This window comes from Nelusetta ayraudi, unplaced genomic scaffold, assembly GCF_046127955.1.
Source record: "Nelusetta ayraudi isolate G7.1 ecotype Tasmania unplaced genomic scaffold, CSIRO-AGI_Nayr_v1 ptg000006l, whole genome shotgun sequence".
NCBI classification, from domain to species: domain Eukaryota; kingdom Metazoa; phylum Chordata; class Actinopteri; order Tetraodontiformes; family Monacanthidae; genus Nelusetta; species Nelusetta ayraudi.
Genome location: NW_027466056.1, coordinates 3,627,890 through 3,770,996, shown reverse-complemented (window position 1 = coordinate 3,770,996; position 143,107 = coordinate 3,627,890). Strand labels below are relative to the sequence as shown.

General features: G+C 46.1%; 6 protein-coding genes across 14 annotated transcripts; 3 read left to right on the top strand and 3 right to left on the bottom strand.

The window, feature by feature from the left end:
- Nucleotides 1–34,150: 34,150 nt before the first annotated feature.
- cfap221 (cilia and flagella associated protein 221) lies at nt 34,151–48,433 on the bottom strand. Of its 5 annotated transcripts, none has more exons than XM_076015756.1 (22): nt 48,319–48,433; nt 46,077–46,261; nt 45,897–45,991; nt 45,719–45,805; nt 45,500–45,595; nt 44,564–44,664; nt 44,285–44,388; nt 42,973–43,132; nt 41,882–41,987; nt 41,314–41,449; nt 41,082–41,190; nt 39,879–39,966; nt 39,205–39,294; nt 39,014–39,109; nt 38,057–38,144; nt 37,696–37,787; nt 37,398–37,478; nt 36,936–37,043; nt 36,734–36,850; nt 36,562–36,638; nt 36,210–36,460; nt 34,151–35,845 (listed from the first exon to the last, which is right to left on the bottom strand). In XM_076015756.1, exons 2-21 carry the CDS (start codon nt 46,204–46,206, stop codon nt 36,301–36,303), a joined length of 2,121 nt encoding a protein of 706 aa, XP_075871871.1. In that variant the 5' UTR covers nt 46,207–46,261; nt 48,319–48,433; the 3' UTR covers nt 34,151–35,845; nt 36,210–36,300. The 5 variants fall into 5 exon arrangements, with proteins under 5 accessions (XP_075871871.1, XP_075871846.1, XP_075871878.1 ...); XM_076015731.1 differs by lacking the exon at nt 48,319–48,433 and adding an exon at nt 46,963–47,173; XM_076015763.1 differs by lacking the exon at nt 48,319–48,433 and adding an exon at nt 46,963–47,173 and having other exon boundaries at nt 41,326–41,449.
- On the top strand, nt 47,577–53,357 carry sctr (secretin receptor). 2 transcript variants are annotated; one of them, XM_076015799.1, is made up of 13 exons: nt 47,577–47,824; nt 47,934–48,033; nt 48,323–48,439; nt 48,801–49,039; nt 49,184–49,293; nt 49,380–49,509; nt 50,065–50,218; nt 50,309–50,369; nt 50,457–50,526; nt 50,647–50,738; nt 50,834–50,972; nt 51,508–51,549; nt 51,644–53,357. In XM_076015799.1, exons 1-13 carry the CDS (start codon nt 47,783–47,785, stop codon nt 51,842–51,844), a joined length of 1,497 nt encoding a protein of 498 aa, XP_075871914.1. In that variant the 5' UTR covers nt 47,577–47,782; the 3' UTR covers nt 51,845–53,357. The 2 variants fall into 2 exon arrangements, with proteins under 2 accessions (XP_075871914.1, XP_075871922.1); XM_076015807.1 differs by having other exon boundaries at nt 47,599–47,824; nt 48,801–48,904.
- Nucleotides 52,997–129,789, bottom strand: LOC142881504 (acyl-CoA-binding protein homolog). Of its 2 annotated transcripts, XM_076015828.1 has the most exons (5): nt 129,784–129,789; nt 54,618–54,635; nt 54,252–54,369; nt 53,593–53,655; nt 52,997–53,433 (listed from the first exon to the last, which is right to left on the bottom strand). In XM_076015828.1, exons 2-5 carry the CDS (start codon nt 54,621–54,623, stop codon nt 53,360–53,362), a joined length of 261 nt encoding a protein of 86 aa, XP_075871943.1. In that variant the 5' UTR covers nt 54,624–54,635; nt 129,784–129,789; the 3' UTR covers nt 52,997–53,359. The 2 variants fall into 2 exon arrangements, with proteins under 2 accessions (XP_075871943.1, XP_075871935.1); XM_076015820.1 differs by lacking the exon at nt 129,784–129,789 and having other exon boundaries at nt 54,252–54,375.
- On the bottom strand, nt 55,374–63,037 carry LOC142881472 (metalloreductase STEAP3-like). 3 transcript variants are annotated; one of them, XM_076015773.1, is made up of 6 exons: nt 62,922–63,037; nt 61,830–62,092; nt 60,460–60,726; nt 59,160–59,687; nt 58,058–58,219; nt 55,374–57,036 (listed from the first exon to the last, which is right to left on the bottom strand). In XM_076015773.1, exons 2-6 carry the CDS (start codon nt 62,076–62,078, stop codon nt 56,746–56,748), a joined length of 1,497 nt encoding a protein of 498 aa, XP_075871888.1. In that variant the 5' UTR covers nt 62,079–62,092; nt 62,922–63,037; the 3' UTR covers nt 55,374–56,745. The 3 variants fall into 3 exon arrangements, with proteins under 3 accessions (XP_075871888.1, XP_075871896.1, XP_075871903.1); XM_076015781.1 differs by lacking the exon at nt 62,922–63,037 and adding an exon at nt 62,531–62,910; XM_076015788.1 differs by lacking the exon at nt 55,374–57,036 and adding an exon at nt 57,043–57,377.
- LOC142878998 (complement C1q-like protein 2) lies at nt 69,120–72,061 on the top strand. Its single transcript, XM_076012394.1, has 2 exons — nt 69,120–69,986; nt 70,407–72,061. Exons 1-2 carry the CDS (start codon nt 69,375–69,377, stop codon nt 70,584–70,586), a joined length of 792 nt encoding a protein of 263 aa, XP_075868509.1. The 5' UTR covers nt 69,120–69,374; the 3' UTR covers nt 70,587–72,061.
- Nucleotides 84,148–88,613, top strand: LOC142881432 (homeobox protein engrailed-2a-like). Its single transcript, XM_076015720.1, has 3 exons — nt 84,148–84,260; nt 84,370–85,131; nt 87,727–88,613. The coding sequence occupies exons 2-3, from the start codon at nt 84,507–84,509 to the stop codon at nt 88,107–88,109; spliced, it is 1,008 nt and encodes a 335-aa protein (XP_075871835.1). The 5' UTR covers nt 84,148–84,260; nt 84,370–84,506; the 3' UTR covers nt 88,110–88,613.
- Nucleotides 129,790–143,107: the final 13,318 nt, after the last annotated feature.

Below are 143,107 nucleotides of genomic sequence, written 5' to 3'. Positions count from 1 at the left end.
TTCTAAATTGCCTTCCAGCCTAAATGAGGACCAGTAACTCCTGGTGCTGCCCATTCCGGCGAGGTTGTCTGACCTCAGCCACAGTTTGCATATTTGATTGCAACACCGGATTAGCGCAAATGAAGGAAAGACCTAACGACACCAACAGCGAGCGCCATCTCGCTATCACTCATCCAGGCGCCATCGCCTCACCTCTTCTGTGTGTCACGCTCCCGATAAAATGACAGTGGCGTATACATTAACCGCTGGTGAGCGGCAACACCAACGTGGCCTGTGAAAAGCAATTCAAGGCCGTGGAGGGTGCAAAGAAAGAAAGATAGAAAAAGAGAATGAAACTCCCCTTCTCTTGCTCAGTATGTAGTCATTAATTTTCCCAGAGAGGCCTGTCACCTGGGATAGCACATTATCCATTCATCAAGGCATCATACTAAGGCTCCGCCGCATATTGGCTGAGAGAAAGGAAAAGGTCAAACAACAGAATTCGTGTTTGTAGCCTAAAGTGTGCCATTCAGCATTTTAATTAACAAGGGGGCCTGATGAAAAATGAATGAGCTGGGAGTAGTGGAAAAAAAGAGGGGCCTTTGTGCAGCCTTGAGTAGTACAGTGTGGGAGACATTATAATAATGTATTTAAAAAAATAAAATGAAAAAGCCCCCAAGTACAATGGGAAGAAGCTAGCAAGGCACAGCAGCAGCCGGGAGCCGTTGATTGGCAAGCATTGTGGTGTTGTGGTGGTTTTTGCGCACTTTTTATAAGCGACACTGAATAACATAAGCAAATAAACGGCAGCCAGAAGGTTATTTTTTTTTATTCATGTTTATAAAGACATGCCGCCATGGCTGCGTGACGTCACATGGACCTGTGATGAAACAGGCTGAAAAGGTTTTTCGGCACTCTTGGACGCTGCCGAATGATGTAACACAGCAGGCAATCCAAATGCACAATGGGCGGAAGAGGTGTGGAAAAATTGTCTGTCCTGCTCTTTTTTTTCTTTTTTTTTTTACCTTACCCCCTTTTGCAAACATGTTGACCTTTCTGAAATGAAATTTGCCGGAAAAAGAACTCATTTCAGCCTCTCAGCGCTTCCGAATCAGGCAGGATATTGAAATTGAATTGAAATGCATTATATGCAAGTGCATGCAGATTTCCCACAACCGTTATAAAAGTATACAAGTCAGACCACAGTGTGGGACAGTCCTGTAACATTTTTAAATATTACATCACCACTTGAAGTACACCCTGGTGACAGAAAACAGCTGTGAGCTCATGAGGCATCGCTTACAGTTGGACTGCCTTTCAGAATAATAAGCAAAGTAAAACAAAATCCGGTGAAGTTGTCATTTAAAAGAACTTAGGACATTGACTTGAAGCTGAACATCAGGGAAGAATCTAAAATTTACCCTGCAATTTGCAAAAAATACAAGTTACAAGTTACAAAGTGTGGATATAATAAAATATAAAAACTGCAATGAACTAACCACAATCTAAACCTCTTTTAAACCACTGTTGTAAGAACAGTGACTCATGTGAAGCACTCCAAAGTGTCATTTGATTATATTAAAAAACAGTCTATCACCAAGTAACAAGACTGACTGCTTTCCATGTGAACCCAGTGCAGCAATAGATGAATACAAATGTGCACGTTTGTCGATATGCAGGAAATGTTTTTGGGGTTTTTTTCTCTGTTTTTATTCCCGTGCAGGTAATGTGACGTAAAGGAAGCGCCTCGTGCTTGAAACGTGTCTCTCAAGTCCCCTCGGCCGTTTTGAGCCGAAGCCTTGGCATGCACATAAAAAGCGTGTCACCCCCAACGAGAAGATAGCGGCTCGTCGATTGTAAAAAACGTCCAATCTGTATGCGGCGGGCAAGGTTGCCGTGTCTGCCTTTCATTTGTTTTGCTGTCCCTGTTTACCAGTCACATCCAAGCAGGCAGCAGCCAGGTAAACAGCTCATGCAGAAAGAGGAGCAGAGCGTTATTGACTACAACCAAACCTGGAATCACATCAGTTGGAACGCGTTGTCTGCTTAAACCGGCCACAAGCTGCAATTCAGATGCGGTGGAAGCTGGGATGGGATATAGGTGGCAGATCTATACATTGTGAAACTATAGTACTTACATGTATCTTAAGCACTATAGTGGAGTGCATCAATGCAGAACCTTGGTATTGGTATCAGATTGAAGAGTTCGATATTTGACTCCCTTTCCAGCCAAACGGGATCCCTGTTTCCCGTCCTGCATTGCATTGACTCCACTCTGCAGTCATGATAAGCATTACCAGTTTGTATTGCCTCTGTTTAAAGTATTGAAAGCATCAGCAATGCTGTCCCTGTACAACAATGCAATACAAGGTAAATGCCTTGTATTGCATTGTTAACATTTCCCCCAATGCCCGTGTAAGTAGAGGAAATCTTCCTAAGAATGAGCAGTCAGACATGAACAGGCGGGCATATGGCTGGCAATGGAACTGGAGGCATTTTGCACAGTAAGATTCTGGCAAGGCCACTAATTGCACATGAAGGCAAAGGGGCTGGGACAGCCTGCCAGAAATCGCATGCGCTAACTGACGCATTCACGTGTTAACAAGAGAGGAGGCGCAGGGAGAAGACAATTCATTACATCATTCTACAGCAAAGAAAGCACGAGCTATCTGCCGGTAGGACTTTATTACCGTGGCGCTGGCCACCTGGACCAACTCCAGTGCCCGCTTGCTTTTGTGACACATCTGGTGAGAAACCTTTTCCGAAAATGGTTTTCTTTTCTTTTCCTTTTTTCCGGTCTTGGAAATGAATCCCAGTCAGTGCTGGGAGGGCACGGCGCCACTCAAATCTGCCGCATTGGTTTCAACCAACCCTGACAGTTATCCCCAGGTGACACACCTGTCTACGCAATGCCAGAAGAGTGCCTTGGACCCACAGGCAGTAGCTACGGGGGGAAAACACACCTTGAGTTTTGTTTTTTTTACTGCAGGGTGCAGTGCTTCACCTTCTGATCGCCACTCGACTGAGCCGGCCTGGAGGTGACGGGCTGCATGTGAGGGAATCATTGCAACCAGCAATTAGATTGTTCGCTTTTTGAAAAACGTGCAATTTGCGTTGATTTCCTTCATTGTTGTCCTTAGTCGGGATGTAGTGGCATCATCAGTTCCTCGGTGCTGCACTGATTGAAGTCTCTTGATGTTGTTGTGCACATACAACGGTTCTGAAAAATGGCGTTTCCGAGGCGAAAAGTTTAAGGAAAGCGAAAAGGAGGAAAGTGGCGACGGCGGCTCCGATTGGCCGAGCGCAGGTTACAGAATACGGCTGGTGCCAAGGGAGGCCGGAGTGACAGAGTTTGAGAAAATGGAATATAATCGTCTCAGACTTGACGGGCAGAGAGGGAATTTGGTTTTCCCAATGTCAGCCAGTGACAAAGTAGAGAAGGTGATGTGTGCAGACACTGCCATTCCCCCAAATTATTCCCAAGACTGCATGCTTCACAGATATTTTCCCTTTTTTCATTTTTACAGACGCAAGTTTCATATACCATATCATTCTAAGCTCAGCGTAATATATGTAGATGACACATTTCCAAGCCTTTGTTCAACCTGTGCATTGTTTTAAAAATAGTGCATTGAACAGGTTAATAGGTTTCACTGTTCGGGGCGGTTAAAAGTGAGTGGAGGGTTGGGGGGGGTGTCAGTCTTTAACAGAGACAAGTTCTGCAGATGGTTGGTTGATAGAGATGTGCAGGTTTATGATTGATTAAGAAACCATATGCTGCCTCGGTGGTGACGTCCAGGGAGGACAGGCCAGTTGACAAATGATCCTTGGAGTCCTCCACCCACGAAGGGGGTAAGCGCCCAGAATCAAGATCAGACCAAACAGTTTGCGGTTTGCCCTCCACTCACAGGGGCCATAAGTCTGACCAGATGCCGCCACGTTGGTTGTAGGGTAAAGACTCACCGGTTTTAGTCTTTTTTTCAATGGATGGGTACGGTGTTCCTCAGGACATGGTGGTGCCTATCACAAACAAAGAATGATTTATATGCCTGTGCAAAGTGCATAATTGATCTCAAATCTGTTTATGAATAATTCACTTCTGATTCTATCTTACTTTGAATTGCATCACAATCTGTCTTTGCTAAAACAGCTGGAACACCTGAAGTTTCACATACCTTAACCCCCCCTATATATATATATATATATATATATAGGTGCGTGCGCGCGCACAGTCTGTCACACTGCTTTTCAAAGGCTTGTTAAAAATGTACCTCAACAAAATAGCTTTTTTGTTCCCAGCATTTTATGACAGCTGCATGAGCCTGATTTTTAATAGCGGTATGTACATAAAAGATTTATGTGGTATATTAACATAAAGGCACAATTTATTATTATCATTATTATTATTATTAATCATTGGTGTTCAATCCCAAAACGTTTATATTTTTAGTCACTGATAAATAAAAACATGGATAATTGTGCACATATCGTAATTCTTTAATTTTTTTTGCACTTTTTTCCCAGAATTTGATTTTCCGCCAAGACACTGAAACATGAGATGGGCCAGAAACCAAGTAGTGCCAATAGATGTCTGTTCTATAAATGTAAATTTAAAGGCCTTCGGTTAATTAGTAAAAAAAAAAAAAAAAAATGGATCTGTTTAATACATTTAGCTATTTTCCACCTCTGGCCCTCCTCGGCTTAATTGCCTCACACTGACCCCAGATGATGACGTGTGATCTTGCTGACATTTTCACCTTGCTGAACCTTTGTGCCGTCATTTCCCCGGAGGAACCCTGAATCAAGCCGGCGTGAGCAAAAGCCAACAAATTGTGGGTAAAAGGTCAGAGCTGAGGGTGTGTTGTTTCTCTACCTTAATATGATCGTTTTTCAAAATCCTCAGCTTGAAATGGGCAGAATGGCACCCTTAGCACTGTCTTTGCTCTCATTTGCCGAATCCTTCTTCTTCTCCCTCTCTCCTCTGCTCACAGCTTCTTCTTCTCCGCTCATTTTGGTTGCTAGGCTATTTTTAATGTCTTTGACGAGTACGCTGGCTAGCTGCTCACAGCCAGGCATGAGGTAATGATGCTGGTATGTCAAGTGTTGGCATGTTCTTATGAGAGTGTTCAGGGCTGGCAATCACAATCAAGGTTTCTGAGCCAGGCCAGTTGTGGGCGCTGTGCCAGTGGCAGGGATGCTTTTCACCCCAATGAAGTTGATGAATTATGAAATCTGAAATTATCCTTTTCATGTACAAAAATTACAGAGTTGCTTTAAAAAGTAGCAGCCAAGGAAAGTAAGGAGGAAAAACGTCAGAGGAAAGTGGCCTAATGAGGACAACATTCTTTTTACATTTAACAAGCGTTTATGCTAATCGTGTTGAAGAAGCCCTGCTTGATATAGATCATAGCTTGAGGGATCCGTGTAATATAATGGAGGCGCAGGGTTAACTAGGTATACAATGGCCTTGACATGAGAGGCAATTGTTGTGGGACCACATCAAAAAGGAGCATGCCAAGATCTGCCTTCCTCATCCGCGATCTACATTTTTACGTGCAAGCGTTTAACCTTTCGTCAATGTTATAATTTGGGTAAATGGGCTGTCTTTTAATCACTCGCCTTAATTTTAGAATGGCACTCAGAAAGGGAAGGCCCTGACCAAAAAAGGAGGAGTCCTCTGGTGGTCGATCCAGTCTGCTATTGGGCCGGCTTACTAAAGTTATCCACAAATAGGAAGATTTAAATTGAAGCCACAGAGCGGGCTGAGCATCACCTGCTTCAGTTAGCCGAGCAAGAGAGGCAGAAGTCAACCATTCACTCCCAGAAAAACACGGCTCTTTGAAGCAAAATGCGCACACAAGTGCTCTATTATTTACTTGCCGGCACCAGGTGTCACTTATGCCAAGTACGTAAACATGCAGCGGCATAATGATCCAAGCTCTCCAACATTACCGTCATCCTTTGGCAGGTTTTGAGTGCGCAGCTAGGAACCCAGTGGGGTTTCAGCTCGGAAGAAATGCATTGTTTTCTGGGGCCTTTAATGATTGATGACCAGTGAAGGCTTCTAACTAATTATGGCTGCACATTTGAAAGGAAAAGACACTGAGATGCCAACATTTTTTTTTCGCAGTTCATAGGTAATGTGACAGCCGAAACATGTTTTGGATGAAAAGAGAGGCTGTGTGTTTGAGGGGTTTGTCGTCATGAAGAACAGGACTCACATTTCAATTGAAAACTTAGATTTGCCTTGGTTTAAATGGGTTGAGATGCTGGTTCTGATTTGTTATCTTTAATCCTGTGGATCTGACCACTTTCCGCTACTTTGCAAAGTGATTCACAAAGAGCACGGGTACAATTTGGCTGCGAAATCCAGAAGAGTAAATACAGGGTGGAAAAAAAACATTTTGAAATGGATGCAGACAAAAGCAAAACCTTTGCTGGTGCTAAAGAGAATCCTTTTCTGCAGATTCGTAATTTTAGGACCGAGGAGAGAGCATCCCAGGTGCTAATGAGCCATTAGTTCCATGGATGTATTGATTAGCAACTGTAATTACGTCATTATCATGTCATTATTGTCATTTCAGTCGTAATTTTTTGCGGTCAAGTACAACAATGGCAGGAAACATCAAATTAGTCTGGCTCCAGTACACATGCAGAGGCAGAAAGCTGATTCACATCCAATGTATGACCACACATTTATTTCATTAGGTTCCACTTGTGTGTTCATACGTAAGTTTTAATCTGTGCCAACCTGAAATATAGAATGGTAATTAAAACTTGGTCACTTGAACAATGGTCAATCCAACCCAAATGCTTTTAACCTGACCTGGAAGTAGACAAGGAATTCTATGCCTGTGCAATCACTGCAGGTCTTTTAATGAAAAAGAAAAAACAACAAAACTCAACTGCCTTCAATCACATTTTATTTCACTTGTGGCAACGTATTAAAAAAAAATGACCTTGGCGTTACTTCAAGATGAAATGGGTGAGTAGTAAAATTAAAAGGTAAAAAAAAAAAACCAAAGCTTTTAATAAAACGATTTAATTACTTTATATGAAAATGCCTGGCAATGAGTCACTGGTTGTAAAAGAAAAACAAAAAAAAACAACAACAACCAAAAACAGATAAATAAGTATTTAAGAAAAGACCCACATTCAGGCCACAACAAAGTTGAAGTCAAAAGGGGGACTTGAAAAAACACGTTTGGGGCAGTTTCTCAAATGTGGGCTGCAGTGAATGAGGTTATTCTTGCATTCAAACGCTCCAATGCATCCCTCCAAATAAAAGCCATGGCATCAACGCTTGCAGATAAGAATCCCCAGCTATGACAACTCTGATTACATCAGTTAAATTTTAGCCGCGCTAGCTTGGTCGCTTGAGGGTCATTCTGCTGGACCGCCAGTCCTTCGTGTTGGTGCAGCTCCAGACATGTCAACAAACGCGGAATAATTTGCTGCCGCACGTCTTGCGAACCTGCAAAAACATTGCTAGCTTATTATTGGATTTTTTTATTTTTTCTACATTTATTTGTTTATTTATTTGGCCATTTTGAAAGCAACATTTCTTCATAGCTTTTCGATAATAAACCCACAGTATAATCATGATATTAGTGGCACCATGTTCCAGGGCACATGATACTTCTGAGCCCACAAGGACCACAGCCGCGAGCCGACACGTCAACTCATCTAAAATCCACAGGGTTGTCCTGTGATGTGAACTGGGCAATGCACTGATAAGATATGTGCAGTTAATGAGGCTCCTGCGTTTGATTTCTCCAACGGGAACTCAGCGACGGTGTGCGTACAATTCAATCAACCTCACCGCAGTGCAAATGTTGTTACCCGAGCCTGTAAATAAGGTAAGCAAAGCAAATTTGTACACCGCCGCGTCTACGGATCACAGGCGCTAAATTAATAACCGTCTGGTGAGGGCTTCACAATGTTGTAATATATTTGGCGGGACCAGTAATTATAAAACTAGGCCATATTGCAATGGGAGATAATTAACGTTAGCCCGTCCCTGGGAGGTTTTTTGTGGAGTTGGGGGAGGCTTTGACACAGCCTATTCAATTATGTTCTTCCCTGTGGGTCCGGAAACCCAGAATATGGAATATCTAAATTAGGCACATGACAAATCTCTCACCGAGTCAGATGGAGCAGGTCATGAATGGCAAGGTGGCTGGGAAGTTGTGGCCAAAAAAGTTGCTGGTTTGGAGTGCTGGGCGAGCATTCTGCCTTTGGGTACAGGTGGAGGACGTTAAATTCGGGTAGCTAATTTCTATTTAGCATCAAGCATGCAGAGTCCTTTCAACACCCATTGATTTGTGAGCTAGGAAGCATGTACCATCTCATATTGTCTAGCAATCCATGTTGGAGAGTCGAGGAAATGTATAAAAATGGGAACAAAAGGGCATCGGCGTACACAAGATTAATTAATGAGATGCTGGTAGCTCTCAAAATTGCCTATTGATTTTTTTGTTTTCTTTTTTGGCTCTGGCATCGAATGTGAACAACGAACTGCATTGGAAATTCCGTCGGTGACACAATTCTCGTGTCGCGTTTGATGAAAATTAATACGCCCCTGCCCCAATTGATGTTTCTGGAGCCGACGGGATTTAATTAGGCTGCAATTAATGGCGAGATGCTAGCTGTGACACCCCGCACCTGAAAAGCTGTCACTCACACAATTGGAATCGGTTTGGTGAATGGATGCAGAAATGTTCTCAACAACAATAACAAAAAAAAAAAAAGACTTAATCAGAATAGCTGCTGAAGGAATCCAAATCCAAGAAAAGTTTTCAGTGCAGTATCAGCTGGAAGAAAAGGGTTTCCAACGGAAACCGTTCCTCTTTATTGCACTGACAATTTTTTTCTCTCATTCATACAAATGCAAGAGGGTTTAATAAGAAAAGCTGGAGGTGCAACAGATGAATTGTGTTATCCCTTTGTCTAGTTTCATAAACGAGGAAATGTTTTTTTTTTATATATATATATATATATATATATATATATATATATATATATTTTTGTTTTTTTTCCACCACTAGAACAATCAACCCTCCTCCACTCTGAGCCCTTTCAACACCTGCACATTGTGCATTTGGCTAAAAATAACACAAGTGCTGGAGGAAAAAGGACCAAAGTAGTTAAGTGATGCTGCAAATTCAAGGCTTTTTGGAAATTGCCATTGCTGTTTTTCACCCATTCACCACCGAGGAACATTGTTGAATGTGTCTTTGAATTTTGGATTTTTTTTTTATGATAGGAGAAGTTGCTGCTTTGGTCTGTATAATTATGCTGATTATGAAACCCACTGATCACTGCAAGGCTTTGAGTGTCAAGAATTCCAATGAAGAAAGAAGCAACTATGGTTGTTGGCTAAAATGTAAGAGTGAGGCATGCGCTCCTCCTCGTGCCAGCTGCTGATCAATGACTTCTAATTCCGCTGCTGCACACCAAACACGACAGTCCCCTTTCTCTGAGAAACAGATTGCTATTTTGTTTGCCCGGGCTTGAACAAAGTGTCTTTGAGGTTGGGGATCAAAACAAGGATTTTAGGCTGGCAGGCAGGCGAACGTCTTAGCCCAAGATCCTGAAGGTGAGACACGACACCTCGCGCCAAAATAAAAGTGACTTTCAAGTGGGCGACGACCTGATTATGGGGTTGTCGCTCACGGCCGTCACCACAGTAACTTGGAAATTGTCGGTTATGACGAGACAAACCTGAGAATGCCTTGTGCAACAGCTTCGAGAGGGGGATCAAAGCAATCCGCAGGTGGTGGGCGGCAGATGTATCTTCGCATTAGGTGCTATAGAAACAAGAGAAATGCAGCAGGATCGCTGATCTGGAATGTCTTGAAGGCCCTGACCGCCTTCTCATCCTACAGATGGAATGCAAAGAGGGCCAGGCACAAGAGGAAAGCATCCATTTTTCCCAGGCACTTGTCCTCATTAGGCCACAATTGAAGGAGAAGTAGGAAATTGTTGCTATTGTGTTTTCACCAGCGCCAGTGCAGATAAGCTGCAGGGCTTTGGAAAGTATATTTCATGACCATATATCATTAATCATCTGGGCTAGAGAATTCCACCAGCTTGCAGAAAGTGCATCTTCAGACGCTCTGCGCTGCGTCTTAATCACAGAGCAAAATAAATAAAGGATGTGACGGACTAATTAGGAACAAGCCCAGTGCCTTCTTCAACTGCACGGCGATTGGCTGGAGAGAAGACAAACGTAACCCCGGCGTCGCTGAGCAGTGTTTCTCTCAGACAAGTGGCAAGAATTTAGCGGACGTTTATCAGACGGACGTGTGCAGCATTCCGTGGACACATCCTGCCTCCATACAGGAAGTAACGGCACACCGTCGGCCGGAAACGCTACGGTGTCCTCGCTGTTCTTTGTTCTTCGGCTTTCCGAGAGAGAGAGAGAAATACTTCAGAGCTCTCACCGGCTGACGATGCGACGCCAGTTGGACTGGACTGCGGCTAATGATGTGACAGCATACAGTACACTGTGTTCACTTATGGAGGAGTCTTTTTCAAAGATGCGGAAGACAACACAGCTCTGAGATGAAGCGGAATGATTCCCCCTATCATCTCGCCGCACCGCGCCAGATACCCCGCCGCTTTCAAACGAGCCTTCTTAAAAGTGGGACAGACGTCTACTCGCTATCGACTATGCGACGTATGGCCACGTGTTGGGTTTTTTTTCCCCTGTTTTGGGCGGCGGCAGCCCAGAAGTGTCGCCCGGGACTTATTGCTGTTGTATATTTTCGTTTCTGCGCGCATGACTGTTTTATTCAGGCCGTTCGTCTTGCTAGCGGGATGTTTATGTCATTCCCCTCCATCTAAAGTTAATCTCCTAAAGGGCGAGATTTATACCCTACAGAGGGCTGCCATTCTTCGTGCGTGAATTAAGCAGAAAGGCGTTCAAGGTATTTCATCTGCCTGACGCTAAGCACCCGGAGCAAGGAGAGGCAGACCATATGTTGAACGGTTCTGTGTAGATTCTGTGGCTCAGTCGGCGATGGCATTTTGAGTCTGCCAAGAGATGGCCAAGGTTTTTTTTTTGTTGTTTTTTTTTACCCTGTTCCTCAACAAAGGGTGATGAACTGTGTCAACAGCGGGAGATTTCCCACTGATAAAGGCACATTTTCTGCTTTAGATCCTCCCTTGGAACGCGGCGATATGAAGCTTATTTTGAGAGCGGCGTGGAGTGATCCGACAGATCCGGCCCTCTATTCATTGCTAACAGGGCAGCTGGAGGTTTTTATCTCCTGACATCACCCTGGCGGAGTGTCAGCCCTCTTTTTTCTTTTTCTTTTTTTTTTTTTTGCCTCCACCAAGGTCAGAGGACCTCTCAGTTACAAAAAGCCACTTGTGCAATCAAGGAGTTATCCTCCCGGCTCCTCTTTGAATCGCAACTCCGTAAATCCTCCTACTTGTCAAGCGCTTGCGACAGCTTACCGGCCCTTCGTGCCACTTCAAAAGCGACAATCATTTTTTTTTTTTTTTTTTAAGCTGGGCTGCGCTGGCGTTTTTCGGGAGCCAAGGAGTCGGTTCATCCATCTATCCGGCGGTGGCGGCGCATCGTCACATCCTTGGCGCAGAGCGGCTTGATGGATCCAGCTGTGACGTGCAGGTTAATCCTGAAGGGATTTATGGGAAGGTCTTTGCAACATTTTAAGGAAATATGAGTTGATTGGTAGCCCTGGTTGCATGAAGCGTAGAGTTCTTGTCACTTCTGGGCGCCTCGATGCAGCAAATATAGGTTTTTATTTGTTTGCAGTGCACTTTCCTACCACTAGAGGTCAGTAAATCTTGCATGCTGTGCCTTGAGCAGTCACGTGCAACTACAAGTGAATGGATGGATGGATGAGTCGGAGATGAACTGTGCGTATTTTCATTTAAAAAAAAAAAAAAACAACATAGTAACAAATGATGAGGTGAAATGTTGCTCCCTGTCTGTCATGGTGAATGACAGTCAGAGTCGTACATCCAGTTGGTAACAGCCGTTGTGCTCTTAACAACCGTCATGTTGTGTTGTTTTTTTTTCTGGTATTCTGAGACTGACAGCTGGTGGGTGGCTGGGGGAGGGCAGAGGAGGGAAAAAAAAACCCACTGCGGGATCATCAAGAACACAACCCTTTGCATCCTGCTCGGTCTCGTCAATGCCATGTGCTGCGAAATCAGACGGACGGAAAACGAGTGAATTAGGTGACTGATGAGCACGTGGGCAAGGCTGCCGAGCCCCTGACCCTCTCCTGGCCAGTCAGCATACGTGCGTGTCTGTTTGTCTGCCTGTCAGTCAGTCTGTCTGTGTGATTATTTCCTTTATTTTGATGCATTTCCTACAGTGTAGGAGGAGGGCAATGCCGTGGCTGCCTCCCTTCCTGTCACCAGCCAGTTTCTGTTGCGCTCCGGGGTTGCAGTGACACACGCACACGTGCTTGCGCGCACTGTATCTCTTCATCAGCGACGGGATGTGCACTCACACACACGCGGCGCGTGGGGGGGGGGGGGGTTGGGGTTGGGAGAGAGGCGACGGGTGACTGCAGCAGCTCAAGGCCCCTGCAGGGGTCGAAGAGGCAGCGCGCCAAGCCGCAGCCTCAAAGAAGGCCTCGCTGCTGACGCGCCTGCTGCTCCTCGCTATATATAATATATGACTAGCGCTGGGAAATAAGCACGTAATGCCCGTGTCAGCGGTCACAACCTCGGAATCCCTGCAGTGCTCTCGTTTTAGATTGGATTGAGATTGCCATATTCTTTTTTTCTTCTTTTTTTTTAAAACAAATACGTATGCATCGCCTCGGCATATTCACCCCGAGCTCCTGCGCAATGCAACCGAAATCCAATCAGATGGAGAGAAACACACGTGGCATAGATGAGCTGATACGAAGGCCAGACCTCATCTCAAAAAGTTGATTGTACCTACCGACCCTCTGCTTGTCGCGTTACAGTGAACCAATCCGGTCTTGCGTTGCGTTTGTGTAGCGAGGTGGCTACGGCGCGCGCGATGCCCGTTGTGGTGAAATTATCCATGTGCCGCACCTGCTGCTTTGTTCTTGGCCAGATCGCCGCTGAAGCTCGTCCGCGCTAACCCTCACAGCATCGCCATGCTAGCGGTCTTTGTCTGCTACTGGGTTCTTCAAGGCTAGCTTAGCAGCAGTCGCCCATTTCAGGAGGAGAGTCAGCAGGTCTGGGGCCTGGGGTCAGCATGAGCGGCCTCTCTGTGATGTCAATGGAATTTACTCAAGGAAAATGGGAATTCTTACCGGGTACCTAGTGTTGCATTCCATCGTGGTCGTATGAACTAAGTTCACTTTTGTGTCTATATTGAGATCAGATTAATACTCCTAATATTTGGGAGACAATTTTGTTTTTTCAGATCTTTGCCTGCAGTCAACCCAAAGCCCTGCTCTTAAAACATTTCAAACCACTGTGTTCAGTGCTTTGAGAGGAACACCAAGCCAAACTCAACTCAAAGTTGACTACAGGCTAATAGGAAGTCTGACCCGGCAGAATTAAAACGACCCTACGACGGATGTATCGGAGCCAAACGCAATGCACCACTCTGTCCATTAATACCGTTGCAGTGCAAAAGCTCGACCCTGTTGTTAGATTGCAGACAAGCTGAAGGGAGGAAGCGGCGATGGCTTCCTGTGTTGTTTTGTTTTTAAAATTTTCATCCCCTGCTCAGTCAGCATCATCACGGTATAAACCGGCATGTTTGCCGAATACTCTCATTAATTTGCATACAAACAGAAAAATGTTCCTTTCAACATGTTTCCGAGGCTTTGAATTAAGATAAAACTTTCAGTGATATATTTAAATGTAAATGTTCATTTTCTGGTGGTTTATTTTTTAACTGTGAAATCCCCAAGGGCTATTTATAACTGCAATCTCACACCAACGTTTTTTTCATTTGCCTTTATTTATTGTTTTTTTTAATAAGCTATATTTAATCTTTGTTGTTATTATTGTTTACGGTATTTGCATTCCAAACATTGCCCATAAAAGCCACACATGCGGTTTATGATTACTTCATTTTGATAAGGTCCCCATTAAGAAGGCTCCCCATGTTGGAGTCAGCGTTTCTCTATTCCACCCGGACAAAACAGAGACAAGGCAATTAAATCAAGAAACGGTGGGTTGTTTTTTTTATCTGCCATACCAGGCCTTACATTTTGTAGCTTAGTTATTTGTTGTCTTAGTTTTCCACAATCATCACATCTTATTTATTTTTTCAGCTTGATGTTCCTCAGCTGATGCCAGATTGCCATATAAAGAGTCTAGTTTGATTTGAGTTGAGAGAGAGAAATCTACAAAGCCGTGTATTTTTCTGCGCTGTTCGCACTAAAGGGGCCAGGTGCTGAAACGCTACATGCTCAAAATGCTAAAACACTGCAATTTTTGCAGTCACGTCCCACTAGTCCAGCATATATTTTTGCCTTGCAGTTACCCTGCAATTACACACAAATTGGACATAACCAGTCTCAGGGCCCAAAGAGTTAAGTGTCAGATTTACCGGCATTTTGCTGCAAGAAAGCGCGTCGCAAACAAGGTAATACCTATTTATTCACTGGGATGTTGTCCTGCCCTTGGTGGTGATGCCGGGTTAGCTCCGGCTATCAAATCATAATCTGGACACGGAGCGACAGGCTGAATTAGCCGCACTGCTGAAAGCAGGCAGTTTACGCACCACTGTGCAAAACATATTTTTTCTCTTATCAGCAAATTCCACCGGAGAACGGCCGCTCACCGACGTCTCACTTGATACACTCAAACATCCCTCATGCAGCGGCTGGAGTCACCAAACACTTCAGCCGCCTCCCTACAAGACAACCAGCTCAAATGCGTGTTGGAAGTCTCACAGTGAAAACCCAAACTTACTGCCTTTTTGCCTTTAATCCAATTTAAAATATTAACGCTGAAATGAAACAGCCTCTTCAAAAAAAAAAAAAAACTGAAAACTTTGAGGGGGGCCAGCACCATTGCAGGGGCACAGAAGAACGAGTGTCACCCAGCCCGGGCTGCGTCACTCTCAATCTGTCTGACAGCGGCAATCAGCGGCTAAATTATCTGGAGTTGGCAGCGACCTGCCCCAGCGTGTGCAGGAGGGAAAGTCTCAGGCGTCCTCACGGCTTAGAAATAGTGGGTGGGCTCCTGCACCTGGCTCGTTAACTTCAGTTGGATTTCAGTGGAGTTTCTTTCCTCCCCTGTTGCTGCCGTTTTTTTTGGGGGGGGGGGTTGCAGGTGTGAACGCTGCGTTCGCCGTCAGCTGCAAGCGAAAGCAAACTGTTGTCTTGGCTACACTTTCAGGTGCGTTTTGATGCCGTTCATCAAGCGTCAAGAACTAATGCGGCCACATTTTGGACTTAAAGGTAAATGTGCAATATTTTGAGATTTTGAAGAAGAAACTGCAACTTCAAGTGGTTCCAATATAGATTGCTGCATCTTTGGTGGTTGAATTGGGCTCCACCGGGTTGTGTCTACCCAGAACACTGAGTAGTCGAATACCATGTCATACATTGTAATGTGTACTTTTGTTGATCTCCAGGGGGACTGCCAATGCAAATTAGCTTCATGCTAGAATTGGGTACATTTACATTTTTTGTAGAAATGTCCATTAATGTACGTTGTCCCTCTTTATCAAATAAAATGATCTGAATAATCGAAACAGTCTTTCACTCTTCCTCCCCTTCCCGTGAACTACAGTGACCTGCGCACCAAACCTGGATACCTCGTCCACCCTCTTCTTCATAGGTTCATTTGAAGATGCAGACAGTCACCCTAAATACAAAACACGCTGTCAAGCAGGTGTGGCAGTGGCGGTCCTGTCACAATGCCTCCAATTGATCATGCGCCCTGGCTACTTGGCCAAGGGGATGTCCCTTTGGCCGAATGGTTAAGCGCGCATGGCTGTTACCCGGGAGTCTGGGGTTCGAAGGCCGCCCGGGCCTTCTGCGCCTTGCCACACAGGCATGATTGTATATGGCAGTGCAAGATGGCAGCAAACTAGGAGCATTTTTTATATATAATACATACAGCATACATATATATACAATCAAATTACATTTGTTGTACTGCGATTATACACTTTTATTAATATATTTATGAGCAGCATATTAAGCTTTTACAAATATAAAATTGGTAAATCAAGCTAAATATAACACATTGGACCTTTAACCCACCACTGAAGTAGCTGCGCTGTCTTGTGCCTTTCAAGAACCTTGTTAGCTCCGGCCCATTAGCATTTTCTCCTATTTATGACCCGCTTGTCAAATCTGACCAATCGAAGAGCAGCTTCGGAGACACGCTCAAGCGAACACAGTAGCCGCAGCTGCTATTATAAAAGTCCATTGTAAAAGATACGGGGCCCCGTTTATAAGGTGAACAGATTAGCAGCTGAGCGCTCGCTTGGCACCGGTGATCCTTCATTTCATTTTCTCCCCCTTTGCACAAACAAGTATCTCAGGAAAAGCGGGAGTGACGGACGGACCGGCCACCTGCACTGCCGCCTGTGTGGTTTAATAACATGTCATTATCCATATTTATCACATTATGGGGAATCTTTGGGGAAAATCCGCAACGTGTTTTTGATAACAATTAGCCGGGACGATTAGCGAGCGCAGCCTGCCAAATAGAAGTCATTTATCAAAATGATGGCAAAGTCGCCCAAGTACAATGGCGCGATGAACACGGGAGGCCCAGAAGGGTAAAAGTGTTTGGTTAACATCGCAACACTGTCATCCGCGTGAGCGCGATTCCTCTCCTGAATCCTCACCACCCGTCGGGAGTTCTTAACCAGGCGGCTGCAGTAGCCGAACACCTGCGGTGATGTATGGCTGCTTTCCACCGTGCAATCAATTGATTGAGAGTGGCCTGTTTTGTCCCCCTGATTGTGAGATGACGGCAGAGAAACATCTGAACTAAAATACCACAATCAATATTGGTGTTACGGTGGCGCATTGTTTGTTTGTTTTCGGTTTGTTGGGAATATCTGCCATTGCCAGTGTATCTCAGGTGTGTTTTGGAAAGTGTACTGTGGGATGAGGGACAGCGTTCGGAATTGGGTGGAAAACAAAACACACCTACTGTCCGAGTCCACTGGACTGTGTCGAATTTGGTCTTGCCAAATGTCCTTTTCTCTCTTCTTCCATTGTTTTATTGTTGAGTTTTTGGTCATACATTGATTTCATCACAGCTGAACCCTCCCAGCCACGATTAGGCATTGTTGGTTGTTGTTACTCCCCAATTAATTAGCCGGTATTGTCCAATCTGATAAAGTTGTCCCTATTCCAGCATCTACGTGAATCTCTCCTCCAGCTGCCGTTGTTTTTAAACTCCTGGCGAAACTAAACCCCAGCTTCACAGATAAGCCCCGCCCCTATACCCAAGCACACATTGTTGGTTCAAGAAGATTTCCAAACAATTCCCACCCCGCCACGGTGGCCATTGGTCTGTTTTTTTTATATTCTGACCTGCAGAAAAACCAAGTGAGCGTTTCTTACAGTGGAAGTGAACAGTGTTTGTTTCCGAGACGCAAATAGAAGCGCGGGGCAAACGGGGATCCCTCTGTCAGAAATACCAAACTCCCATCTCATTATAAGGCAACACCCCCTGTGAGTCATGCAGTTGAAAAGGAGTATTTTTGAGCGCCGTCGAGTCATGAGCGCAGACTACCTGCCGGCACGTCACTCGCTGACATGCGGGGAGTTCCGATAAGTGTCAACCGCAGCACTTCTTCACACGCATCTCCCAGGTGGGCGCTGTCGCACTTTAAAGTCTCTGTTTACTGTACTTTTTTTTCCGGAGAGTTTTGTCATTTGTTTTGTTTTTGTGTGTGTGTGTGTGTGTGTGTGTGTGTGTGTGTGTGCGTGTGTGTGTGTGTGTGTGCGTGTGTGTGTGTGTGTTTTTAACACGCTGATCTTAGAGACAAAGTGTACTGGTACAGTGCGTGGGAGGACTACGAGAGTGGTTATGTGGAAAAATGGGACAGCGGCGTAAACACCAGAGAGAGAGGTGGGGGAGGTGTGGGGTGGGCGGGGGGGTGGGGGGGGTATTGTTTCTCTCTAAATATACAGCATTTCCTCCTGGCGTGGCTGAGCGCAGACAAGGTGTGAGAAAGACGGGGAGGAAGAAGAGAAATAGAACTGGCCCTCGGAAAGGACGGGTTCATCCCCAGCAGCTGCTAACGCCCTCTTGCTGTCGCTCAGCAAACTGCAGGCAATCAAATGGAGGACACCTGTCGGCGGCCGACCGACGATACCAACATGTCGGGGCGCCGGCTTAGTGAGGACTTACGCCCGAAGCGTGTCCCCTGACGTTCTCATCCGTTCCGTAAAGCCGCTGCATCTCCTTGTCGTCAATCTGCTTGTACGCGTCGCAGTCAAACTGAGCGACGTGGATTTTATTACGTACCGGTATTAGTTTTTGGTTTTCTACAGATGCGTGCATCTGTTAAATTAAGAATGTTGGCGCAGCATTGAATGCCGGTCATTAAAAGGAAAAAGGTGCGCCCACTGCAAGTCTGTTTTTCGTTGTTGTTGTTGTTGTTGTTGTTGTTGTTCCTACATGCCAATAGTTCACTCCCGAGGGATGTTCGAGCAAGTTGAGGCAAAAATAATGACTCCAAAATGTCTGAAAAATTCAACTTGCCTCCCTGCATAGTTGAAATGGGGTGTTTTTGAATAGCGTAGCTTATTATTTATTCGGAGGCATTTTTTTCTCGGCGAATGCTTGGAATTTCTCCCGTTCCCCTTGTGGACCACGTGATTTTTTTTTAGCTGCCTCGCGCATCTTAATCACATGAACATCATGCTGCAATTATGGTCGTATTGTTGCAACCGTTACTTGACAAAACAACCACAAACCAGTGCCTCACCTGAGTCGGGTAGCTCAACAAAACCTTTTAGCGGCTTCCAGGTTATTTTTCTTGGTTTTGCAGGTGGACGCCGCATTGTTTTCTTTGCCGCAGATGCTCAAATGGTCTTAAGTGACAGCAGATGTCCATTTTCAGTTCAAAAGCGGATAAATTCCCCTATTATTAGTGTCCCGGGAAACAAGATGCGTACAAAATTGGAATCAGCTTAATGTCTTGCACAGCGTCTGTCAAATGTTAGCTTGTTAGTCAGAACCTTTAGCCAGAAGGCAGCAGATTTGGGTTTGATGCAGATCTCTGGTAAACTTTATGATTTCATTCAAATGTCACTGTTCACTGTGTGCTCTTTGTTGTTTGTTTAGTGTAATGTCAAGGTTCTATTTGTATCGGGTCAAGGTTCTGTGTAGCATTTTGAGTCATTTGCAGAAAATGCTTGGACATCTAAACTGTGAGGGTGCTTCTACCACATCCAAGCAGGATCATCAGGATTTTTATTTTACCAGTTTAGCCAGTTACCTAATATTCAAGGTTTCTTGTTAGTGACCACATATGGTCCAGGAAGAAAAACTTTATGCCACTATTGTGTCACTTCAGCGTTAGCTTGGTCTCACAGTAATCGTCCGAATTGTCAGAATCTATCATTTTTGGGTTTGTAAGTGCGGCTCGCAGCAATTGCTTTCTGGATTTGTGGAGCATAAATAGAAGCCGACCTGAAATGGGTTCTTCATAGTCAGCAAAAATGCTGTTATTGATGGATCTGCAAGATTTCCCTGAGTTGAAACCTTGGCGATGCAGCTGCCCTGCTAGTTTTTGGACATCATGATCTGTTGTGGATTTTTTTTTTCTTTTGTAGTTTTTTTTTTCTTTTCTTTTTTAGAACTGCACTGTGCCAGAACCGAAACAGCCCGTGTGACATTGTTGGACGTCAGAGGGGATCCTTCGCCGACCTTGCAGGAAATGAACGGGAAATCTGGAGCATCAACAGCGTGGTTTGTTCTTGCCGTTTTGCAATCCGGCCTGCAAATTTGATGAATGCGACGGACGGGGAACAGAAGCCATAGCCTGAATAATAATCTCACATGAGTCACCCTCAGATCATATATTAAGCCTCCTAGACAACCGTCTTTGGGAGGTCGGGGGGTAAAAAATAGATCAAATAAATGAGGCCTTCTTCGTTTCCTCAAGGCCGTCAACAACTGACTCATTATGTCACATCGTCCCATCTGCGATCCCTTCGCAACCCAGGAGTTTGAGTCATGCCGTCCCCTGCGGACTGCAGCACTGTGACATAGCTGGGCAGAATTGCGGCTTTTTATATACATGTGTGTGTGTGTGTGTGTGTGTGTAGGTGTGCTCACACTGTGCAAGCCCATTTCCCCTCCCCACCGTTTTAAGAAAGTGTGACTGTCGGCTCCGCTCCATGCTTAGAACACTTGGACAGAATGTAGAAATAATGAGCTGTAGTGGCGGCATGTATGGAAATGTAGTGGACATGAAAGGAGAGCGCTCGCTGGCCGGCGCCACGGCGGCTGTATGTTGGAGACGATTTCAAAATAAAAATCCCAAGCCCCAACATATGTTCTCAGCCGTGCCGAGGGATTTCATTACTCAGCCCAGTCCGACTGGAATGGATATGATTTTTTTTTTTTTTTTTCGCTCCCTCCCTTCCTTCCCCTCCTCTCCACTCGGTAAAGTGCAGGATCATTTACTCCACGTCGTAGCGCAGGGCAGGCGGTTTTTCAATTTCCATATACATCTCGGGTTTGGCGGCACGCGCAGGGGATTTCCGAGAGTGATAACTCTTTATTTCCCCAACTGCTGAGGAGCCTATGGAGACAATTTGCAACCTGGGTTATCTGCCACGCGGAACAGACAAGTGGCAATAGCAGCGCAACAACGGCCGAGGGAATTGGGGTGTTGCGCACGTGGTGTCTGCTTACGGAAAGCGGGAAAAACTCCAAGACAATCTTTCTAAGGGAGGGTGGGGGAAATGCCTCGCGATGTCTTAAAGCCCAGCGTGTTGCCGCCGCATTTCCCGCTGGGCCCACCTCTCGATGCCGCGCTATTGTTGGCTCCGATAATGTTGTTTTCATCATTCCAAAGCGTAGAAAGCCTGCCGGGCTCCAGGTGTCGCTGGGAAATAGACTTTTTGGATGTGTTGCATTTCATAGCGTCTCTTGATTTTTATGCCGGGCTGCTCAGTTAAGCGGAGGCATCCGCTTCCGGCGACCACGCGTCCCGAAATTAGCTGCACTTGTCTGCCCCATTAGACACGCCTCTGACAAAACTGAAAAAAAAAAAAAAAAACAGGAAACCTATGAGTCATGAAACGATGTGTCCCGGCGATGCGATTGAAATGTGGCGTCGTCGAATGTATCGACGTTGTTGCGTCTGAACTTCCTTCTGAGGCTGAGCGACCGCCACAAGGACGGCGGCGGATTTATTGATCGGTGCCAGCGACCCCAAAAAATACTTAAGCAGGTGTTGGGGATGTCTATCCGGCTCACCGCTAGAATTTTAAACCGTCGAACCACTCAAGAGCGTGCGTGGAATGTTTACCCGACAAAGTTTTAATCTCCAAAGTGGTCTTCACACCACATTGCGGATAGCCCGGTAAAGACTTTCTGGGTCGGACTCTCCAGATGCATCTCTGAAAGCTCCCAGTGGTTTCACTTTCAGTCGTTTAGACCAGTTAAACCAATCAAAGTCTTTGTGGGACGGTGGTCAAGTGGTGGTGTCCCCCTCGAGGTCTTGGCTTCGGTCCACATTCAGATGATACCAAGATGCTGCCGCCAGGGTGGTTCTCCTGGAGGGTCCTCCTACGTATACAACAGATAAGTCAGTTTACTGTGGCTTGCCAAAATGATTTGCTGTCGACCAATTGGGGCCTTTCGAGGCCAAGTCTTAGTTGGGATTCCCAAGGGATGAACACAGCGTCCAGTCTGGTTATTAGTGCTTCTCAACTGAGCTGCACTGATGTCCCACAAGTCAGTGCATAGATTATGCATTTACGCAAGTCTTAACCCTTTAGGCGCCATGGTGGCAAAATTGCGACAAGCATCATTGCTGAATTAAACAGGCCATAGCGGCAAATATGGTGCTAAAAGTAGTTTCCACTTTACACCAGGAGGTGGCAGACACCTGCGGCTTCAGTCTGAGCAGCATTTGTGGGGGTGTTTATATTCAGATTTCGGAGTATAAATAGAGAGAAAGCCTCAGTCGAGGAGACGAGGAAGTGGTTGTAGTGGGAGCAGAGAGAAAGACAGCGAATTTTACAGAGAATACATTGCAGAGAGGTTTGTTCGTTGACGAAGTACTTCGTCAAATAATGTCTGACTCAGATTCCGAAGAGGAATATTCGCACTCTGACGATGATGTTCAGTCGTCCCGTTAGAGCGAGTCTGCCGGTGCGTCTTTACGCAGCGGCAGCGATTCCATGCGCCACGACAGTCACCAAGCAGCACATGCTTCGCCTCAGCGTGGCCGAGGTGGGAGTAATCGGCGAATGAGAGTGAGGGGACGTGGTGGTGGGGGAAGCAGGAGTGCACAGCTAATGGTGAAGGAGGGGAATTAGTGACCAACGTGGTAGAAGCTGTGGGAGGAAACGCCCAGCCAGTGCCGGTGGAGGCAGCAGGGATGTTCGCTGTCACCCTGTAAATTACAGTGATGATGGCTGAGTCTGTTTGAGAATTGCAGGAAAATGATCAAAAGTGGATAAAACACTTTGATGAGCCTGTGGGGTATTGTGGAGACCCTGACATCTGACATAATACAAAAACAAACAAACAAAAATTTACTCCTTTCACAAAGTTTGGGTCATACCGAAGACTTTTCTCAATTAGAGTATGGCTTTATCTCTAACCAATTTCAAGTCACAGCCATTTGAAAACTTGATATCAAAGTTGAATATTTTCTTGAAAGAATGATGGCGCTTAAAGGGTTAATATATGATGTATACACAGTTTCCGAAACGCATCCTGCAGGTCAGCTTGTCACGTTAACATTTCATACATGTGTTCCTGCATGTCTTTTTCAAGGATTCTTTATTGGGTGCTCTCAAGCAGCGGGGGGGGGGGGAGAGAAAATCGGAATGCTAAAAGAGCGTATTGCCATCAAATAAACCAGAAGAGTGTATTATGGAACGCAATTATCGTCATTCAGCCGAACCCCATTAAACGTGAGTGACACCAACAGTGGACCACTCCCTGCTACCCCAACCCTCACCCAATGTGTATTTGGACGAGCACACGATTTAATCCCTTCCTTGGCAATATCCACAGTCATAATTGGATGGATTCTCGCAAATTTCACCCATCGCTGCTCTTTTTGGAATTCCTCTAATGCAATTCATAACTTGCAATTACAGCCACAAGGTCAAACAGAAATCGAACCCGGGTGGCAAGAAACCAGTCCCCCCCCCCCCGCAAGCTACGATGGAGTCCTGCAGTTTGGTTCCAATCAAGGAAGGAAGGCTGGCCTGGAGGTCAAAGGTCACGGCCATATGTGATATGTGTGATCTGAGGTGTGATTTGTGATAATTGTTTTACTTATGGATCCACTAGTCTTGGTTTGCAGTGTGCGATTCCCCACTCTAGTCTTTCTGTCGCCAGGGGCAGCTTGAAGTGGGTTTAGTATTTGCCATCCAATGATCGGAACACTCGGACTTGATTGAAAGGCATAAAATCAGACTTTTGCCGGGGAAAAATGGACTTGCATTTGGGCAATCACTGAACCACACCGCCTTAATAATTGCATGGGAAGGATTCAGGCGGAGATTCTGGTGGTAAAATCCCAAGTGAGTGGCCAGCAAAGGGCAAAGGACTCTCCCCACACTAGCATTGTTCTGCTGTGTCATTATTTTCTTTGCCAAAGTCCTGCAATTCTCCAAATCATTTAAAATTCACCCCTGAGAGTTTTTTTCATTTTTTTTTTTTTTTTTACATAATCAGACGCCTTTCTCAGAGATGCCTGTGGAACTTTGTCATTTTTTGGCAGCACATCCTTATTAACTCAACAAAACATTTTTCCCAAGGTGGATTCTGTGCTGGGTTGTAATATCCAAAAATAAAAAATGAATTCAATAAATGCGGGTGAAAATTGCAGCGAACCCACTGGAAGCACATGTCGCGTTATGGTGTGAACCACTACATTGACTAACATGGGCTAACATGCCCCCCCACCCCCCGAGGTTTGTCTCCACCTTTCACTGACGCTTCACCGTCTGATCTTTACCACATCGATCCACAAGATCAAATCAGCGGATTGAGGAAACGTTCCGTCTCGGGCCGCGCCGGGTTACAAGCAGACGGGCTGACTCATTAGCGGGCCGCCGCGCCAGCTTCCCCGAGCTTTCAAGAGCACCCCTGAGTCACTCCCAAGATGAAGGTGACGCGCAACATTTGAACCCGTCGCTCTTGATCCGCGGATTAAACTCACCGCGCCGCTTCCACCGACTGACTTTTAGCCCGGGCCGCCTGCGCTTGAAAGCCCTGAGCATTAACCCTGCCCACTGGCATGTGATCCGCCTCCCCCCACCTCCCTTCCATCATTGAAACAATTAACAGCGTGCCAGGATCGATCAGCCACCCTTGGCTCTCCTCCACGCCACCCGCTTACGCAGCCAACGAGGGTATTTTTGCACGGCAGATTTAACAGGACGCGTTTATGCGCACGTGTGCAACCGCGCACGCACCGCTGCACACATTTGTGCAGTGCAGTGGCGGCGGCAGTCTCCGCCCACCACCCCGCTATCGCACTCCCTACACCCCCCTTCTTTTTTCTTTTTTTTTTTTTAATTAATGATCCCTGACAGCTGACATCGTAACCCCCCCCCCCCAAAAAAGGCGGAAAAAATAAAATGAATAAATATCGGCAGGCTGGTCGGCGCCCAACAGTTGATCAAACGCGTGATAAAATAAATGTGCTGCCGACGGGAGACAGAGACAGAATGTCTCCATAATCGGAGCGGGTGACCTTTCAGCGAGTGGAGGATGTTTTCCGCAGCACTCTTATGGCGAGGATTCAACTTGCCGGGGCTGCGCTCGGCGAGCGCCCGGCGCCTCCCCAGCCCTCCCCCGGCAGGCACCATTAATAACGGGGAGGCAGGGCGGGGGGGTGCGACCTGCCTCGCCGGGAGACGTGGGAAATGTAGTCATCTGCGGCGGCGGCGGCGGCGGAGCGCGCGGCCAAATGCCGCTAATTGATATGGACGGCGGGAGGTTGTCTGCGTGCGGCGGGAGGGCGGGGCCAGTGCGTCTGCAGGCTGTGACGACGAGACGGGGAAGGAAAAAAACAAAGCGAACAAAAACACAGACGGGTGGGAGGAAATGAATTTCCTTTCGCAAACTGCGCCTCTCCCCGTCTTTTATCTCGCTTTCTGACATCTCGCAAGTGCGCCAAGAGTTTAAAGAGGCGCAATCTGTATTCGACTGAGCCGGCTCTATTTTTACCCCGTCCCGTCCCATCCCGTCCGGTGATTGATGCATCCTTTCAGCATGTACAGCCTCGCCATCCGCAGGGATGAATAAACCACAGACCACGCGGTAATCTGCAGGGAGCGCACACACACACACACACACACACACACACACACACACACACACACACACACACACACACACACACATCAGCTCGCGCACAAGCACACACACACACACACACACACATACAGACGTAGGCAGATGCTGAGGTACAAATTCACGTGGCGTAACGCACGCAGGAAGGCGTGAAAGGAAGCAGTGCGCAAATTTTTATCTATCGTCAACATTATTTGTTTTATTTTTATTTTTTTAGCCCACGCTGTTGCGTCTGCTAGACGGATGCTAACTTGCTAGCTGGCTCCTACCTTCTTTTCTTTCTTTTTTTTTTTTTGTTTTTGTTTTCCAAAATCTGGTGCACACCAAAGATTGCGTCACTCCCGCCGTGTGAGACGAACAGACCGTGACCGGTCGATGTCCTGGCGCTGCACCTTCAAAGCGTCGCCGCGCTTTGACACGCTAATGGCGTAACACAAGGATACTCGCGTGCGTGTCGTAAAAATAAATGTGACGCCGCACAAAAAAAAAGAAAAGAAAAAATTGTGCAGGGTCAGGACCCTCATACTCTCCGCTGTTGGGTCTCCATCTTTTATCGGCCTCAATGACAAACCTAATTGCGAACCCTTTTACACCCGGTCAGGCAATTTAAAGGATATTCACCTTGGGGGACTATTTATATATGAACAAGTGCCCGAGAATAGGCTCCATACTCTTGGGGGCATTGCAGTATGATTGACTTGCCCAGACTTGTGCTCTGGCGCGGAGTCCGTTTTGGAGGATCAACAGTGCCCTCCGGTGGCCTGATCATTTCCCAGCACAGGCAAGGCTTTGGATAATGGGACCGCTTATTTGGGGGGATTTTTTTTTTACTAAAGAGAGGTGAGAAAATTAAGGGGACTTTTAAAAAAAAAAAAAAGTGGGCTTGCAGCCTAATCCACAGAGCTTCAGGTGGCACGAGATGGAAGCTGAGAAAATCCCCACTGAGTGGGCATGTTGACCCACGGGAGGCACTGAGGCTAGCCCTCCTATTCAGTGTGTGTGTGTGTGTGTGTGTGTGTGTGTGTGTGCGCGTGTGTTTGACATTTCTAGTTTTCGCATTCAAACTGGGTTTAAAAGCCAAATTAGCAGTGCGGGTGGCCAATCGGTTCGATTTTGTCGGTCGGTACCAGATACATCCAACTTTATGGGCTGTTTGCTCTCGCACAATGTCTGCTACACGCTGCGGTAATTATGGCACGATGATTGAAACAGCTCAAATCCCAATAGCACTTTCTGACTAATATATTAATATTTAAATATGATTGCCATTGTTTCAACTTCATCCGAGATGTTGGCAAATTTACTTTGCTTCCCATGTGAAGACAAATCACTCCATATTAGTTTAACAACTCCTGGCTGTGTGAATCGTTTCAAGTGAAGTTTCACAGCTCAGTCTCACTCGGCTGACGTTAGACGCGTAAAGCTCCCAACGTTTTGTTTTTTTGGGGTTTTTTTTTCCTCTCTTTCTTTTCATTCCAACGCCCCAGTTTTGGAATGTGTCTTCCTCTGGAGATATCTCAGACATTGAAAGATTCTTTTGCTCTCTCGCTCTCTCTCTCTCTCTCTTTTAAATGACAGGCAGGAATTTAATGAAGAGTCATGAGAGACGGTTTCAAGTCTTTAGTCAGTGTTATGCTAATTCTAAGTCAATCATCCGCACGCTGCCAAATGAACACGTTTCTGTGGTTATGAAGTAATTGGGAAGTTTGCGTTTAAGAGATCTCAGTCCAAAATATTTCAAGATTATAGAAGCGGGTATTTTCTCAGCAGCGGGGTCCCTGGTTGTGCTTGGTGTGACCTTTTGTTTTAACCGTGGAGCTCAACAAAGCCAAACCTTTCAGCTTACACGAGTGCGCGGGGTCTTGTTTCGGCTCGGTTCAGCTGAGAAGCTCATGGGTCGAGCAGCAGAACCAAAAGTTCTACGGTGTGATTATTTTGGCATGACACGATGGCACGGCCTCAACCAGCGACCGGGAGACACTTTCGGGTGCCGGCGCCCGCAGACGCAGGAACGCTAAATCTCCCTACTGGCTTTTATCAGTTGAGCTTCCTGCCCCCCCCCCCCTCCCCGCCCCCCAACCCCCAACCCCCCCGCCCAGCTGCTACTTTGCGTGACCGTGGTAAATCTACCGAAATCCTGATCGCAGCGGAGCTTCTGTCAGGCCGTTTCTTTCTCGTTAAATGGCTTGGAATAAACAGCCTCACTGCGGCGCAGCAGAACACACAACTACTGGCAGAAAACTAGGCGCTAAATCGGCACCAGTAACTCACCGCGACCCTTTCGCTGTCATTGTGCGAGTGAGCTGTGATGTGGCGGGAATCCTTTAAAAGGCGGTTTTGTTTCGCTTTTTTTTTTGTTGTTGTTGTTTGTAACCAAGACGTATCCCTGCCAATTATAACATATTTGCCTCTCCCGCTCGCCGCAGTCAGTGTGACCCCGGGATTTGAAACCGCATTCCACCACTGCCATCGACGGCCCTGAGACTTCACGTCAGCGTAATTAGCATGGAGGCGACATCGGGGAAGGTAAACAAATCCGCTAGTACAAAGCAACACGGCAGTTCTGAACGGCTCCCTCTCCGACTTATCTGCGCCTCGGCAGAGGGGAAGCCGGCGACTCAGCCGCTGCCGCCGCTCTCCTCAAACAGAGGTTGTACATTGTGATTTTCTTGCTGGGTAATTAGCTACCGCGTTTGTATGTGCGTGTACCAAAGCCTGGCGTATTGTCGCGACAAACACACTGTTCCTTGTTCCCCGTGTGTGTCCTACTCATTTGTCAGCCTGCGTGTACGTCTATACTGTTTTTTGGAGGGGGCAAATCACCACCGATATGCACGTCTCATTACAGTAATGAGACGATTTCATTATCACTTCCACGACCTTGTCCCCCGATGCTAAAACAAGGGCCGGCTGTCCGGGAGCCGGAGTCGCGCGGCAGGTGGTTTGGCTTGGCAGGTGTTTCTGCCAGCTGAGAAATTTTGAAAGTAGACATCTCATTGAAGTGCACGGCAGCGCGTTTGCCCAGGGAATAGACAAAGAAGACGGTAAACAGTTTGCCATCGTAGTCAGCAAGTGAGTAACAGTTTGCTTAAGAGTGAAAAGTTGTTTCAAATTAGCATCTTCGACACAATCAGCAGCCGCTTTGTTTCTTTTTTCCTGGTTGAATGAAGTTTGGCACGACTTCCACAACTTGATTGTTTTGTTTTTTTTCAGTTCCAACAAACTTCTCGACAGGTGCAGGCGTGATTAGCCGAGTCTGCCTCTTCTTTTCGCTTTTAATTTGTGCGCCAGCCAGCAACAGGGGTTTGGTGAAGGCAAAACAGATAGTTTAAAACCCGGAGACAGAGAAATTACAGTGTTCCCTGTCTGCTCTAACACGCCTCACGTGATTGTGATGGAAAGCCTTTGGAATTTGTTTGATCCAGGCAAAGAAAATAAGCAAGGTGGCTCGCAACAGGGGTGTGATGAGGGCAAAACTGATTATGCGAAGCCTGACGAGTGAAAAATTAGGAAGCTGAGTGCTGCCGTTTAACTCTAACACGCCTCACACGGTTGCGATTTAAATGATTTTTAATTTGTTTGATCCAGGGAAGAAAGGAGCTGGCCAGGATCACTACTTAGCAACAACAAAGCTATTTGAACAAAAATCAAGGGCCGTCGCTGAATATAAAAGCAACACAGAGGATTTCCAAACCTTGTGTTTGAATCTCGTCCTCATCATTGACGACTTCACGTTGGGAGGTTGCGTCGACTCCAAACACATGCGTATCTGCGCGGACACTGCTGACGCTGATGAAAGAAAATGAACAAAAACATTTCCAGTCCTACCGCCGTCGTCTTATGATCTGGCTTGAAACGACTGCAATTGTAGATGAAAGCGCCGATTCCACAGCTGCAAAAGGTCCTAAACATATTCCGCCGCTGACATGCTAAGCAGCCAGCAGCTGTGCACAACAAACACATTTAGAATCAATAAGCTGATAACTGGGGTCTAATTTTGCATTATCCTGTACATTTGCTCCTGATATTGAATTTGTTTTTTTACTCCCAGATTTGCCCAAATGACATTTTGTCATGAGCCAAAATGGTCTGTGAGAATGTCTTAGACTTTGCACTGCGCCTCATTTGCATGAAACTGGCCACCTGTGGTCCGTGGCAGATTTTCTCTTTTTTTTTGGCGGGGGTGGGGGGCCGCAGAGATTATTGCAAATTCCGACAGAGGCAGTCTAACGAACGCTGAAAAGAAATGGAAAACAGACGCTTGGAAGTCACTCAATGTTTGGTTGCAAGTGTCTTTGTATTAAGATTTGCACATCAGTGCAGAAATAAACAGAGGATGATCTGATATTAGGCTAAAGGCTACTCAGGCTATCCTATGTTAATAGCCCAGTCCCCTGCTTTTTATTAAAGCAATGTCTGAACTCGCCGCACTCCATGAGTAGTGTGAGCGTAGCCAAAGGCAACTCACTGTAATTGCTGCAACCAAGAACCAGTACAAAATTATAATTCAAGGTCTTTTTTTGGTCCTTTGAGATTGAGAGTAATTTTTCTGATGCGTATTGTCGCCAGTAGGGGGTGCTGCAGCCACCTCAGCTCTTGCAAAACCCTTTAAAGCCCCCAAAAAGGCACCACATCAATGTTGAGTCGTGGAAAATCAACTCGATTGCAAGTGTTCATTTGCGGCTGGACCTCCTCGCCAGGAGGGGGCGCAGCAGTTCCTTCTAGACGCCATTTACTTTTTTGTTGCCAACCAGGAGTCACGGCACTTTGTTGTGATCGATGCGCGCACTCCGCCACCTTCCCCTCCGAGCCCTCACCTGGCTTTCGCCGAGATCTCCGCTCATCCCCGAGCTAAGCACTCAATCTGTTTGGCGAGTGACCTTTGGTTATTGGAGAGCTTATCCCGTGCTTTTAAAGTGCCCCACCCCCCCACACCCTCTATCCCACCCCCGCCATCGCAAGCCCTCTCTGAACTAATCCTCCAAGCGAGAGGAGAAAAAAGAAAAGAAAAAACAAATACTCCCGCCATCCTAAATCCCCGATCCCTGAAGTCGGCCCTCTCTGTGTTTGCTCTCGCGCTAATTGTCTCCAGCGCAACTTCCAGGCTCCAGCCGCCCCCCTTCGGCGCCACCGTTGTGCCGGCATGTGAATTGACTGATCTGTGGGCGTTTTGCATGCATCACCACCTCCTTTTTTCGAGGACATCCTGGGAGCGCTAAAAGCTCGATCCTGGCCCACAGGTTACAAGAGCGAGGGAGCGAGCGAGCATGTGTGTGCATGCGAGCGTGCACGTGTGCGCATGTGTCTGTATGAGTCAGACCAGCAGCCAGGGACCGCTGACCACGCAGCCACTGGGGTGCGTTTAGGGGATCGCCGCTGTGTAGAAAGGGATCAGGGCCGCGGGCGGAGGCGAAGCTGCAGTGGCAGGAGACCAGAATTAAGCAGCAGGCAGTGTGTGTGTGTGTGTGTGTGAAAGAGAGTGCGAGTTGCAAGGCCCCAAGTGGAAACACCCCCTGGTCACACTCTGTGGATGAAAGTGATTGCCATTTGGTTCTGCAACCTGCGGCTGAGGCCTCCAAATTTCCTTTTGTGCTCATCATCCACCTTTGCGTCAATGTTGAATTTAATATCTGTGACTCATTGAAAACACTCGCGTGCACTTGAAAGAACTCCAGTGCTTTGCTCTCAGTCTCACTGCGTGTTTCCTTGCAGCCATAGTAGTCGGGTATAGTTCAACGTGTGGCGTTGTCTTCTCTTTTCAAAAGTGTTTTGGACATTTTGTTGGATGTGTGGATGATAATTACTGTTAGTGGCAAAGTGTTTAGGTCAAGACTAATGAGACACAGCTTTCCCCAATAGAATTTTAAAATTCCCAGATTTCAATTTCAATTTATTTAGGCTAGCGTCTCATTCATGAGGAGGTCCAACATACAAATAACACAGAGGCAGGCGAATCTTGATTCCAATCAGATTCCTTCACAAATCTCATTTTTACGGCTGACTGTCCACACTGTTGTTTTTAGCAAGAGTCCAAATGGGTCTGGCTCTGCTCAGACTGGGCCACATTATTGACCCATCTGACAGGTTGCTGTAGCAACGACGTCGCAGCGGAGGCGTCGCCCAGCGCATGTAGTGCGTGACGTCATAGAATTGCGACAGCGGCACTTGTTGCGATACACGGCCTGGAGCTTGGCTTGAATGGAGCTACTGTATCTCCCCACAGACTGATGAGCCAATGAGTTTCCTCCTCTGTCCAGGGGCGGCTGCTGTTTTCTACTTCTTCTGTCTGCTCCATTACGTTACAGCTCCGCACCTGGAATGGCGCTCTCTGTGCTGGCGCGCTGGGTCTTGCATGGCGTAGAGTGACGTCACAGACAGTCAAAACCCACCGGTGTGTTTGGAGCCGTTCAGACTGAGACGCATTTGTCCAAATGCGATTTGAAACTACCTCCTGAAGATGGTTTCAATCCGTTTTGCAAAAATCGGATTTCATGTGATTTGTGGCTGTTCGGACTACAAAAGTACAGTGGCTGACAAGGGCCAAACACAATACAACTGGCTAATGCGCCTTAGTTGGCAAAAACATCTGCAGGTATGGAAACGGTGCAAAGTCACAAACACAAACGCAAGTCTAAACAGGATTATGGTGCAAACTAAAAAAAACACACTGCCAGACATAAAAACATTTAACACTTAATCATCAAATGCGCTGCAAACAGAGACGCAATGCAAAACACTACAGATAGAAATCGGGTTGTCCAGATCCGATCTCATATATTTTACTAGACCTTTGATCAGCCGATCTGCGTTCAAAATCCCCGATCCAATTTTGGAATTTTTTTTTTTTTTAGCCTTGAGGTTAAAAACTTTTTTTCCAGGGGAAAATCTTGAAATATATCAATAACGTTATACATTTATAGTCCCCAATGTATAAAAAGGAGGCGCATCTCTGCCCTCTACTAGTCATCACTGCCGTGCTCCGAAGGTTTCCCCCCACCACCACCACCACATTACAGGCTCTCAAAATAATATGACAGTACATATATATATGCGCACGTACCTACACAGACAAATGCATGTCACAATGAAACATCAGGGGCAACGGAGTGCCACTGCAGTTTGAGGAAAATAATTGAAAGACATCAGAAACAAGAACAGCTCGTTCTCACATGGGAAACTGCATTTGATAAACATTACATTGCTTTTGCTCACACGCAGCATTGGGTGTTATGATGGTAGTCGCCAGCAGATGGAGGAAAACTCCCCTTGTCTTGTGCAGCAAAACCAGAGCTTTAATGTGATTGTGTCATCCTAGGTGCACTGTGTCCAAGTAACAGAGTGAGTCAGCAAACACATTGTGTAGTGAAGAGGAAGAGGAGGAAGAACAGGAAGAACAGGAAGAAGAGGAAGAGGAAGAGGTGGATCTGATCCCTTGATTGTTATTTCTTGTACATCTTAAGCATGAATAAATGTCACCATTTGTCGAAAGTTTAGCAGTAGCAGTTTTGTCTACGTCATTGGAATCAGTTGATCGGAGCTTTCAAATTTAAAAATGCCACATTTTACAAACTGTATTCTGTTTTGGTGCTATAATTTGCCTCATTATTAACACTGTGGTGAAGACAAGGCTTGCCTTCCCCACCTAACCTTCAGTAACACATTGTGTTCATTTATTTCTGTTTAATTTATGCATTCAACACATAGAACATTGTAGAAAGGACATGACAATTTTCTGGTTTGAACACACATTAATCTCAGCAGAAGATCATATACAGCTAAAGCTACAAACACATTTACTTACCATTGAGTTGCATTGAGTTTATAAATAAATAAAAGGTCTTTTTGGAAGCAGAAATATACTTGTCGCTGTTCACCCTGCCCCAGCAGCGGTGCCGAGAATCATTGGGTGATCTCATCATATACAGCGAAAGCTACAAACACATTTACTTACCAAAACCAATCCCTTGAATGCACAGGCACAAGAGGCACGCAGGTGTGCAGACGGCCATTTATCAGGCGAGGATGTCATTAGGACATGCCACCAGCATGGGGATTTTCAGTTGCCTGTAAACCATTATTTTGTCATGTTAAAGGGACGGTTAGTAATCAAAAGGCAGTATATTGACCTCTTATGGCAGAATTATTTTTTGTATTTTTCTTTCAGGAATTGTTTTCCCACGTAAATGCACCTTACTTTCAGTATATATAAAAAAAAAAGAAAAACCTGTAACTTTTCCCAGATGATTTGGTCTGCTGGGAGGAGGCCAGGTGCAGCTCATACAGGGGAATTGATTTTGAATCGAATTGTGATCTCGAGAATTGGAATAAAATTGAATGAGAAACCCAAAGATTCTCACACCCAGGGCTCAGATTTGAGCCGCCTGATTTGTGCACACGTATTTCAAAAGAAAAAAAAAATAGCTTGGCATTTTTCCACACCGGCCCAAGAGCGGTCAAACGGCAAGTCAGTGATAATAACCACAAGGGGGCAGTGAAGCAACGCACTGTGTAATCCATTCCATTAGATCCCTACAACCGTACAACGTTCTCCCTCCTTCGCTTTATTCAACAGTGGCGCACCACGGCCGGCAGAGGGCAGCAATTACATATACAGTATATATGAAAAATATGAATAAAAAAAAAAACAGCAACCGTCAATGACATCTAAATTGCGTCAAGAATAAAACAATATGTAAGCAGCCACAACAGGGTAGTCGAGCACAGCACTGTTCTTTTTTTATTTGACATGCTTGACGTGCACAATATGCAGTCTGTCATGAACAATTATTTGTTTTATTAATTTTGTGCCGTTTCTAAAATTTGTACTCCTTTTTTTCCAACTAGATGGAGCTTTAAGTCGAAAAAAGTAGAGGCCTATTAACGCGAGTGCTCAGACAGCAACCTACAGGCAAATAGACTATACCTCCCCTCTGGAAAATTCAATGAATCACATAGCTCATAGTACACACAATAAAAAAAATAATAAAAAGGCAACCAGCTGTATTACCACTGGATGACAGCGTTTAAGGCCGTATGATGCTGATGTGCAGGTGCTGCTGAGCCGGGTGGGCGTGGCAGACTGGGGCAGGTGGAAGGGTCAAACTGGGCAGCCAGGAGGGCATGTGTCTTACGTGTCAGAGCAACAGACAATGTGGAAGTCTCACACAGTGAAGGAAACGAGAGGTTCTGTTTTCTTGATACACCTTGATCACCTTGTTGAAGAACATTGAAACCAAAGTCCCATCATAGCTTAGCACGAGTTCGACCTGTTCCAAGCAAAATCTCAACCTGGCCAAAAATACTTTGAAAAAAAAAAAAAAAAAAGAACAAGTACAAGAGTACTTGCATTTCAGTCCTCACAATTTAACAAAATTGTCATATACATACATACATATACAAGTGGTATCTGTGTTGTGGTATCGGCACATGTTTTACGAGTGTGAATAGAGCACTCAACCCCGATATCGGTACAGATACCCGATATTGGTAGTGGTATTGGTGAGTCCCTACTTTTTTCAAATGTTCCCTCGGTAAGGACTCTGCCAGCGGGCTTGTACTTACTCAAATTAAGTTGGGTGTTCGTCCGGCTTGCACCTTTACGGGCTGATGTCTACCCTGCGGTGTCAAGGACGGAGCTAGTAACACGCCTCTGTATCTTTAAATAAATCAGCAAAGTGCTGGCAGAAGACAATTCAATACACAGGAGGTGGGGAACATATAGATAAACAGCCATCGGGCAGGCTCTGTAATAGGAAATATCACTGCATATCATAGATAGTAATAATCACCACATCGGTGAAGCACTACTGTCAAAATAATTTGGAACAAATGACACAGTGAGGCACAACTGCTTTGCCAAGACATTAACTGGTAGAAAATATAATCTATAAAACAGCTTATATACTTCTGTGCCTCTTAAAATGCACAGAACGTACACATAAACAGTGCAATTTATTTATCCTCAACTGTAAACCTTAACATTCCAACTCTTAATGTGGCTCCTTTGTAGTTAAAAGCTACAACTAAAACTGGATGTAAATAAACAAACCTCCATTTCAGCAAAGACGTCTTTAGCTGAGAGCATTTCCCAAAGTCCTTTCATTTATTCCACATATGGTGAGGAGCACACTCAAGGCATTTGGAAGACATCAAGCCAGAGTACGAAACAAGTGCATGAGAGAAAAAGGTAAATAATAGTGATAAAAGAGCCAAATAGAACAGAGAAAGACATTTAGCAGCTGTGGGTTGATTCCATTGTGCAGTTTCAGTTCCACTGCATCCACGATTTCCAGGTGAGTCTCCTTTTTAAACCCATTGGCAGGCCACTGGACAATCCATCAACATTCCCAGTTGGCCAATCAGACGTTGGACTACTGGTCAGCCAGGTGGCAGCAGCTCAAGACTTCAATGGCTGGTGCGAAGAGGAATGGTTAGCAGACAACAGCACAAAGTCACGCGAGAGCTCACTCGTATGACCTTTCAATTCATTCAAGGTAATGTGTGTTAAGGCAGCAGGTAATGTAAATAGGCACAGGCCATTGGCGGTTGTGGTGTGAATGAAGATGTTAATAACGGCGCCAATTCAAAAAATATATCTGTGGTGATGGCGCTCCCTCTAGTGGTGAAAGCTGGAAACTTTTTTCTTTTTCTTTTTCTTTTTAATTTTAAATACAAAACATCAATTGACATCATTTCTTTTTGCATCATGACGTGTGGGAAAGTGGTTCTTTCCAAGTTCAAGCTCTAATTACGTGGGTGCTACTTGTAAAACCCACCGGTTTGCCAAGTCAGGGGTGGAGCCAGGTGAGCCGGAAGGACAGCTGGAGCTTGACTCCTCTGTCTGAAGGGGAAAAAGGATGCAGGATTTCAAAGGGTCAAGCAATAAAAAGGAAATATGGAAATCACCCGATTAATGTGGAACACAAAGCGCGCAGTAGCTTTAAAAACCCAAGGGAAAACTCCAAAATGAAGTACCCCAGGAGACAATGGAGTGTTTCTGTCCGTGTTGGCCTCAGGGGTGGTACAGCTAAGAAAGAAAAAAAAAACAAAGATAACATTCATCAAAATCAGAAAACAAATCAATAACAGATTGCAGCAAAAATATAACTTCCAAATGTGCCCAGCAACCTGGGCTGAGGGCAGAGGGGGACCTCCTTATCACTTTCCAGGTTCACTTCAGTGGACGGCAGGCGAGGGGTAGGGTTCTAAAGCAGAGCAATGGAATAACTTTCATAAACATACCAAAAAAATAATAACAACAACATCAGTGTTCTGTGGAAATGCTGTTAAAAAGCCTCACGAGGCTTCCTCGTGGTTTTGAAGCAGCAGCAGTGAGGGGGAGACTGGCAGCTTCCTCCTCCAGAGCCCCAGGGGGCGCTGTTTGTGGAGACTGGTCCTCATCAGACGCTGGCTCATCCTGAACAAATAAAAGGGTTTGAAACAAACATCATTAGGCCCTGTGCTGATATTGACCTGTTGTGGTGCATGAGGTGCTTTGTTACCAGAGGTGCGGCCCAGAGGGGCCGGGCCAGAGTCGGAGGGATGTAAGAATTGAACGCGTCCCAGACCAACACGGGCTGGTAGCCCATTAGATTGTAGCGCTGCGGAACCTACGGCGACAAAACAAGGGCGCAATGTAGTAAAACAGCTTGGAATAAGGACTTTGCAGTATCGTTTCAGAGCTACGAGGCACTCAAATTGATGTGAAGTAGAAGAAGACACTGCCTTGATCTGTATAAAGTTAAAGTTAAAGTCCTAGTGATTGTCGCATCCCGAAGGATGCAACATTTGTTCTAATTTGACCCATCAAATGACCCAAATAAGGGCACTTTTGGCTTTATGTGGCAAGCTGGGTTAGTGCCGGGGGTGATTCTTGGTAGCCTGGCAAAGGAGGCTAATTTATGAAAAAATAAATACATTTTTAAAAAAATTAAAAATCTTATTTTGGTAATCGGGTCACTTACTTGGAGCTTGAGAATAGGAACTTTGGTTGTCACAGCCACTTTGACTGGTTCCACAGGCAGCGGCCGCAAGCTAATGGGAGTCTGGAAACACAGAGGAGACAAATGGCGTATTTTTTTTTTTTTTTGCTCAACGGCGCTCGCTCGGAGGGGCTTCCCACCACGGAGCCACTCGGAAAGTGAAGTGTAAATATACTTAAGCTATAAAGTTGGTTACAATTGGAAAACCGAGCCTCTTTCAGGACTGTTGTATCAGAGACGCCTTCCGACTGACAGAGCAATTTTAACACTTCCTACTCACCAGCAGTTCATCACTGTCGGGGAAAAGCGGGATGGCAAACGGAAAGACTCTGTCCGCAGAAATCTCCAAAACGTCCGTGTCCTCCTTTTTTGCTTAAGAAAGAATGTGAGAACATTCAAAAAAAAAACACTTTGGATCTATTTGTCATGATGAGTCAGAGACGTATGATTAAATGCATCGTGGATAGCTGCCATTCGCCTCGGGCGCGCATGCATGTTGTATGCTGCAAGAACCTCCTAGAAATCAGGAGGCAAATTCATCTCAATTTCCCCCCTCCAGTAGTAAAATTCAATTAAGCGCGCCTTGCCGGTGAGCCCAATGAGATTAGGCCTGAGTGAGGAGATCAGAGGGTGATAGAAACCTTTGGAAGCCGAGTGCCCGCTCTTCCTGCCGCCTGCCAGCTTCCTCAGGCAGGCCAGCCTCTGGTCGGCGCGGCACTGGACCACCACCTGGACGAGAGGAGCCGGAAGGCATCAAAACTACGTATGAACATACACAACATTATGTAGGAAACAACAAAAGTGTAAAATAACTCAAACACGTTTTATATTTAAATTCTTCAAAATAGCATAAAAAGCATATTTAGAGTTACTGAACGTGTTTTTCTTTGCTGCATAATTACATATATCTTGCTCATATATTTATATACAGAAAGTTGTAAAGATAAAAAAAAAAAAAAAATGCTTGAGAAGGTGTCCACAACTTTCGGAATATGGAAGCGTATGTCCAAAAATGATGTGTTTCAAATGGAGCTACACGATAGTGCTGAACAACACATTACCTCTGATTTTCATTTATTTATTTTTTACATTTAGGTGGCAAGTAGACATTGAAAACTGTAGACTGATGCTCAAAAGTCCAGAGCGGCAAAACAGTAAGTACTGTGTATAAGATGCAAGAACGCTGCACGCTAAATGACAAGTATGCCAGTCAGTCTCGACTCCCCAAGGTATCGATACTTGAAGATGAGAATCTGATAGCAGAAGCGTCCGGTCTCAAGCATCGATACCCCAGTATCAATCTGCACAACATTATTATAACGCAACCGGCTGATTAAATTGAGCTTTAAGTGTTTTTGTTTGTTGCTTTAAATGTCTCATTGTAGCACATAGCAAAGGGCTGCGTCCACTTGGCTGGCTTCAAATAAGTCTTGGAGTGCACAACACGGAACCCAAGTCCTCCCGTTGAGCAAAACTAAAGTCCACTTCAGCTCAAACAGGTCATGTGTGTGATGACTCACAGTCCTCACACACATCGACAATAAAGAAAACAGTACGTGCAGCGTTTCAACGCGCTTGGGCTGAAGGGACAGAGTTACCTTGCGCGCCGCCTGCTGGAAGAGCGTGAGGACCCGCCGCCTCAGCTGCCAGTGAAAAGCCGGGTAGAACTGGAAGGTGGGCGCCCCCTCGCACGTCTGCGCGACAGTTCGAGACACGAGTCAGGGCGGCAACGTCAGCGTCCTCAGTGCAGAAGCGACGCTGATCAACCCCCAAAGAGGAGATGTTTTACCTGTCCGGCTTCATGGATCAGTCTTTGGGAGAGAAGCTCGGGAGGCCCGGCAGCTGAGTCCTCCTGCGGCGCTGCATCCCCTACTTTGACCTGCAGAGGGAGCAAGTGAGATCAGAAGTAAAAGTCGAATGCACTGCAACATGTTTGAGAGGCCCGTGGCCGACACAGAGCAATAGCCTTTTATCGAGAAGGGCGAATAGAACTTTAGTCACAGTGGGAACCTCCAAATTGAATCCGATTTAATTATCGCATCAACGCTCGGTGGAAGAGAGGCCTGGAAAGCCTTTGGTGGCAGCGTCACAGCTGCAGGAATAAACAAGCAGATGACTGTTTTTACGACTCCTCTGCTGGAATCCAGGTGAACGGATCGAAACGGCCTCGCTGGTTGTCCCAGCGGAGGGCCTCCCATCGTAAAGGTGTTGCCATAAAGAGGCTGTAAAATTGCGAGCGCTGTGTCAACAACATAGCTGGGAGACGGCGAGGACGCTCGCCGCCAGGTCACCTTCCGCTTTGTGACTCCTGAGAATAAGAATACCATCGCGTGTCCCAGTCACAGCTGGTATTGACAAGAGATCCAGAAGAAGGGAGATTGGTTGCAATGCGCCTACCGACCACCAGATGCTGCGACATGAAGCACGCTGGGCCTTTAGCGCCCGCGCGCAGGGACGATTTACCCTGTACTCGTGAAGGGCGAACTCTCTCTCCTCGGTGATCTTCCTCCTGGTCTGGGGGGACACTGGGTCTTTGCCGAGGCGAGTTTGCCTGGATGGGAGTTGAAAATAAATTGCAAAAAGGAAGAAAGCAAGATGCTGCTATAGCAGGGGTTGGGCAAACATTTTGACTCATGGGCCACAATGGGTTCTTAAATTTGACAAAGGGGGCCGGAGCAGGAGCAGATGGATGGAGTGTTTTGGTGAGCCACCTCATAGAAGAAAAAATATATCATGGGATGTGTAGAAAACGTGCTGTAATGTCTATTGAAAATTAACAAAAGTGTTCAACAAAATCTCGGTCTTTGAAGCTCCTTGGTATGGAACTCTCTGACAAAATGGGCCATAATTTGTCTACGCCTGTGCTATAAAAATGACACTAGGACATGTACTTTACCGCTAGTGAGTAAGTAAAAAAAAAATGAAGTAAGTAAATTTTATTTCTAGGGCAGCGGTGGTAAAATGCAATAAAATACAATACAATAAAAACAATAAAATCCAGAGAAGACAAACAGGGAGCACACAATGGCACAGCAAAAGTTTTAAGTTCACTCTTAAAACCTTCAGTGGACTCTAAGCTGCGTAAGGTCAGTGGAAGTGCACTCCAGAGGCGAGGGGCACTGGCCTGGCAGGAACAATCACCTCGCGTTTTAAAAATGGGTGCGAGGGACCATCAAGAGTTTCTGATCTGATGACCTCAAAGCACACGAGGGACAGTAGGGTCTCAGCAGTTCAGTGATGTGCAAAGCTGCTTGATCACTGAGGGCTCTAAAAGTTAATACTAAACTCTTGAAAGGAATCCTAAAATGAACTGGTAACCAATGTAAAGAGTATAAAATTGGGGTGATATGATTCCATTTCTTTGCTCCAGTTACGAGCCTTGCTGCTGTGTTCTGCAGTCTGAAGGCCATTAACAGCCTTCTGATCAAAACACACAAAAAGAGAATAGCAGTAATCGACACGAGATGAAACGAAGGCATGAACCAGCTTCCCTATTTCTGATTTTGAGATCATGGACCTCAGTTTAGCAATATTTTGCAGATGATAAAAGCAGTTCTTCACCAATTGTTTCCAGCGGTGGTCCAAGGAGACGTCCGTGCCAAACAGGGCCTCAGTGCTGCTTTATGAGGGGAATAGCAGTATTTGGGGCAATCTGGGTCATCTCACCATTTTATGTAGACAGCCTGCTCCTCCTTGATGTGTCGCTGGATCTTTTTCAGGAAGATGGCCTCTCTCAGCTGCCGGTCCTGCACGCCAACACCACTGCCGGACAAGGCTTGACGTGGGAAGGCGGGGGGGGAGTGCGGGGGGTGGGGTGGAGTGGCACAGCACGAGAGTGGGTTGGAAAGGGCGACATTTATGCAAGGGGGTGGACGTGGACGTGAACGCATCATCGAACTCTCTTCCAAACCTTCTTTCAGGTCTTTGGAGCTGATCCTGTTGCCGTCTTTGATGAGCATCTTGGCCACGCCTGCGGGCGTCCAGACGTCCGCCACCGGCTTCGGGGCGCTGCCGACGTCCTGGCCTCTCGACGTCTGAGTGTGGTGGGGAGGTAGTGTTGATCATTTAGGAGAGAATGCGGAACCAAAATTAAAACTATTCTGCAGACTGTGGACGGAAAGGAAAGTGCGTGTGTGGGTGTATATATATAATACACATTTATACATACATACATACAGATATATATACACACATATGTATGCATATATATATAGATACATATATATATATATATATGTATGCATACATATACATATATATATATATATATACATATATATATATATATATATATATATATACATATATATATATATATACATATATATATATATATACATATATACATATATATATATACATATATGTATGCATACATATACACACATATGTATGCATATATACATATGCATATATATATATATACATATATACATATATATATATATATATATATATATGTATACCTTTGATTTGTCCGCCTGCTTCAGCGGCCGCAGCCTGCTCCTGCTTCCTGTCGGTTTGACCTCTGCAGGAGCCGCCACTTCCTGGGTCAGCTCCCTCCTCAGCTCGCTGTGGAGCAGAAACACAGGCCACATTCACCGTCCCGCCGCTCCTCCGCCCGGGAGCGTAGCAGCGAGAGTGTCAAATTGAAAGCGTAACAAAGATTTACGGCGGCTCCGTCTGTCACATCGGGTCACGTTAGATCGATTAGATTAGCAGGAGAGCGAACGCGGAAGCACGGCCAGTCAATAAAGCAAACTCCGCTCGGCCTAAGAATAGCCTTGATCACAGCGTGGCGCTGGCAAATGTCAGGCACCGCAGGGGTGGGCGGGGGGGTGAGGAGCGAGAGCGCAGTCTCCGCCGTTTCTTCGTCTCTCTCGTCGCTTGTCGGCTTCCAACGGCGGAGGGGGGGCAGGGCCGGGGGTGGGGGGTGGGGGGGGGGGACAACAACAAACATTTGCGGGCAACTTTTTTTTTTTTCATAGGCCAAACATCCGCAGCAGAGCACATCCGTCTGGATGTCGGCGGCCCGGCGGCCAAGCTCGTTTCATGAATTATTAACTGTCGGAGGGGACGGTCGGGGAGATAACGGCGAGACAGCCGCTGGGTGATGGATGGCACCGGCCTCCTCATGGGAACGGAAAGGGGTTTAGACTTGACGGCAAAAAAAGGAGGAAAAAGAAAACAAAAAAAACAAACAAATGCGGAGCGGCAGGCCACTGTTTTTCGCCCTCCCACCCAATTAAAGGAGGCCAAGTTGAGGTCGGACTCTACTACTGGCGTCTTCTCTGATTTCACCCGTGAGGGTGGCAGTAAAAAAAAAAGACAAGGGGGGGGGTGTGCGAAAGAAAAGAGACAGATAGCGGCGGGAGATAAGATAAGGGTGCGAAAAAGCGTAAGAGTCATTCAAGATATGCTGCAAGGTTGTTTTTTTTCTTCTTTTAACCGTCACTAAAAGAAGAAAAAACTGCCGTCAATGATCTTTTTTCTTTTCGTGCTGTTGTTTATTTATGCATTTGCCAGCTTTTTGGTTTTATGGTGCCTTTTTTACGACCTGAGGGCGAGGTGAGGGGCCGAGCAGCCGGTGACGGTGCACAGGAAGGGTTGAGTGTTGAACTGCGAGACGATCAGCTGGAAGGTGATGCGGGACGTCTCGTACTGCACCGGGGTGAAGGTGACGCGCAGCTGCAGCTCGCCGCCGGCCGGGATCACACCTGGGGGCGGGGGAGGGGTTGGGGAGGGGGAGGGACATCCGAGCACTAATCAGGAAGTAGCACATCCAGACATGGGGACATAAGGTTACATAAGTAATAATTAATAGGGCAATGTGAACTCTGACCCTTGACCTCTTTGCAAACCACTTCCCTACTTCCTCCTCCCGCATGTCCGACTGACTGAGCTGATCAAAAAGGTTCCTCAGACTTTGCGCTCTCAAAAAGAGGGACGGCTGGCGGGCGGGCGGGCGGGCGGGCCAGAACGATGGGATGACGACAAAAACAAAACACATAGAAACTTATCCGTATCTCTTTCCGTTCCTGCTTTGTGCTGCCCCCCCACCCCCCCATTGCTCAAGAGCCGAGTGCTGCTTCCGCCCGCTGTTGTGATGCTTCCCAGACTGCAAAACCCTGCCTGGGTTGTTGGTGTGTGCGTGTGAGTGTGTGTGTGTGTGTGTGTGTGTGTGTGTGTGTGTGTGTGCGAGAGGGGCATCCTTCAAGTTGTGTTGTGACTTGTACGATACACAAACGCACCGGTCGAGTCGCGCTGAGAGAACGCAGCTCTTCCCTGAGGAGGCTAATTGAGAAGACCGACTAGGAAAAAAAACCTGTGAACCTCCGAGGCAAATTGTAAACATGCAAGGTACTCAAGTACTCAGCTCAACTGTTATCTTTAGAAAAATATACAAGTGCGTCACTTAAACCCATTTTCAGATCTTTATTTCTAATCCCAGACTCACGTGATCCGGACTCACACGATTAATCATCAAAGAAATGTATACAAATTGTTGGAAAAGAACTTATTTAGCCCTCTGACTAGAACCCCCTACTAAAAAAAAAGTGCTAGTTTTTTGTTTTTGCTTCATTATAAAAGGAAGCCGGCCTGCAGCTTCCACATGTTTGGATGTAGACAAGATCAACTCCTGGTTTTAGTTGTTGATAGATATTAGCAATGTTACCCTTTGTGACATCACAGAGGGCTAATTCCCACAAAAGCACGCTTTGGTGCACACTTTCCAAAAGGTTGAGCAGGGCCCAGGAAGTACAGGGTGGACCTCTATCATTTCTGAGGAGCCCATCAATAGGCCGCAGGCTGGTTTTTGTTGGAAGACTAAAAAACTGAATGAATTTCACTTTTCTACCGGCTGTTACCTGTCAGAGGATGCACAGAGAAGGCCTTGTCTGGCTCCATGATGTACACCTGAAACTCAAATTCCACGGGGCAGCCGCACCTCAGAGGGATCACATGACAAACACTGGAGACAGGAAGAAATAACAGAAATTGTGCTCAGTATTTCTTTTTTCCTCATTTTGTTTTTTTTAACTCCCCTGATTTAACACCGGGTGAAAGGAAGCACGGTCAGCTGCACGGAAGGATCTGAAGCGACAGGCCATCGCTCTGGCAAACAGGAAGCCGCGGCGCACACGCACCTCTGTCCGAGCGGGACGGCCGGGAGGTCGATGCGAGAGGGGATGTGCAGGTCGGTGATGACGGGGTACGCATGGACCGGAATTATCAGGTTCTCCTCCTCCTGAGGAAGCGCGGATGGGATGGAGGAGAGGGACAGAGAAAATGTGTGAAAAAGGATATATTTGTATATACATATGTACGTATAAACATATACATATGTACATATATATGTATATACATATATATATATATATATATATATATATATATATACATATATATATATATACATATACATATATGTATATATATATATATGTATGTATATATGTATGTGTGTGTGTATTTATATATCCATACATACACAGATGTACATATATACTGTAAAAATGTATGTATATATACATGCATATATATATATACATATATATATATATATATATACATATACACATATACACTGTATATGTTTATGTATATACATATATATATGTTTCTATATGTATATATGTTTATGTAGATACATATATTATATATATATGTATATGTATATACATATATATGTATATACATAAACATATATACATATATATATACATATATGTATATATACATCTGTGTATACAAAATGGTCATCACCAGATGTGCCACAGGGTATATGCGTGTTATCTTTCATCAAACTTTTTTGTTTTGTTTTGTTTTGTTTTGTGTTGCTGTTTAGTTGATGTGTGGTAGTATATGCATGTAATAATTGTGGTGGTAATTGTGATGTCTGTAATTTTCATTCATTGAAATTCAATAAAAATATTATCTGTCATCAAACTTCGACTAATGGCAAATACTATGAGCAATTTTCTTTTTTATGAGGGAAAATAGTTCCTCATCACTCTATTGTAGGACGGGCGCAAATTCAATTGAACGCAACATTTTCCCCTGAGCTTTTGCAGAGGCCTCACCTTGCAGTGAACCCGTATGCGGTCATAGAAGTACCGCCACTCGTCAGGCTGGAACGTGACCTTCAGCGTGTAGGGGAGACCTGGGACCAGTCGGCACTTCAAGTTGGGGGGGAGGGAGATATGATGCTTCAAAGGATCTTCATAAAACACAGCCAAGAAAGCAGCGGCAGCGTGCTCTCTACTCGGGTTAACAAAACTCAACAAGGCAACGAGGCTCACCTTCCGGGAGCACGACGTACGGAAGTGATCCGTTTGGGTGGGAATCACCTGAATGTTCAGCACTTGAGACGAGCCGTTGATTAGTTTCTGAGGGGGAGGGGGAGGATGGGGGAAGGTGAAAATTCACGTAAACATCTCGACCTGCTGTGGTTGCCTCAAACACGACAGTACTCATCACCAGGGTCTTTGTGTACTCCTCCTGTAGCTGGAAGCCACTGAAGTGAAGCTCTGCCGGCTCTGTCTGAATCAGGCTGAGACTCCTCTGTTTGACTTCTGTGGAAATGTGATGGAAAACCATTAGGATGGAACAATAAGAGAATGGGGGAAAAAAAGAAAGCAAAGGGAATAGTTTTGCTACTTGAATCTGGCCGGCCCTTGGGAACACCAGCCCTGGCCTTGGTCTTCTCCACCAGCTGGGTCAAGGGCAGAGATGTGCCCCTCCTCAGGGGCTCCGACAGCATCCGCTGAGCAGAGAGGGCCACCTCCATCCTGGCAGAAAGGGGGTCACCTCCACCAGCCCCTCATGAGAGAGACAACTGGCAGCTGCAGGAGGACAGAGAAGAAGAAGAAGAAGAAGAAGAAGAAGAAGAAGAAGAAGAAGCGTGTTTCAAAATCTATTTCCAAGCTCAAACTAAGTCATTGCACGTCCTTATTTGAGGTGCTCAACTTTCAGTTTCTTCCAGGGAGCAATAAAACTGATGGGAGACCCAGGAAGAACAAACACTAACGTTTTTATCACTGTTTGCACACATGATTTTGTTAGGACGGGTAAACACTGAAGTGCCAAATTAAAAAAAAACGTGGCACTTCAAAAACATTGTTGATTAGATATTTCCAAGGTGTAAAACATTAAAGAGTGAAGTCATTTCTCTCTGCGCAGGTTTGCAAGGTGACCACTAAACACCAACAAAGAAGAGTACATCGACGTCTGGTGTTACAAAAAACCCAAAGGCACCTACTTATTCTTACATATGACTTGAAAAAATGAAAACACTCATCGTCTGTCGGGTCAGAGCGAGTTGTTTCGGGGTCCTTTCTGCCGTGAACGCGAGGAAGCACGAAGCTTGAGACTGAACTAGCCGCCTCTTATATTGAGAGTGCTCGCGTATTATGATCATTACGGAGAAGCCGGCTCCGTTTCACCTACAAACACAAGTGAGGCTAGACAGAATCTCTTAACAAAAATAGCTAAACTTAGTTCTAGTTCTTAGTTCTCGTATGTTTATATATACTGAAATACTTACACCCAGGTAGGTCTATTGATTGCTGTGCCCATACTACACAGTACCGTTACTGAGCAAAAAAGCAGTGATCCTTTCACAAGGTCCCCCTCAGACAACAGAACAGCAGCCGGGTACTTTAATCTGGGATGAAAGCCGTTACAACGGATAGATAGATTAATAAATAAACGTTAAACTCCCGTCGACAGGTTCCAGACAATCGTTTTCGCTGCATTAATAACCAAAACGGCAGGAAAACATGCGCACTCGGATTCCTGGATCACAGTGGATCACGGCTCCTCAAACACAGCGGTTACCATGGCGAGGAACCGGCGCTTCGAAGGAGGCGGAGCCCGAGGATCCCGAGGAGGAGCGCGATTGGAAGGCAGCAGGCGGCGAACTCGAAAGGACACCGACAGCCACTCAATTACGCCTTCAAAATAAAAGCGCGGACAGCAAACTACCCCTGCGTCCGTTTGATTTTTTTGTGTCCAAAACATCCGGCCGCACGTCATTTTGTCAGCCACGACTCGTCATTCGCAAATAGGAACTTGACGTTTTCGCCGTTACGCGAAAATATTTAGGCGTCAATATATTTTATTTTGACAGCTTCAAAGGGAAGTTGCCGTTTTATTATAGCCGTCTGGGTAGCAAAAAAAGAAAAAAAAAATCGCCAGTGAGCTATTTTCAACTTTAGGAGCGAGTCCTCGTTTTATTTTCCTAAGACATCTCATGTCTACTGGGATATCGTTGTTTCTATTCTTATGTAACATGAAGCTAAAGGTGTGGAAATAGGGGCCGCCGGCCGTTGTTTTAATGTGAAACAAGGACGCGGTGTGACAACATGGAAAAAGTTGCACTTGTAGGAGCGCTCTTTTTACAGCAGGTGAGTGAAGAACCTTTTGTTTTTGTTTTATAATTCAAGTGGCTTGAGAGCCACAGTAATTATTGTACTTTTTTATTTTTCGCACTGTAGTCATTGTTTAAAATTACAGGTAAACTGGTCTTCGGGGTGTCGTTCCCACGCTAATCTGATGAAAGAGGAGGAAAAGTGCATTGAAGAGCTGCTGCGTTTAAATTCACACCAAGCAACAGGTTGGTTCAATTAGAACGCGCATTTCTAACACAAAACAGCTTATATGATTAAAAAAATATATACGGGTCACTAAACGTTTTTATTTTTAAAATAAATGGAAATTAAGCACATGAACGTGACTAAATGAGGCTATTAAAAAAAAAAAGTGTTCTTCTGACATCTAGTGGCCGTTCATTATAATGTATGTTTCAATATCGTTATTTAATATGAGTCACTGAAATGAAATTGAAAAATTTAACTTTTTTTGTTTTGTTTTGTTTGGGTTTTTTTTGTATTTTACTTACCAAGTCAACAAGAGTATTCACTGTAAGGGGATGTGGGACAAACTGAACTGCTGGCCACCCGCCGCTCTTGGAGAAATCGTCTCCCAGCCGTGCCCTGACCATGAGTTTTTCAATTCTGAAGGTGAGATGTGGCACACATAAAAGTCAGAGGAAAACTTGCAGGAAACCTATGATAAGAAGTGTAATGATGAGAAGCTGTGACCGTAAAACACTTAAAAGCCCGACCGAGGGGATGAATTTATCCAAGGAGATCATGTATACAAATATTAATTTATCTGAAGTGCTGTGCGTTCGGTCACACAGCTGTTTGCTTACCAGTAACTCACGCGTGTGAACAAGTGTATGTGCTTTGGATATGTTCTACACACAGTGAAGCCTGCCGTCCCATGACACATCTACAGAAGTCAAAGCCTTATTGATTCTCCTGCGTGGCTGAAACGCACGGGCCTGCACTAACACAGCATTGTCCTGCTGCCTCGCAGGGATGGTGCATCGCAACTGCACCGCCGACGGCTGGACGCACCCGCTCGTCCCCCACGAGGACGCGTGTTACACCTTCAACGACACGTTACTCTTCATAGGAGAGGTCAGCAGCGGCACAAGCTTGAGCAAAAACACTGGCGCAGGCTGGCCTGAGAGATCTTTCTCTGCCAAATGCCGCCTGCAGCCTCACACATCCTGTCCACGTAATTTAATTGGCTGGGGAAAACACTGTGTGCAGGTCCGAGTCTTGAACGCCTCACTTGAAATCAAATTTCTCCTTAATGTTATCAACGCGGCATCGGTCCATACCTGGCCAGTGTTTGTTTGATGGCAAATGTTGTGCCGGGTAATTAAATGGAGCCTTTGCTGTCTCTCTGTGTAGCCCTCAGGCTCGCACATGTACTTCTCCTATGTGAAGACCATGTACACGGTGGGCTACGCGCTCTCTCTCATCGCCCTCACCATCGCCATCGCCATCTTCTGCCTCTTCAGGTGGGATTAAGCCCCCCCCACACACACACCCCCACATCTCCTCCATTGCCCTGAAAAGCCTCTAACACGTTTTGACGTCTTCCCAGGAAGCTGCACTGCACCAGGAACTACATCCACATCCAGATGTTTATCTCCTTCATCCTGAGGGCTATCTTCATCTTTGTCCGAGACTCCTTGCTCTTCAATGAGGAGCGGTACCACTGCGACTACTATCCGGTACGAAACGGGATAGAAAGACGCCGGCCTTTACAGAGTCAGAAACAGAAACTCAAAATTAAAGGGGGAGAATTTGGTAGAACTATAAAACTGTCAAAAGCTCTTTTTTTTTTTTTTTTTCAATTGACAGAAGCTAGTGATGCTAATGCTAACATGACATGTTTACAAAGTCTACAGTCTTTGTTTGGTTTGGCAGTCATACAAATATTTGCCAGCTCCAACTAAAGAAAAAGTCCAACATGGCCTAAAGCAAACATCATAACTTTGTAGCTTTTTAATTTCATTTTTTTTCTTTTTTTTTTTTTAAAGTGTTCGGCCCGGGGCTAATGCTAACCGAAAAGTGGATGCATTTTGTCAAAGAAAAAAACAAAACAAAACAGAAAATTAATGTTATGATTGATCATCTTTGTCAAAATAAATAAATAAACGTGCAAAACTTTACCAAATGCAAGTGCAGAATGTCACCTTAAGAAGCACAGTTTTATCAGGAAAACACAATTTAAGTTATTTTCTTATTTATTTATTTTTCTCTTGTCCTCGCTCACCTGGAGACAGGCGGCCTGTAAGGTGGTTCTGATGCTCTCCAACTACTCCATCCTGGCTAACTACACCTGGCTGCTGGTGGAGGGCCACTTCCTGTTCACCCTGGTGAGCCGCTCCTTCTTCTCACTGAAGAAGCACCTCGCCTGGTACATCGCCCTGAGCTGGGGTGAGGAAAGAGACAGCACACTAAAGGCACGGCTTAAGATGTCGATGTGAAACAAAGAATTGTTTGATTTCTGTTTTGTTTTTTTTGCAGGTGTGCCGCTGGTTGTCATTGCTTTTTGGGGCTGCGCCAAGTATTTTTTTGAAGATGAAGGGTAAAGAAGGGCCTATAGTGTTCCCAACTTTGAAAGAAATGCGGTTTTAAATACTTTCAAAAACACTAATTGATGTCTTTATCAAAGCTGTTGGGAAACCAGGAGACACTTGTGGATCTGGTGGATACTGCGGGTGCCAGTCCTTCTAACTATATGCGTAAAACCCCTTTTCCTTTGCCCTTTAAAAAGAATTTTATATTTAAAAAAAATAAAAAAATAAATAAATAAACCTTTGCAATCTAGAACTGGAGTTCTCACTATATTTTGATGGTTTCAGATGAACCTGGTGTTCTTCCTTGGCATTTTGAGGGTCCTGGTGGGCAAGCTGAGAATGTCTGACGCGCAGAGGAACGAATTCTGCCAGTACAAGTGAGCAACACAAACACAATTCCTTTCTTAATGCTGTTGTGTGACATTAGAGGCTGAGCAGTGGGTTCTGAGAAGTGTTTTTCCCCTTCCAACAGGAGGCTGATCAAATCCACCTTTTTCCTGGTGGCGCTGTTCGGCCTGCATTGCATCCTCTTTGTCTTCCTCCCCGTCGAAGTGAACAGCTCCGTTTTCAAGATATGGACGTTTGCCGAGCTGGCGCTGTCGTCTACGCAGGTACAAAAAAAGGGGGCAAACTGTGTACGAGGTACTCGGGCAAACTAGTCTACAGAGGTGGGAAGTAACAAAGCACAAAGCTTGAGTGTTTCTTTTTTTATGACAACTTTTCACAAACTATATTTGTACATCGGTGAATATCTGTCTCTACTTATTACATTGGAAAAACACGCTTGTTACTTTTCTGTTTGCTTAACAGATACAAATTCTGTTAAAAGTAAGTGAAGGTTTTTGTAGAGCTATTTGAACCATGCTGTTGTGTCATTAAATATAAAAGTGGGTTATATTTTAGAGTACCTTGGCTTTGAGGTCTCCCATTTTTGCAGAATTATCAACAAAGGTGTTATTCAATAAGTACATTAAGTACCTGTACTTCCTTACTTTTACTTTAGTCAAGGAGTTGAGCGGTATTTTTTTTTTTTAACAGAGTATTCTTTACACAAGTATCCATATTTTAAAGAACTTCAGTACAGAATGTGAATACTTTTACCACTTCTGCTAGTCTGGACTCACTCGTGTGTCTTCGTGTCTTCAGGGGTTCGTGGTGGCCGTGCTCTACTGCTTCCTAAACGGAGAGGTAGGCCAAACCATAAACTATTTTAATCATATTCACGTCAGTACATACCAATTTCTTCAGAGTGCCAAACACAGCAGCCTTGCCCGTTTTCCAGGTGCAGCATGAGCTCCAGAGGCGCTGGAGACGGTGGCGGTTGACGCAGCACCTGCCCAGCCAGCGGCGGCGGAGGCAGCAGCACGGCTCCTTGAGCCACAGCAGCTCTCCCCAGACGCAGGTCCTTCTGCTGCCCTGCACCCCGCCGGCCGGCCAGGCCACCTCCCACACCACGCTCCCGCTGGATACCGTGGAAACGTGAGCCAAGCGCAGAAGCTAACACGGTTTCCTCGTCCTGAAGAACTTGAGCTTGGGGAAGGAGGATGTAATTGTTGTAAATAGCAGCTTCAAAGGCCTCCGTGTACTGCACCAGAAATGTAGGTTTTTATTTTTCATCTCGCGTGATTGCATGATTAGTTCTCACCAAGATATTCAGAAACTGCATATTTTAGCCCTTTGTTTGCAACCAAGAATGCTGGGCTTTTAGCTTCTTGCTAAAACCGACGCTGTAGGACATTTCACCTTTTGAAAAAGGGGACAAAAACAAGGCTCAGACAGTGGAACCAACAACAGATCATGCAATGTTCGGTAGATGAGGTAACAATGAAGGAAACCTGCCCTTGGTCACCAAAGGGCTGCTTTTTAAGAACTGTGGTTTTTGGCGCACACCAAGTGAAAAATTGGAGCATGCTGAAGAAGTGCAGGATGGACTTTTCACATTTGTGGTTCATCAAGGGAATTAAATAGTCAGTAAAAACAAAAGAAAAAATGGGGCCTTAAGTCACTCACTTATAGGGCTTTCTGTCTGCAAAGAAAAACAAAACACAAGCAGATCCTGTACCACACGCACTTAATGAGAATATTTGCACTGCTTAAGTTATAAAGCTTTGTATTTAAGGAGCACTGCAGTCATTTTTGTTATTGCACCACAACTTCCAGGCCTGTTAAGTTAATTGCACCGGTTATCACATCCAAGTGTTTGTGTCATTTGTAACCATCATGTCCAGGTACTACCCAGAACATTAGAATATCCTGAAAAGGTTGCTGTATTTCTGCAATTCAACTGAAAAGGTGAATTTGACATATTACATAAAGGAATAATATGCAAATCAATATATTTCAAGTTTTTATTTCTTTGCATTTTGCTGATCAGGTCTTGCAGCTTAAAAAAAAAAAAAAAAACTCAAATTTTACAAGTTTGTGGGTTTGTGGTTTTAATAAGCTGAAAATCTTAATCTGCAAAGTTACAACAAGGAACTGCTTGAGATGTCAATTTGCGTGTAATGGCTCAATAAAATGTGTTGGTTTCATCTTTTATGTTAAATTGCCAAAATAAAACAACTTTTACTTGATATTCTAATTTTTCGGGTAGTACCTGCATTTTGATGCTACAAGAAGCAAGCCCAGTCTAATATCCAAAGAACAATTCTTTATTTATTACATACAAACGCAGCATATTCTGTAACTTGCAATTTAACCGACTTCCCATGAGACAGTCGAGACGAGTGCCGCCGCTTCCAAGGCTGAATTAAAAACTCCAGCCAGCAGGCGATTAGCATAGCTTAGCATGTGATGAGGAGCTGGGTGGGCAAGTTTGGCTGTGTCAATAGTACACTTATTTGCCCAGCAGATTTTCACTGCTCGCAGCCTGCATGCTAATCGTTTGCTAGCGTAAGCTTTACCATGAGCGCACAGCCAGATGGGACATTTGAGGCAAGAATCTTGTTTTTTTTGTTTGTTTTGTTTTTTTTTGCTCGAAATGTTCAAACAAAAACGTCTAACTTTTAGAATCTGCCTTCAGCTTTTCCACCACCTTGACATAGGCGGCCATTGCGTCTTCCTTGGATAGACCTGTTGTTGAAGGAAAAAAAACAAAAACGATCAAAGCGGATGTTAGTCAGAAAATCATAACCCAACATTTAAGCATCGACACGAGGTCAGATGGTAAATGCTGCTTTGTTAAATGAAACAGCCGCAAATAGCAAAAGGTTTCCTTTGACAAAATCTGACCTTTCTTCTCGTTCCAAGCGCACCATTTTGCTCGTGCTGCGAAATGTATGATCCCCGGACACTCTATGGGCAGAAAAGTAGGCGTTCAAGAGTTCCACAGGATCATCGTTGCTATAGCATCATCCATGTGTTCTTTTTATGCATATTGTCTGTCCACACGTAGAAAAGAGATTTATTCTATCTTGTGAAAACTGCAAAGTGAGCATAAAAGCATCAATCAATTTTATATTTTTACATATTGCACAAAGTACAAAAAAAAATAAAAGCAAGAAGCATGAACCACCTAGGTGGGGTCTGAAGCATTATTATTAGTTGATGTCATCGTATTTTTATGTTACAAACTAATGCCGGCCATTAGGTTATTTAAGTAGTAATGTGTAGATTTTTTTTTATTTTAATTTTTTTAAGACTGGTTTGTCTCAGAAATATTTTACGTGTGAACAGCTGAATGTTTGCTTGCAGAAAATGTGCATAATCTTTTGTTTAAACTAATCAGCTCCTCCAATCGTTCACATAACGACCCGACCCAACCTGTCGGACCTCATTGCTCGCGAGCCCCGCCCCCAGTTTTATATGCTCTGCACATTTTCAGAAGTTAAAAAACTCTTTTAGCGGGGTTCAACCTTGCGAATTCCCCCTTTTGCAGGTCACTGACTCACCGCTTTGTACGTCGCCCACCGTGGCCTGCTTGTACAACCCGTAGAGATCACTCAGGTCGTTGTTGCTGGGCCTCTCCGGCAACACCTTGGCTTCCTCCACTGCCTTTTCAAATGAATCCTGTAACTGTTGAGAAGACACTGATTACAACAACAACAACAACATACCTGTCGGGCTAAAAGCTGTAATATTTCCAACTAATTCTTCAACTACAACCTTACAGATGAGCACATTCCCACTGAGCGGGCACATCTGCTAATTCGCCAATAGTAGCACTTTGTATTATTATTTTAACCAACGTGACTTTGTTTCCTTTTTAATTTAACGACAAACAGCAGCGTTTAGACAACAAAGTATACACTACTCACACTCATGGTGGCAGTTGCACTCAAGACACACCTTCCTGCAGCCGTCCGACCCGTCCTGAGGCGCGGTTATATGGGGCCAAGAGGTGAGTGGGAGGGGCCAAGAGGTGGGTGGGAGGGGCCAAGAGGTGGGTGGGAGGGGCTCACCGACGACGTTTTGCGTCGTTCGATTTTCAATGAATGAAGGTGTTGCCGTCGCGCGCGCGCGCACAGGAAGTGAACGAACGCCCGGGATGAGTTGGGCCTGTTTTCCTCCCCCCCCCCCCAACACGTTCGTTCTTCCTGGTTGTTCCGTCGGGAAGTTCCGCGTCGAGGAAAAAGTGTCTTCCTGCCCAGAGGAGACGCGACTTGCAGAGAAAGGTTGGCCATACTCGGCTTGTGGGCGAACTTCCAGAAAGCACCTTTTGAAACCTCCATATTGAACGCATTCCAACCTTCTTCAAAAGATTACTCCCATGCTTCCGACTGAATGCCATATTTTCATGAGATGGCGTCAAATCGTTTCATGTCTCTAGACTTTTAGGGAGCGGTCTACTTTCTCGTCACTAGATGGCAGCATATGCACGTTTTAGGCTCGGAGGGGTTAATTGCCATCGCCGCTAGATGTCAGCCTAACACCTCTTTTAATTTCCACCTTGTTCTATTATCTAAAGGTAGGCGTGATGGTACTGTCGTTTGAGGGATTAATTAATTAATTAGGTAGCTTATATTTATTCATGTATTTATTTCAGCCTTTTATTTGAACGGATGAAAACCAACAATAATCAAACAATTGTAATATTACTGAAGGCACAACTACAACAAAATGACTCGGCTCCAGAACGTTCATTCACTTTGCAATCTTTTTTGTTTAATTTTAAATTGTTATTATAAACTTCGATTTAATTTGACAGGTAGACAAAAGAATCATCTCTAGACACACAGAACACTAATAAACACAACACTATGAGAGAGTTGGGATTTTAAAAAAAACAAAAACCAGGCAGTGCTATGCTTGGCAGCAAAGGCTGTGTAAAAGCTGATAGAGCACTTGCATTTACATTAGCAGAAACTGAATTCTGTAGCTCTTTGGAGAGGAGGCAAACAAACACTGTTTGAAAGTTAACAAAGGAGGAGTCTGTTCAGATTTGGGGAGGGAACTCAAGGCACCAGAGAGGTGAGAAAGGCAATAGCAGTGAAGAGTTGATTTTTTTTTTTTTTTTTTTACTTCACTCCTTCCCAGCGATTTTCATCATCTTATTTTGTCGTATTTTATCTTGATGCTTTTTTGTTGCATCTTCTGACCTACAGCATAATAAATATATCAAAACAAACTACAAGTCGCAGAAATACCTAGAACAAGTATCACCGGTGTGAAGGAAATGAAAATTCTGCCCGGCGTCAACAGGAAGCCAGTGTCGCTTGTAACTCTTCTTTTCCATTCAGTGAGTCATTTTCCTCCAGTTTGCGCGACTCTTTGGCCATTTTAAGAGGAAGCCTCGATTTTGCTGCATCCCCAAAACTTCAAAAGTCGGCATGAAAATCTGCTGAGACCGTAAGAACATTAAAAAAAAAAAAAAAAAAAAAAATTTTTGGACAGGTCTTGAACATGATAATAGCAATGTCTTCAATGTACATTGTCAAAACGACATATTGACTGATTGTATTGTATAGCATTGCATTATTGAACGCCACCGGAAGTTGATAAAGACATGAGCGGGGAGGGGAAGGGACAGGGCTGCCGAGTGAGCAGGGGGTGGGGGGGATTCAATCACAGACTTGTACAAAAATTCTGCTGGCGCCACTTCAGCAGTTGAAGCAAACAGACTTTGGCAGGTTCATTACAAGTGCAACGTGGGGCTGCTTGCATAAATGAAGCCAGGAGCTTCAAGAGGTTGCGCTGTGGAGCCTTTTCAGGCATCATCAGCTCGTAAATTAAGATAAAATAATAAATTAACGTAGAGAATACCTACTCATTACCAGCGATAGTGCAACGCTTTAAACTAGTGACCTACCAGCAATCTAAGCATTCACGACTCAACACTCCCAGATGAGCCGTTCATACCTACCGACAGTGTGTAACTCAACATGACTGTACCACCCAACGAGGTTCGCTTTAACACACTTCCCTCCCAGGGAACTCAAGTCCGTCTCACACTTGGCTGACTTCCTCCAGCCCATTTTGGCGGCGGCCGTCCTCGGCCGGGGTGAAGCGGACGTGGCGCCCCGCCTCCCAGCCGCGGCGGATCCGGCCGAGGCGGCGGGTGACGCAGGGCGCCAGGAGGGCGGCGCGTCCCAGCAGCACCGCCATGGGCAGCACCAGCACCAGCGTGAAGGTGGGAGGCAGGAAGAGGCGGTACTGGGCCGGGTCGAAGGCTCGGTCCCAGCCGAAGAGCAGCGTGTGGAGGGTGGCCATGGTCAGGGCGCAGTACCCCAGGCTGGACTGCGGGAGGCAGGTGGGAGAAGGTTGAGAAGCGACACTCTGGATCCGATGATCAGATCTGGGGCCGTCAGATCACCACAGGGCGCCGAGTACTCCAGAGCCAGAGGAAATACTCTGACCCAGCTGGGCCGACCCGGGAGAACCTCGCCAAGTCACGTTGTAGCGACGGCAACAGGCGCCGCTAATTACAGGCAGCAGCTCAAGGTCAACTGTGCGCGATGCCATGGAGGGAGAGCGGTGGCAACGTGTCTGAATGCAGAGTGGCCTCCAATAACCTAAAATGCTTTTTTTTTTCTTTTAATTTGTTCCTGAAGCTGCAGTAGCCAAATCCGTCGACCCTCCTGAATAATAACAGACCATTTTCGTGACTTCTGTTTCAATACATCCTCATTTAGAAGAAGGGGGGGGGGGGGGAGAACTCTTGTCACTTTTTAGCAGATATCATTATATGTCACTTTTGTTTCATTGCTATGAAAAGGGAAAACTTCCTATCAGTAAGTATTTTATTTTATTTGAATTTGATGAAGCCAAAACAATTAAGACGTAATAGTTAAATTGATTGGAAAGAACATTTTTTTAAATCAGCAGCCTCTAAGGATGCTGTATAACTGGGGGGGGTGGGAAAGGCTCCGATGAAATATACACATTAAAACACTGCTCATGATAATTAGATGCAAACAGCCATGACATCAATCTAACAGCCAATCAGGATACTGGGTTCCGAGTTCCAGTGAACAGTGGAGAGCAAGTGTGTGACTTTCCGCCTGATGGTTGGGTCACAGCTTTGAGGCTAAATGTGAGGCGTCTCCAAGAACGATCATGTGACCACGCAGGAGACGGCGCGTCTTGTCTGCTCGTCAGCGCGATGACACCCCGGGGGGGCCGCAGCGCCAGGCCGGCCGTCAAATCTGAGCCCGCCACTCGCCTTTCATTCTCGTCATCCACTCGTCTGGGACGAGCGCAAACGTCGAGCGGCACGCGGCCACGTGTCTGCATGTTGTGTCTGCGTATGTGCGTGTACCTGTATGAAGCTGAACTCCCTCCAGTTGACGGCGTTGGCCACCGAGGGCAGCGAGGTCACGGCCAGCAGAGAGAGCAGCCCGAGGGCCATGATGCCCACCGAGAGGTAGAGCTCCATCCTCCACACCTCGCCCTCGGAATAGGACTCGGCCGCGCCGGACGCCTGCGCAGCACACAGCAAAAACCATTACATCCATTGCAATTCAAGCTTTTTTTTATTTAACAGACACATACGTTCAAACGTTTGGGATCCCTGACTCCTTTCTGCATTGTCCATCCATCATAACCAGCTTTATGTGAAAATAAAAATGATCTGCATGCTGTGCGATCATTATGAGAGCAAGAGGATCAGTCAGGATCGGAGCATTTTAGTGTTGAATACAAAACCATGACTAATTAAAAGAGGCTAAAATATAAACCATGGTGTTGGTTTGTTTACTCTCAGATGGTTTAGCACACACAACCAAGGGTGATTATAACACAAAGCTTTGTTTTAGAAATACTCTATATACTTTTTTTAAAAGAAAAAGCGTTCAACTTCTCCAACTATGGCTGCATCTTGTACACTTCACATTCAATTAGACATTCAAGACAGCAACGGTCAAAGCCATCCCACATGTGTTCAGCACACCCTGACTGATTTTCCTGCACTAGTCATGTCTTTACAGCTTTTCCAGTAGTTTATTTCATCAAACTGGTTTCAATGGAGCTCAATGCACAAATGAGTCAGTGACCCCAAACTTTTGGACGGTCGCGTAGACACAGACAGACAGACAGACAGACAGACAGACAGGTTCAGATTGAGCATTTTGAGTGATCAGGAAACATTCTGCCATTGTGACATCAGAGTCAAAGCTTTACAAAGTTTTGAGTCTTATAAATACTGTGTGTTCACACAGACACAGACACACACCTACTGTATATGTATATTGAGAATGTGTTCACTTTGCTGCTGCTCAACAGCAAATATATATATAACACATATATATCAACAAATAATATATATATATATATGTATATATATATATATATATATATATATATTTACACACACACACCTCTGGGATATATATATATCCCAGAGGTGTAAAATCTCCACCAACCTGTTTCAGCGCCATGGCGAGCAGCTTGTTGTGGGCCGACTTCCTCATGGGCAGCACCAGGCTGTAGACGGCGTGCAGGGCGGCGCACAGGAAGCTGCAGAGGCCCAGCTGCTTGCGGCGCTGCAGCCAGCGGTCCAGCCAGCCGGGGAAGCGGCGGTACTTGGTGCCCCGGCACAGCTGCAGGGCGGCGGCGCACAGGCCGGGCAGGTAGACCAGCGACAGCAGGACCAGGGCGGCCGAGGGCAGGGTGACGTTCACCGTCTCTATGGGCATCTTGTGGAAGACGTTCTTCCCGTGCTTCACGTAGGGCTGCAGGACGTCGCGGGCAAAGTTGTACGCGTAGAAGAAGGCGAAGAGCAGCAGCGTGCAGAGCAGCGGGGCGCGCCAGCAGGGGAAGAGGTGCAGGGGGAGGTTCTCCACGTCCAGGGCGGAGGACAGCAGGCCCACGTCCACGGGGACGAAGCCCAGGCGGCGGCACAGCTGCGCCACAGAGCTCTTGGCCTGAAGGCTGTCGCCGCACAGGAAAATCTGGAGGACACGGCCACAAAAACACACCCGAGCACGTCTGCTGAAAAAACTCAACTCCCATCAGCAGAAACATTTTGTGCACCTTTTATCAAACTGTTATTGAGTCTTTTAACCTTTTTTTTTATCTACTGCACCTTCTGTTTTTACTGTAGTTTACTTTTAGCCTATTGTGTATTTCACCTCTTAATGTGTTTGTATTGTCTTTCCTGTTGTCAGAAACACTTTGTATACCTTTTATTGAGTCTTTTAAAAAGGTCCAGTGTGTAGAATTTGTTCTGATTAACTATTCTTATATTGGTAAAAGCTTCATATACTGCACATCAATATATTAATAAAAATGTATACTTGCAGTACAATGAAAGTAATTTGCTTTTCCTACCATAGAACGAATTTTATACATATATAAGAACATACACTAATATGCAATAAGGGTCTCGCTCCTACTGCCATCTTGCACCGCCATATTTCTAAGGAAGCCCCGGTGTGGACAATCCAGCAGTTTTGTATTTAGGGTGAACACTGGCGAGTTCGCAAATAAACCAACAAAGAAGAAGGTGGACAAAGCATCCAGGTTTGTGTGCACAGGCCACCGTAGCTCACTGGCAAACTCAGGAGAGGGAGGGAAAGAGCGCTGCAATCTAAAATGTAACCAAGGGTTAGGGTTAGGGACCTGCTATGGACAGGTCTGACTGGAAAGTTAATTGCCCTCAATCTGAAAAGAAATAAATAAATGAAGACCAGCGATGGTTGATGACTATGTCTGCAGTCGCACCTGCCTGCTGCCGTCCCGCGGCCCCGTCTGCAGCGTCCAGGCCGACACGGTGTTGAAGGCCTTGACCACGCAGCTCTCGGGGAACATGTCAGCCAGCAGCTCGGCGTTGGACGGCCCGTCGCGGCTGAGCCGCAGGCCGTTGCTCACGTCCACCAGCGTCTTGCGGGCGAGCGCCGCCTTGAGCGGCGCCAGCGTGGAGTGGTGCTCGGGGTAGACGGCCACGAAGACCAGGTCGGCCTGGCTGACCACCTCCATCTGAGACATCACCTGGAGCAAAGTCAACCATTTAAGAATTGTCGCGCTGTGCAAGGTTTTAACGCAATGTTCCGAGCTCTCATTGGCTGTCCTCTAGTGATAAGAAATGAGTGCCACGCCTCAATTTCCCAGCGTGTACACTTCAGAATGTTCAGGTCACGAGACCTATTTGTGCATTGAACACCATTATAACCAGATTCATGAAATAATAATCTTGAATGCTCTGCCATTATTACGAGTGAACAAAAAAAAAAACAAGCTTCACAAGTATGGGGACATTTTAGTGTTTAACAAAAAAACATTTCCAGTGTTTCATTCAAAGTGACAGAGAAGTTAAGTGTGAACTCAATAACAGTCGACTGTTTTAAAGAGCCAAAAAATATAAAAGTGTGATGCTTTGTTTATGCTGTTATGGTTTAAAGTGTCATTGTAATATGAAGCTTTGTTTCAGAAATGTTTTTAAGCTATTTTAAATTATTCAATTTCTGTAATGATGGCCACATATTACACACTTGATATTCATTCTGTAAAATTACATTCAATTCGACATTCAGGACAGCAACTCTCAAAGCCATCCCATAGGCGTTCAGCACATCTTTACTGATATTCAGGCACTCGGAATGTTCTTGGAGCATTTCAATGGATTATTTCATGAAGCTGGTTATAATACAGTTCAATGCAGTTCAATGCAGAAGTGAGTCATTGACCCCAAACTTTCAAACGGTAGATGAAATGTCTTATTTCCTCCAACTAATGCGGATTCCAGTTTGTAGCTGACAGCGACAAGAAAAAATATATTTATTTTTTTTTGGCTGTCTGTGAAACAGCTTTATGCTGGCCCCGCCTCCAACCCCTCCCACCACCACCGGCTCCCAAAGTCTTTGGCAACAATTATCTGTCAGGCTTCTCCACAGGGTAACAACAACAACCATTAGAGCCCGTCGGAGTAAATGCATAATTATCACTGTGGGTGAAATGGAAACACCAATTACACGGCCCGGGTTTAAACTCATGTCATGTGTCACTGTGTGTGTGTGTGTGTGTGTGTGTGTGTGTGTGTGTGTGTGTGTGTGTGTGTGTGTGTGTGTGTGTGTATGTGTGTGTGTGTGTCATACCTCCACCTCTTCGGGGAACAGAGCCACGAAGCGCTTGGGGGTTCGACTCCCCACCACCACCTGGTAGCCAGCAGCCAACAGCCTCTGCGCGAGCGAGCGGGAGAAGTCGCCCGTGCCAAGGATGCCGACGAGCGGGTCAGTGGGGTCGGACAGCGAGGCCTCCAGGCGCCTGGAGCCGCCTCCTCGTCCTTCTCCTCCTGCTGCTCCTCCATCATCTCGGATTAGGGGCCTCGACATGTCGTCAGGCATGGTGACTTGAGATGCTGAAAGAAGAAGAAGAAGAAGAAGAAGAAGAAGAAGAAGAAGAAGAAGAAGAAGAAGGAGGAATGCTGAATGACTTTCTGCTGATGATAATATACATTTCTTGAACCGGCTGCTCTGAGGGATGCTGAGGTTTGTCTCTCTCTGCCTTTAAGAGCGCTTGCATCTCCACTGGCATGTCCTACATCTGCATCCCTGCACTGTCAGACCAATGAGCGGCCACCCCATAATAATAAGGATGGGAGCAGAGCAGCTACTCGTCCACACGTCTTTGCCAGGAAGACGTAACTATCATAAAACAAACAGGCGAACGACAACGCATGATGCATATTAAACAGACGAGTGAGCCAACCACTCATCACGAGGCCGCCGCGACGCTGCTGCTGTTGTTGTTGTGCTCACTGGGCCGTAAAAGTCAAGAACATTAGCGGTTAAGCTACCCAAAGAATCCCGAGCTGCCTGGTACTGTTGGAAACGTCCGCATTTCCAGCTTCACAGCGACGGGCCCAAGTTGCCGTAACAGCGGCCACAGTTCCGGACTGGTATTTCTGGTTACGTTCCGTGAGCTCAAAGAGACGGGGGGAAACGCAGGCGTAACACTTTCAATTTCCACCGAAAACAAAGTTAACGTTCGCTTCGAAGAGTCGCTGCCTCCTCGTCCTTGGCTGAACTCGAGGGACCTCTGAGTTGCTCTTAGTTTGCTCCACGCGACCCACACCGCGCCAGCCAGCCGTAAAGAGCGAATGACGGAACGGCAGCCGATATGTCACACATCCATTTTCATAGTCAAACGGAGCCTTTTCTGAACTTTAAGCATTTCAAAAGACTCACCGTGCGCGCTGCCCAGCGTCGCCGTCCCCGCAGCGTGCGCCTCTTCCTGATAAGTGACGTAGCGTCCCGAAGCCCCGCCCAACTCTCCACCACGTGTGAGCGTCAGATAAAAATGAAGCCAACGGGCTCAACAGAGGCAGTTGACAAAAAGCCTCTTCAAGCGAGTCCTTCTGATAAACGTGTGTGTGTGTGTGTGTGTGTGTGTGTGTGTGTGTGTGTGTGTGTGTGTGTGTGTGTGTGTGTGTGTTAAGATTAAGAAGCTTTATTGTCATTTGTACTGAATACAATGAAATTCCGTTTGGCAACATCTCTCAAGTAGCAGCATACACGTCAGGTAAAAGGAGACTAGTATACGTGTGTATACATACATATACATACGCACACACACATAACAAGTTCAGGTAACGCACTTTTGGGGCAAGAGACATTCTGACATTGTGACAATACAGTCTAAACGCTAACAAGTCTTAACTTTTGCTGTTGCATACTATATATGTGTGTGTGTGTGTATACATCCACATATACACGTATACATGTATATATACTGTATATATACATACATGTATAGTATGTTATATATGTATATGAATACTCACACTGAACATATACACTGTGTATGTATTTTAATAATCTATTCAGTGTGCTGTCACTCAACACCTCTGGGACTAGTATGTATGTTTGAAAAGCAACAAAAAAAAAAACATGCCACAAAAAGGCCTGCCTGCAGGCTACAAACTGCCAACACGGCTTCATCACGGCTGCCCTTGCCACTTGCAAAAAGGTTGAGTCCCTGCGGCGTCGCAGCACTGCATCAGTGTCACGCCACGGCGCTTCGTGCTGTCCCCCCCTCCACCCCACCACCCCACCCTGCCGCTCCCATATGGCCCCAGCGTTTCGGCCACGGCCGCTCCGGGGTCACAAGACCCTGACACGCAAAACTCATTTGGAGATTGTCCACTAGCAGGGATTTCTTGAGTTTCTTTCTTAAACCCATCAGTTGCACTTAGTCACGTCGATCCCCGATTCCAACAGGGGGCAGAGCTCAGCTGGAGAACCCAACATACAGGGGAGGGTTTGATTTGATTTGATTTATTGATTTATTTCGAACATGAAAGAAAATGAGAAAATAAATGGGATACAAAAACCAAAACATACGAGAGAAACTAAAAATAAAAAAATAAAAAAATAGGATAAGTAAACAAACAACAGGGTCTCTCCGAAATATAGAACAAAACCCCGGGGGACAAGTATCGTCTTTGGACGCGTCTCCGTTGGAAAATTAAATGGTGGACAAGGCAGATCTAATGGAGAGCAAGTGTGACAGTGAGACGTGGACGCAGTCACAAGCGGTTAGCCTGAGTGGGACGGGTGCGGCCGACCTCCGATAATACACCGTCAGGACCTCACTGTCAGAACACTAAATGGAGGAAGACGTTGGTTTTCTGTGTCAAGGTGTCGTCGGTTTGGCCCCGGCGATTAAGGCCACGCGCTCCGACAGGATGCTGATGCTGCAACGCCACGTCAAGGTGCCGCCTGCAGCTCGGGAGCTTCTCGCCGCGTGTTTAGTTTGAGATTGCTATTAAAATGCTTTTCCTTTTTTTTGCTACAGACCACCTGTTATGAAAAGGTAAACCCGGTGAATCGAGGCCAAATTACAGCCCAGGGGACAACATGTGGCACAATAAACTTTTTCATCCGGCCCGCCGATCTTGAAATTATATGAATTAACCTTATCAATGTTATGGCGTTTTCTGCCAAAGTGATAATGTTGATATCTTGAAGAAGAACATACCTCTAAATTACTTTTAAACAGCAGTGACTGTTAGTACTAGGAGAAAAAAAAAAGCTGCATTTCATTCGTTTCGTTTTCAGTGTTTAAAGAGTCGCTTAAAGAAAGAGGACTTCAAAGAAAACGAAAATTTTGTTGCAACGCTTCTGTTCATTTTCAACTGACATTAAAGCACATGTTTTCGACATATCCCATTGACATATTTTTTCTCCAATGAGAAACACAAAACACTCCATTCATCTGCTCCAGCTCCGGCCCCTCTGTCAAACTTTAGAACCCACTGTGGCCCCACCAGTGAAAAGTATGCCCACCCCTGATCTGGGCGGATGAGGGCGTCGTCGTCTCCAAAAAGATAACCAAAAAGCTTCCACTTGAATTGTACCTGGCTGGTCAGAGCCACAATGAGATTTAACTGTGACAAAAAGGATAACACAACCGCTCACTTTGGTTGACAGACTCACGTGACTCAAAAACCCTCCGAATCCTTTTGGCGGGTGGCTCGTTTCATCTCGAGTCAGAAAAAAAGAATCCCATTTCCCAACACTAGAATAGAGTTTTAATAAGAAGGCTCTTTGTATTTTAAGAACAAAAAATAAATGTATCGCCACCCAGTGGTTAAGCACACTGCCGTGCCTCATCCTGCATCAATTTCAAGGCCTCCTGTAGGGATGGAGAGTAACAATTTGGTCTTTCAAAAAAACAACAGCTTCTCATTAGCAACATGCTCAGAATGCTCTGATTTGTGTAGTTTAACAATGTGTTGAAGATTGCATTGTGCGGCTCACGCATGCCAAAAAAACCAAAAAACCCCCCCGCTGTGTCAGTGAGTCACTCATGTTTCCCACGTTGCCCCCCCACCCCACCCCCTTCCGCCGTCCCCCGTCCATTAGGGTAAACACAACAAAGCGCTTTCATGTGGATCATGTTTTTGGGCGCGCTGATTTGTCGCTCTCACCGCCGTGCGAGTGACACAGCAGTCTACTGAAATGGCAACGCCCCGGGGGCTTGGGGTGGGGTGGGGGAGGGGGGCATCGCATCCTACCGCAGCTGCAGCGCAATAATGTGGACATTTTGCCGTGCGTGGCTCACCCTCGCCTCCATACACAGTTCACTGTACTAATCCCGTGGAGCAGACTCAGGGAACTGAACAACCTCTGATTGCCCTTGTGTAGACTCATTATTTCTGCGCGGGCTCCCCCAGATTTCAACTCTGAACCGCTGCCGACCTCCGACAGTCTTGAACGTGCACCGAATTGGAATGACAAGACTCCTGAACGAATCATTGGGAACTTGAGAGTCGTTTTACCGGGTCACTGTTGTGCGACCGCTTGGACTGACTGAGTGACTCAAATGACTCAAATGTTAACCCGATTCTCGTTTGTGAGTGACTCGTTCAAATTTGAGTCTATATTGTTTCCACTTTCCACCAGCATCTTTTCAGCTGTGATGAACGATGAGTACAACCGCTGCAAGCTTCACTGTAAGAAGCCCCAGAAGTTGAGGAAGGGAGGCAGGAAGTGAAAGGCAGCCTAGCTAGCGCTAAGGAGATTCGCGTAGATTTTGTGGCAACAGCAGTCAAACTGCAATTAGATGGTATTTCTTGCGGAAATAGAAAAATAGAGAACAGCATGCTGTCGCCTTCATTGCACTGGCTCATTTTTGTTGGATAAAATGTCATTGGTTTGTCACGTTGAAGTAGATAATCCATCAACTTTGGCTTCCCCAGTATCAGTGCTTTCTAAAGGTCCTTACACACTGGGCAACAGGCCAAGCTATGCAAATAAGCGATGCGAAAATGCTAATTTTTCCTGTGCTCACGTGGCGCGAGGCGAATATGCGTGTAAAATTCGCGAAGCAAATAAAGTCCGGCCTTCTTTCTTTTTGCCGAAGGAGAAACAATGGAGTCGACTACATCCTCAAGTGATGACGTCCTGGTGATGGTTTAATTAAAAAAGAAAAAGAAAAGAAGTCTTTGGCTACACCCAATATTGTTCTTGAGAGAGGAGATGGGTGAGTTCAACACGACGATCCAGGTGCTCAAATCTTTGACGGACATTTGAATTTGAAGGACCACTCCGTCAACTGGCTCCACGTTTGGAGAGACTAGGGCTGATGCAACCAGGAACGTTTTGATGTGACGTCATCAACATGCTAACATAATTTTGATTGGTCAGAGGTGTTCTAGCTGTTCGCCTTTTAACCTCCGCAAAATTCGACTGCTGGTGAGGAAGGCTGCATTGACTTCAAGAGTCTTTTTTAAAAAGGCAAATTATTTGCCTCGCAAATTCGCTCCCAGTGTAAGGACCATAAGAGCTGGTTAAAAATTGTGGTAGTTGAAACACCTGTTTGGCTTTCTTTCCCGGGGCTCTTTATCAATTACAGGCGTGACACACATATTCAGACTTAGGGAAAGGTAGTTCCCGGTGAGAGCGCTGCACGAACGCAGAGCAACGGTTGGGGAATAGCCAATGTGCGCCCGACGAAAAAAAAGATCTGCAGCAATGTCGGCCCACGACTTCCGTCTCACCTTCAAATATCAACAGCTCAGTGGGAGCCGTGTTGAGGGGGGTTAAAGCTAAGCCGGCTACAAGTTGAAAATTGCCGGGTGGGGGTGGAGGGGGTATGTGTGGGGGGTGGTGGAGCGCGGGGGCGGTGGTCTTGCAGTGTGGCCACTGGGCTCCAGCTAAGCCCCGTCTGCAGCATCTGAAGATTTCTCCACATCGCCCTGAGCTCTAAAGCCTTGTTGTGGATGTGTGGCCTGTGCTCCAATTCCAGGTGCTTAGCTCCCGGTGCGCAAGTCTTCTCGTTTTTCTCCTCCTCAACTCCTTCAGGGAAATTTTGAGGGGGTCGAGGACTTGAATCAATACATCCGTTTCTCCCAATCTCCTTATTTAGTGCCTTAAAAAGGTTCCGGCAGCTTAAAAACAACCAACATCTAATTCAACAGATAGGCGACACCAGACAGAAAACACGCACACACAAAAAGGCTAAAAGACAAGAAAAATCTGTATGCAATAGAGTGATGATTGCCAGCGCACAGCGAGAATGTCTAGCAGGAGAATTAAGATGCGAGGGCCTGCCCCTCCCGGAACAAGACGTCAAACGTCCCCGCAGCGCCCAAACTTAGAGCTGCAGGTGTTGAAAAGAGTCCACGCCATGCATATATTAGCCGCTGTAACCTCGGGTGGCTGCTCTCTTCCCTCCCTGTGTGTGTGTGTGTGTGTGTGTGTGTGTGTGTGTGTGTGTGTGTGTGTGTGTGTGTGTGTGTGTGTGTGTGTGTGAAGTGACCAATACATTTCGTCATCCGAGTTCACCAGGCTGCCCTCAGCCATTGGTTTCGACTTTGAAAAGACCCCCGCCGCCGCTGTCCTCATGGCCCAAATCATTTGGATCATGTGTTTATCCGCCGAAGTCGAGGATCCACATTGATTTCACAGAGAAATGATTTATTTTTAATAGGTGTGACACATCACACCTATTAAAAATAAATCATTTCGTGTGAGGTATGTAAGGTCCACAATGAGATGTTTGGCAATAAATGGGATTTTAACGCTAAATGAAAACAACGTCTTTGTGACTTGAACCCCTGGTCTTGGAAATGGAGACTGAGGTTAATGATTTTTGATGGAGGACTGAACGATTAAATCGTTATTTATTTATTTATAGTGTATACACAAAGCAGGATAAATATGCATGTGCAAAAATGGGCAAAGATTCATCCCGGTGATGCTGTTGCTGAACCACATTGAATATTTGATGTCATTTTTGATTTTTAGAATAGGATGATACGCAGATTTCAACTTTACGCACAAGCTGCTCCGTCGGTCAAGTTCAACAAACTGAAACCACCCACTTCCTGCGATGTATTCAAAAATTAAAGCCCTGCCGACAACAGGTTGCTGAGAAAGACGCTGCATTGTGCGTAATGTTTTATGAAGTCGTCTCATTCATGCTCAATTTATTCACATTGCGGGATTGCACTTTGAATACTAAGTCGTGGGAAATGTTTTCTGTAAGAAATTTCATTTTGACAACAGGGACCCAAATAAGAGACATTCACCAAGCGAGGAAAAGAAAAAAAAAAAGATATACATTGAACTTTATATGTGTGCGAAGTCCCATCCAGCCACACATTTTCTATCAAAACTTTTTAGTTAGACCTTAAATATATCCTGATATCTTCCTTATATATTCTTTGAAATATGAAAACACTTCATGACCCTTTAATTGCAATTACATTTACTATGTTCTTATGTATTTAAGAATTTTTTTTTTTTTTTTTTGCATAGTAATTTTAAAGCTGCATATGCCCCGCTCTATTTTGAAGGTCTCTGCCGCAGCTTCCGGGTATCATTCGACATAGGTTTTTTTTTTCTTTTTTTTTTTTTTCCTTTTTTTCTTTTTTTGACGTCTGGCCACAGCTGCCCGCGCGCGCACACACATCCAACCATCCAGCCACGGGCTCTCGCGCGCTCGCAGCCAGGGCGCCCGGAGGCTGATCAGGAGGGTCTCAGCCGAGAGATGCGCGCTTGACTGACTTCCCCCCCATCATCCTACCGCCCGCCCCCGTCCTGCAGAGCAGCTCCACGGATCTCCCGCCGCCCCCTGAACCCCGGACCGTGCGCAGGAAGCGGCCGGTGGTGCTCCTGATCTCCGCCGCCGCGATGGTTCTGCTGGCTCTGGCCGTCGCCGTCCCGCTCCTGCTGCTGCGCAACTCGGGCACCTCCGCGCACTACTACGAGATGATGGGCACCTGCCGGATGGTGTGCGACCCCTACACCGTCAAGCCGGGCGGCGCGCCCGCCATGGAGGTGATCCAGAACGTCAAGGGTGGCGCGGCGGCGCCACCGCTGCCGCCCATGGCGCAGGGCACCCGCGGGGAGCCCGGGCGACCGGGCAAGCAGGGCGCACGGGGCCCCCCGGGGGAGCCGGGACCCCCCGGTCCCAGGGGCCCGCCGGGGGAACGCGGCAGTGGCGGGAAATTCTCCTCGCACGCCGCGAGCGGTGTCGCGGGGCGCGCGGAGGGCGACACCGAGGGCACGAACTTCACCGGTCACGGGTACCGGATCGCCTTCTACGTCGGCCTCAAGAACCCGCACGAGGGCTACGAGGTGCTCAAGTTCGACGACGTCATCACAAACTTGGGGAACCACTACGACGCGAGCACTGGCAAGTTCACCTGCCAGGTGTCCGGGATCTACTTCTTCACATACCACGTGCTGATGCGCGGCGGGGACGGCACGAGTATGTGGGCGGACCTGTGCAAGAACGGACAGGTGAGCTCGCGCTTGAAGCGCGGTAATGAACCCCACACTACATTCAAAACTGCGCATCCTTACGCACGCAGAGTTTCACGTGTCCTCCTGAGGCCCCCCCACCCTCAACAGCTGCTCTTTGTTAAAATTATTTATGACGATTATTTATGCTTAATGACCCCTACCCTAACCTCCTGTGATGTTTGCGCGAGTCGTGCGTAAATGCAGAAAGGATCTATTTCAGCCGCATGAATCAGTGCTTCGCAGCAGAGCGACCTGAACGAGCCCTGAGGGTTGTTCTCCACTTACATTGTTATTCCTGATCATTTACGCAGATTATTAAAGGGGCTGATTCATCCCTAAGAGATAAATGACTAGGGTCCCCCCCACCCCCCGTCCCCTTTAAACTCAGTTTTTTTGGTCTGTCTTCTCATAAACAAGGTGCGGGCCAGCGCCATCGCCCAGGACGCCGACCAGAACTACGACTACGCCAGCAACAGCGCCGTGCTGCACTTGGACTCTGGCGACGAGATTTACGTCAAGCTGGACGGTGGGAAGGCTCACGGGGGCAACAACAACAAGTACAGCACCTTCTCCGGCTTCATCCTGTACCCAGACTAAAGGTGCCTCCTCCGCGTGGACAGTGCTCACAGCTACGAACTGCGACCATTAATTAACACACACACACACACACACACAAAAACGAGAGAGGAAAAAAAAAACATGTGGTCCAGTCACAGACTGTAAACAAAAGATGGACAAAGTCTCCGAGACTCAAAAATTTAAACTAATACAGAATCGCTCAAAACTCGCAATATGCGATTTGGCCAGCAAAGGGTCGACAAATCTGATTGCAAAGTGACTCAAAGTTAAATGCCTTCAATGTAGAACATGATATTATACTTTAATACTAAAACATTTTGAAGTCTGAATTTTGTAGACTGAGGAGGCCTCATGTCTATTTCAGTCCAATTTTGCATCTGACAGTTTTGATTGGCAGGTTTGCAGCCTGTCAGTCAGAGCAGATGGTTTTAACGTCAGCGCACCTGTCTGACCTTTAGATGATGTTGACTGGGCAGTGACACTGTGCACCTCGGAGAAGGAGAAGGAGAAGGTGCCGGTGACTCCGTCCATCTTTATTTTCAGTCTTTGGTTCAGATGAGAACCCCCCACCACCACCACCCAAACCAACCCTCAACCCCTCCCACCCCTCTGTTTTTGAAGATGCTGTCGGTGCCACTACGCTCGGGCGTACTTGCAAACGTGAGTCATGTTTACCCATTAAAGGTGTCTAATTTTACTTGCAGCGCTGCGCCGACACGGCATCGGAAAACCACACGGCTCCCCAGAGTGGTGTGGACGTACAGATGTGAAAGAGGCCGGTCTTAGGCAGCTATAGTGCTAAATAAATAAATAAATAAATAAAAAATATTACATTTGCAAGTTGGCATACTGAAAATTTACGTAGTACATTTTTTTTTCAATTATTGCGTACAGGTTGAATCATTTCATTTCAAGGATGGGTTTCCTTCAGTTGGGTCCGAAATTGTTCGGTAGTACCTCAAATACCGCCTTGTTCATTCGAAAGAGCAACCACATGGGGGAAAATTGGATTCAGACATTTTAAAGTTAACTAACGAGCTGACGCAACTGGCAATTAGCTCCTTTCTCAATCAAACAATTCATTCAGTCTAATTATTTACGACCTGAGAAACAATGCGCTTGAGGTAAGACTGAACCGCTAACATGACGGCCGGCTGGTTAGCATGCTAACAGGTCCTGCTTAGTGCAAACTGCCACAATGTCATCGAGATGGCTCAACCAAATGTATTTTTCAGAAAATGCTGAGGCCCGACTTTTCTAAACTGGGCGGCCGGATGTTAAGGAGCTTATTCCTTCTTTGTTTTTGTGCCCAAAAAAAACAAGCATGACCATTCGAATTCAAAGCTAAGTGGTAGCAAACAGAAAATAGACGCAGGCGCTGTGACGGTAACAATCGTTTTAAATGGAGTCTGTGAAAAGAGATGGAGGTTTAAAAAGCATCAGATTTGGGAAAAGTGCAGAAAAATTCGAGAGAATTCAACAATGTGTGTTTTGAGTTGTACTCTGTGTACTCGTGCAAAATCGCTAAAAAAAAATGGATGTCTTTGCATCAACTTGGAAACTGTTCTGTTTTGTTCTCACACGGCAATAAATATGATTTGAGAAAACAATCACTTTGTTGAAAATCTGTGATTGCGATTAACCGAAACCTTCATTTAACTCCCGCATCTCAGCAGTGACAGATTTGTTTTGTGACCGTTCTCTCATGCAGAAGTGTGAACGCGTCGTCTTTATCCTTTTCCCCGCCCGCGCATGTAAAAGCTGCTGGCTGCCAGCTTTGCTTCTCCTTTTCCTTTTAACTTTTAATTAACTTGTACTCAGATTTGCAAAAAAGATTTATCAGACTCAAATATTGCCGTAAGCCCTCATTAATATGATGGCTGTTTTGCCAGTGTTTGTTTTTTTTTTTGATGCCGGCCCCTTAGGAGCATGCACGCGCGCACACACTAAACAGCTGTTTATACACAGCTCCTGTCAATTTAAATGGAAATCATGCAAACAAATATTAGCATATTTGCGTGGCGGGGAAGGATGTGGAAAAAAAGAGAAAGAGAGAAGCCTCCTCCGTGACGGTGTCCGTTTAGCCTCCTGTCCACTGCAATTCAAATCAACCGTCCACGGACGGGACTGGTGTTTTCTGGATCATTGTCAACCTCGCAGCCATGCAGCTGGGTCACTGAAAACTCCAGAACTGAAAGAGAATGAAATTGAACTGACTGCAGGGGGGGCCGGGGGGGGCAGATTTTTCAGGCTCAGAATTTGGAAAAGTGAGAACAAAACTGCTGCGGCTCAACGGTTTTCAAAGGCTTTATTTTTTTTCCCCCCAGGGGTCAGGTGGTTCGTTGGACCGCTTGAACTGTAAGAACTGTGCTGAAAAACTAAAAATATTCAATGGGAGAATGCCGCGAATCAATTTTTCAATCCATCTTTTAAAAGCAGACAGACTGGTGCGTTCAGCCAAGAGAGGAGCCCTGAGAGAGGCTGTGAAGGGCTGATGATGGGCAAAACTGGTGCTGTCTTTTAAAAATCTTTTACGTATTTTAACAATTGTTAAGAGGGGCAGGAGGGGAAAAAAAAACAGAAATCCCTTTGAACCGCCAGCTCCACGGCGGCCTTGCGCCAGCTCTCAACTGAGACATCAGCAGCAGTATGTGTGTCAGCGGCAGACACACACACAGACACACACAGACACACAAAATAGCATGCTAGACGATCAGACCCCCCCCCCACACACACACACACACACACACACACCTTCCACTCCTTACCCGAAGGCCTGGGTGACAATGAGGGATCTTTGAGTGACAGACGGTTTGGGAGAAATTCTCCGATGGATGAGATAAGTGGGTCGAGACCTTACAGGCACGCATGCACGCACACAAACACACACACACACACACTCAGACACATTGAAATTCAGTTTGACAAGCGGCTCAAGCTACGAAGACGTAATGTACAAAGACGCTGAAGTTGAACGTTTAACCAACTATTAGCGCAATGGGTCTGATCGCCGACTCCGAGATACTCAGGCCAGGGCAGCCAATCGCAAGGCTGAGTTCAAAACGCTCCCAGATTGGAAATGTCAGCCTGGCAAGGGTGAAATCTCTCTATATATATACATGTATAAAGAAAAACAAGGCTCTTGTGGAGAGGGCGGCGAACTCTCAGCGCTGCCACCCGACAAAAGGCTCCGGCGGGATGAGACGAGGAGGGAAGTCGACGTGAAGAATGCGGGCATTAAAGATGCATCTGCGGAGCGGATCTTCATCTGAGCGCTTGATCGTTGACGTTTTAGGGGCTGGGTTTTTTTTTTTTGTCACGATTGATCAAGGTAGATGAGGGAGAGCGCGAGAGGGGTGGGGCTGGGGGGTGAGGGGGTGGGGTGGGCGGGGGGGTAGTTCTTAGGAACCAACCAACCAATCAACGGAGTCCTCGCAGTGGTGAGGAAAAACAGAGAGACCACCACTGCATAGTTTGCTCTGAAATTGACACTTCAGTCATTCACTACTCAATGTTGAAGGATTGAAACAAGCTCACCAAGAATGGAGTCAATGTTCTGGGGGTTTTGGTTCACGCGTACGACAAACTGTAGATTTGTAAAAATCGAGAATCGAGCTCAAAGAAAAACCTGATGCAAAACAAGCACACCGTTAAAAAAAAAAAAACGACTTCTCAGATCTTGCACGGCAACCAAAGGTTCCCTCATCCAAATTTGAAACGCTACAGTTCGGACAGTCCACTCGGTTGTTTACCCCCCCCCCTCCCTCCTTCTCCTCCCCCCCTCCTCCCCTGAAGGTGGAGCCGGACGACGGGGAAACAAAAAGCTGGAATTACCGACTTCCGTCTCATTACTGCGATTCAGCGGCTGGAAAACGATGAGAGTCGGAAACGCTGACTCACTGCATTCTGTCGGTGTGTTGTGTGTTTGTTTTTTTTTCCTTCGGCCAGGCAGGGAAAAGGGAAAACTGGAAAAACAAGGGGGAACGGGGCCCTTTGAGGCACAGTTTGGCTAGTAATGCACATTATTCATTCGCCAAGTATATTATTTATATATTTATATACAGACATATTCAGTAAGAGTCAGATTTTATTTTAATTTTTATGTTATTTTTATTTCTATTTTCATTTTAAAACGTACTTTTATCACTCTTCATGCTACTGTTTAGCTCTTTGCATGCCTTTTATTACACTAGATCCCTTGTCAAGCTGCTGGAAACGTGAATTTTATCTTGAGATCAATAAAGTATCTTTCTAATCTATCCATCTATCCATCTATCCATCTATCCATCTAATGCAGCGTTGCGGCTACTTTTAGCCAGTGTGATATTTTGAAAGACGGTTCATCGGACTGCACAACGTCTTCAGGCTCGGATCTGTTGTGATTTCAGGCTTGAAATCCCTGCGACTCCTCGAAGCATCGAGCTTCAAACTCGGCCTTTACACACTCGGGTGGTGTAAATTGCCCCTCACTTCACTTCTTTAGAGTTTACGCTGTGGGGGTGGAGATCAGTTATACACAAAACACGCGTGCACACACTGCCCCTCCACTGCTGTCGCCTTCCCTCCCTCCCTCCCTCCTCCCGGCCCTCTCTGGGCTTTCACCGCTAATGAACGACCTCGTTCTGAGTCGGCCGTGTCAAGTCGGCGGCTCCAGAGCCTTTTTTTAAAAAAAACACGTCCAACAGCCAATTACGCTGAATCCCAAAAGCGCTCTTTCTGTTTATCAAGCGGCCGAGGATTTAAATTTAAAGGAGGGTTTAACTTGAAACAACGCTAGATTAGGTTTGTTACAATTGTCCTTTTTGGGGAATTGATGAGTCTATGACGTGATTGACGCTTCAGCCAAAAATTGCTTGGCTGTAATTGAGACGTTCCTCAGCTCAAAAATGTCAGTCAGAGAACAGAATGAAATGCTTGAGGATACATGGGCACATTGACTAGAAATAAACAAATAAGCAAAATGTCCCTGAATGATTTATCAGTTATTACTTTAAATATTACTCTGACCATTCTATATTTTTTTAGCAATTCACAACTGAGGGACAAAATTGATGGTGAGCTTGCAGTACCTTCACAGCTAAGCTAGAGGGCAGTGGCACAAACCCGAGCTCAGGGGTTGGCAACCTTTACCACTCAAAGAGCCATTTGGACCCGTTTTCCCACAGTAAAGAACACACTGGGAGCCATAAAAACCCTTTTTGACATTTAAAATGGAATGACACTGCATAGAAACAATTATTTTTCTTTCTTTATGCTGTGTATAAACCAGGGGTCGGCGACCTTCACTATCAAAAGAGCCATCTTGCCCCATCTGACATCAAATAACATGAACCTGGAACAGGGGGGGCTTCTACTGCCTCTTTAAGAGGGTGACACAGACCTGAGGCTGTGGAGGTTGTGGAGAGTTCGGGGAGAAAGACAATGCGCATGTTATTTGACAGCAATAAAAATAAAGTATTGCGTTGAAAATTGTACGTCCTGTGATTGATGTTTGCACCGACGCTACAATATCTGATGATCTCGGTCGCAAAATGCGGCAGACTTAATAGAGCACAATGTGCGCTTCTGATTCAACGGGTGCTGCATTTCTGGGTATTTTTCTCCAGGTCTTCTTCTTCTGCCTTCAGGGAGTAAAACCACAGCACTACATAAGCGTAAGTAGTTTCCAGCGTTGCCGTGTGCATGCAGATATTTTTGGCGACAGTTTCAAGTACCGGTAATCTCTCTCTTTTTTTTTTTTCTTAAATGCTTTTCTTAAGACGCTCGGTTTCAAAGAAATGTCCTCTACTTGTAAACGGGGCAACAAAAATGGCTAAAATGTATTTCCATGTTATTAGGTTGTTGTTGTTGGTGTTGTTTTTTCAATGCTAAAGGGAGCCACTGCAGATGCGCAGATTGCCAATGCCTGCCATAGCTCCATGTGGTTTAAATAGCTACCTAGCTTAGCTTGCTTTGTCAGAGCATGCAAATATTTGCGTGCTCACCTGTAGAGCAGGGGTGGGCAACTATTTTTTGCAAGGGGTCACATGACAAACCTGAATCGTGTCAGAGGGCCATGGAAGTTTTTGTCGACGGAGGGAGAAGGGGATCGCGAGTTGCGGAAGTATCTCCGCAACTCTCTCTCTCTCTCCATGCGATTGACCCAAACTACCTTCGCGATCGACCGGTTGATTGCGTATATTTTATGATTGGCCTCACGCGGGCCGGGACAGGGACACACAGTGGGCCGGATGTGGCCTGCGGGCCGTACTTTGCCCAGGTCTGCTATAGGGCAAAGCATTGCAAGTGTTACCATGTGTGCTAGCGTAGCCTCGTACTCTTTTTATGAGACTTCCTGTAATTAGCTGCATGTCCATTACAGTTTTTCCCAAAATAAAAGCGATATTTCTAAAATTTCGACACAGTACAATGCGTTTCCATTGAATGGTGCGAAGGACAAGATTTTTCGAGAATTACATTTGCTTTTGTTTGTTAATGTTTGTTTGCTGTCAAGAATGGTTGTTACATTTTTCTCTTTGATTACTTGCAAAAAAAAACATTCCTTCTCCTCTGGCCAAACACCAACGCGCCATTTCCACTTGAAGTGAATAGGTCATGTGACCACCTACGTCACGTCCGGTGATGTGTAAATGTGAAAAAGGTGTTTCCGTTACACTTTTGCAATATACCTCTATATCGATATGTCTGGAAAAACCACCTCATGAGAGTGTCAATGTGATAATTGAAGCGATACTTGAGAGGCTTTCCGAAGTTTAGACATTTCTATTACCAGTTCTTTACTGTAATATTTAGGTGTTGCGCAATTACGCGATGGAAACGTGGCTAATGTTTCAGCAACAAAGTGGGCGAGGGTCAGGATTTTGACCCTCGGTCCATCTCCAGGATGGCGGTTGTGTTGTGTTGCAACAGACACATAAAGAAAAAAAAACTTTTTCTCCTGCAAAGACGATCACAAACCACCCTGTGTGTATGTATTGATGCCATGAATAGGTGGTGCGTGGCGTTTTATCATCTTTTTTCTTTTTTTGAAGGCGTGCCCGCCCCGGTGGGTGTGATGCACGCCATTGTGCGCGTGTTCCTATCAGTCGCGCCGCCTGGGGCCCCTCTAACCTTTCCCCGCCGACTCTCGGAGGATCGTCCCTCTCGTCTGGCGTCCTCGGTCTGTCACTGTCGCCAGCCGGAGGGGGAGATGAAAGATAGAGTCCTCGCCGGCTTCCCTACAATGGAAAGCCGCCTGCTCCGTTTGACTTATTTCTTTAACCTTTTCTTCCCCCCCCTTTTTTATTCGAAACAGACATATTGCATGAGAGAGTATTTTAAAAACCCTCCTCGGAGACGGAGCGATGAATTAATGATGTCCCGTCATCGTTAGATTTAAAGGCAGACAGGTGACAGCTTCTTCTTCTTCTTCTTCTTTTTTCTTTTTCTTTTCCCTGCTTTGGGTAATTCGGGGAAACTGTTGTAAGTAATGCGCAAAAATAGCTGTGTTTCCATTACCCCTGGAATTACACAGAACCTAAACATCACAATAAAAAACTGGTAATGGAAACGCCTAAGCTTTGAAAAAACCTTGCTAAATATTGCTGAGAGGTTTTTACACTCTCGTGAGGTGGTTTTTCAGACATATTGATATAGAGGTATATGGCAAAAGGGTCACGGAAACACTTTTTTCACATTTACACATCAGCCGACGTGATGTACGGGGGTCACCTGACCAGTTCACTTCAAGTGAAAATGGCGAGTTATGTTTTGGATGGAGCAGGAGACGGAATTTTTTTTTTTTACAAGTAATCAAGGAGAAATATAACAAGCATTCTTGACAGCAAACAAACGTAAAAAAAAAAAACAAAAACAGAAGCAACCGTAACTCTCGTCAAATCTCGCCTCACGACATTTCACAAGAATTACGGCTTATGCGCTTCACACCGTTCAATGGAAACGCCTGCAAATCGCAATTGTGCTTTCTTGAAATTTTTTAGAAACATTGCTTTTATTTTGTGGAGAACTGTGATGGAAACGCAGCTACTGACTATTCAAACCCCCCATCATTCTGAGCATTTACCCAGACTTTCTGGGTAAATGCTCAGAAAAATAATCTACATCCAGCAGTTGAAAACTTTTGTGAGGCAACTTGCAGCTTGGAGCTAAAATACTAATATCAGCATGCTAATGACTTGCACAGGCAGGCAGTCCCCGCACTCATCTCAGTGTTAGCAGGGTAACCTGCGCTAATCTGCATACAAAACAGAGCTGGGAGGCATCCTGAGGTGTCTACAGTCAACTAGATTACGAGCTCTTGTCGTCCTTCTGAACCAAGTCTTCAGTTTAGAGAACCTGATTGGTAAGAATCTTAAAACTAGCTCACAACTTGAATTGTAGCTAGAGTAAACATTGAGGATTTAAAGAGGTTATGTTAATGGTTGTTTTTTTTTGGCTAATGAGCATCAAAAACAAGAAGTGTCGTGATTTTGAAGGGACTAGGGAACAACCCTGCTACATTCACCTCCCTGCAAACCTGCATTCTGCCATTTAGCCAGCAGGGATTGCAAAAACACTAAAAATGATTGGCTGTCAAAATGGCAAGGAGCCCTAAAGTCACACCTTTACAAAACATTTGTCTGAGTCATTCATTCATTCATTCATCCATTCATCTTCTATACCCGCTTATTCCTATTCAGGGTCACGGGGGTCTGCTGGAGCCTCTCCCAGCTGTCTTAGGGCGAAGGCAGGGTGACACCCTGGACAAGTCGCCAGTTCATGGCAGGGGCCACATAGACACAGACAACCATTCACACTCACATAGACACCTATGGACAATTTTGAGTGTTCAATTGACCTCACATGCATGTTTTATTTTGGAGTGTGTGAGGAAGCCGGAGAACCCGGAGAGAACCCACGCAGACACAGGGAGAACATGCAAACTCCACACAGCAAGGTCCCAGGCCCGGGCCCCGGAATCGAACCCACGACCTTCTTGCTGTGAGGTGGTAGTGCTAACCACTGCGCCACCGTGTCACCCTTTGTCTGAGTCACTAATTAAAAAAAAAAATCAACAATTGTGTCCAATTTAGCGTGAAAATGGTCTCAAAGTTGTAGGGCAAGGCATTACCAACCTCCGGTACCGCCCCACACACCCAAATATGGAATCTTCCAGTTTCAAAAACGAATCAAGAGGGCGCTCTTATCTGGGGAGAAAAAAAAACTGCAGGTATCAGCAGAATTTACCTCCATGGAGTTCCAACACCCGGCCATCTGGACCTAGCACCTAGTACTTAGCACAAGCTGAAGGGGTACCACCTTGCAGCGTGAACCCATCCATCCTGTCACTCACCAGGTGGAGATCCATCTTTAGAATCCCTTTTTTTTCGGAGCAAACTTCTCAGCGAGGGCTAATAAGACCGAGGGGCTAATCTGTCGCCCCGATCTGATTAGGACTCTCCAGAGAGTCCCAGCTTAATTATTTATCCCCATTAATATCCCCCTTCAATAATGAATGACAGGCGTGTGCGAGGAGGCCAAAGATCAGCCACTCCTCTACCTACCGTCTCCCTCCTGACTAATGGATGAGCGAGAGGAGCCCTTCATGTATTATTACTGCGCGGGGCCTGGGTCTTAGAGAGATTGAGTGAGAGAGAGAGAGAGAGAGAGAGAGAGAGAGAGAGAGAGAGAGCGGGAATTTAGCGGATGGTAATGGCTGAGTTTAGTATGCGACGGCGCCCTCTGTAACATTGCTGGCATTTAAAATCTATTTGAAGGGCAGAGAGTGGCAGGATTTGGGATGAGAATATTTCTTTTTTGGGTGGGAGTGGGGGCGAGGGGGCGGGGGGGCGGGGCGTGGAGGGGTGCTGTCTCTCATTAACATGTGTCACGCATCGGCAGCAACTTGGGCTCAGAAATTGACATCTGTGTCGCGAAAGCCTCGTGAAATGTCAAGCACTGGAAGACTGCGAGAGGGCGCCAGGCACTCAGCTCATGGCCCAGTTTCATAGCCAACAGGTTTTCCAGCCGCTCGGCTTGGAGATGCAGAATAATATGAGGCAAAATCATAGTAATAGTAATAATAATGAAACGAAACTTCTTGCATGGTGTCTTGAGATGCCTCCTGAGTCCTGAGGGAGAACTGTTAACACATGATTTTTTTTTTGTGTGTGTGTGTCCAGAACTCCCTTGCGACTTGACTTACTGGAATTGACTCGGTGGCCGTCTGTCTTTTTCGCTGGCTGGCTTAAGCTGACATCTAGTGGATGTTTTCGATATTGCAAACGATAATATTATATTATTTAGAATAATGTAGAATGTAAATCGCTAAATATTTAAAAATTCTAATAATCTTAATCTGAAAGGCTTTAGAACACACACACACACACACACACACACACACACACATACACATGCATATATGCACATATTTTTTCAAGAAATAATTTGCTGATGTGCAGCTTGTTTATGCATATTAATGAGATGCATGGGATTGTGTCTCTTTCAGTTACGTTTATTATTTGAAATTTCACAGATGGTTGAACCGGCTTTTTTTTTTTGTAAACGTACACACAAACGGGCCTAAATTAGGGTGTGAAACTATGTAAATTCCGAAATAATAATACTCATGATTGAAAAATACACAAAAGCCAAATTTAAAAATGCACTAAGTCACTTGCATTTTATAACCACTAGATGGTGGTAGAGCTCTAAGGTTTAACATTATGGCTTTGACATACAGATGCGGACACGCACTCTACTCTCTGTTTAAAAGGAAGTTCGGAGAGAAATACACAATATTTCTGTAACAAAATACGATGGATCTGATTCGATCTGAACTCCCTTATGAACACAATTTAGGAGCCAAAATCCACTTTTACAAACAAGATGAACTGACCCGCAAAGGCAGTTCCATCCTTCTCACGCCAGGTGGCAGAAAAACCTGCAACGACTTTTCTCCTTCGTCCTTTACACGCACGTTGTTTGCGGCTTCTTCGCCCTCAGGCTAATGGAACTTGGCATCATCTTTGCACCGCAGCTCTAATTAAGGAACCGCAACAAACGACTGGCGGTGGAAGTGTGTGAATTGATGATTTTTAAGTCGGTCGTTTTCACAGCTCTCAGGGTGTCTTTTTGTTGGGAGGTGGGCAGTGACAAGAGATGGTAACGCGGATTTGTTGGCATATGTACGTTGTGATTGTGCATTTGAAATACATATTGAATAAATGTGGCTCATGCAGCATTTGCCCCGCTGAAATCTTTAAACTTTAAACAAAAAAAGACATCCAAACCTTATTTGGACACACAAAACGCGAGGCAGCCTTTATAATACTGAAAGGCCAGAAAACGTGAACAAACCTCGTCAGGTTTTTCCAATCACAGGCTCCCAATTTGGACTCGCAGAGGCAGACAAGCAGGAACCGGAGTCGGAGGTGGTCACAGGGTGATAAATCAGGCCTGTAAGGACCGACTTGGTTGGCGAAGATAATTCCACCCCTTTTGTTGTTTTCAAGGGGGCGATGCATGGGCCTGCATATTGTTTTTTCTTTCTTGCCCTGTCTTTCCACAATCCACACACACACACACACACACACACACACACACACACACACACACACACACACACACACAGAGAGAGGAAGGAAATGATCAAAGTCGAGCTGCCCTGCAGCCACGGGACATGATTTGCTGTTTTATGTTCCGGGATTATTGCAAAATTCCTTTCTTTTTTTTGCAGACTGCACACACACACACACACACACACACACACACACACACACACACACACACACACACACATTGTGCAAAAGCTGAGCGTTGTGTACAGGAGGAAGAGGAGGAAGAAGAGAGGGCAGGAGGAGGAGGAGGCACCTCCACTGGCCCCCTCATATACAGGCTACTCAATAAAAAAAAAAAAAAAAAAGGCGCCGCCGCCGCCGCGCTCCGCCAGTGCATTTATCATCCTATTACGGCGACAAATCCGGCTCCCAATACGTGAAAGGCGAAATGAATCACCGGCGTTAAGCCGTCAATAAAGTCATTTCTGCAAATGGTGTCTCCGAGGGCCCTGCCGCTATTATTCAACGAGCTTTATCAGCACCTTGGAAAATTACGCGGCTTGTAGCGGCGCGGGGGCCCTTCGCTGCCTCGCCGTGATTAAGGGCCCTGCCAGGTCCCGGTGACAGCGCTCTTGACTCGGGACCCTTTGCGCCTTTGCGCAGTGATGAACGCCGGGGCTGATCGGGCAGAATGAAGACTAATTAAAAGCTATAAATTACCCTCTTTCTTTCCCCCTCTCTCTCTCTTCGCGACGGCCAGATAAGCGGGGCTGAGTGCTCATTTACGCACAATGGGGCGCTGCGGCTAAACAGCATATTGATACTGTCCTAATTGGAATTTAATTAAGTAGCCACGGCGTGCCCCCCCGCCCCCGCCCCCCCTCCTCCCCAACCACCACACACACACACACACACACACACACACACACACACACACACACACCGGCCTGCGGGATAAAGATTTCACCGCTGCTGCGGCGTTTAACATCAGCACATTATGTTTTTTTGGCGTCATGAAGTCGCCATTATGAGCATAAATATTATTATTTCAAGTCGACAATTAGCGGCCTGACGGACTTTGTATTATCTCCATGGGGTAGATTGCGTTGGACCACCGTACTCCTGGTTGCTGTGAAGGTTGTTGCAGCCCGCTGACAAAAATCAAGGTTGAAATGTGGGGCGTTTAAGTCGCAAATGCGAGGCCTGTCCGGGACGTGGAAAGCAAATGGGGGGGCTCACAGATTTGAGCACTAAACCTCAAATCTGTTCGTCAACGAGGGATCTGCTTGACCTCAAGACGACGGGAGGCCTGCCAGGAAACACTAAACTAACAGGGTTGGTGGTGGTTTCTCAGTCAATTCTCGTTGTATACGCACAGCATATTGTTTCTATACGCCACATGAAGTGTCTTCATTTTAAATAAAGAAGTCGAAATGAGGCAGAACGGGGAAAGAATAGAATATGTAGCTAATGTGGTAGCATTGCTGTTATTCCTTAAATTAGAAAAATCAAAAGATTAAAAAATGTACAACTGATTAGTATTAGTATTAATAATAATAATAATAATAATAATAATAATAATAATAATAATAATAATCCCAGAGATATCTTATCGAGCTAATATGTTAAATGTTGCAATTTTTAGATGAATTTCTCTATTTATTAACAAAAAAAACAAACAAAACAACAACAAAAAACATCTACCACCCTAAACTCTTCTTCTGTTCCGTGTCGCTGTAGAGCGTTCGTGTTTTTGTTCCCCCCTCCTTGGGTTCGCGTGCCCCCCCCGCTCCTCGCGCTGCACCACCAACAGCAGCAGCAAGCAGCCCGGGAGCCCCCCCAATTGGACGCCGTCAACGGTGACAGGGACGGTCTCCCGCGCCCGATTGGTCCGCTGCACGTGTGTGCTTGCACACGTGCTTCCGCTGGTTGTGAGAAGGAGGAGGAGGAGGAGGGTAGTGGGAGGAAGTGGGTGTGGGGGGGTGCGAGGGGGTGCTAGGGGGTTTTAGGGAGAGCGGAGGAGGAGAGCGGGCTCAGATATTATGGTGGACCGCGGAGGGGACGGGACTCTGCTCAGAGACGCGCTGGCAGGAAGTGGAAGGCTGCTGCGATAAGGAGGCGAACATGTCGCCGCTACTTTGACTCACAACAGCAGGTATTAGTCGGCTGAAGCCGAGCGAAGAGGCTTCCGGTTGTTTTGTTTTTTCTTCCCCCCCACATCGTCATTATTATTACTCCTACTATTTCATTTACAACGCATGCAGCCTTTCTAAAGTGGATAACCGAAGGGGGCGTGAGAGCGAGCAACAAGTGGAGCTCCCCGAGTCAGACCCCCTAAGACCTCAGCAGCAGCAGTAGTAGCAGCAGCAGCAGCAGCAGCAGCAGCAGCAGCAGCCGCGACATGGAAGACGAGCACAAGGAGCCGAGCAGCGGCCGGGACTCCACCGAGGAGGAGAGCATGTCCCTCTCGCCGAACCTGCCCTCCCCGCCGCTGGCGCTGCCCCCCCACCACCACCACCACCACCACCACCCGGGCGCCCAGCAGGCGCACCATCGCACCACGAACTTTTTCATCGACAACATCCTGCGGCCGGACTTCGGCTGCCGGAAGGAGTCCGGCTGCCGCGAACGGAGCTACACGCCCGGCCGGGAGAGCTCCAGGCCGCCGCCACAGCAGCCGCCGACGACGACGACGCCGCACGGCGGCACCCTGTGCCTGGACTCGAACTGCAGCAGTGACAGCACCTCCTCGTCCCCGTCTTCCTCCTCCTCTTCTTCTTCTTCCTCCTCCTCTTCTTCTTCATCGTCCTCCTCCACGTCCTCCTCGCCCTCGTCCAAGCTGAACTCTTCCAAACCGGGCGAGCCGCCGGCGGGCACCGGCGCCGGCAGACACGCGGACAGCCCGTCGTCCATCGTTGTGGTGGGCGGCAAGAACGGAGGCACCGCGGCCAACGGCAAGGAGAGCCAGCCGCTAATGTGGCCCGCTTGGGTTTACTGTACGCGCTACTCGGACCGGCCCTCATCTGGTAAGGCGCTAGTAGTCCCCGAATCACGCCGCCTCGGGGGAACTTTCTGGGGGTTCAGCTCCGGTGGAAGGGTTAGACTGCCTCAATATGCGCAATTACGCGTCTTCTCGCCATTGAAGACTTGCTGGATTCGTGCTCGCTTGTCTAAGTCGCAGAATAAAATAATTTGAAACAGGAAGCCGCTTAATAATAACAATAATAATAATAATAATAATAATAATAATAATAATAATAATAATAATAATAATAACTGACATTCCGAGAGAGGAGTGCAGTGAAAGTAGGCAAAAAACGTTGAGCGTTTTCTAAGTACAGACAGCGTGAAAGGTGCTTCAGCAGACACGCATTGACGACACACTAAACAGGCAAAAAAAAAAAAAAGAGCAAAGCGTGTTGTAAATATGATCATATTTGCTGTGAGCATCTGCTACTGCTTTGTTCAAAATAACACTGCATCTAATTTAATTCAGTGCGTGTTTGAAAACATCACGTGTTGTAATAATAATAATAATAATAATAATAATAATAATAATAATAATAATAATAATGTAGGTTATTCATGGCTTAAAAATTAGATCATTGTTGAAAAACGTGTTGTTCTGCGTACATGAAGAATATATTATATTACAGCATATTGCTTTATGAGCACGTGCAGTTCATCCTTTTGGACATGTATTATTTTGACCGGGAAAATATTGTCTCTAATATGACTCCAGCCAACAAGAACACAAGTACGCAAAAAAAATAAAAATAAAAATAAAGTTTTGCCAAAATGCGAGAGAAAACAGTATATTAAAATTTGTTTGTTTACATATAGAATTCATTTTGTTTAATTTGTATTACTTCAATTATTACATCACACACTTATTTTAATATTTTAATACAGGTTCGCAATTTTACTAAGGTATATTCAAACCAAAAAGCACTGCGCAATCCCTGTTCCAGTAAGAGTGGGTCAGAATCGTTTTCCCTAAAATGACGTAAAAAAAACAACAACAAAAAACAATTCAAGGAGACGACAGAAATGTTGCAGGTTTATCGATTTACCGCGATTACAACTCGTGCTCTTCAGCCTCGCTGTGTCGTTTTCAGCTATTTTAATCTCATGGATGGAGTTGCAAGAGATTCTTATTTGTGAAGTGTTGGGCAAAACTAAAAGGGCAACGACAAAAACAAGGCAGTTTGCTCTCCTCCATCCTGCAACAGTCAGCTGCCACACGTTACAAAACGCTAACATTTATTTTACAGAATTGCGTTTTATCTTATTTTACGCGTGAGGCTGAGGCCGTCCAGAGGAGAGTTTAATGCATTTTGCGGAGTTTTCTTGTTATTCTGCCGCACCCCCTCCCTCCTTCACTCGCTCCTTCCATTGGCTTTGTTTATTCTGAACTGATCCACCGTGTCGCCCTCCACACTAACCCACAGACGACTATGATTCGGGCCTGTTCACCGCACTCACCCCTCACTGTGAGTGCCGGTGACCGCGGGTCATTTTTTGGGGAAACCCGAGCCCAATTTGTTTGCTTGGGCTCGTGTCAGGTGTTTCCTCCACCTGCTGGACGGATCCCACTATGGTGCACGTCGTACGATCAGGGTGTTTTTGGAGTTTTTAAAAAAAACAAAAAAGCCGACAACCTACCAACCACATAAATAAATAAATCCAGAAGGCAACAAAAAAAAGAGCTGCTGACGTGCGCGCAGGAGCGGTTTATTTCATGGTAGATGGGTGGGGGCAGGGGGACAAAATTCGAGGTTAGCGGGTTGCTGCTTGTTTTGGCGAGGCAGCCAATCAGATGAAAGGAGTGCTGGAGGGGTGTTGGGGGGGGGGGGGGGGGGTGTCCTATTAGACTTTACACAAAGGCGTGACTGCAAACATGGAGGGCCGATACAAAAGGCTGCATGTGTGTAAATGAACAGCGTAAACAACCATGACACGCTTGCTTTATATCATCATTATTATTATTATTATTATTATTATTATTATTAGTATTATTATTATTATTATTATTATTATTAGTTGGCCTCCTGATGCTGCAAACGCTGCACAGCTGCACAGTTCCCGTGGGTTCATCTCTTTGTCTCGGTCATATTTAAGAGAGCACAAACGGCAACGACAAACAAAAAGAGAATGCATGATGATCGAGAGCGGCGTTTTCACTTCACTTCGCTAATCGGTGCTGATAGGAGGCGTTGCGAGGACAAAAGCACGCACGGCCTCCTTTTTGCGTGACGTATAGGGCTGAGGGGAACTGCAATTGTACATGTATGTGGTTATATCAAATTAAGCCTGGTGTAGGGTTGAGTGATTTTTTTTAATTTATTTTTTTGCGGCGTTTAATTTTCACGACAAAGGCGGAAAAATCAGATGAAAACAGACTTCTAACGTGAGAGCGGGATGTGCACGCTGTGCGCGGGTGGAGGAGGCGAAACGGCGCTAACATGATTGTGGGATTTAAGAAATGGTGCACGCGCACTCACGCACATACACATTACTGAGCAGCGAAAGAAAGAAACAAACTTGCATCACAACATGCCACAGCTTTTGTTTTCATTTTCTCCCCTCTGTTCTCTCCCCACTTGCTGTCTGCACGCCAGGCCCAAGGACGCGCAAACTGAAGAAGAAGAAGAGCTGCGGCGGCGGTGGCGGCGGCGTCGGGGTCGGGGGCGGGGGCGGTGGCGGCGGCGGCGGCGGCGGCAAGGAGGACAAGCGGCCGCGCACGGCCTTCACGGCCGAGCAGCTGCAGAGACTCAAGAGCGAGTTCCAGGCGAACCGCTACATCACGGAGCAGCGGCGCCAGTCGCTGGCGCAGGAGCTCAGCCTGAACGAGTCGCAGATCAAGATCTGGTTCCAGAACAAGCGCGCCAAGATCAAGAAGGCCACCGGCTACAAGAACACGCTGGCTCTGCACCTCATGGCCCAGGGACTGTACAACCACTCCACCACCACCGTGCAGGAGGACAAGGAGGACAGTGAATGATGAGGAGGAGGAGGAGAGGTGGTGGGGAACCGGGTACCGGTGGACTTGTGGAGATAATGGACTCAAGTGGGGGGAAAGAAGAAGGCTATTTAAAGAAAACACACACACTTACACTTACACACACGGACACACACACGGACACACACACACACACACACACACACACACACACACACACACACATCTGTTTATAGTGACACTATATGGACATAGATATATGGATGAACGATCGTTATTAAAGTTTATATAGCCACGCAGTTATCATGTTGTACACGGTATAATTCATTTCAAGCTCATCTCACATCATCCACGTCTGTTTTTTGTTAAAAAAAAAAAGAAAACAAAAGAAAAGAGTGAAAAAACAAAACACAACAGTGACTTGATTGGCTCTCAGGGCCCGCGTGCCCCCCCCCCCCCCCCCAGTCCTCCCATGAACGACAACACCGCATTTTAACCTTCAAATAAAACATCCGTCCGAAAAGAGAGAGAAAAAAATTAAAAGAAGAGACTCAAGCCAAAGATTTTAATATGTTCACATGTAGTCTGAAATAAAAACAAAAAAAATGAGAGAGAACCACTAGAATTGTTTTTGGACCTCCTCGCTTGATTTTTTTTTTTTTTTTTTTTTGGTTATCAGCCGTATTTCAAAAACATAAACACATTTTTGTCATAAAAGATCTTTAATGACATGAAGGTATGGTGGTTTAATGTATTTCATAAATGTGTGAATACTTTACTATTTATTTCCCAACATGCTCACAAAGCTCACGACCGAACGCGAAAACAGAACTATCGAGGATGCGCAGAAAATAGATTGGAGCACATTTACATTCATTTTCTAACATTTGCAATGCGACACAGGGGTTTGCAAGACTGAGGAAGAATAAAGCAGAGCGTGCACGCACAAACACACACGCTCGTGTACACACACACACACACACACACACACACACACACACACACACACACTATAATCGGACACTGCTTGTCTCTCCAGGACAGCTTGCGTTTCACCCGTGATCTATTCTGAGCATTTAACAATATTTCCCTCCTGCCTTTCAGCGCGGAGCCTCGATGGCATCAATACGTCTATTTTAAACATTAATGTCCATACATACACGGGTATATATGTTGCTGGTTCACACTGAGTGTTGTATTTAAGACGGGATCGCTCCTTCGGGGCTCCGCGCGGCCTGCTTGGCCCCGGTGTGACCTTTAGGTTCAGCTCGGACAGAGTGTGCCAGTGAACCCTGTGACACGGCTGGGTGTGTTTGGGTGTCTGTGGTCGGCCACAGCCAGTGCAGGCCGGGGTCAGCAGCAGGAGCAGCGGGAGCAGCTCCGGCTCCTGCCACGCGCTCTGCAACACTCGCTTGCCCTGCTTTAGATTTTATTTTTATTTTTTTCCCCTGATGGTCTCCAACAAGAATTCTGTTGGGGAAAACTGCTTTAAAAATGTTCATCTATATTTTTAAATTACTAACGTTAATAATGATCAAACTGGCTAAACTGGTTTTATGGTTAAATTTGTCCCACTTTGAAAATATATTTAGAACAAGAGAAAAAAATCCTACAGCCCATATTTTGTTTTCTTTTCTAAGTTTTACTTCTTCCACTATGATTGATTTTTTTTTTTTTTTTTTAATAACTGATTCCTTTTCCGTAAATTTTGCTGTTTGTCTTGTAATCTATGCTGAATTCTCTAATTATCAAGTCAAGTCAATTTCTTGTTGAAACGCGCCTTTTGTTCAGGGGTGAACGTGACAGAAAAACGCATTTGCTGTCAAAAACCTTCTGTGAAATCTCGATTTTTTTTTTTTTTTTTTTTTTTTTTAATTTATAAACACATCCACACACACACACACACACGCACGCACACTCATCACACGTGACGTCCGCGAGGAAGAGAATCCCGCACTCTCTCCCGCCCAACGCACGCGCGCTGCTCGGATCGTTTAATTAGCCACTAACGAGCCTGCGGAGGTCTGAGGAGTTCACGGCCTCTGCGATTTTCCGCCATTCTAATTATTTTCAAGCCCCGCTGCTGTTTCTGCCGTCGCTGCTGCTGCATTTGCGGTCGGCTCGGCACCCAGATTTTTTAATAACGGACGTGTAATACGACGCGGCTTGCAATAATTGATTTCAATAAGCCAGCAGGTTTTTCTTTTCTTTAATTTCGTTGTTATTTGAACGTGAGCCGGTTTACAGACTGGGCCTGGACGCTGTCAGGACCCGCGAGAACTGAGACCTCCGCAGGCCTAAACGTAATTATGGGATTCATTTTGTGCATTCATAACGCAAAACAAACAAACAAAAAAAATATTAATGAAAACAGAAGGCCCTTTTAATATGCCAACAGTCGGTGTGAAATCGCAACAAGCCACACAAATGCGTTTTTATTATTTCTGATTTCTGAACTGCCCTCTGGAAGCAGCCAGGCCTCCAGGGGGCGTTCTTTTTCTTGGAGGAGTGTGTGTGTGTGTGTGTGTGTGTGTGTGGGGGGGGGGGGGGGGGGGGGGGCACAGATTATTAAGAATAATAATTAAACGTCACCGCTCACTGATATTCGTCTCAGAATGTGCACAGGGAGCCTGGTTACACTCTGGAGCGCCACCTATAGGCTCTTTAAAAAGGTGCAGGGGAGCAAATCTGTGGTTGGTTTGGAAGATAATTTGGGGGATTGTAGAAGTTTTCTCCGATCATGTTTTCCACAAGTAACTCAGGAGACTCAGGAGTTTGTTGCCGTGCAGGGGGGACGAAGAAGAAGAAGAAGAAGAAGAAGAAGAAGAAGAAGAAGATCCGTCGTCCCTCTTTGCCATCTGGCCTGCATGTGTGAGTGGAGGTGAGGAGGCTGGCTGCCTCTGTCACGGTCAGCTGACCCAGCAGCTCTCACATTAGAATAATATCTCCCAACAACAGAAAGAAGGAAAAAAAAAAATGGGGTCCCAACCCGAGTGGCACCCCCTGCTGGGAGAGCGGAAGAGGATCCAGCGACAGTGTATTTAAAATTCATACAATTATGAAACAGCATCTCTGTCTCTCTCTCTCTCTCTCTCTCTCTCTCTCTCTCTCTCTCTCTCTCCATTTTTCTGTCTCTCCATCCCAATCTGACCACCTTGTCATTTAGGATGGGGAGGTCTTTTTTTCCCCTTCTTTCTTCTTTTTTTTTATCTGTAAAACAAAGAAGGGCCCCGGATCGTTTTGCATAGTTAGCACAGTCTGCCTCGCAGGCACAATATGGATTTAATTTATATGCAAATGAAAGCAATAAAAAGGGAGAATACACGCTGGAAATAAAAAAAAAAAGAGAAGAGAGAGAGGAAGAAAAAAAAGAGGAGGTGGGAGTAGTGTAGGTAAGGGGGAGAGGCGGGGCTGCAATTTAGAATCGGAGCAGGTAGCGTTGTGATAACCATGTTATATAACATCCACTGGAGGCACAAAAATGTGCAGTATGGGAGAATTGGGATCAGTTCGCTCATTAATGTCACCTGCTGATGTATTTCATAAAGCCTATTTATCAACAGGGCAAAACCCTAAGATGTAACGTTTGAAGGTGTGCGGATTACGCAGCCCCCCCCCCCCCCCCCGCCCCCCCAAAGTGAACAAATTGCTAATAATTTGTTCATAAAATAAGTCTTTATATATTTTACAAAGCAGGCTGAATAGCATTTTAAAGGACCTTTTAATTTTTTCTGTCAGAGTTAAAGGGCTGGTGCGTCACAATTAAAGTTATCTGTTGTTATGAATTGAAACGTTTTGTTTTGTTATTTTTTTTGTCTGTTTTTGGCCTTAATTCACTAAAAATAAAAAATTACATTCACAAATAGGAGCAGAGCCTCCCAGTAGGAGGCTGGATGTCGGGACCTCACAGCTGCACATCAGAAAAACGCTGTTTGTGATTTGCTTTCACACCAACAGATGCTGCTAAATCTAAATCTCACTCACTGGGCCTTTGAGTTTTATATTATTAACATTATTAACTTGATATTGATATTCAGAAGTTCTGTCACCTTGCAATGTTAAACAAAATTAATTCCAAACACACCCAGAATAACATCCATTATGTTTTTTGAGGGTTATTTTTGCCATATGATGATGTAAAAAATTTCTACTGAGACAGGAGTGTGTGGGCTGAGTACCTGTCAGTCAGCAACGGGAGCAGGGGGTGGGGCCACAGGGGGCGGTGCCTCAGCCGGCGCAAATGAAGTGCTGAGAAGTGATTGTTTTTTTCGTGTGACGGAAATACGTGTCAACACCAGAGATGCTGCCAAAAGCTAACCGAGGAACAGTTAGACAGACAGACAGACAGACAGATGGACACACACACACGCACACAGAGAGAAATGCACTCATGCAGGAACATACAAGCATTTATGCGCAGGAAAGCAGGAAAAGAGAGCAGAGGCGTTTGGAGGAGCTTCCTCGTATCGATGTGAACGGTAGCTGATGCTATCAGAGCAACTCTCACTGTAGCGGAAACAATGAACACGTCACCTTTGCTAGAAGACGTCTGGATGGTCACAGTCAGTGGAGTTTGGTGGAAATATTTCATAAGGAATGGATGATGGTCGAGTGTGAAGTGATTCTACAATGAAAACGTCACGAAATGACACAAATTATCGTAGCGGCAATGAAGCTAGCGCCGCTGAACGCGGCTAACGGAGGCTAAGTGCAAACTGCACCCTAACTATCCAAATATCACAAGCGTGGGAACTTATCAACATAGATCATTTTATACATACACAATTATACGTATGTATATACATATATGGATATGTTCACATATTTACGCATACGTATATACTGTATATATGTAAAATTGTCGTACACTACCAGTCAAAAGTTTGGACACACCTTCTCATGCAAGTTTTTTTTTTTTTTTTTAACTTTACAACTTTCTACACTGCAGATAGATAATGAAGACATTAAATATATTTGAGCAATGTAATTATGCAGCTAAGAAAAACACGTTGAATAACTCTAAATATACTTTTTATGAAAGGTGGCTATTTTGAAGGATTCATATATAAAACGTATTTGAGTTATTTTACACTTTTATTGTTTTCTACCTAATTCCATGTGTGTTCATACGTAGTTTTCATGCCTTTAAAGAGATTCAAATTCATAGGGTACAGTCTGTCCAAACTTTTGACTACTAGTCAAACGTTTGGACAGACTGTGTGTGTGTGTGTGTGTGTGTGTGTGCATATGTATACATATATATATATGTATATATATACACATATATATATATATATACATATACATTTATACGTACACACACACACACACACACACACACACACACACACACACACACACACACACACACATATATATATATATATATATATATATATATATATATATATATATATACATATATATATATACACACACACACACACATATATATGTATGTATGTATACATTTATACATACACACACACACACACACACACGCATATATATATATATATATATATATATATATATATATATATATATATATATATATATATATATATATATATATACATATATGTATATATGAGACAGAGAGAGTTTGTCCAAAATCCATTGGTTGTTGATATGTGAACATGTTTTTGCCATGAAAGCAGGAAACATTTAAAAATATAATAAATTCACAAACAAATGATTTGGAAATTGCTGATTTATGGAGAACCGAATCAATGACTGCTAGAAACTCTTATATCTTTCTTAATGTTCCGGCATTATTTAACAGCTCATGGCCGTCACACACACACACACACACACACACAAACACACAGGCAGTCTGGTGTTACTCTGTGATAAATAGAGCAGCCGAGTGTGACGGCACCTCCCAGAGACCACAGATTACTAAAGCAGATTCCATTTTTTATTTCAAGAAAAATACACATCTATGTGCAATAAACAGCTAGACTTTTTCTTTTTCTTCTTTTTTTTTCTTTTTTAAAATAGGTCAGAAAAACAAAAAAGCAAAAAACAAAAACAAAAAAACAAAAAGCAAAAAGACGCTTGAGGTTAAAAATGGAAATTTCAGCGTCTGCTGATTGTCTGCAGCAGCGGCCGGTTTGTTGCACTTCACGGTCAAGTTTATTCCCGGCGGTTGACACACACACACACGCACACACACACACACACACACGCACACACACACACACACTGAGCCGAGCAGACAAAGGTGGCATTGAGAGGCAACCTCCCACAATGCAGATGGATGGGATTGGGGGGGGGGAGTAGTAGGGGTGGTGGTGTGTGTGCCCCCCCAATGGCAGAGATCTCAGCGCGCTAAATCCAGATTACACGGCGGATCCGCACAGCGCCACTTGTTTACCCGACTGAGGGGGGGTGGAGAGAGGGGGGTCATCTCCAGGAGGGCTCGGTGAAGGGCACCGCTAGCCCAACGACACACACACACACACACACACACACACACACGCAGCAAGAATTTTGAATGCAGACTTCTTTGACTTTTACATTAAATGCCACCAAACAGAGTTAGAAGTGTTTGAATGGTTTCCAGGTAAAAGGCCCAGCGCGTGCGATATAGTGGCGCCTAAAGGCCAAACGGCGCACTGTAGCTGCGTTTAAATCACATCGCCGGCCGCCTTATTTCTTGGCTAGGCCAAATTAATTTATTTTAAATAATTAATTAAATTATTTTTTTAATGGTGTGGGTCGGCATCATTACATACCTTCACCTTGGCTGTGTTAATGTTGCACCGTGGGCTTCAATGTAATTTATCTTCATTTTTTTTTCTACTTCCCGCAAACACAATTTTCCAAAAATGAAGAAGAAGAAGAAGAAGAAGAAGAAGAAGAAGAAGAAGAAGAAAAAAAAAGAACAAGCATCATTGTGTAATATTTCCTCTAACCGACGAACCGCATGCGTCAAGATGTCGTCGGCGAGGTGCGAGAATGCGAGGCGCAAAAAAAGATCCAACCTGTTGTAAATTACTTTGGAGGCAGGCAGGTGTGTGTGTGTGTGTGTGTGTGTGTGTGTGTGTGTGTGTGTGTGTGTGTGTGTGTGTGTGTGTGTGTGTCGGAGCGTTTCATCTGTGCACTGACCAGAGGTTGGATTTCACAGGCCGGTGCAGGAGCACCTGGGATTCCCCGGCCGTCGTCTGGGTGGTCAGGAGCAGCTCGGCCTCTTCTTCATGCCTTGCACATGTGGAACCGCTTTACCTTCCCACCCGCTCTGTCAGTGCCTGTGTGTGTGTGTCTGCATGAGTGTTTGCCACTTCACTCGTGGAAACCCGAGCGGCTGAAGATGGGAACGGCGAGCTGACTCACTACCGTCATCCCTCCGTTCGTCCATCCGCTGTCCCTCCAGAGGCTTTTAAATTTCAAAACGAAGAGACAAAGGAGAAGACTTTCGAAAAAGATTTTTAAAAGAACATTTTTGAAGAACATTTTTAGAAGTAGAAGAGGGAGATTTTTGAAGAGGAAGAAAAAGAACAAGAACAAGAAGATTTTTGAAGAGGAAGAACTTCTGCCGATGGTCACGTGACCCGCCTCCAACCCGGCTAACTCTGCTAACGGTTTGACGGTTGTGTGGTTGTTGTTTTTTTTCTTGGTTTCGTTTTCTTTTTCTAATTTGTGTGTCTCTCTTTTTCAAACTTTGCTCCTTGCCGCCCCCTGTCTTCAAAAGGCCCGACGCCCGCTCTGTCCCTTCACTCATCACGGTGGCTCGGCGAGGGCGAAACGGTTAGAAGCCATTAGTCATATTCAATTTACATACGGCTGTCAGGAGGAGCAAAGGGGCATGATGTCATCGGAGCGCAGGAGGCCCCTCGGCAGCCTGGGCGGGGAAGCCCACCGGCTGCCGTCAGCAGGGTGAGAAAACACATCTCCTCCCCAGCTCTCTTCAGTTGCTGTGATAGATGCACACGGCTCTTACATTTTGTGGGGTCTTGGATAATTCCAAGTGTAACGTTTGTTCTAAAAGCTGCTTTTACGTATTTCGTTTGCAGCAAGCTCCCCCATTAGCTCTCCAGCTTTTACCTTGGAGCCGTTTCAATACGAACCAAGCAGGCCAACTGCAACAGCAACAAAATAAAAGTTGCCATTGTCATTTTACGATCCGGCACGGGCATTTGCACACTTTAAGTATTTCCTGACGCCTGTGAATGCCAACAACAGGTTGTTACTGCCCTCTGGCAGGACGTACAGGAGTATCAGGGGCGGGACAAACAGACTCAGAGACACCTTTTACCTGTGGGCAATCAGGCTGATAAATACCTGACCCCGTATCCTCACTGTCCCTTGGAATTCTGTTGTGGTAGATGATCATTTCTACATACGACAGAATGAAAACCCGCAAATGCTAACAACAAGTTGCAAGGCGGCGTGAGGCACCTGCCTTTTACCTCCAGTCGGGTTCAAACAGAACGGTGCAGGATCAGCGAGGTGGGCTTTCCCACCTGGCGGCAGCGGTGATCTCTCCCCTCGCTCTGAGAGTCTCTCCGAACCACTCCAACACCTGCATGCCCTCTTGGGTGAAGGAGGGTGGTCGATTGCCTCAGCTCCTCCTTGGAGAAATATTAGCTTAGATATGGCTGTGAACCCCTCCAGGGGTCAAGAGCCGGCAGTCCATTCTGCAGCAGCGCCGGATCACTGCTGCCTGCTGCGTCTCTGGTTCGGTGCTTTACAGCGAGGAGCCGCTGGCAGGCGTCCAGGACCAGGAAGTCTCAGGGTTATTTATGAAGCACCGGCCCGACGATAGACGGCGAGGCTTCCCGTATTTTTCTCGCCCCCCCGCCCACCTTTGAGCGGCAGAATCTAATTTGCTCGCGAGTCAAGATCAATTAGCTCTCGCAGCTAATTAGCCAGTATGCGTTCTTTCTCTTTCTTTGGGGTCTAATCTCGCGCTCTCGATACAGACGTAAGGAGGGGAAACTAAGCTCACGTTTACGAGCTGCGCCCACGAGCCGCTATCTTCCCACACACACGCACCCACACACTTACACACAACACACACACACACACACACACACACACACACACACACACACACACACACACACGAAGACGAGTCATCTGGATCTGGCCGGCAGGATGCGAGACCGTGAATAACTGTTTTAACACACAGCTGGCACCATGTGTGGTCTGCGACATACCATCTGAAGCATAACTCTGCGTGTGTGTGTGTGTGTGTTGGACATCAGTCTCTCAGTGTGCATGTGTTTCATCTTCATCATCCCCATTGTTCTTCCATGCATTATCTGTGCGTGTGTGAACCGAGGTGCCATGTGGAGAGTTTTTTGTTCGTAGTTTGTTGTGTCTGTGTTTACACAAGCCCGGCGAGGACCCACTAACATGGAGGTGGCGAACAAATGGAATTAAAACTCAATTTCTACGGCTACTATCATACATTACAAGGCCAGACGAGGTCCTTCGCCACATAAAACCAAAGACAATAAAAAAATACTGTAAATAATCAAAATGCAAAATTCACACCCAATAGCAAGAACACATGCATCGGGAGACTATACACACACACACACACACACACACACACACACACACACACACTAAAATAAAATGCATATAAATATACTGTATTATCCACCGAGAGTACTGTAGTATATGAATTAGCACTGTAGCTGTTTTTCATTTTCAATACTATTTATTGCTACTATATTTTTATTATTACTATCCACTGATCAAAAATACTTCATTCAAATACTCAAACAACAAACTGGAGATAAGCTTCTTCTTCTTCCTCCTCCTCTTCTTCCTCTATTGCCCAACACAACTCCAGAGACACTTCAGGTTTTCTGATTTCTGATTTCTGATTCTGCTTTCATTTCGTGTTTCTCTCACTCCCAAAAACACATGTGGAGGGACAACTTCCACTTCCTGCCACGCTCCGACCGCTGGCCCTCACACGGTTTCCTGTCAAGTGTTTGCACGCGGCGCCCAGTTATTTGTTTTGGATGGAAAAGGCACAAAGCTGATCATTAGAGAAAAAGAGAGTGCTCAAGAGGCTCAGAGATATATAGATAGTCAAAAAAGTGACGGTTTTCCGTCTTCTGCAGGTGCCGTGTTTACACCTCCCACTAATAGGTGTGACACTGGCCATGACCGAGCGAGAGGGGTCAAAGTTCAGCCCTCCCCCCCCCCACCTGCGTCGGTGGTGGTGGTGTGTGTGCGTGTGGTGGGAGTTTGTTTCGTTTACTCCTTCCTTCCTTCCTTCCTTCCTTCCTTCCTTCCTGCCTTCCTTCTTCACCTCTTCTCCGCCAGCCTGCTTCTGTGCGTTAAAATCGGTTATTCCCCCCCCCAAGTCATCGGCAGCAGATGCCGGCGGGGCTAAAAACAAACATCTGAGGAGCATCAGCACGGGCGGCTGCGTGGGGCAAAAAATAAATACATAAAAAAAAACGCAGGGATGAGCCGCAGATGTTGGTCGACGGGAGATAAGCTGCCGGCTGCTCAGGGATGAAAATCGAGTGATGACCTCCTAGGGTGCAGGTTAGGAAAGGTGATAATTAGGGCTGGGCAAGTTAACGCGTTATTATCTCGTTAACTCATTTATTTATAAATGCCGACAATTATTTTATCGAGCATTAACGCATGTTGCTCACGTGCAGTAGGAGCCGTGAGTAGGGATGGGCGATATATCGGCGTTTGCGATATATCGTCATAAAATTCATCGCGGTAAGAATATGTCATCTCGCGGTAATAACGATAAACTCGTGTTGATGACGTAATAACGTGCGCAACGCACTTGCTGCTGGCAGCCGGCAAGCTCATGTGTCGCACAATAACAAGCTTTTGGATTTTGCGTATACAGTGTGATTTATCGTGATTAATCAGGGAAATCATGCAATTAATTGCGATTAAATTTTTTAATCGTTGCCCAGCCCTAGTAATAATGCTAACTAATAATAATAAGAATAACAATGGATAGGACTTACATATATAGTGTTTTAATTTCACTTTACATTGACCCCATTATTCATTCACACCACATACACTGGTGGGGGTAAGTTACAGGTGTAGCCACAGCTGACCTGGGGCAGACTGACGGAAGCGTGGCAACCAATCTGCACCAAACGGACCTTCCGACCACCATCAAACATTGACTCACATACGTACAAGGCAATGTGGGTTAAGTGTCTTGCCCAAGGACACAACAACAGACTGGGATGGAATGGAATGGGACGTGAACCGCCAACCTTTCAGTCATTGGACAACCCGCTCTACCTCCTGAGCTACAGTCGCCCCAACTAACAAAAGATGCCCAAGGGGAACGTGAAAAGGCTGAAGGAGCCGCGACATAGGGGCAACCTCCTACCACCAGTTCAGATAATACAGGAACTTTTCCCGGGTCCTCAAAACAGTAACCAAAAGAACTGGTTGAGCAACCCACTAGCTAGAAAACAGGTCAATAAACAAGCTTTGTCTGGCATGTAGCAGCTGTAAAACTGTCAGAGCCGAGGCACGATTATTATAGCTTGTGTCTGAGAATGGATTGTTAGGTTGGTCTTCTGCCACCGCTGCCACCCACTGAGCGCAAGGCTGTCTCGCCAGCCAGCTAGCTAGCTAGTTAGCCGGGGTGCGACTGGCAAAGGAGCTAGCTGCTAGCCGCTAGTAGCCATCGCACAGAAACTTAGGGCGTGTTTCCACTGGCTCTACTTGGTTGGTGCCGGCTCTACAGCTCGATAGGGATCGGTGGTTACTACCTGAGCGTGGGCGGGGTTACGGCTGCAAGGCGGACCAAAGGTCCCTGGACGTTTGTTGTGCCTTCGGTGTCCCCGGATTCATAGGTTTTACTTTTTATATTGACCATGTTTTTGTTTTGTTGTTTTGCAAGACATTTTAGTAGGGCTGCGAATGATTTTGTTTTGATACTGTTGACTTGTATCAAAACACTGTCCTAGCAGAGAAGGACGCTGAAACGATCACTTGAGTCTCAGAGTTGTTTCTTATTAGACAAGAATATCGGCACAACTTAAGTCCACACAAAGCACAATACGGCAACAACTTCATTCAGCCGGTGTTAACACGCTAACAGCGTTAAAATCGCTATTCAAGAGGCAGTGGCTGCCAGTGAACACAAAACACAAGCAGAACATGGAGTTAGCGGTGGTAGCTAACAGTTTATCGACACGATTCTGCAGTTGTACTCTGGAAATCGCCTTAAAACTAAAGTTGTTTGAGGTCACAATACACTCACAGTCCTCATACATGTTTTTGAATATTGTCGTGGCTGATTATTCTCTCGTCGTCCACGGGCTGAGTCGGGGCCGTCTCCCTTCCGTTGCCCACCAGGCTGGTGGTCCATCGCATCCATGAGGCTGAACAAACCTCCAACATTTTTCAGTTCGTTCCACTCCGACTGTTCTGGTCTTTGATACTTTGGTCGTCGCTCGGCAGTCACTCTGTATTTTTTTTCCCCCAACACTGTTCTGCTGTACTGTGGCCTTCCCGTGCAAATGCGAAACCAGGAAGAATTTTTCATTGCGTGTTGCTCCATCCGTCCAGCTCTCTTTGAGCCTTTTCTTCGGCCACTGAGAACAAAATCATCGGTAGCTCTTCCTTCTCCCATGTTACAGTTTCATAAGCATTTCACTTTTCAATACGAGAAAATGTAAAAATCCATACGCGGGGCATTAAAAATGGCGGTTTTGGTTTTTGTGAAAGACGCTCACTTTGCTTTCATCGAAACTCTTACCCAATCTGTGCCCTGCTCTGTGCTACGTCACCACTATGGTCCCTGGTCAGTATATTTGGAACCCCAAGGAAGCAGGGACCAAAATGGCATTGGTTGGAACTGTGTAGGGGCCAGTGGAAACGCGATACAACTGACACAACAATGTTTTTACTTCCTGCCCTTCCACAGGAATCCCCAAATACAAATTTCAGAGGAGTGTGACGCTGCACTTTCAGGACTATGTGTCAGTTTGTTTCTGGTCACAGTGTGTGTGTGTGTGTGTGTGTGTGTGTGTGTGTGTGTGTGTGTGTGTGGCGTGTATGAGTATGTGTGTGTACTGTTATGTACGGCTAAACACAGTTGAGTTCATCAGGGTTCATCAGTGGTGATGTGGAATTTTTGTTTCGAAATATGCAAAAATGTGGCCAAAGTGACACACACGCTCCCTTTGTTGGCTCTTCTGAAGACTGTCAAGACTGTTTCATGTTTTTCTTTTTTAGTTTTGATTTCAACAAGTCTGTTTTCAGTCAGTGTTTCAACAGAAAAGGCAGACGGTGATGGCGGTCAACAGTAAAGTTGGCAAATAAGGCGTAGCATAGCATAAATGCAAAAACACTTTTGTGATGTACCTCTATATCGATACCACCTCATCAGAGCGTGAAAACCTTTTAGCGAAATTTGAGTTCTTTTTTTTTTTCAAAGTTAAGGCATTTCCATGACCAGTTTTTTATTGCGATATTCAGGTTTTGCGCAATTCTAGGGGTAAAGAAACGGCAGCTACTGAGGCGAAAAAAAGCAAATCCACCAGTAGAAAGCGAGAAAACGCGTTGCCGCGGCAAATGCTAAGGTTAGCAGTGTACGTGGGCAACACCAGCTGAATTGGATGCTTACGTTTGTAGCTTCCTCGAGCGTTTTATCACCACAAGGCCTCTATCGCTATGCTCCGACAAAGCCTGCACAGCTCCACTTAAATTGCTATTGCGATCTTATTCTAATAAGGCTAAAGCTAATTTCACGGACACGGCTACTCGAATCTGTTGGAAACCGCTCGAACAAAGATCCAACCATTTGGCCCTGCCTTCCTCTGGCGTTTTTTTTTTTTTGTTGCATCTGCAGATGTGGAAATCAGATGAATAGTGTTACTGACAGGGCCTGCGAGATCTCTCCACTAGCTTGCCATTTGAGTGATAATTTACTTTGGCTCACTCGATGGCGTTAACAGCCTGAAAAATACATATCAAATTCAGCCAATTAATTGCTAGATGATTAAACAATTTTGGGATCAGACTATTGAAAGACGAAGAAAGAAAATGTATGTGCCTGTTGACAGTACGAGCAATTCTTGGATTTCTTCGGCTTCGCCAGTTTCAACGATGCCTTTCAAAGCCTGAAACGCATCCCGGGGCCACAGCGCTCCGAAGCCGCTGCCTGTGAATTTACAGCCGGGGCTGTAAATTCTGCAATTCGCCGAGCGGAAGAAGTGGCGTGCCGGCGCGAATAACCCGAGCCGGAGGAAGGCCGACGGACAGCGGGGATGCTAAAGTGGGAACGGCTGGGAATATCGGGATATCGGAATCGGCCGTCGGGAGAGGTGGGCAAAAATGTTTGCCCAAATGCTTAAAAGGGAAAATATTTGATGTTTTCAAACAAATCAGACCAATGTATTTCCACATTATCAGAGCATTTGACAACTTTACAAAATAGATTTACTAAATGGATGACAATGAGTCAGACTCATGTATTTCACGGGCTTTTCTGAGACATTCTAAGAAGTAGCAATTTTAATTTCGCACACATTCCAAGTCATGCCAGTCCGGAAAATAAACAAGGGATCTCCTGAAATAGTCCAAGTGTGTTGCATTCAGCTTTAAAGGGAGCGCGCACGGCGTCAGAGTGGAAACGTGTCGGTCATATTTCTGTCAGCCCGAGAGGGTAAAGAGACAAAAGATGTTATTTTCGCTCCTGTAAGAATGCCGAAAGCGCTTTAAAAAGTCACCGGGTGACAAAGCGAGGTCAAACATCTCGACGCACAATTCTGCCACAACGACAACAACACAGACAACAACAACGACAACAACGGGGGAGGAAGGAAGGAAAAAAACAGCGCACCAGCCCGGAGCCACGTTTACACGCTGCCTTTTTGTTTTTTACTGCCACCATGAAAAAAGGCCGTGTGGAGCACAACACACGTTAAACACCCTGACTCTATCGTGTTTGATATCTGATATTGTCTGAGAGCTTGCAACAGTTTTATTGCTTTTTGTTGCAATTCATTTCATCATTTGTTAAGAAACAACAAAGCAACATTCAATAATTGAATGTGGGGATTTTTCAGAACAGTTACCCTGATATTTACCACTGTTTGGCCTAATTGTCATTTACAAATACAATAACACTTCTTCCTATTACTATTATTACGGCACAAACTAATATCCCCCCCCCCCCCCACACACACACACACACACACACCTCCTCATCAAGTAATATCCCCCCCGGGCGCTCCACCTCCCCGAGCAGCTCGCTGGGAATAAGGAGGTTGATTGTTTTCCCATTAAGTAATATTACTGCTGCACACATACAGCCACAGGTCGATGCTGCGGCGGCGGAGGCTCATCGTGGCCGCGGGCTGATGGTAATTAACCACTAATGTGTGCGGAGGATGGGTGGGGGGAGGGGGTGTGTGGGGGGCTGACGGTAAAAGTGGGCAGGTCCCTCAGGACGCACCCACCAAAACAGGGCCGGGGGCCGGGCAGGAGAATTAGCTGTGGGATATCAACGTGGGGGAAGAAGCTAATATGTGTGTGTGTGTGTGTGTGTGTGTGTGTGTGTGTGTGTGTGTGTGTGTGTGTGTGTGTGTGTGTGTGTGTATAGGAAGAACTTTAAATTCGACTGACTCGATGGCTAATGACACGTGCTGAAATTATCATTAAATATCCATCTACACCGGGATAATTCTTTATTCACCACAATAAAGTCATATGTGCAATAAAGTTTAAGAAGCAATTTATTTACATTACATTTGTTTCAGATAAATGTGTCAACAGATTGTTAGCGAGCTAATTTTAGCCTCCAAAAACAGAGTTTCACCATTGAGCTGCTGCTGCTGTCCCTCTGATGCACGCCGTCCACACTCGGAATATTTCACAATGACATCACGTCTCCAGCTTCCACTGCAACTGCTAAATCTCCCACCAGCACCCACAGAAATAGGTGATGTATCGGCTTTTAAAAGCATGTTTACAGCTTTTGTGTGGTAGCCTGTCATCACGGCGGGACGGAAAAATCCCTCGGTTTTAGCAGCCGACATTGCACCCGGGTATTTTTAGCGGGCCACTAAATGCTAAATTACACCCCCCCCCCCCCCTCCCCCCACACCCACTGAGTGTTCAGGACCCCTGTAACATCCCAGGCATGTATGAAGGTCGGTGACGTGTCGCTAGCCGTTAGCTGCGACGAGCTTTCTCAGCATTACGTCGCACAAGTCTCTGTGAAATAACTCAAGTTATCGGCTTTAATGTTTTTGGTTAAAAACAGTGTGCAAAATACAATGGCATACAAATGATTAACCCATGAGAACCCTGGAAGCCTCAAAGCAAAATTGAAGGGGATCTCATAATTTCTTTTTCTTTTTTTTAAAAAAAAAGCTAAGATATATATATTATGGTCACTAATTGTCAGTAATGTCTTTAAGATCACCATTATTCATTTAAAAAAAATATTACTCACTTTTTTTTTTTTTTTGCCAAGCCGAGCTTGTGTACGTGTCTGTGTTGTTATGTAGACCATCAAGGCTTGCATGAATGAAATGTTGTAAGTTGTTCTGGGCCTCCTGCATTTTGAGGAAATTTATAATGATATTGAGTAATATTGACCCTCCCTGAATGTTGACGGGTTTTTCGCACACTTTTTAAGAGAGTTAAAAGTACAATTTAGCTATCATGGCTGGAAGGGAGGAAGAGGAAGAAGAAGAAGAAGAAGAGAGGAGAAAAAGGAGCCAGATATTTAAGTAAGAGTTTAGCTTTAATTTGTTTTGACTTAAAGTGGCGAGAAACCAGAAGTGACATAAGAGAATGTTGGTTAAAAACAAGAAAGAGTTGATTTCCTTCAGGGGGTTGGGGGGGGAGTCTGGGAAGCCAGATGTTCAAGAACCTCATGTGCATGTCTCAGCACCGGCCTGTCTTCTGCCTGTCTCTGTGTGTGTGTGTGTGTGTGTGTGTGTGTGTGTGTGTGTGTGTGTGTGGTTTTCCTGATGTCCTGGCCAGATGTTGTTGATCCCTGCCACTCAACGGAGGGAAGTTCAGGCCCAACTTTTCTGAAGTGCGTGCGCAATGGGTGTGTGTGTGTGTGTGTGGGGGGGGGGGGGGTGAGTTCCCCCTTTTGAAATTTGTATTTAGGAAGGGAAAAAATGTTAAGAGATGAGAATGATTTCTTTTTTAAGTCATGTGACCTCACAGTCACAATTCCTGTCTGTTGCCCCATTGAAATAAGAAAATTAGAAATGAACTTGGAAAAACTTGTACATTTCTGCATATATTTAATTAAAAAAATAAATACATTTTTGTAATATATGTATGCTGAGTATATTAAATAATAATAAAAAAATATATATATACTTTTGAATGAATGAATGAATGAATGAATGAATGGAGACTATATTTTAAATATGAGTGAAAAATGTGTAAATAAGCTACAAAAAGATGAAACAGAAAAACAAAAAACAACAAATTAAAACACTTAAAAGAGTCAAGAACAAATATAATAAAATAATAACATTAACATGTTTGAAAAGGAGTAGGAAGAAGCATTTGCCCCTTGTCTTTTTATACGTACATTCCCAGCTTTGAAAAGCAAATACAGGCGGTGAAATGATTTTATTTAGGTCACGTTGCATCAACTGACTGAAAATTAATTTGCTTTAAAAAAAAAGTCATTATGAATCTCTGACTCTGCGGCTTATTAATCAGATAAGAATCAACTCGACGACGGCTAAATTAGTCACGTCGGCTAACGACTTGGATTAGAATCCATTATTTGGCGAGTGAAGCAGATGGATCATTTCTAATTGCGGCTCCAATGTTCAGATTGGGGAGATTAGACCAAAAGTACATCGGCATCCGTCGGCCCGGTCGCTGCTGCTGCTGCGGCTAGTGCTGCGGCTGCTGCTGCGCGTTTCTCTCGCATCTGTCGGCGCCGTCACACGTGCGTGTGCGTTTTGTGTGCGTGTGTATTGGGGATCCATCTGTGTCAGTTTAACCCGCTGGGAGCCTCCCTCAGCAGGTCGTCCCTCCAGGGCCTAAATCATCTGGACGGCCAGAAGCGTGAAATCGGCGCAGGGCCCGCGGCGGACAGATGTCTCTCCCTGCTCGGCCTCGGCCCCGGCCCCGGCCCGGCCCGGCCCAGCCCAGCCCGTCACCCCGGCGACCTCGGCCCGCGCCGACTCCCAACATGTGGGGAAAGAGCGAGAAGAAAAACCTTGTCCTCGCTTTTTAAAACAATAGTTGTTTCCACGTCTTTTAACGGTGCCGTATAACGCTAAATTTAGCACGCCGTTGTTCACTAACGTCGACAATACGCGGCTTGAGGCCAGCAGGTGGAATGGAAATCGACCCCTTGTGACATCACGAACAGCACCGCGACCTCTCCAAAGTGTAGGAGCTCTGCGAGAGCAGAGAGCGCATCCTGATATGGGGGGAATCCAAACGCGGCACATTCACGTCCATAGATCAAGGTGGGATTTCGGGGAAAAAAACAAAAATTCCCACCCATGGGTGCGGCGACCGTGAACCCTCAACTGAGAATGAGGGGGAGGCCTCGGGGGTCAGCCGGAGGCCAAACACGCCCGGATCTCCTCGAGGAGGTGGGACGCAGCAGCAGAAAAGAGTGAGAGGCGAAGCGCCGACTTGTGACCCCGGGCCGCCACCTGCAGGAAAAAAAACCTTGATCTCAGTGACTTACAAATGCAGAAAAGAGTCTAGCAAGTTTGCACCTCCTGCTTTTTGGCAATGACAATCGCACCTGCTGCAGCATCGTCTGGATTAGCCTGGCTGTTGCTTTTTAAGACTCTCCAGTTTGGCTAATGCATTGAAGCTGAATTCTTTGTTTTTACGACGACCGCCGTGTTCTCGCATTTTAGCTTCTTTCAGCGGGGCCGTTTTTCTGCGGCGAGCAGGCAGCTGTTTCCAGTGAAGGGGCTACGCAGACCCATGACTGCCCCGCGCCCAACTGCAGACGGACGACATTAGCCGAGGGCGGGCAGAGCATAAAAACTTTTATACATTCATATATATACATACACTACCAGTCAAAAGTTTGGACACCTTCTCATGCATTGCTTTTTTATATATATTTTTTTTAAATCTTTACAACTTTCTACACTGCAGCTACACACTGAAGATATCAAATATATGAGCAAGATGTATGGAATTATGCAGCAAGGAAAAAACACATGAAACGTGGCTACTTAATTCCATGTGTGCTCATACGACATTTTGATGCCCTCAGTGAAAATATACATATATATATATATATATATATATATATATACGTTTATATACATATATACATATATACGTATATATACGTATATATACGTATATATACATATATGTATATATATATATATATATGATATATGATATATAAATGATCAATCCAGGGTGAGGCTACTATTTTGAGTGAAAGACTCCAAAATACTCCCATATTGAGCCAAGCGTTTGCGAGTAAAGGCATCAATAAATTCAACCGATGGCCCGTTTTGACGGAATCTGTCAGCGCCTTTCCTGCGGCAATGGTGGAAATCCCCCTACCCCGGTTACCAGCCAGTGTCCTATCTCCCAGTACCAGCTGATTGAGCTGGTGTTATGTTTTGAGCCGGAGCCCGCGGAGCTAATGGCTTCCAGCTGGGCCCGTGTGTCGGCATTAAGTCCTCAAGTGGAAAAGTGGCTGCAAAGTCAAACCACCTGGTCAGAGTGGGGGGTTTGAGGCGGGGGCAGAGCTGCTGGGGACAGCGAGGTGTGAGGCTACCGCTGGAGGAGACGAGACCCTCGGAGGAGGAGGAGGAGGAGGAGGGGGAGGAGGGGGAGGACGAAGGAGGAGGCCGAGGACGTCTGGGCTAATTTTGTTTTGGTTCCGAAATGCTTCCAGGACGTTCCACGCGCGCGAGCTGGCCAGCATGTGAGGCGGAGAACTTCCTGTCAGACGAAATCAGGATTCCACCGACTGGCGAGACCCAGTTGGTAGTTTTCAAAACAGGCCGGCTTGAAATAAATGCTACAAACTCCACGGTCATAGTTTCTCCTTCTAGTTCTTCTTCTACTGTTTTGAGTTGCATCACTCCGTGACGATGGCGAGGATTTCGATAAGGGTGATAGTGTCTCTCGGCTTTAAAGCCTCGTCCTGGCAAGAATCCCTTCTTTTCTTTTTAAACAGGGGCAGGTCAGCCTGCTGGAAATACCTGCGCCGCACTCAGGCATCCAGGAATCCAGGAGTCCTGCTCCTCCTCCGTCTCGAGGATCCTGCAGCTTCAGCGAGTCCCACCCGGCCACGTTCTCAAACTGCAGCCGCTCCTGCGGCGCACACCGCTAGCTGTTCTGATCTCACTGTCGTAAAATGTTTTTTTTTGTGTTTTATAAATAGATATTTGTCAATGAACAGTCTGTTTAGAAGAATTTAATTTGGGTCACTGAGCAGCAGCAGCAGTCGCAGCAGCAGCAGCAGCATGAATAAACATTTGAAAGATTCACTTGAGAAAGAGAACTGGCTCACTGTTCAGTCAACACAGCCACAGTTACAGTCACATGAAAGGATTGTTCTCTATTTTAGGTCTGGAAGAAACTGTGGAGCCTTCAAAATAACAATAAATAACTATTTAAAAAAATTCTAATATTCTCTAGGAGTACTTTAAGGAACCCAAGGGTGCAACATTAAAACATAAAATAAAATGATAAACTTTTTTTCTATAAAGTCAAAACCTTATTTTGTAATTTTACTATCCATTATGTTTTTTGTTTTTATTAGATTGTGAAATTAGATTTTTAGGGAATTGCTGAAATATTCAGCATATTTTTTTATGATTATTTTAACATTTAAACTCAAAACAAATATCAGAAATGATAGATTATACAGAATAGTTGTCATTTCTGGGCATATATCATCGGCTCTTTTATTTTAATTTTTTTCAATGTATTGCACAGCTATAAGAGTAATATTAAGTAGTTCTCCTAAACAGAACTAATCATCCCCCCCGCTCCCCGAAAAAAAAAACATAAGAAGAAAAATACTACACACATACTCTCTTCACGCAATAACCACAATGTGGTTATCAGTACAACTCCTGTCTCTGCAAAACAGCCGCGCCACACAGCATCCATCACAGCTCATTGAGGGAGGGAAGGCAACAAAAAAAAACTAGCCCTGATGAGCTGGTGAGAGATATTTATGAGGTCCTCGTAACCAGCCCAGAGGATCACCAGGGACGGGCCGCTCTGATTTTCTTTCCCTCCATGTTAGCACTCAACTTGTTACCTCCAGCCGCTGCCGCCTGACGTGGATGTTTCACTGCGTGGCCATGCCACAGGTCTAGAAGAGAGCGCGACGCAGCTCGCCATTGTCGCCATCGTCGCCAGTTCCAACTTCCACTTTGTGTCAGTCGCCGTTTAAGAAGGCAACGTTTGGAAATTAGCGAGAGTTTAACCGAGCGGAAAAACCACAGACTGAAATACATGAAAGTCTGCAGTGGCTTGAAGAGCAGAAAAGGGAAGAAAAAAAAAACTGGAGTCGGCCATAAAAAAGCATTAAAAGCACTTCTGGTTTTCATGAATGGCATAAAAAAGCGGGGGAAGAATTCATATTGGATCCAACCGAAGTTGCTCTCTTCGAGCGGGTGGACAGACGGGGAAACCGTGAGGAGAGAGCAAAAGTTGGGGAAGGGGACGTGTAGCGACCGGGTCCCCCCCATCAGATCCCATCCGGACGTGTTGCGACCGAGGGAGACGGACGAGATCAGAATTAGACGAGTACTCCCCCCCCCCCCCCCCCCCGTCTCCCGCAGTCCATCTGGCGTCCTCATGCTGCTTCCTCAGGCCCCATGGTGACTTCAGAAGACAGAAGATGAGCATGAAAGGGAATTAGAAGAAAGTCCTTTCACTTCCAAAACGTCTGCTTCGCATTACGCCGAGGAGCAAATACAACTTTAATGGGCCAAATCTGCCTCAATCAAAGTTCACAACTTCCTCCCAAAAAACCCCAAATAAAAAAATCCCGACAGGGACTGCAGCAGCGGGAGTCGCTTGAAATCGAGCATGGCACTCGGGCTAATTTGTCTCATTTTTCTGCCGCCGGATGTGTCATCGCGGCGAACAGTCCTTTTTACCTTTTTATTGTTTGAGACAAAGGGCACTGAGACTGTGGGGCCTGAGCTCAAAGAGCCAGGACTGCACAATCAGGCAGTGCAGCTCGACTTGACAGGAGAAAAGCCTTGATTTAAAAAAATAAATTAAAAAAATGCTAGGCTAGGCTAGCTGGTGAACAAATGCGTCCCAAGTTATGTAACGGTAACAATGACATAAGGACAAAAATCACAGCTTGGTTACTAGGCTAGACTAGTGGTAGTGAGTAAAGGGCAATGTGAAATCCAAGAAAGAATACAATAAATGAGTCTCTCTAAATGGCGGTGCTTCCCCATAGTGGATTAAAAAAACAAGTTATTTTAAATAACAATAGTTGGTCATAGGAAACCGATGTGACTTTTTTTTTTTTTTTTTTGGAGGGTTGGGGGGGTTTGTTGGGGAAGTTCGGGGAAGATCTAGTCGTCTGTTACTGATAAACTTTCTGCTCTCAAACCAACGTAAACGCATCGCAGGCCCACGTTGTTATGGGAGTGAAAGATTGAAAAAATAAATGTTGCCATCGCACGCAGCTGCTCTTCATCCCAAACACAAATGGTGTAAATTAGGACCGGCATATTAAAAAGCAAGACCACCGCTGTAAAAAAATAAATAAAAAAAGTAAGTCTCAAAAGGATATAAAGCCATTTTTCCCCAACGTAGTTTAGGCCTGACAAGTCAGCTGTTCCACGTTTAGCCTGTCAGCGTTTCTGAGCGCGGGGGCTGATGTCGTCCAATGTTTCGGGGGGCACTGAAACTGTCTGACTTCCAAAACCTGGAGGTGCACTGGCTCTGACTGCAGTGTCAGCAGACCCACCGCTCCCTTGCATCTGGAAAGCCTGAGGTTCCCTTTTTGAAGATCCACCTTGGAGCTATTTTGCTGCCGTTGCCCAGATTTGTATGCAGCGCAGCAGCTGTTTCCAGAAGAACGCAGCCGAGGACCTGCCCCTTGTGCCGCATACCGTCGGAACACGTACAGTATCGGCTCTAAACTTTTAAAGTCCAGTATGTAAAATTTGGCTTGATTTATGATTTTTAGGTTCGTAAAAGCTTAACATGCTGCCCATGAATGCATTAATAAAAGTGTATACTTGCAGGACAATAAAAGTAATTTGGTTTTCCTACCCTTAGAACGGTTCTCATATATATATAAGAATATACATAGAGCAAGGGTCTTGCTCCTAATTAGCTGCAATCCTGTTCGCCTAGCCCGCCTGACAGTGCCCTAAATATCCTAAATCTGAAACTTACCTTAAAGATTTTACACACTGGACCTTAAAAATGGGGCCCGGTCTCACCGGCCGACTAGTGGGAATGGGACGGAAGGCAAGGTGACAAGCTGGCACCGGCATCGGGATTTACGCGTACAATTGCGTGCACGTGCAAAATCTTGAAGAGGGTCTGGAATGGGTGATGGAGGGGGACGGGTGGTGGGTCAAGGATTTTTCTCAATCAAAAAAAGAAAAAAAAGGAGTTTCTGGAAATGTCTTTATCCTCCGTCAGGAGAACAATCTGCAAAATTTAAAAAGCAAAAAGCAGTGGTGGCGACATATGGGAGCAGACTGCCGGCGGAGTTTCCCCCTCCCCAGTGAAACTTTGCCGCTCACTGCAGGCAAGTAGGAGAAAACAAGAGGCAGGCGGGCGAGCGGGAATTTCGTGTCAGCGCAGCTCAGAAAAATAAGATATTATGTCTCGCTGTCGGACTGATGTCAGGCTCTCAGTCGTGCGCGAACGCCTCATCCCGTCGAGACTCGAGCGAAGGCCACAAGTGGAGCGGTTCAGGCGGAGTTCACGTCTTCGCACACTGGGGCCGACCGCTCATGTCATAATCAGCTCCGTCTCTTTATTTACTTCTTCTGCGCCCCTCTTCATTTGATTTGCTCCAACGTATCGTCGGGGGCTTGCGCAACCGAGTACCACTCGGCGCTGACTGACAGCTCTTTGCGCCGCGCTCGGCCCCGGCCGCGGCCAAAGCCAAAAAGCACCGCCGAGACATCCTCGCCCAGTCCCCGACATCGCTCAAGATATTCGCCTCGACACTTTGTTTGCCTCTTCATCAAAATCGCCGTCAATTTGTGATCAGGACCATGTGTTGCGCTCTACATTTTTCCCAGTGCGGGGAGCACAGACGGCTGAGCAAACTCGCATGCCTGAGTTTCTCCAGCGCTGAGTGCGCAGCTGATCACACAGGAGCAAAAAAGGCCCCACGAAGAAAACGACAGAGAGCCTTCTATGTGTCCTGAGGTCGAGTCTCGGCTCTGGAATTTGCTAGACTAGAACTTGCAGCTCTGCGGTTTTATGCCCCTGTGCACCATTCAGGTTCCTGATAATACCCAGCCTCTGGAATGGTTTTAAAACTCTTCTCTTCACTTCAGCCAAATCATGCAGGCCACAAAGGCTGAAAAGATTACTCCCACCAGAGACATGAATCCACAATAAACAAATACACACCAAATGGAAGTATTGGTGGGTGATATGGATCACTAATATTGATCCCATTATTGGATGTCACTTACAGTGGTAAAAGGTAGCATGATTAGAATCAGTATGCTAACTTCCCGGTTGCTACCTCATGCAACCAGCTATTCCCAAACCAGAATCCAATATTCTGTAGTGTTGTTTTACTACATTAGCCATCGTCCAAACTGGCTAGTTTGTTAGCTGAATTAGCAGCAGTGATAGCTAGCATTAACAATACAATACAAACTATACATGCCAACGTTTGTTTTTAGGTCAAGGTCAGGTTCGAAGCCAGTGAGGTGCATTACATCATCTGCCATGTGGCCTCCGAACACGTTCCAGTCAAATCTGAGCAATGACGTTGTTTGATTATTGTGGGCTTTGGCGCAGTGCGGCAAACTCTGCCTTGAACAGACAAGAGGGCTTTGTGCACCCGAGTACACAAGACAACGAGCGCAGTGTCCTGTGGCACTTGAGGTCTGACACATGTTTGTGGTCAGAACTCTCCTTTAATTGATTTTGACGCTTGGGGGCCATCAAACCAATTCTTTGAAACTTGGCTTCATCGCTCAATGTATGACAAGAAATTGATTCAAGTTTACTCAGTGGGTCAAGTTAAAAATGGGCCAACCGTCGCGTGTACTGATGATAATCTGATGTATTCGTCGTCTTTGGGTGTTGAAGCAGGCGTATCTCTTCCCAAAAGCCTTTCTGGCGTCCCAAGCTGCGGAACATCTTTCTAACCTCCTGCAACAAAACACCCGTGCATCGCCGAGCTCACCCTTGCCATTAAAATGGAAAAGGGGGAGTTGGGTAATTTCCATTTCCTGTCTTGTGCCACGCACCGCTCTGATAGATCTGCCACGTTACGTGTCAGATCAGATAAGCGGAGAGCCTGCCCTGACATCTGCATTTGGGATAAGTCGATTGTCGGCGCTTTTCGTGCAAAACATTGCTCATCACCGTGGATTTCTGGCGAGGGCCGAAAATAACGACTCAGAGAATTCGGCAGAGAAATTTGGGGCACCTTTTTCCGTTTGTCATATCGGGATTATGATTTAAGGTCAGGCTTTGTGTCCGCGCAAAGATAGCGCTGATATTAATAAATGTCTTTGACACAATGTAGGTGCATACAAGTTCATCAAAATCCACTCATCTGAAAAAGACAAGCACAATTCAATCCAGGTTCCCTTAATTGAAACCTTGTCCCCCGGCTCCCTGATTAATTTATACTTTCAACGTGATCTAAATTGACCCATCCAGCCGCGAGGTATACAAGTAGCCCCGCTTGCTGCGGCAGACTGATATGTCATTAGAGCCCCATTGCGATCGTGGCCCCAATATTTCACGCGGAGCCATGAGTGACTATCGGGTGACTGCTGCCACGCCTGGATATGAAAATATCCTTCATCGGTGGTAAACAAGCACGCAGCCCGGCTTTGCCTCCCTCCCCAGCGCAGCGGACGCCTTGAAGAATTTAGCGGCATCACTTGATGGACTTTGACGGATACTCCCAAATGCCATTGCGGTTCCCTTTCCTCTCCATCCAGCTATAATTTCAGGCCGCGTTGCTCTCGCTGTCTGACTGTCACTGCCTTCAAATGAGATGATAGTAGGTCATGTTCCAACTGAAGGTCTCCCTGGGCTGAGAGATGCGGCGCACGCTTCCTAAAAAGAACCAGAAGGTACCTTTCCCTCCCCTTCTCTGGACATTTATTTTCATAAAAACTGTTATTTAATTACTTGGTTTCCTCTCTTCCCCTCCACATTTGCGCACCACTTTTTGCCACGTTTAATGAGCAGAAGACAGGTTCAAGACAATGGGCCAGTCATTCTTCCAAGCCTCCAATTAGTATTCCAAACACTCAATGACTGATCACTGGCAAAACACGGTTCCTTGGGGCCAGTTGTCTCTTCTTCAGTCAATTACATTTAATTCTTTTCCAGCCCGTTTAGACAGCAGGTACTTGAGCCTTAACTTATTTCCAACTTAATGTTAAGTGCATCGGAAACTAAACATCATCAGCTTTTAGTCGACTAGCTGTTCATCTTTTTACTCAGCTTTTGTTTTTTTGTTGAACCCATTTATACAGAGGCTCCAATCACTCATCTCCTCGGTTGTTCGCAGCTCATATATGTCAGAATATGACTGCACGGCTCATGACGCACCAGATCTGGCTTCTATAAAGACGTAGGATAAGATTACAGCTATATCAGTCTCGTGGCTTTTCCCTGGGAAAACTTATGAAGTCCTAAAAACTGGCGCTTGTTACGAGCAGGCCCGCTAAGGCTGCAGCAGCCGGAGGTCCTCCTCCGCCCCCACCGCCGAGCTCCCCTCGAAGGAGCCAGAATGGAATGAAATACGACACGAGCGTCACTGATCCTCCCAATAATAAGGCACTGACAGCGTGGAATGGGAGCATGATAACTCATCGAATATTCTTAAATCCCGCACAGGTACATGACCCTCGCTTTGTAAAGAAGTCATTTTCCATGATAGATGCTTCACTAATTCATCTGGCACATGCTTTGTTTTCTGCCCCTGCGCTCCCCGCCGTCTCCATCCTCCTTCCTGTGGAATTATTTGCACTTTAACACACACATGGTCTGGGATCCCAAGCCCCGTCTGGCCACTCTTAGGTTGGTGGATCGAACAAGAAAAATTGCGTAGGAATTGATTCTAAAGGCATTCTGATTGGATGTCAATTACTCCCTGTTTGTGGCATGCAAAGGACGGGGAGGGGGCAGGGAAAGCACTCAAAAGGGGCATAAAACAGGAATGAGGAGCCGTGCAGATGTCTGTGTATATGAGCCCTTCAGCCAAGGTCCTGTAGTGATTTCACATCAAAGAACGGAGAACAGGGAGCCAAAAGTAACAGTTTCACTTCTCCTTGATCAGCATGTGATGGCTGTTTATTGGCTTTGGGAGTCTGGGGAAGGTCAGCAATCGCTCCACCGGTAGGGGAAGGGGAGGACTCGGCGAGGACAAGGTGCGATTTTATTGAATCAACATGGACCCGTCAGCGCCCGTCAAGTCAGTATTTCAAACACTGACTCGTTCCCCTCGCAGGCAGAGACACCGAGGGCAGAACGCAGGCTCTGGGCCCAGGTAGCTTGAAGGAGTTGAGTTCGAGGGAGGCTACCTTGACCCTCCGCCCAGCGGTTCTTCGATCATGGTTCCAGAAAGTGGTTTGAACATGTGTTTGCCTCAACTCTACCTCCGAAATCCAGCTGCACCCGCCAACCTCCAACAGGCCACGCCTTCTGATTGTTGCGCTGATCCAGAACTAACCCAAACACCAAAATACCACCAGAAGAAGACCAGGAAGGAGAGGTCATTACAGGTTGAAAACTAAGGCCGCTGCTAAAGAGGTTAGCTGGGTGCTGCTATAGCGAGGGGTTAATCAAATTAGCACAAAAGGCTACTCCAGCAGGCTCTTTAGCTTTTAGCAAAACATCGCTAATCAGATAGAAATCTCATCGGCCAATCTCATTGTCAATAGATTGCAAAAGAAAAACATAGAAGCAAAGACAATTAGCCTAATTTTAGCAAAATTTTATAGAGACACACTTAGTCATTCACTTCACAGACTAGTAGATAAGACAAGTGACTCTTAGAACACTGTGGGAAAGTCGCTGCATTATGTTATGCATGTCGCTCGGATACTATTGGGCATCACGTTTCTGTGGCATCGAGAGCATCGCCGCCGCCCACCTCCTCTTCCCCTGGACCATCGTCAGACCAGAACAGGACATAACTCACCGGGCCCTTCACCAGCCAGCCTCCACCGGCTCCCTGCAAACTGGCGCGGCCGCTCGGCAGTGTCGGGCAGCGGGGGGGTGTGGAGGGACAGATGGTAACAATCAGCGGTGGAGCAGGCACTTAATGAAGCTTTGACATCGGAGCTCACGGCCGTCGTGCAGACAGACAATCCTACCTGGCAGACAGCGAGGCAACATTATCTATTCTGGATTTACGACGGACGAAGACGCGATTCTCTCTGCCGTCTCCGTGGAAGGCGCAGCGGAAAAGGTCAGATATTAAATCTCCCCGCGTCTGCGGATGACACCGTCTGAAAGGTTATTTTTAGATGCTGAAAGTTACATTTTGTGTCCTCTGGTGACTCTCATCTGCCCAGTGGGTGTGTGTTTAAATGCAGCCTTTGTGTTTGGTTTGTAGTTATTATCTTTTATTATTATTCCTATTGTTATAGTTAGTATTAGTAGTAGATTAGTGCATATTCTCACAATCATTTGGCCTGCCCACAGCCTCCACAGAAAATACATCCAATCATTGACTTCTGGTTCTGAAAGACGGCCAGTTGTGATGTCAAAAAGGGCACTACTACCTCTCCCAGGTTAGTGGCACCCCCCCAGCCTTCCAAGCAGGTGACAGACCCAAGAGAGCAACAGCCTGGGCAGAAGGCAAACTCCTTACGTTTCCTTTTCATTTTTTGCAGTTGGCTGCAAACAGGGAGCCATTTTCTGGACTGATTGCAACCGTCTCCGCCTGGCTGGGGCTGATTCTGAAGGACTGCAAACAACATCTTTGGCCACAACACCCAGGTAGGTGTGAGTGAGAGATGAATTAGTTAAAGTGGGGGAGACAGATCCGTCTTCCAACAAAGTCTCGGTACTGTCGCTGAAGACGAGGGGGGAGGGAGGGAGGGGAGAAGGAGTAGGAGGGGCGGCCAAGGTTGTCGCGGTAAAACGGTTAAATTTAATTATGTTCACCCCCCCCCCCACCCCCCCTCCCGCACGCACGCACACACACACATACACACACACACACACACACACACACACACACACAAGGTTTCTTTTTGTGCCTGGACGAGGGTCTTCAAAAGGATGGAGGAGCTGATCTAAAAAACATCCCTCACTCTTATCTGGACAGCAGGGGGTCCGGCGGGTCAAGTGTACAAGCGCACCCACCCCTCTTCATCTGGACCACAAGGCTACGCTCCCCCTTAACCTCCAACCTCCCACTTTATCGCCCCTCCACACAGAGGCCTGCAGCCCTGACGGTCCTCGCTGGGGCTTCCACAGGGACGTTATTGCTCTGGCGCTGTTCCAGCACAGATTAAAAAATGCTGAATCTGCATTCATTTGAGAGAGGGAGAGAGAGAGAGCGAGAGAGAGAGAGAGAGAGAGAGAGAGAGAGAAAGAGAAGTGCAGGTCCGTAAGGCCGTAAATTCCACATTATTTATGAGCGGCGGGCCGATGGGATCAGGCAGAACCCAGAGAAGTATTAGCTTCACTTCTCACCTCTTGCAAAATGCAGCCTCTCATCAACAGAAGGGATCTCCAAAATCTGCAGGAAGCAGCGTATCAAAGCCCGGTGTTTACAGCCTTCCACTAAAATCCGAGACGTTAGGCTGGCGATGCTGGGTGCGACTGAGACATGCTAACATCACAAGAGGCTAAGTCGGCAAACTGTGGTCTGTTTTACACGTTCACACAGCAAACCAAGGAGAAGGCTCAAAGGATGGACTTCTCTCAGTCCATGTTGCTTTCAGTCCAACTGCATGTTGATGTCAAAAAGCAGGAATGACGATTGCATCACATGGGTCCTTTAAAAATAAACTTGCGCTAAAACAGACTTGTCCGCTACGTCACCACTCGACTTTTCACTTTGCAGCTGCCCGTTTTAAAGACCCGTGATCCATTTTATTTTTTTAAAGAAAATTAAAATTTGCACCATCACAAGTTTCCCTCCGAGTGACATCTGTTGAACCTCGCCGAACTGCTGCCAGGCCCTAAAATAAAACAACTTGGCCGAGCGAAGCCCGGCCCGCCCCTCCCTCTTTCCTTACCCCATCCTCCCTTCTGCTGCATTTCCAGAAATCAGCTGGAGGACAAATGCGGAGATTCCTGCTCGGCGGGACTCAAGAGGAAAAAAAAAAACCCTGCGAAGTGCGCGCACATGCCGCACACGCAGATAAGCACACGACACCCAGATGTGGAAGGAGGAGGAGGAGGAGGAAGAGGAAGAAGGAGAGGTGGGCGTCGTTACGAGGCCGGATTAAAACCGAAGCCAGTTAGTCGGAGCGGCTGATTACAATCTCGCTTGTCACGACCTCAAAAGAGGAGGTGGTGGTGTTGGGGGGAGGGGGGGGGGGGGGGCGGGGTGTGGCACTGATCCTCAATCAGTCTCCTTAATCTGAATCTCTGCACTCCGCCGGTGTTTAAACAGCGACTTTATCTCAAACTCGAGCGCGACATTGTTTCAGTCACTTCACATTTTTTCCCCCTCCTGATCGACATCGTTTTTTGCCGCGGAGGAGGTGGAGGAGGTTTTCCTCCGACGGAGACGGATCTGTTCCGTCGTCCCACAGCTAATCGGCGGCTAAGCCCAGGACTGAAATCGTAAAGCAACCCCATAGCCCCAAAAAGCGGGCTTTTTTTGATCGCAAAAGCCATCGGAGGTCAAAGGTCGCCAGGACGGCCACTCAATCTCAGAAGGACACTGCGCCGACTACAGGCGACACCTGCTGGAGGATTCCCGTCTCACTTGTTTGCCTGATTCGATTGGTCGAACCTCTGATGGTTAACCGTGAGGGTACTCACTGATGTGAGGTCACTTCCTGTGTTTATTGTTTTGTTCTACGTCAAGAAGCTGAAAGCTTCCAAACGTCATTATGATGACAGAATGAGTGCGAACGCAGCACGTCACACTCAGGGGCCAGTTTATTAGGTACACCCTGTAAGCACAGGGTCCCTAACAATGTGTGTACATATGTATATATGTATGTATGTATATATATACATACTGTATATATATGTGTGTGTGTATTTGTTCAGCTATTCACAGCACTCTATTTTTGTCAGAGGCAAAGTATGGACCGGCTTGCATGTCGTTTCACACTGAACCGCCTGAGTAAATCTTCAAGTGAAGCATTACCTGCATCTAACCGCACAGCAAAAAAAACAAAAAAACAAAAACAAAAAAAACACTAAAGTATTTTTCACATCCTCCACACGATAAATGCTCCCTCGTTCAAATCACTTCATCTTGGCTCCTCTCATTCCTCCTGCAGGACGACGTGATGCATCTCCAACCACCGACTGTCACAAAGAAATCCTGCTTTTTACTTCTGCCCCCTCCTCCATCCAACAGCGCAGGTAGCCAGATTTTAAGGGGGGGGGGAAAGAAGGAGGAGGAGGAAGAAAGCAGCGATCTGAATTATAAATAATACTGAAAAAAAAGAAAAGAAAAAAGGTAATGATGCTATTATCATGCTCTCTTGCGATCCTGAGCCTCACCTTTTCTATTTGAATAATGATTTATAATCATATTAGCTCTCTCCGGAGCCCTGCTCTGGAAAAGTAAAAAGCTATTATCCAGTTGTCAGCTTCCCCCGCTGTGGGAGATGGAGCGATGATGCTGACACACGCACATACTGTAGCCGTGCGCACGCGCGTGCACGGGCGCGCATACACACACACACACACACACACACACCCCACTACACGCAGGCAGACAGACACGAAAAAATGCACATGTAAGAGCTATTCTTGCACACAAAAAAAACACATTAGGGGATCAGATCAGGCAGTTAGCCAGGTGGGCGGGGCTAATGACACCAGTCAAGTCAAGTCGACTTTAGCTTTAGCGGGAATATGAGCGAAAGTGAGGCGATCCCAAGGCCAACGGGGGAGGGGGGGGGCGGCAGTCAGACAGGAAGTCGGCGTACAGTGCTGCCTCCAGATTTGATTCGCGGCTGAAAGTGAGATATCGCGCATGGCTGATCAACGGTGTCAGCTCGGCCTAATCCCCCGGAAACAGTGGCTGCGGCTGCCGCTGTGGTCTCGCCGGGCGTCGCAGGGAGCCCGCTTCCTGCCACTAAGCCACTTAGCCCCGTCCCCCTCCCCACACACGACAGGAATCAGATGGACGTGTGACAGTGGCAGTAATGGGAAACGGGGCCAAAGGGAGTCCGTTACCAAATCAGCCTGTTGGTTGCATCTCTGATTGGAGAAACCCAGGCCCATATCGACAGGCAAGATTATTATTATTTATTTATTTATTGTTCACCAGTTCAGATTGTAATGTGGTCTTTGACTTGACAGACGCTGAAAGCTCTTTCTTTGTCATTTTTTGCTTGCTCCACTGATAAAACAAGGAACACGCCTGGTATCGTAAGTATCGATACTTGATTATCGATCTGAGTTGAAATCCATACAAAAAAGAATTAATAAGATTTGGGGCATTCCTAGGTTTGTATATTTTTCCAATTAGTCATCACTAATAGGTTGACATACTTTACAAAAAAATAAAATAAAAAATAAAGTGCTATCGAAAGATATGGGGCAACCTATGCTCTTGATAATGCTCGAAAACCCCAGATTGGTCCATCGCTGATGCCCAAAAACAAATAAAAGAATTAGTAAATGAGTAAAAATTAGTGCAAGTGCAACATCACCGAATTACGCAACATCCTTTCGGCTAAATAAGGATCACAACACTTTGAGAAGAGTCTTTGGTTGGTTCCAGCCTTTGGCAATGTCTTGGGGTCTATTTCCAGGGACGAGACCCCGAGACAGAAGCTGTGTTTGTCTCTCACACACACACACACACATCTCATCTGCTGAGATTTACATTAGCAGGATTTGGTGGCTGGTGTCAGGGTGTCACCTCTGCTGAATGTGATCTTCCATGTCGAGAACATTATTATCCCTCCGCCCGTCTGGAATTTAAAACAGGCGGGCGGTGGGAGCAGAAGTCGAGGAGAGACAACATGCCCGGACGGCCAACCGATCGCGGCTATTGTTACAATTTTAGGGGGGGAAAGCCAAAAGGGAGGGCATTTGGTTGTGTTGTGTTTTGGGGATTTCAAACTGAGAACTGATTGTATTGAACATGCATGCAAATGTCGCTTTTTTGTTTTAGCCAATTAAAAAAAAAAAAAAAAAAAACTTATGGATTGATTTCGTGTCATTTTCTATAAATGGAGTAACATGACGCTAGTTCCAAAAATTGAGAATAATTCCCTAAATAAAGAACGGAATTGAATTTTGTAATTTGCCTTCTTTACCTTTTACTCAATGGCGACAGAGAAACGGCTCGTTTTCCCATTTTTCCATTGTTTTGAAAAAATCTGTTTGGCAGCCAAGTACACGGCGCCCCCTTTGGAGGAGAGAGAGAAAAGACACAAAAAGCAGCGGTGGTTGACTCGCTAACAAGGCGCAGTCCATCACCTCGCCGCCACCGCCACCTAATTCAGGGGGTAATTTCTCAACAGGACCCTGGTGGGCCGCCGACACAAAGGAAACGAGCCAGTCCGGCCCAGCCGCCCGCCAGTAATTACAGCATGTAAATGCCATATTTTTTTTTCTTCTTCTTCCTCCCAAATGTGGTCAGCGGCGTCGTAGTGCTTCAATTAGTTTTCCGCCGTTTATCAGCAGCGCACACGCACATCTGTGGCGTCCAGCTGGAGGAGGGAGGGGCGAGGATTGGAGGGGGAGGGGGGGGGGGGTCATTGGTTCATTCATTTGTAAATTCCCCCTCATTTTGCCCTCCCTCATTCTCTCTCTTTCATTGATTTTTTTTGTTGTCATTAAATGCCCTGAATGTGTGGAAGTGTCACCGTTCCCTCGACTCTGGCGCAGTCAATTAGCGACGTGCGAGGCGCACAAAACTAATCATTTAAAAGACTTGAGAATGGCTTTGCCGACTGGTGAGGTCATGACTCGTCTCCGGGCCAGACAGTGGAGGAAACTCACAATAGTAACAATAAATATGATAATCAATAACACACAACAAAAGGATTGGTGTGAAGTCACAGTTGCTAAAGCATTAGCCGAAGACTTGATAATGCTACTTAGTAATGGTTAGCTAAAGAAGGAGACCAGTGCTGCAATGTCATTGGTTACATTGTATATAGAAGACTTTAGTACAGGGGTGGGCAAACTTTTTGTCTGGTGATGCCACAATGGATTCAAAAATGTGACAGAGGGGGCCGGAGCAGCAGCAGATGGATGGAGTGTTTTGGTGAAAATCTATTGAAAATAAACAGAACAAAGTGACAGCAAAATGTGTGTCTTAGAAGCCCCACGGTATTTAGCTCTTTATTGAAATGACTCTTTAAAACACTGAAAAAATGGATGAAATATAGCTATTTTAACTAACTATCAATATCATTTCTTCAAGTTCGGCAGGCCGCATATGGCCCCCAGGCCATAGTTTGCCCACCCCTGCTTTAGTAGAACACAAGACACACGATGAATAATAAATCTCGGCATACTTAGCCCTGTGTTTCCAGTCTCCTGGAAATGCTAACTTTAGATTGCTGCTGAAAGTTGAGGCTCTCTGGAACCTTCCACGTGTTTTGAAGGCGGTCTCAGAGGGTGGAAACAACTTTCGGCCAGGGGGGGTTGTTGGCCTGGGAGAGGTATCTGTGGCCCTTTGTGACATCACAAATCAGTGCAGATTATAGTTACACTTCTCTGCAAACTGGCCAAGAAAACAACGCAAAGGATGGTCGTTGCTCATGTCAGGCCAGTTTCACATTCACATTATTGTCAGAAAACCCGTCTTCCACTTCCTGGTACTTCACACAACGGATGCCGCCGCTCTCCCGCGGCTCCTTTTTTTTTTTTTTTTTTTAAATCTGACACCGCAGACGACTCGGCACCTCGGCAGGCAGGCAGGCAGCCGTAGGAGGCGGCTGTCTGAGGGTGACGCCCCCACTGAGACAGGTAGCGGCGGCCAGCTGCTTGGAACAGGTGTACAGACCGCGCCTTCCCGTCGGAGCGATCTGTGCACTTGGCTGCCGACCAGCGGCTGACAGGTAATCATCCTGCGCCCCCCTCCCTGGTTAGCCAACTACAACCAGCCGCCCCACTCGACACCACCCCCACCACACCATCTCCAATCCCCAACCTCCTTCATTCCCCCTCCTGGGTTTGTAATCCGCCTTTCCTTTAGGTTGCTCGGTGGCAACTATGAACAACTGTTTGAAGGTCCAATTTGTAAAATTCTTAAGGAAGACTGGTATTTAATGGTTAAGTGTGTAATATTGGGAGATTTTGAAGAAATAACAGCGACACCAAGTGGTTATATTTCAGATTGCAGTCTCTTTCATTCTAATTCCAGCCGTCACCCTAATTACAAAACGTGTTTCCAGGCGTACTGGATTGTCCACTCTGGGCTTCTGGGTGCAAGATGGCAGCTAACTGGGAAAAAGACCTTTGGTCTTTGTTCATTCGTATACATAAATAAGAATCATTCTATGGATAGGAAAACTGAATCGCTTTTATTGTACTGCTTGTACTCTTTTATTAATGTTTTTATGGGCAGTGTTTTAAGCTTTTACCAATATAGAAATCATAAATCCAGCCAAATTTTACACACTGGACCTTTAAGCATTGTTTTCTGAGGAGGCTATCAACAGAGGGCACATGGCTCTTTGGAGGTCCTATGGTAGACTTTTCCTTCCACTGGAGCCAGCGACGGAAAAGCAAAGAGGTGAAAATTGGGACGTTTAGTTTAGTTAACCCTAAAGCAAACACGACAGAAGTTTGGGATGGTTTTGATAAAATCCACGCCCTCCAACGCCCCCACTGGCTCAGAGACAATACATGTTGAGCATGAATGCAGGAAAAAGAACCAACATCGGCTCCACTTGTTTGACACACGTCCATCGGGGAAACAAAAACAAAACTAAACAAAAAAAAACTCCCAAAACGAGGTCTAGGCAGCGACCTCGGCCGCCTTTTTGTGCGGAATCTTCCCCCCAATGAACTCTCGTTTCCTTTTGAAGTACTTCCTGGGGCCGCAGGGGCCGCTCATGAGGTCATATCCTGCCTGCTCTGATTAGACCTGAGGGACTGGCTGCAGATGTTTTGGGGGGAGGGAGGGGTCGTGTTTTCTTCACCAAGAGATAGCGAGAACGTTTTTGAAAAAGATTTTTCTCAGGGCTCCAGAGGAGGTTAATCGTTTCTGCGTGCCGCTGGCCTTCTCCCACCGGGTTGACACCGCTGACCAAAAATACACTGAGTGGTCCTTTATGTCCGAGCCATGTAATGAAGCTGCCATATGCACTTCAAGGTTTTTGATGTTCAAAAAAGTTTTTTTTTTTCCTTTTATGGGATGGGAGATGTGAGGCTCAGCTGGCGGAGACATTGGAGCGACGACGGGAAACAATCCCACAGCGAAAACAAGTCCCCTCTTGAAAGGCTTGCAGCAGATAAAACAACCCAATTTTTTTTCGTTTTCGTCATCACATATTCTTCAAATACATCAGGAGCTCGTCAAGGGCAGCAATAACCAAACAGCTCTAAACAAAGAGAATGGGCGCGAAGGTTTAAGCGCTAGAGTGCTACTCGAGGTATCGATTTTGAGGTTTGCAAAGAAAAAGAAGGAGAGGAAAAAAAACGTACAGGGGGCTCATATATAAAAGGTATGAACGCACAACAACCTGTCGTACACTCGTTTCGACGTTCACGTTCGAATGTACAAGAAGTGTCTTGACCGTGGAAATGGGCAGTGCTTCACGTTAAGTCCCTGACTGGCGTATGTAGATTTCTGCACGTGTTGGTCTGTTGGCGACACTCACTGGTGATGTTAAGAAACAATTACTGAAGCGGTTTTAAAACAGGCTTTGATGAACAACACGTTCATTTATTTCGATCAGTACAAAATCATGCGCGCACACAGGTGTCGAAAATAGCGGCAGCATGGGCACTATGGAGAACGTGGTCAAGATAACTCGTAGAATTGCCACACGGCCAACATAGTTGTTTTGCTTACAAACGTGGAGACGTGCGGCCGGGGGCAAATCTTCGATCTCAATACGTCACGTCCGTTCGGAGCACGGCAGTGATGACTAGTAGAGGGCAGAAATGTGCCTGTTATTTATACATTGCGAGCTATAAATGTATAACGTTATTGATTATTTGCACTGCCTGGCCAAAAAAAAAGTAGCCAAGAAAAGTACAGGTCACACACGCATTCGCTGTGGCATTGTTTCAATAAGCTTGTGCAATGTCACAAGATTGAGTTCCATCCAGTGTTGCATTAATTTTGCCTACTGTACAGGCTTTTACAGTAGGCACTAGGCATGATGGGTGCATCACTTCACCTGCCTCTCTTCTTACCCTGAAGCGCCCATCACTCTGGAACAGTGTAAATCTGGACTCATCAGACCACACGACCATCTTCCATTACTCCAGAGTCCAATCTTTTTGCTCTCTAGCAAATTGAAGTCTTTTTTTCCCAGACTCACCCTATTCCAGAGTGATGGGCGAATCAGGGTAAGAAGAGAGGCAAGTGAAATGATGCACCCATCATGCCTAGTGCCTACTGTCCAAGCCTGCGGGGGCAGTGCTATGATCTGGGGTTGCTGCAGTTGGTCAGGTCTAGGTTCAGCAACAGTATGTGCTCAAAGAATGAGGTCAGCTGACTACCTGAATATACTGAATGACCAGGTTATTCCATCAATGGATTTTTTTTCTTCCCTGATGGCACAGGCATATTCCAAGAGGACAATGCCAGGATTCATCGGGCTCCAATTGTGAAAGAGTGGAAGAGCACGAGACATAATTTTCACACATGGATTGGCCACCACAGAGTCCAGACCTTAACCCTATTGAGAATCTTTGGGATGTGCTCGAGAGGGCTTTGCGCAGTGGTCAGATTCTACCATCATCAATGCAAGATAATGCATGAAAAATCAATGCAACACTGGATGGAAATCAATCTTGTGACATTGCAGAAGCTTATCGAAACAATGCCACAGCGACCTCTCAGTTACCTCTCCTCCACCAGAGGAGGCTGTAAATGTGGCAGCTTGTGCTGATTCTCTGTGCTTTGTTTCCCTCTCTTGCTCTCCTCCCTTTTCCTTATCTCTTCCCCTCCCGGTCCAAGGTATAAGAGACCTTCAACCTTCCTTATCTCTTTGCACTTGCACTCGCATTCATTTGAGCTTTTGCACCTGTTGCATCTGTTCTGTTGTTTGTACTGTGTTTGTGCCTCGGAGCTCCGATCATTTATTCTTGTTTATTAAATTGCTTATTTACTCGGTATTTCTGCATCGGTATCTTTGCTCTTCTCCACAATAGTGGCTACTTTTTTTGGCCAGGCAGTGTATTTCAAGATTGGATCTGGAATTTTGAACGCAGATCGGTCTATCACCGATCTAATAAGATATGTTAAATTGGCACGCTGATCCAATCCAAATGATCTGATCGGGACATCGCTAGCCTGTGCACATAATGTTGATTCTAATACGCTTTTGTTTGTTCGACCTGGTGTGACCTTGGCTTTCCTTGGAAGACGTGGACACCGCAGACTGATGGAGCGGAAATATCGTGAACCCCATTAATGAACTCAGTCTGTCGTGGAGATATTTGCGTATTTTTCTGAGTTTCTACTTCGTTTGGAAGTGTTTCCAGTTTCCAGCAAAGTTTTTTTTTTTTATGCTGAGATTGAATTTGAATGAAACAAATTCCACGCGCAATATAATTTTGATAGATATGCATATGTATATGGAGGCATTTAGGGCGTGCTCATTTACAGTCAGTTCCATGATGATCGGGACGTGCAAAGGAATTTGTGCATTTGTGCATTTGCAACGTTTTAAACATCCAGATTTTTTGGGACGAACGTAGTTTTCTGGATTTGAATTTATGTCAGGTTTCATGATGAAATCCACGCACGTTTTTGTACATGAGGCCCCGGGTGTCTGGAAGGAGACTAAAGCAATACAGGTATTGGTGGGCGGAGTCAACACCTGGCTGGGGCTGTTGCCACTAACCTGACGAGATACCAGAATATCAGGAAGCAATGTCACAAAATTGTCTCATTTCCAGAAACCTGCCGTTTTCCAGACAATTCCAGAAAGCAGTAAAGGATGGAATTTTCAAATTCTTGGGAACGTGATAGATAGGACAGAGACATAAGGAACAGCAAGAAAACATTGGCGTTTTTCAACGTACAGGACCTTTACCATTTTTTATTCATTCATCCTTACAGCCGGCCTTTAATCCTTAAATCAAGCATTAGCGGAAGAACAGAATCCCATGTTTGGACGTCTGCAATGTCGATGCTGCTCGTTTCCATCCAGGCCATTTCGCGTGTGACGCAAAGAGAGGAGTCGTGGTCGGGCTGGCAACAAATGTGGGTAAAGTAAACAAGCTCTGAGGCGGCGGCCTCGATACCTGTCTGCTTTTGTCAATAAGGAGCTCCGGAACCACTAATAGAGCATTATGGAAGCCCAGGGGACCGATGGTGGCAGGTGATTTATGTCGCCAGTGACGACTCCGGCCCCTTGGAAAAAAAATAAGAAAAAAAAAGGGGGGGGGGGGGAGTGGCGCTGATAAAAGAAGAGCTCGATTGGAACAAGCAGGATGATGAATAGACTACATGATCCAAGACCTGTCTCATTAGGGGGGGGGGGGAGTTGGAGATGGAGCTCGGGCCATTTAGCTAATGTAGCGAGTCATTGCATGTGCGTGTGCACGTGTGCGTGTGTGTGTGTGTAGAGAGAGACCTGAGCAGCAGCAGCAGCCGCAGCAGCAGCAGCTTGCTCTCATTGGCAGCAGGTTGGAAATTAATGACACACTGAATATATACAGCGAGGAGGCTTGACCCCCGCATAATGGCGACACATAGGATTAACCCCGCCTGTCACCAGCCCCTATTGTCAGCCCCGCATGCTGCTACCAGTAAACAGGAGGGGCCCGCGAGGTGGGGGCCCCACAGAGGAGAGGAGCGGAATGCGTTTTTAACGTAGGGGGGATAAAAAAAAATAAATAAAAAAAAAGCCCTGCTGCAATTCGGGATTAAGCGGATTCCGGGTTTTTGCATTTTGATAAATGGTCAAAAGATTAAAGGCGGAGCGAGCAAAGTGAGCCGAGGATTATCGCAGATGAAATTCCAACTCAAGGTGGTGCCCGGGATGCAAAAAGGAAGCGTGAGGAGATGAGGCGGCGCTTCACATACGCCGAGCAATTTTGAGACGATGAATTTGCAGACGTGACACACAGATGTTGTTGTTGCTGTATTTTTAAGTGGGGGATCTAAGCTAACGAGTCTCATCATCGCTTACGGTACTTTTTTAGCAGAGCGACATTCCAATACCGAAGCAGCGCCCTCGCTACTTTGAACACCGCGTACAAAAATGTAAAATTACAAGTATGCGAGCCAACGAAACCCTTTTGCCACAGCTGGATGAGTCAGACTTGTATTCCTGCTGGACTCTGAAAGGAAGCGATCGAAAATTGGATTTCACAACCGAGGAAGATGTGAAAAAGTGCTAGACCAACAGGAAGTGACTCAGAGCCTTGCTAGCGGCTAAAGAGACTAGGTAAAGGCTACGCTAGCCTAGCATAGACTTGAAACAATGAGGGGCAGGTTGGACGCCTGTCGCTGTCCTTCTTTGTCGGGGGGGAATCGGCCAAAGCCTCCTGCTTTTACTGCCATGATGGATTCCCCATTTAGCTTGACCCTATATTCATTAAAAGAGGATTTAGGGCCGTTAGAAAGGGAGAGCAGAGAGGCCCCTTGGGGACCCTGTGTGTGTGTGCGTGCGTGTGTGCATGTGTGTTTGCCGGTTAGTGACACACACTTTCCCCTCCTTGCACGCCCGGCCCATAACTCTGTCTCTCTCTCTCTGTCTGTCTCTCTCTCCTCAGACGGGGCTTGTTAGGTGGAGGGTGGGGGTGGGGCTAGAGGGGGGGGGTGAAGGGAGGCGGAGGGGGGAGGGGGAGTGTCCAGGTTTTATTGGAGGCAGCAGCTGCACTCCTCCCCGGCTCTATAAAAGGTAATTACTGCTGGTGGTAACAAGCTAATTGATTGCTAATTAGGTGAATCACTTCTCCGAGTGCTGTCCCACTTATTGACAGATGGTGACTGCGCGTGTGTGTGTGAGTGTGTGTGTGTGTGTGTGTGTGTTTAGGTTGTGTGCGACGGTGTCGCTCCATCCGCAGATTGATATAAAAGGCGGATCCTTAGGTTGGTGCAGGTTGACGCTATTGGACGGTGAGGAGGATAAAAAAAAAAGATGAAGAAGAAGAAGAAGAAGAAAAAAAGCATGATTGATTCAGAGAGGGCTCCCTGTCGGACAGGAAATGAGGGCTGAATGGGGGCGGCGCACGGTCTGTCGGAGCACTCTGGAGACCCCCCGCCCCCTGATATTCACTTTCACATGGAAATAAGGGGGCCAGGGCTCAGACACACACACACACACACGCAGTGGAAGACACAGAGAGGACAACAGGAAGAAGGAAGAGGAGGAGGTTGTGCTGGGAAATGTAAAGGCCAAACAGAAATGAAAAATAATTTTCACATCTTCAGGTTGATCCACTTTAGAAGAAAGCGTGTGTGCGCGTGGGTGCTTTAGAGAGGGAGGGAGAGAGGGAGAGAGAAAAAAAACCCAACATGGTTCTGGAAATCACTTCCCTCCCCATGATGTCACAAAGGGTGCTGCTACATGGCCCAGGTTAGCGAGGATCCCCGCACCCCCAAATGTCCCCAGCCAGATTTCTGCTGTCTTACAACACGTTAGAAGGCCCTCCACGGCCTTTTGTCAGGGCTTTTAGTTATTGGCCTAAATACACTCATGTGATGCGGATTTTTAAAAATAATAATACTAAACTAAACTACGAAAACTACTCACCACGTTTTGAATTATATTATTTGTTTCCAAGACCGAGCTCGGTCCAGTTAAAAGAATCGTTTATGTTTTTGGTTTCTTTATAATTCCTGTTTCTGGACGCAATTTCTTTCTTATCCTTAAATTGTTTTGTGCTAAATGTCACATTTTGTGCAGAGATTTAATGTTTAAGGCTAATCAACACAGAGACGTAATTGACTTTAATCTAACTTTATTGCTTGTTTCATTGTTCAACAATAATACTGTTCAATGTGAAGTTGCGGTTTCTGTTGGGCGAAAATTCATTGAGGGAACCATTCTGGAGCTTTTTGGACAGATTGTTCTACTGACTATTTCTGAGAATTGAAAATAAAAAATGGATTCCAAAATGAAGATAAGGATATTTCTCTGTTTATTACCCTTTAACGTTCTTCAAGTTCCGCTTCAACCAGCATACTGAAGAAGCGAAGCTTAATAATAATATACAATACATGACTTCATATTGCACACATAAAAATCTGAAATAGATAAAAATGTAAAATAAAAATCGTACGCCTCTTTTTTTATTTGCAGCCTCCTGAATTTATTTTCAACAGTAACCGTTTTCACCGGGCCAATGATACATTTAAAATTAAAACAACAACAACAAAACTAATTAAGTAATAATAATATCCTTCAATGAACGTCCTGTCCTGATTGACGTACCAAAATACCAGCAGAGCATTCTGGGATTTGTAGTGTTAGCAGTTACATGTGCTGTATTATAGCGGTGGGCCAGCAGCTCCAGTAGTGGTTTTGCATTGCCAGCTATAATGACTCTAGCCAGAGTCTGACACCTGTGCCCTCAATGAAAATAATATTTTGTAATCGGAATGACTCCTGCCTGCTTATTGGGACTCGTTATCTCAGAAGCTGGCAACACGGAGGGTGAGGTAAGAAGGCGGGTGGGGGGGCCCTCCCACCCCCCCACGCAGCTCTGATGGCATTTGACACGCCCGTTTGTTCCCTGCCCGCCTGCTGGCCCGGCTTGTCACAGTGGGTGGCGGCGAGGCCCAGCAGTTGTGGGAGTGATTTACGGGCACGGGGGTGAAAGGTTTATTGGGCCGGACTAGTTAGTGCACGGCTAAAATAAGGATTTGCAGGAGGCCGCCGCCGCCGCCACCACCACCTGCTCCCAGAGTCCACACGCGCCGCATGCATCATCGTGCGCACATTCGCAGACACCCCCCCCCCCCCACCACCACCACCACCTTTTCCTCCTTTCCCCCTATTCTGTTGTTCTTCCAGCCAGATAAGGCGGCTTTTGCAGCGAGGTCCTTAAATGCGTCGCGGGAGGGCTGCTGAAAACAAGCGGGAGTGTGTGTGTGTGGGGGGGGGGGGTTAGCGCTAAAGCATCGGCTAACGTCCCCTGTAATTTTCTCGCGGCGGCTATAAATAGCGCTTCCAGGGGAGTCGACGTGGGAACAACAATGAGGTAACGGCCGGCGACACACACACACACACACACACACACACACACACACACACACACACACACACACAAACACACACACACACACACACAATATCCATCATCCTCTTTAAATTTGAGTGCGACAGACAGTTAAGAATTTAGCTTGAATTAGCTTAGCACTATTAGCACATATGGTAGAAAATGGCAAAGTCTGTAGATTAATGCGATTTATGTGTGTGTATGATGTTTATTGTGCTCCGTAATGACCTGGCTCACTTGTCCAGCGTGTAGCCCCGCCTTCTCCTTCGCCCAGCTGTGATTGGCTCCAGCGAAGGCCACGGAACATTGTTTTAAAGTGACTTAACATGTTTCTGGTTTATGTACAGTGGGGTCTTTTTGCGTGTGCGTTTTTTGTCGTGCTACTGATAAAGCAGGTCGGGGACCTTCGTGACCTTTAGCAGCAGTTTCCGTGTCGGGCGGAGACCCTCCTCGCTCGGACCACCACGCACGGCTCCCCCCCCCCACCCCAGCAGCCCTCTCCCCCTCCTCCTCCACTACCATCCTTTCTCCCTTTCCCTTCTCTTCCCTTGTCTTTTCTGCAGGGTGGGGAGGGCTGGCAGCGGTGCTGGGTTGGGGCTGTGGGGAAGGTGGGGGGTGGGGGGGGACCCTGGCGTGCAACATCGCCGTCTAGACGCGGCGGGGGTAAGGAGAAGGGAGACGAGCGGCGAGCGCTCGCTCCTCCTTTTGTCGCCGCCGCCGGGGCCCCGAGGAAAAGAAGCCCCTCCGGCTCCCTCCGTCTGCGGCGCTTTGTGAGGGAACAATGTGGTGTCACTGCCTCTTCCTAAACATGTTGGGGAATTAAAATCACCCTCAGTATGAGCCGCGGGAGCGGGAGGAGAGGGGGGGGGGGGCTGTCATGCCAACACACACACACACACACAGACACAGAGAAATACATACACACACTCTGACCTATGGAGGGGCTGTCCTGAACCCATTTGTGTCAATCAGGGAGGGAGTTCAAAAGCCAGGAAATATTCTCTCTCTCTGTCACACACACACACACACACACACACACACACACACTCGTGTGTGCGCACGCATACACACAGGCACACATGCACACACACACACAAACACACATGGGGAGGCGATCTAAATTTGGCTGCACACAGAGCGTCAAAGACGTGTCAGTCAAAACACATGGCAACCAGGGCTCCTTTCCACCCATTCGTGTGTGTGTGTGTGTTTGTGTGTGCGCGTGTGTGTAAGGTCAAGTTCCTTAGAAAACAGAGATCCACCCATCAACCCCCCCCCCCCCATCTAAAATAAATAAATTAAATAAAATAAAAATCATGCCATCCTATGGAAGAAGTTTTATAATGTGAACGTGTGTTCAGGTCAGGATGGGGGGGGGGGGCAGTTTCTGCATTTTGTTTTTTATTATTTTGGTTCAAATTCAGCGGACCTGAAGCCTTGATGATGATGATTAATATTTAGATTGAACGGATTAGCAACTTTCTATTAAAGCTGAGTTGAGCTATTTTTTTTATATGTCAGAGAGGAATATACTGTGCAGAGTACACGTTATATACACACGTGTGTATGTGTATATATATACATATATACATATATATGTATATAAATATATATATATATACATATATATATATATACATATATATATGCACTGTATGCATATTCACACACAGGTGTACTTCAGAACAGTGGCAGGTGAGTGTAAAGGTGCCTACACTGCACGGAAATGCCTACACACACACACACACACACACACACACACACACACACACACACACACACAAACGCAGGGTTGCGTTCCTGCATGCCTCCTTATCACCCTCCAAAGACGTCACACACACCTCCACACACACACACACACACACACACACACACACACACACGCATGCCAGCGAGGAGCAATAATTTATTCCTCCGCTCTCGGATCCTCTCTCTCTCTCTCTCTCTCTCTCCTCTGCGGTGACCTGGGCAGACAATGAAGCGTCTCCACAATGGAAATGTTAATTTCCTCATTATCGGCCCTCTTAATTATTTGTTGTGACAGATAATTGCGTGCGGGGGGCGCTCCCTATCAGTAATAACCTTCTGCCTGCGGTGGGGGTGGGGGGGTGGGTGGGGTGCCTTGTCGCCGGGCGCCGCCGCCGCCGCCCTGAGCGCCGCCTTTCACCCAGACAAAGAGCGGCGAGCGTGCGCACGCAAAAGCTTTTTCCCCCGCGCAGCCTCCTCTCCCCGCGCCATAATAGGAATAAATATTATAGATTAATTAATCTGCTCTGATTATAATTTAATCATTTTGCCTCCCGGGGTCACTGTATTATTATACCACTTAGTGCGTGGCTTGTACACACACTTACACACACACACACACACATATCCAGGAATAGTATGGCATCATTCCAAAGGCTGACTGATGTGTAAAGAGGTGTTTTCTGCCAACTCACTGACTTATTAATTACCAGCTACGTTGTTTTACAAGGCTCTGGGCGGATGTTTTTTTTTATTCTTCCCTCTTAGCGGCGGCGCACAAAGACAGAAAAAGCACACTCGCGCACAAGGACGACAACAGAGGAATGGAACACGAGTGCAGGTTGAGGAAGGAGAGAGGGGCGTAGTAATAATAATAATGATAATAATGATAAGAATAAGAATAATCCGGGATGCACCGATAATACTTTTTTACGCAACGAGCCAATAACGGGCACTTGCGTTCCACTGCTCACCAACACCGAGTACATGACATTACACATCATAGAATTACTTTGATTTTGTTTTTTTGTTTTTCCCACAGATGTTCTGTTATTTGAACAACATTCCTCAGCATGTTTCTCTTGACTGGTGGGGCCACAGTGGGTGCTAGAATTTGACAGAGGGGCCGGAGCAGGAGCAGGAGCAGACGGATGGAGTGTTTTGGTGAGCCACCTCATAGGAGGAAAAAACATATCATGGGATGTGTAGAAAACGTGCTAAAATGTCTATTGAAAATGAACCAAAGCGTTACAACAAAGTCAGTGTCTTTGAAGCCCCGCAGTGTTTACTTCTTTCTTGAAACAACTCTTAAAACACCAAAAAATTGATGAAATACAGCTGTTATATCTCTTACCTGCTGTTAATATAATTTCTTCAAGTTCAGCGGACCGGACTGAAAAGCTTAACAGGCCACATATGGCCTCTGGGCCGTAGTTTGCCCCACCTTGTTGAAGAACACGGGGTGACAGTCACAACAAAATTGTCATGTACATGCATATACAACTAGTGTCGTGGTATCGGCACGTATTGTACAAGCACGAACAGAGTACACAACCCCCGGTTGTGTTGTTCAAATAACAGAACGCACTGTCGATATAATGAAAGTCTGGCAGCACAAAAAACAGGCAAACTGGAGGATAGAAAAAACAACTACGACGAAAGCAGAAAAAGAACTTCTCTTCATTTTAAAAGTCCATCGGGGACACAGACCCGAATCTTTGTTCTGGCGCTCGCCAAAAAAAATAAAAAATGAAACCCCTACCAGCTCAACTTTTGGTCGGCGCTCACATGGCACCACGCCGCCAAATCAATTTTTCCACCATTTCTTCCCCGGAGGCGGGAACACGGGGAACTAGACGGAGGGCCGGGGACGTTACAACAGTTGGTCACGCCGGCGGCCCAGATTTTCAGCAAGAAGGTTAGGCCGGCCGAGGCTCAGCGGCGCCACCTGTGGCAGGTTAGTGGATCTTCAGATGCGAACCGGGCCCATTTCTTGTGTGTGTGTGTGTGTGTGTGTTTTTGTATTCTTGCCTCTTTTTAGATGTGGAAACCCACCCTCTATGAATTTCATATGAGGAGTTTTTGCAACGGGACACCCCTTCAAAGATGCCCCCCCCCCCACCCGCCCGACTCCTCCGGACGACTTTTATGTAAGCAGAGTCAGCACTTGGCGAGGTGGGAAGGCCACATAAATCAGTCACAAAGGTGCAAACGCTGACGTTAGCTCAGGTTACCATCGGTTAGCGAGCAAGCTAGCTGGCAGCTAGCTTGCTGTGGTGGTTTGGAGGTGGTGGTTTGGAGATGTCAGTGGCGGCAGAGGAGGCAGAGGAGGCACCGCGGGGCAAGGGAAAGGGGGGGATGGACGAGAGGCACGTCTCCTCGGCTCTGGTGGTTCTCCGCAGTCAGAGGTGGTTCTGCCGGTCCGCGCCCGGGTGCTACAATACTGTTTTGTTTTGTTTTTCAAAGAAAGAACTCCCCAAAACAAGATTATGCTGCAACTGTTCAAATCTTATATCCACTTCAGAATTTCTCAGTGACGATTCAACAACACCGACTAGTCGTCAAGGTAACCAACTAGCTCACGGGTTGAGGTTTGTTAGAGGTAGTTTGAAAGTAGTACTATTGGTAGTTTTAGATGGTTGTATCACGGTTGGAACAATATCACACAACGAAAACACAGTCTGACTGATGTTATCTTCATTATCTGCAAAACAAAAATTTAAGGCTGCAACGTATGTAATATACAGTACATAGTAGCTGTGGCTACACATGTAGCTTACCACCAGCAGAGTGAATGTAGTGTGAATGAATAACGGGTTCAATGTAAAGCATTTTTGGTGCCTTGAAAAGCGCTATATAAATCCAGTCCATCATTATTATTATTATTGTCATTATTATTATTATCATCATCATCATCATCATTATTATTATCATTATTGTTAATAAATAGCAGGCATGGCCAAGCTCTGTCCCTCTTTCAAATTTTAGAACCCATTGTGGTCCACCAGTCAAAAGTTTGCCCACCCCTGCTAGACAGCATAGTACAAAGAATCCCTCCTTGTCCCCTGTGGCCAATAATACCAAGGGTGCTTTCCCACTTTCCTTTTTTTGTCCTTTTTGTTGTTTTGGCTCCCAGACGGAAGATGAGAGGCCGGAAAAAAAAACTGGCTGACTCGATAAACCGATCTACAAAGCGGAAAACGGGCTGGCTGCACGTCGTGGCCTCGCTGCCGCGAAAACGAGTGCACGGGTGGGGGGGAGGGCGCGAGTGAGGAGCTCCCCCAGTCAAAACAACAATTTCATGTCTTGTCGGCTCTAATTTGCTGTGTGGTAACGTGCGGAGGGCGAGGGATGTTGTTTGCGGCGCGGGAGGGGAGAGGAGAAGGGGAAAACAGCATCAGGGACGGGAGAAGCTTTATTTACATATGTGCGCTGATGTGTGATGCTGCGACATATGGGGGGGAAATAAGGACGGCTTGTTTTCAACCATTCTTTTCCTTCCCGTGAGTACCTGCACGGTGTGGAATTACAGTGAGACTGCACTTTGAAGTCAGTCAAAAGATTGTTGAACTTTTCATTCTGGGGAATGAAATTGCTTTGGTTCCATTAGGTTAAGCGAAGTCATAAAAACCTGAACACATGCGGTTATTGTGTGGAAAAAACATAAAAAAAAAAATTAAAAAAAATGGAACTCAAATTACTAAAAATAAATTATAATGATGTCTTTCCCTTGAAGAGTCACACTTTATTTTTTACATGTCAGTGAACGCAGTAAAAGTTTTCCGTGCGCACACGAACCATTCTGCAAGTGCACATAAGCTCCACCCACAAAAAGTTCTGCACTGTAGTGCGATATTGAGAAATGTGTTTATTTTATTTGTTTGATTTTATTGAGTTTTATGCTTCATTGATTTTTAATTCAAATAAAAAAAATATGTATATACCCTTACACCTATATATACCTTATCAATAACATAGTTATATATAAATGAATGTTTGGTAATTGTCCCCATATATAGATAGCAGTAGTCTAGCACATGCTCTCGGGAACAGAAGGGACTTCAGCTGTGTGTTTATTTCTGTGTGTGTGTGTGTGTGTGTGTGTGTGTGTGTGTGTGTGTGTGTGTGTGTGTGGGTGTGTGTGTGTGTGTGTGTGTGTGTTACGGTGTGTTTGCTCCCCTCTGACAGCCAAACACACACTTTTATCCTCTCCCTAAACATCCTCACCGGGGGGGAGGAAACTTGAGCCGCGCTTACAGGTGCAGCGTGCAAGGTGTTTATCCAGTCGCCGTGGAAACACACACACACACACACACACACACACACACACACACACACACACACACACACACACACACAAGTCACGGTCTGTAGTGATTTTGAGAGCCCTACATTCTGCACATGCCTTCTCTCATTTTCTTCCCTTCCCACTCCAGTGTGCACGCACACGCACACACGCACGCACACACACACACACACACACACACACACACACACACACACACACACACACACACACACACACACACTGACAGCTTATCCTACCTCCCACATGTGTGACAGGTGTCAGGCCCGGTGGGAGCACTCACAGCGGCGAAACCCTTGACTCCTGACCTTTAACCTCTGCTCCCTCCCTCCCTCCGACCGCTCAGACACCTGCAAAGGCCGCCGCCGCCGCTCCTCAACCTGTTCCCCTTGCCCTCCCACTCCCACCCGACGTGCGGTTCGCGGTGGAGAATCTGAAAGCGGCGAAACTCATCAGAAATCACACTGTACCTCTATATTTTTTGTGAAGGTGACCTTGTAAAAAAAAAAAAACAGCCAAGGCTGCAAACGTGTGCGAGCAATGTTTTCCATTGATCCGATCGTGATGCTACGAATCAGTCTAACTCACCTCGATTCATGGACTCAGTGACTGAAAAACTGGATTCTCTTGGGTGAGCGACTCCTCCCTTCACCGTCACTCAGCTCAAAACAAAAACTCACGGCCGTGCACGGCGCTCTCTTGGTCAAACTCGCTGACGCTGCAGCAGTGAAGGGACAAAAAACACACACGTACACGCACACATGGGCAGCGGCGCGTTTGAGTGAAAACGTCTATATCCACCAGCTGCTCTGTGGATGTAAAGAGGCACGATTACTGTGTTTTCCGTTGCAAAAAGGAGGGGCCTGCTTAATTAAAATTCCCAGCGATTACCATACGCATTGTGTGTGAGAAAGAGGGAGGGAGAGGGAGGGAGAGAGAGCAAGAGAGAGAGAGAGAGAGAGAGAGAGAGAGAGAGAGAGAGAGAGAGAGAGAGAGAGTGTGTGTCTTTTCCTCAGTCGGGACTCCCCAGTGTGTTGGCAGTCAAGTGAGTTTTAAGAGGATAACACCGCCTTTTAGCTCTTCCCTCATTTCCTTCAAGGCCTCCTTTAAATTAATCTCCACACACACACACATGCATGCGCACACACACACACGCACACACACACACACACACACACACACTCTCCTCTCTCTCACACAGCACACACATGCCTAGACGCACATGGCTGGCTGGAAGTTGACCTCTGACCCGGATAGATTTCACGGATTATCCCTTTTTTTGTCCGAGCTTTGCCTTCCTGATCCACTACTTTGCCTTCATGTTAAAAAGCCGCCCCCTCTGCCCCCTCCTCCTCCTCCTCCTCCTTTGCTCTTCTTCTTCTCTCTGCCTGTTGCTGGAGCTCTACCTGGATTCCCAGAGTTTGAAGACTCTGTGGAGGCGGAGATCAGAGAGTAACTTCATATTTATTATTAAAAAAAAATCTCAAGGCAACTGGTACTGGGCGGATAGATCCTTGATGACATCACAAGGGCCATTTTTTTCCAGGACAAGGACTACTACTTCTGCTGCTACTATGACTTTGTTTTATTACAATTTTTTGTGTAGAAAGTGGAAAAGTGAAACAAGAAAAAAAAATGCAATCTGTCAAACGCCTGTGAGTTTGTGCAAGGCATGACAGGCTTTCCACACCGCCAACTACTGGCCCGGAGTGCGTACTGCAGCCTTTCAGACACTCACACGACAAACGAGCAGAATTTCTTTTTTAAAAGGGCAAAACGACTAAAAATTTGGGTTTTGCAAAACAGCTGCTCTGCAAACAAGACGACTGCTCAAAGTTGGAACCGTGCCCCCCCGCTCCCCAAGCAGACAAACTACGAATTTTGAGGAGATAAAAGCGGCGGCGAAGGGAAGCTCTTGATGTGATCGTAAGAGGCTTCGACAAAGAAGAGAGGCTCTGGGATCTAGAAGGGAGGGAGGGAGGGTTAAACACTCTCCCTGACCCACCACCCCCAGCACCCAGCCACCCACTCCCAACCTTTTGAAGTGAACGGATTGTTTCCAGGGCAGAGGGAAAAGCCATTTACCTGCCATATATTCATGTCCCTGGTTAAACAGCTGACTTAGCGGGGAGAAGAATGGAGATTAGCCGCACTCTCGGCATCTCATTACATCCTAAAGGAAGCCATTCAAGTGGGCTTTAGCCGCTGTTGTGCAACAGCACTCTCGCTTGCCAGGCGACCAAAAGTCACACACCACCCCCCTCCCCCGCCCCCCGCCCTCCCCAACCCTCCCTCAGCCACCCAATGCTCCGACCCCAATTTAACACAAGGAAACGTCTCTTTGAAGTTATTTTTCCCCGTGGGGACAAACGGCGGAGGGCAACAAGCGCTGGCTAGTGAGTGGCAGGGCAGCTAATAGGCGCTTGTTACCTGTCAATCAATAATAAGGGGGTGGCGGGGAGGCGGATGGGGGGAGGCTGGGAGAAGAAGAAAAAAAAGTTTACACCTCTTTGACCCTCCCCTCAAAGCGTGAGTGACACGTTGATTGGACAAGGCATTTCCTTGTCGCGTCTAATAGGGCCGTGTACACCGTCAGTCACGGCAACAGATGCCGTCTCGTCAGCTTTGGCTCCTCGCCGTTACGGTGAGCGACTGCTAAGTATCAGACAGGAAATGACTCGTGCTAATGTCTTTGTAGCGAGCGAGCAAGCGTGGGGCAATACCACAGAAGAAGACGTGGCAAAGGAGAAAAGATTGTGGGTTTGGGGGGGTTAAGGTTCGGGGGTGGGGGGGGATGACAAAAGTGATTACAGCCAGGAGTAGGTCTAGTCGTCCGAAGATATTACGCCGGTGATTTATACAATGTGTGCTGAAGGATTAAATTGTTTTTCAGTGACTCACTGCTGCATTGTGCGTCTGGATCACATTTCTCGTGCTGCATCAAGTGCAACAGCTGGGCTTCGGAGGGTAATTTTTGAGATGCTGTGTGGAGGTCAGACTCACCTGAAATCTGCTTAGCTTGTCCAAAATGGTTTGATTTCCTATTTTCACACGTACGAGGAGTCAGTTTTTTGATTGTCTTGGAAATAAGGGGGGGGGGGCGGGGGGAATCTCACGTTGAACTAGTTTGGGTCAACATATCCTGACTTTCTGGCAAAAAAAAAAAAGGAAAGAAAGACAGAAAAAACTGGCTGGCATGAAAAATCTGCTAATGGGAGATATAGAGGGAGACAACAAGGGGGTCACGTGACCACTTCAACTATGTTGGAGGCCCAACAAAGCATTGATTTTGTTTTGTTGAAGTGATACGGCTGTGACATGTGACCTTTAATACTGGTTTCAAAGAAGAACATTTTGGAAAAAGCGACGCCAGAAAGTCGTTAATTTGAATTTTCTTTTCTTTTCTTTTCTGCAGCTTGAAACCAGTCAATTTCCACTGTCCAAGAAAATAAAATGAAGAACAAAACAAAAACATGCCAAACTTTGTGTGCACAAGTTTCTTATTTAAGTCAGACATGAATGTAGTAAAGCTCTGCAGATGTTCAGTGTATGTGTGTTGTGTGTGTGTGTGTGTGTGTGTGTGTGTGTGTGTGTGTGTGTGTGTGTGTGTGTGTGTGTGCTGCAGTGTGTGTTGCAAAACGAGACAAAACACAAACCAGGCCGGAACACATCACAAGCTGAATGTGCTCTTTGTTGCTCAATCTGAGGTGAACTCTGCTTGCTAGTCGAGGGCATATGTGTGTACGAGTGTGTGTGCACGCGTGCACGTGTGAACCCCTTTTGACAGGAGGTTAGCCGTGCTAAGCTAAACCTTGAGTGAACTGTCTGTCTGATTTTCTCATCACAATAATGGAATGCGATCGGGTTTCATGTGCCGTGCCAGGGAAGCGTTTCGGGGTCCACAACTTGTCAAGACGCACTTCAAAGACTTGTGGCTCGTTCCTGCCCTGGCCTCGCTGACTGACTGACTGACTGACTGACTGGAGGACATTCCTAGGGTGTCTCAGACTCTTTCCCCTGCTTTTGTAGCCTTGTAACATCCCGTCTTGGGCTCTCAGAACCGGATCACTTCAGGAGAAAAAGTAAGGACATTCAAAAGAAGAGAAGTTGGGTATGCCTTCCGGACCGTCGTCCAAATTGCAGTATGTCCTGCCTGACTTGAACATGCAGCGCCACTAAACAGCAGCTGGATGGGTTATATGTTATAGACTGATTGGCGGTAGAAGATGGAGAAGTACCTAGTAAAGGTTAAAGGTTAAAGTCTCACTGATTGTCATGTCCTTAAGGATTTAAAATTTGTCAGCCACATTTGACCCATTCCCTGAGGGAGCACCAGGGGGCCACGAGCCATCGTCGGTCTTCCCTACAGAGTATCCATTCTAAGCCACCTCGGAAAACTCACCTGTTTTTTTGGGAAGCTTTTCAAACTCCCACTGCGTCGTTCCTCCGAGAACGATTTTCCAAACTGGCGGCAGATGAATGAAGTTAACAGAGCCGGCATGACTCGCGCTGTCTATCTGTGGGAAACTAATCACCGCTGTGCTCCGCACACAGCCACACTCAAGGAGCTTATTTAGACGTGCAGATGAAGCGTTGCGCACAGTACACTATTCATTTGCAGCGGTGGGTGGCCTGTGGCACCGCCACCGTCCCTTTCATTTGGAAGTGCCTCGAATGTTTTTGGGTTCAGGGTGAAGTGTACATCTTTGTGCAGAGCCTTCTCGCTGTGTTTCTTTTTTAAGGATCCATGTGTGAGCACGGCGCTGAGCCCGAGCTCAAATGAAAGAAAATCAGAGTAATGGGAGCTGACGCAGCAGGATGCACGCACACACACACACACACACACACACACATAAGGCTCCTCTCTGGAGATAAAGGACGGAGATACAGGGTCTGGACCTAATTGTCAGCTTCTTGCAATCACTCTCATAGTTCAGGAATGGACACAAAGGAGGAGCCGACAGAGTGACTGGCAGTCAGACAAATTGCACAGGACAAGACGCAGATCGAAAACAAGTGCCTACCCTCTAATCACCTCTTAGATCTGCTCGTGATGGGAAGGGACGTATCGCTTTTTTTTTTACGGCCGTCGGGTCATCAAGTGCAGCGGCTTAAAAACATTGTTTCCAGGAAGAGAACTCCAAAAATAGTGCGAGAGGAAAAGACGGCGGGATGGCACTTGTGGCGAAGAGCGACAGTCACTCAAATGAGAATGTGGCTTCCAGTTTTTGTGTGAGGTGTCTGTGACAAACACAGACGGCCTGAGAGAGCAGACAGGGAACAACAGCGCTGCAATCAGCTCTGCGGAAAATGTCTCAGGTGTACGTTGTGTGCCACACAAAGGTACTTTCAA

Coding starts and splice junctions, on each gene's coding strand:
- sctr (XM_076015799.1), top strand. CDS start 47,783: ATGGAAAAAGTTGCACTTGTAGGAGCGCTCTTTTTACAGCAG. Junction 47,825..47,933: donor GAGCGCTCTTTTTACAGCAG/GTGAGTGAAGAA, acceptor TTAAAATTACAG/GTAAACTGGTCTTCGGGGTG. Junction 49,510..50,064: donor ACCACTGCGACTACTATCCG/GTACGAAACGGG, acceptor ACCTGGAGACAG/GCGGCCTGTAAGGTGGTTCT.
- LOC142881472 (XM_076015773.1), bottom strand. CDS start 62,078: ATGCCTGACGACATGTCGAGGCCCCTAATCCGAGATGATGGAGGAGCA. Junction 59,688..60,459: donor CGCGGGACGGCAGCAGGCAG/GTGCGACTGCAG, acceptor CGTGTCCTCCAG/ATTTTCCTGTGCGGCGACAG. Junction 58,220..59,159: donor TCGCCATGGCGCTGAAACAG/GTTGGTGGAGAT, acceptor TGTGCTGCGCAG/GCGTCCGGCGCGGCCGAGTC.
- LOC142878998 (XM_076012394.1), top strand. CDS start 69,375: ATGGTTCTGCTGGCTCTGGCCGTCGCCGTCCCGCTCCTGCTGCTGCGC. Junction 69,987..70,406: donor ACCTGTGCAAGAACGGACAG/GTGAGCTCGCGC, acceptor CTCATAAACAAG/GTGCGGGCCAGCGCCATCGC.
- cfap221 (XM_076015756.1), bottom strand. CDS start 46,206: ATGGAGGTGGCCCTCTCTGCTCAGCGGATGCTGTCGGAGCCCCTGAGG. Junction 39,295..39,878: donor TCGCCCTTCACGAGTACAGG/GTAAATCGTCCC, acceptor CTCCCTCTGCAG/GTCAAAGTAGGGGATGCAGC. Junction 36,851..36,935: donor CCCTCTGGGCCGCACCTCTG/GTAACAAAGCAC, acceptor TTATTTGTTCAG/GATGAGCCAGCGTCTGATGA.
- LOC142881432 (XM_076015720.1), top strand. CDS start 84,507: ATGGAAGACGAGCACAAGGAGCCGAGCAGCGGCCGGGACTCCACCGAG. Junction 85,132..87,726: donor CTCGGACCGGCCCTCATCTG/GTAAGGCGCTAG, acceptor TCTGCACGCCAG/GCCCAAGGACGCGCAAACTG.
- LOC142881504 (XM_076015820.1), bottom strand. Junction 53,656..54,251: donor GGTGGGCGACGTACAAAGCG/GTGAGTCAGTGA, acceptor TTCTGCCCATAG/AGTGTCCGGGGATCATACAT. Junction 53,434..53,592: donor CGCTTGGAACGAGAAGAAAG/GTCAGATTTTGT, acceptor CTTCAACAACAG/GTCTATCCAAGGAAGACGCA.